The 144,179-nt window shown below is 35.0% G+C and overlaps 7 protein-coding genes and 2 pseudogenes across 13 annotated transcripts; 4 read left to right on the top strand and 5 right to left on the bottom strand.

The window, feature by feature from the left end:
* The first annotated feature begins 25,771 nt into the window (after positions 1-25,771).
* On the top strand, positions 25,772-37,451 carry LOC110646595 (lysine-specific demethylase ELF6). Its single transcript, XM_058133415.1, has 7 exons — positions 25,772-27,292; positions 27,973-28,051; positions 28,921-28,988; positions 30,698-30,848; positions 31,756-32,330; positions 32,494-32,673; positions 33,254-37,451. Exons 1-7 carry the CDS (start codon positions 26,125-26,127, stop codon positions 35,968-35,970), a joined length of 4,938 nt encoding a protein of 1,645 aa, XP_057989398.1. The 5' UTR covers positions 25,772-26,124; the 3' UTR covers positions 35,971-37,451.
* LOC110646594 (GCN5-related N-acetyltransferase 8) lies at positions 36,642-37,579 on the top strand. Its single transcript, XM_021800083.2, has one exon. The coding sequence runs from the start codon at positions 36,642-36,644 to the stop codon at positions 37,338-37,340; it is 699 nt and encodes a 232-aa protein (XP_021655775.2). The 3' UTR covers positions 37,341-37,579.
* A 1,512-nt stretch (positions 37,580-39,091) lies between these two features.
* LOC131172510 (hevamine-A-like) lies at positions 39,092-40,201 on the bottom strand (annotated as a pseudogene).
* A 25,105-nt stretch (positions 40,202-65,306) lies between these two features.
* On the bottom strand, positions 65,307-67,138 carry LOC131173225 (hevamine-A-like; annotated as a pseudogene).
* Positions 67,139-81,739: 14,601 nt separating this feature from the next.
* On the bottom strand, positions 81,740-86,205 carry LOC110646602 (hevamine-A-like). Of its 7 annotated transcripts, none has more exons than XM_058133411.1 (3): positions 85,743-86,205; positions 82,941-83,036; positions 81,740-82,695 (listed from the first exon to the last, which is right to left on the bottom strand). In XM_058133411.1, exons 2-3 carry the CDS (start codon positions 82,996-82,998, stop codon positions 81,887-81,889), a joined length of 867 nt encoding a protein of 288 aa, XP_057989394.1. In that variant the 5' UTR covers positions 82,999-83,036; positions 85,743-86,205; the 3' UTR covers positions 81,740-81,886. The 7 variants fall into 7 exon arrangements, with proteins under 7 accessions (XP_057989394.1, XP_057989395.1, XP_057989392.1 ...); XM_058133412.1 differs by having other exon boundaries at positions 85,808-86,205; XM_058133409.1 differs by having other exon boundaries at positions 81,740-83,036; positions 85,743-86,204.
* Positions 86,206-88,021: 1,816 nt separating this feature from the next.
* Positions 88,022-89,707, bottom strand: LOC110646593 (acidic endochitinase). Its single transcript, XM_021800080.2, has one exon. The coding sequence runs from the start codon at positions 89,154-89,156 to the stop codon at positions 88,194-88,196; it is 963 nt and encodes a 320-aa protein (XP_021655772.2). The 5' UTR covers positions 89,157-89,707; the 3' UTR covers positions 88,022-88,193.
* An 8,257-nt stretch (positions 89,708-97,964) lies between these two features.
* Positions 97,965-99,668, top strand: LOC110646592 (lysM domain receptor-like kinase 3). Its single transcript, XM_021800079.2, has one exon. It carries the CDS (start codon positions 98,244-98,246, stop codon positions 99,501-99,503), a length of 1,260 nt encoding a protein of 419 aa, XP_021655771.2. The 5' UTR covers positions 97,965-98,243; the 3' UTR covers positions 99,504-99,668.
* A 9,717-nt stretch (positions 99,669-109,385) lies between these two features.
* LOC110646599 (ATPase GET3B) lies at positions 109,386-114,399 on the top strand. The gene is made up of 11 exons (XM_021800088.2): positions 109,386-109,644; positions 110,729-110,940; positions 111,030-111,092; positions 111,251-111,361; positions 111,714-111,788; positions 111,887-111,955; positions 112,032-112,097; positions 113,116-113,190; positions 113,289-113,387; positions 113,657-113,791; positions 113,939-114,399. The coding sequence occupies exons 1-11, from the start codon at positions 109,446-109,448 to the stop codon at positions 114,074-114,076; spliced, it is 1,242 nt and encodes a 413-aa protein (XP_021655780.1). The 5' UTR covers positions 109,386-109,445; the 3' UTR covers positions 114,077-114,399.
* Positions 114,400-114,688: 289 nt separating this feature from the next.
* LOC110646598 (ABC transporter G family member 28) lies at positions 114,689-133,435 on the bottom strand. The gene is made up of 14 exons (XM_058133405.1): positions 132,737-133,435; positions 132,317-132,393; positions 131,331-131,603; positions 130,874-130,937; positions 130,643-130,789; positions 130,414-130,448; positions 130,124-130,197; positions 128,921-129,855; positions 127,680-127,976; positions 126,577-127,068; positions 122,596-122,744; positions 122,024-122,313; positions 121,791-121,924; positions 114,689-115,121 (listed from the first exon to the last, which is right to left on the bottom strand). Exons 1-14 carry the CDS (start codon positions 132,976-132,978, stop codon positions 114,965-114,967), a joined length of 3,366 nt encoding a protein of 1,121 aa, XP_057989388.1. The 5' UTR covers positions 132,979-133,435; the 3' UTR covers positions 114,689-114,964.
* Between the last annotated feature and the right edge of the window lie 10,744 nt (positions 133,436-144,179).

Genomic DNA, 144,179 nt, shown 5'->3' with positions numbered 1-144,179 from the left:
ATTGACTTTAAATTTACTTATTTAGTGTCTGAAGTGTGCAACTCAAAATGATTCTATCCATATCTTAAAAAAGAAACAAAAAGAAACCATGAGATTAGCAAAAACTAAAATAACCTAAAACTAAAATATTCTTTTTATTTTAAATAATTAAAATTTTTTTTAATATATATATATGAATAAATTATAAAAAACCATTACCCTGTAATTTCATTTATTTCTCAAACAAGATTTTGAGGTTAATTTTTCGACAAAAAATATTCTAGAGCTCACATGTCGTTAAACAAATTACCTAAACACTGTAAAAAAAAAGTTATAATAAATTATAATTGAATTCTTAAAATTTAATAAAACTTACATATTATTTTTTGTATTTTTAAAATTTACCTATTTAGTACCTAGCATTTTAATAAACCTACATATTAGTCTTATCTAATTTATTATTAATTATAAAAAAAAATGACTAAGATGTCATTAAGTCTATTTTTATTATGAAACAATTTAGTCATTGCAATTTTGTTTCATTAACAAAATAGTCCCTTAGATTTAATTTATTATTATTTTATTATAAAATAATATTATAAATTTATAATATAAATTTTATTATAAAAGTCCCTTATTTTATAATATTTATTATTTTAATTATAATATTATCATTTTATTTTATCAATATTCTAAGTATATTTTATATTTGACCTAAAAGAATTTAATTGAGAATTTTATTATTATATTATATTATTTTATAATTAACAAATAAATATGAAAAATAATTTGGATACTTTCAAATTTATATACATTCAGTAGAGGCTATCCTATATATTTATTCAAATGTTAACAACAAAAAAAGGTGGGTTTTAAAAATACAGCGACTAATATATATATTTTATTAAATCTCAAAAACTATATTATAATTTACCCTCAAAAACTATATTATAATTTACCCTAATAACATTTAGACAATTTTTCATGTTTGCTAATGGCACATAAATTTGAGATTTTTTTTTTGAAAAAGCTAACATCAGGAATAATGCATGAAACCACATAGTAGTATTTTTTTATAATTTCTCATATATATATATATATATATATATATATATATATATATATATATATATATAAAGTAATTTTATTGTTGTATTTGATGTAGAATGTATGATAAAACAGTTCAAATCTTATTAAGAAAATATTGTTAACTTGTCTTTGGGTTCTTGTTCAATTATAAATAATCAATAATAGAAATTGATATTTTGGGTTAATTTCCACAAGTTGGCTTTTGTTTACAAAATTGGGAAATCTTCAACCATCATTCATTTAACTTGTTTTGTTCTAAACCAGTCATATAGGATAAGTGGTTTTCCTTCATAATTTAAACATTTGTCCCTTTATATAAATATGCATGTAAACTTCACTCGTTTTTACCTTAAAATAAAAATAAAATGGGCATGAAGATGAAAGCCATAGGAATATTAATGTTGATAATGGCATGCACCAGCAGAAGTCAAGAACTCACAGGATGTGCAAAGCAATGCATGCCTTCATATCTACAACAAACGCATGCATTTCTTGATACTTGTGCCAAAGCTTGCTCAGATTATTGCAATGCAATTGAAGGTAGCAGTAAGGCTAGTGGTTTAGCTAATCATCCAAATGCTACTGGGAAATTGAAAGTTCCAACTGATACAGCTGAGAAGTTGAAAGGCTCCAACCCAGTAAAATCCGTAAAGCAATAGACTGATTCAAATTAATATAATCATTACCATTGAAATTTATTATTATTGTTGTTATTGTAATTATCATTATTGTCGTCTTTGTTAGTTAGAATTATTTTTTTTTTTTTCTATAATATTTGTGAGATTAGATTCAATATAAATATTATTTTTGTTTCCATTTTTACAAATTATATTATAACTAGTCATTTATTATTTTAATAATATAATTCAATATTTTCTTTTTAAAAATCATACTATTTTGTTAATTTAGTAAATGTAATTTAAATTTTATTAAAATTTTAAGTAGTTATATATTTATCTAAATCAAATTAAATCTCAATTCTTAAATGATTATTAATTTTTCTCTAATTAGAATTTAACAATTTATTATATTTACAGTATAAAGGCTAAAAGAATATATAAATTAAATCTCTAATTTTATATATATTCTTCCAATAACAAAATATAAAAACTTCATCGTCTAAAGACACGAAGAAGTGAACAACGAAACCAATGACCTTTTAATATGAATAGCAAAGATTAGCATGTGTTGGTGTTGCCACTTTATCTACAAAATTAAATTATCAATGATCCCTCCTTTTAAATATTTTTGTCATCTATGACCTTTTGTTAATGGTTTCACTACTTTATCATGTAAAAGGGCTTTTTTTTTTTTTAAGAGATAAGCTAAATAGGGAAGAAATAAAAGAAAATAGTGAAAAATGAAAAAAGATATATAGCTATCATAAGCAATTGGATCTTGAATTTGGTGCACATAAACAGTGATGGAGGTATTTTCATGTAAAGATACAGTGTAAAAGTCATTTTTCCACCGTTAAATTATTTAGTAGATCCAATAGTGCAGACCATTTTAGTTAAGATTGTTCATGGAGATTTATGGGAGTTTAAGCATAATTGTAGAGGGACACTAAGGAAGCATCAACTATAGGATGGTACATACTTGTGAATCATAAAAAGCTGGTTACAGGGAATTTGTATGAGTAGTTCATCGATTGTATTTCTCTATTATATAATAGATACAAATAAAAATGACAAGATAAGATTTTTTTTAGCTTATCTAAAGTTATTTAATTTATAAATGACAAAATCTTATGGTTATAGATAGTCATGTTTAGATTAACTATATATATATATATATAAACTATGAATTTAACTTTTTTTTTTTTATGATTTTGACAAGTGATTATTTATATATTTATATAACAAAGGAATAAAGGTTACATTTTTGTTAGTCTAATTGGTTTCGAATTTGAAATCTTTTGATTTTAACGATAATTTGTAATATTATTAAGTTAAAACTCATCAAGTATTATATTTTTTATAATATTTATTATTTTATATATATATAGTTATATTTACATTATCCTATTATTTAGATTAACTGATTTTTAAATAAAATTATTATTTTTCAATTATGCCAAGTGTCTGATGAATACAAATTGTCAATTTTTAGTTAATATTTTTTAGTCTTAAGTGTGTGTATATATATATATAATGTTATTAATTATTAATTATACATTTATATTTTTTTACATTAAAATCAATTATAAATTTACAGTTCTTTTTCTTAAAAAAAATAAAATTTAGAAGCCCACATTTATTATGTGTATATTTAAGTGTTAAGAATTATAAAGCATTCATATTTTATTTTCGGTGAAGTGTTTGTATCATATTTTTTTATATAATATTTATTTAATATTATATTAACACATGTTTTATATGTATTCAAATATATTAAAAAAATCACAATTTGAAAACTTTTGAAATATCTTATGTGTAATATTTATAAAATAAATTACTAATATATATATATGAAGTGAAATTATATTTATATTAGATATGTTCTTATTTTATCTTATACTTTACATTCAAATTTAAATAATTATATATTTTAAGATAAAATTATTAAGTTAAGAATTATCTAATATTAATAATTTTATTTATAATTAAAAAAAAAGGATAAATTGAAATGAAATTTTAGATAAAATTATTGTTTTTAAAAAATATTAAGTATCAATCAATTATGAAGACAAATGTCATATTTTTATTAACTATTTTATAGTCCTTAGCTATATATATTAGATATCACAACTCATTAATATATAATCCATATATTTACATAATTCTATGTAATTGATGAATTTTATAATTTGTCCTTTAAATAATTCATCCTCAAAATACAATATTCACTAGATAACTCCTAGACATAATTTGGTTAAGAATTGTAATGCCTAACACATATATATTTTCATATTCCTATTTTCGTTTATTTTTATTTGTCGAATTTAAATTTTATATGATAATTAAAAAAATATATTAGATAATCTCATTTTTATAAAAGTATTTTAGTAATCGATTAAGTTGTCTTTTATTTCACTTAAAAAATTATATAAATATTTATTAAAAAAATAATTAATACTCATTAATTTTTTAAATATGATAGATAATTTTAAACAAGAAAAATCCAAATGTAACATATAAAAATGCATGGAAATAGTACTTTCTTTTTCATCATCATTTAGTGACCATTAGTCATTATTTGTGAATCCTTAACTCTTAATTATTCATGTTTCTTGGGATGGGAAACATTTCAATTAATAAAACATTATTTACCATTCTAAAGTGTATGTCTCATTTAATGACACAACTGTTTATAGATAAATACTAGTGAATTGTTGTGCAAATATATGAATATTTTTAGTTTATATATTTTAATTTTAATGCATGAAAATAAAATAATATTTTAAATTTATTATTAATTATTCTATATTTTTTTTATTATTTCATATCGATTAAATATTTTATCTCAAATTTTTTAATGTAGATTTCTTTATAAAAAATATAGCAATATAGTAGAAATATTGATTAAATAAATGAAATAATATAAGGTTAATTAAATCATACAATTATATTCATCATTTTAAATTTTCAAAATATTTTTATATCCTGTTAATATATTAAAGAAATATAATATATTCAAATATTATATTTATTTAATATTATTAGTATTATTCTAAAAAATAATATAATAATATAAAATGCATCGAGGCAGTGCAAAAAGAAAAAAAAATGAAATTATACGCATGTATAATACATTGTAACTTACCTAATAATAATAATTATTGATTATAACATTAAAAACATAATCATTAAATAGTTCGTAATTTACATACACATAATTAAGAATTAATAACTTAATTATAGTTTAAATCAATTAAATAACTAATTAATAAAATAGAGAAAATTTAATGATGTAGATACAAATTTCTGGTTTATCTCACACCCACACCCATATATATATAAAGTAAATTTAAATTTATTTGCAACACCCCAAATTTTAAATGTATTATTTTGTGAGTAATATTAATATTTTTATTTTATTTAAATTTTAGGAAATTATTTAAAATTTTTTCGGATTTTCGAAATCGGGTTTGATTTTCTGAAAATATAAAACTTTGATGATTTTTAAAAATTAATTTAAAGACCAAGTGGCAAAATTAAAAATATATTTGAAATCTACGAATTTTTCTGAGTTTTCTAGAAATTTTTCGAAATTTTTGGGCCTCGTTTTCGATTCCAAGGTAGAGTAAAAATTTAAAATTTTGTATCCTGAATCGAACCGGATCGGATCGGACCGATCGAATCGGACCGGCCCTTTTCTTTTTCTTCTTTCTTCTCCCTCGCGCGCTCGACCTTTCCTCCTTTCCTTCCTGTTTTCTCTCTCCTCTCTCGGCCCCAGGCCGCGCCGCCGCTGCCACCCAGCCTTCCCCACCTCGCCGGCGCACAGCCCCACCACCTCTCCACGGCCGGCAGACGCTCCAGGCGGCCGGAAAATGCGCGCGAAGACCATTAGACGCGCGCACGCCGTTTCGACTTCTTGGCCGAAATCCGGCTGATCCGACCACCGATTGGGCCAGGTCTTATGTCAAACATCATCTACACTTCGAGAGCTTTCTATAGACACCAAGAACACCAAAATCCATCGAGCGGTTTGTTCAATTTTTGTTCTGGAAGTTTTAGTCTATTTTGACTTTTGGGCTAGATTTCTCGCAAACCGTAAACCCTATGAGAAAACCGAGAGTACCAGAGCGCTCCACTCGTCGAAAGCTTCGCAGCAATATAAATTCAAAATTTTTCGATACCGTTTTTCGATGGGTCCCATGAAACTTCGTAGTGTTTTTTCGAGCATTAAATGAGCTTAGAAAATTCCGTAAAATTATATACTAACCCCCGTATTGTGGGCTTCATGTAGGTACCTTTAATTCGCGAAAATTCGACAGTTGTCCAGATCTGTGAATTTTGGACCAGACAGACCGGCTATCGAAAAAGTCTCCGAATTGGATCGAGATTTTGGCTACCCCACCATTGTCAAATGTCCCAAGCGCATCCCCGGAGTCAAAATCGGCATAGGTAAACCCGAACCTTGCTTTTTTCATAATTTTCTAGTGCTTGAATTGGATTCAAATTTCATAAAATATTCGTGGTAGCTCAGAAAATTATGATTATTTTGGCAATAGCTTAGTAATATTGCTAAGGACCGCGGGGCAAAGTTTTAGAATTTTTAGAGCTTATTTGGGTAATTTTTGCAAAAATGGTCAATTATAAGGATAAAACTGTAATTTTACATATTGTGATTGATGACTGTTTGGATGGGCCCAGGAGGGGCTGTGTGATGTGATTGATATGTGGATATATGATTTGTGGATATAGAAGTGTATTTTAAGCCTTTTTGCAGGTTGGGTAGGTCCTAGGTATAGGGGAGACTCTGCCGGATTTTCGGCACGACTTAAGATATTTTTGGTCTTTTTCTTAGTTTGTATTGAGTCAAATTGATTAAATGATTGTAATAAAAATTGTCAGATGAGCCGGAACAGCCTTCTTCCTCTGCCCAACCGCCACAGTGACTGTTGTTAAGTCTGTGAGTAAAATATTAATTTTAATTGTAATTTCGATATTATTATATGTTCAAGCATGCCCATGCATCACTTATATGTAAATATCTATATAGTTAAACTCTAGGCATATTTTATGTTGCATTCATAACTGTTAAGTGCCATGGATATTGTTGTGGTAATTTGAAGCAGTGTGCGTGAGTTAGCTAGCGTGTGTGTGGTGTGGTGTTGGCTATGGACAGGACCGGTAGACACAGCTTGAGATCTTCGCTGGGACCCGGTCCTTCGGGCTAAACATGGCTTGAGTTCTTTGCTGGGACCCCGATTTGGTTTATTAAGTGGAAGTCTGAGCTTGAGTTCTTCGCTGGCACAGTTTGGATTAAGAGAGCTGTATAGGGGGTCAGCTCCCATATATGTATTGTTTGACATTATCGGGTGTGTGAGTGCTCCAAATTACCTTTTTGCTGTTATGATGTGAAAATATTACCAATATTGCATTTCACTCTACAGGGTGCATTAGCTTTAGATAGTTATAGAGATTATGGTTAAAGTTGATATTTTACTCTCTGAGTCGAATGTTCACTCCTGTTCATTATTTTTCAGGCTACAGGAGGATTATTGTTGTGGTTAACCTGCTTTTCTCAATCACAGGTTGTTTATTAATATTTGTGTAATTCTGTTAACTTCTAGAATTCCGCATGTGATGGAAATATTCATTTGATTTGGGTCTGTAATATAATTACCATGTTGAACCTGTAAACTTATTATTATATGCGTGTATGTTGGACTGGATGAGGGAGCTGAGCTCCCATTTATTTTTATGACATTTGAGTATGTGCAGGGTGAGCTGAGCTCCCCAATTGATTATATATTGTATTTACAGGTCGGGTGAGTCAAAAACTCCCCGTTAAAAGGTCCATTTTATGGCCGGACTCTATCCTGTTGAATTCTTGAAATTAAGCCCAAATGGGCCTTAGAGTTGGGTCAAGGAATAGTTAGGCTTACTACGGGCCTCGGGGGCTTTAGGCTGGCCCAGGTCCTAGTGCCGGTTCAACCCATAGGTTGGGTCATAACAATTGTGGTATCAGAGCTTAGGCTCCAGATTCATAGGGAAAAATTGTCTAAAATGTTGTGAAGAGTCTAATAGGAGTCACATGCGGAAAATAGGGTCCACATTCGTCTTGCATTATCATCTTTGCTTCTAGTTTCTGCTTCATATAATTATGTATAAATATGAGTCTATAGAGTTGTATAACATGCTGTTTTGAATTTTGTGGGCTAATGCAGCTGAATTTCAGGAAAATGCGTAGAAACAGGAGAGCTGCCACTGCACCAGAACCAGATGTGCCTGACGAGGTGTCGGAACAGGATGAGGCGCCTGCCCCGAGGAGGCGGGGTAGGAGGCCTAGAGATGCTCAAGTAGAAGAGCAGCTGCCACCAGTTCAGAATCAGTCTTTTATGGCACAGGGTCCCATGGACCCAATGGCAGCTACTCTAGCTGGGTTGCAAAGAACCATCGATATGATGGCACAGTATATGGTCCACCCTCCATAGTAGCAGCAGTCCACCGCACCAAGAGGGGAACCTTACAAACAGATAATGAATTTTAAGAAGTTGGTGCCTGGTACTTATGATGTGTCAGACGATGCATATCGGTTTTGGATTCTATGACAGGCGAGAACAAAGTTGCTGATTGGTGATAGAAGACTTATAGAGTGTATACAGCATGTCATGGGGCCTATGCCTAGATAATGGATGAATGATTACATATTACCTCGGATGGAAGGTTTGTCATGGATCCAGTTTGTGGAACTATTTATCAACCGATTTGTACCATAGAGTTTCAGAGATCAAAAGTAGTGGGCCTTTGAGGCCTTAAGGCAGAATGGCAGGTCTGTAGATGAGTTTGCTACATAATTTCTGGAATTGAGCAGATATGCCCCTACAGCAGTAGCTACAGAAACTATGAAAGTAAAGAGGTTCCTAAAGGGGCTTGACAGGAGGTATGCAAACCTAGCCATAATGTTTGATCAGTCTTTTGATGTGGTAGTTGATCTAGCCAGACAGATTGGGATTAGCTATGCTGTGGATGACAGCGGAAGGGCAAAGAAAAATAGAGCAGAGGGTTCTTCAGGTGTTCCCCACATGGGTACTACGGATAGTGGTGGCCAAACTAATTACAGAGGAAGAAGCAGGAATAAGAGGAGTGGTTTTAGACACAAATCTTGAAGATTCAGACCAGGGTACGAATCCAGCAGTGGTCATAGTTTGGGATACAGCAGTTCTGGGTCTGGTTCAGGATCCTCCTTGGCACCTTGTGCACAGTGTGGAAGAGAACATTCAGGACCTTGAATGATGGGGTCACAGGGTTCTGTTGCAAATATTCCTCTTCAGTTGTATCCTGGTGCTTCCAGCATGGCAGGCAGTTAGTTCAGTAGCCAACAGGGCCGAGGACAAGGGGGAAGTGGATTTGGAGGCAGATCAGGAGGTAGAAGTCAGTATCAGGGTTCTGCCACCCAGGGTAGGGGTCAAGCTCGGGTTTTCACCCTGACCCACCAGGATGCTCAGGCTTCCAATGCAGTTGTGGCAGGTATTCTTCTAATCTGTTCTTATGAGGCTCGTGTTTTGATAGATCCGAGTGCTACGCACTCATTTATCTCCCTAGTGTTTGCTATGAGATTGGGTAGGAACCCTACAACTTTAGAATGCCCTTTGTCTGTAGCTACCCCACTTAGTGACAACATAGATATAGATATGGTTTTTCCGGGTAGCCTAGTAGTAGTGGATGGAAAGATTCTCCCAGCAGACTTGGTTCCTCTACCAGTAATGGATTTCTATGTAATCTTGAGAATGGATTGGTTGGTAACTCATTATGCCACTTTAGACTGCATGAACAAAAAGGTGTATTTTCACATACCTGGTGTGGAAGAGTTTAACTTTGATGGTGATAGGAGCATGGCTCCATATAATTTGCTATTAGCAATTAGTGCTAGAAAATTGTTGAGGCGTGGATGCCAAGGGTATTTGGCATTGGTGAGAGATATATATATAGAAGGTGTCAACCTGGAAAATATTCCTGTTGTTAGAGAATTCATGGATGTCTTCCCTGAGGAGCCTCCAGGGTTGTCACCAAGAAGGGAAATAGAGTTCTGCATTGATGTTATGCCGGGTACAAACCCCATATCAATGTCGCCTTACAGGATGGCACCAGCAGAGTTGAAAGAGTTAAAGGAGCAACTACAGGAGCTTTTGGACAAGGGTTTTATAAGTCCGAGAACTTCACCCTGGGGCGCTCCTGTTCTATTTGTGAGAAAGAAATATGGGTCCTTGAGGTTGTGTATTAACTATAGACAGCTGAACAAGGTGACTATAAAGAACAAGTATCTACTTTCTTGGATCGATGATCTGTTTAATCAGCTCTAAGGGGCTAGATTCTTTTCCAAGATAAACCTGCGATCAGGCTACCATCAGTTGAGAATCAGGAATGAGGATGTGTCCAAAACAGCATTCAGGACAAGATATGGTCATTATGAGTTCTTGGTGATGTCTTTTGGACTCACTAATGCACCAGCAGCCTTCATGGACTTGATGAACAGGGTGTTCAGGCCATTCCTGGACCGTTTTGTCATCGTATTCATAGATGACATTTTGGTATACTCTCGGACCGAGGAAGAACACGTGTGGCACTTGAGGATGGTATTGCAGACTTTGAGGGAGCACCAGTTATATGCCAAATTTTCAAAATGTGAATTTTGGCTAGAAAGCATCTCATTCTTGGGACACGTGGTTTCTAGTGGAGGCATTCAAGTAGATCCAAAGAAAATTGAAGTTGTAACTGATTGGCTTAGGCCTACAACAGTCACTAAGGTGTGAAGTTTTCTGGGTCTAGCTGGCTACTATAGGCATTTTGTGCAGGATTTTTCCAGGATAGCAGCACCCCCAACTAAGTTGACTCGGAAGAATGTTCCATTCATTTGGACAGATAATTATGAGGAGAGTTTCCAGAAGCTTAAGGAGTGTCTAACCACTGACCCTGTGTTGACACTACCGATGAGTGGTGAAGGATATACCGTGTACTGTGATGCCTCCAGAGTTGGCTTAGGGTGTGTTCTGATGCAGAATGGAAAAGTAGTGGCTTATGCTTCAAGACAGCTAAAGAGGCATGAGCAGAACTACCCCACCCATGATTTGGAAATGGTGGCTATAGTCTTTACACTAAAGATTTGGAGACATTACCTGTATGGTGAAGTGTGTGAGATATACATCGACCACAAGAGTTTGAAGTACATCTTCCAACAGAGGGATTTAAATTTGAGACAAAGGAGATGGATGAAGCTTCTGAAAGACTATGACTGTACCATCCAGTACTACCCTGGGAAGGCCAATGTAGTAGCAGATGCTTTGAGCAAAAAATCTTCTGGTAGCTTGGCGCATATATCAGTGGAGAAGAGACCGTTGATATAGGAAGTACATGAGTTGATGGATCAAGGTCTAATCCTAGATCTTTCAGATGAGGGGGTATTATTGGCTCATTTTTCAGTGAGACCAGACCTACAAGACAGAGTTAGAGTTTCTCAGCACAGAGACCAACAATTGATGAAGATCATAGAAAGGGTACAATAGGGTGAAGGTGGTGAGTTTGGATTTGCCAGTTATGGCACCCTTATGCAAGGTTCCAGGATATGTGTGCCCGACGTGGACAATCTGTAACACCCTCCCAGTAGCAACTCCGTACATTCTATTGTTCCGATGACCAGTGTCGGTCCGAACAACTAGAACATCCGAAAAAATATTTAAACTAAAGTGAGGAACCATAATTAACTCAAATATTAATAAGAAAAATTTAGAAAAAATTTTAGAAATAAAATACAACCAAGTTAAATGAGCCGATGCCCAAGCGATGGGTAACCCAGTGGGAAGTTGCCGTTCTTGCAACTAGGAGCCCTAGACCCGAGAGAAAATTCATAAAATAATTTTTGGGACTCCGGAGAAGGGTTATTGAGGTTCCTATGGCATTAGAATGCCAAGAAATATTTAGAAAAATTTTTCAATCGGTACAGACAATTTTGACCCGTTAAGCCAAACGGAGGGTATTTTGGTCATTTCGCCTTCAGAGGCGATTTTTGGCCGACTTATCCAGTTAAGTAAATAATTATTATAAAATAAAATATGAATAAATATTATTAAAAATTGAATTGAAAATGAGTTGAGAAAAGAAGAAAAGAAAATGAAAGAAAATACTTAATTATGACATCATATGATGTCTTTAAAAAGAGCTCCACCAATCATCTTTTAACAAGAACTTTTAAATCAATTAAAAAGGACAAAATGGAGTTAAAAATTGAAAAAATTTTCTGCTCATCTTCTTCCATTTCCGGCAGCCCCTCTTTCCCTCACTATCCCCATTAAAACTTTCTCTTTTTCTTGCTAAAACCTCAACCTTTACACCATAAAACCTCATCCTCACTTCACTAAAATTTATCCTCACAACCTAAATCATATTTAGACAGCCATTAGAGGGAGAAATCTTAAAGATTGACAAGCTCAAGTGGGAGCTTTAATAAGGTTAGTGTCCAAACTCTTACTACTTTTACTTAATTCATGCTTAATGCCATGAGATAAGTAGAAAATGTGAGAAAAACAAAATAAAAATTATGTGTATTTATTTCCTAGAATTTTGGCAGCTTAGGGTTGATTAGGGTTGATGAGTTTGCTTGAAGTAAAGTGGTTCATAGGCTGCCCTTAGTATTAAATGATTAATTGAACCAAATTGTGTAAGTGAAATACAAAATTTAAGCATGTATGAACATGGAAAATGTGGACAATTAACAACAATAGGGTTTGCTCATGTAATGATGAAAGTGAGTTTTAATGGTCAATTAGTGACCATTTGGTTATTGGTAAACAAGAAATGAAGTGTGTTTAGTGATGGGATTTAGGTTTAGTGTGGCTGCCCTAGGTGACCTGCAGAATTGGACATGAGTCCAGCAGGTTTGGGCAGCCATAACTTAAATTGTAGAGGTTCAATTGGTGTTTGGCCAATTGTACATGAAACCAGACACATAATGGCACAACTTTGGTGAAGAAACCATGCCCATAAGACCAAACCAGGTGGACCAAAAGCTTGCCCCAATCCGGGTGACCTGCAATCTATTTCTGCAGAATGACCAAATGAATAGTGATTGTTCATTTGGCCATAACTCAGTGTAGAATGGTCCAATTGACCTGAAATTTTACCAGCAACAAGCTAAGATATAGACCAACAACTTTCATGAAGAAACCCACCCCAAATTATGAACAGAACCTATCCAACAAGGGAGTTTCAGTCACTGTTCACTGCACTGTAGATATGGTCAGTCCAGAAAAATCCCAATCCGGCCAGTTGTGGTTTTTGGACCATAACTTGAGCTAAAAAAACTCCAAATAGAGTGATTCAAAAAAATAAATTCAACTAGACAAAATAAAGAACAACTTTCATGTTTATCATTTTTCCAAATTCCCACTGTAACAGTAACTAATGGAACAGTAAAAATAGGATATAAAAACTGAAAATTCTGCTCCATTAATTTTAAGCTTAGAAATGGTATTGGTAACCAATACCAACAAATTTTGAATGCAAAATGTGGTATGTTGGGAGTGTTAAAACCAATGTACCTATTTTCTATGCAAAAGTCAACATTTTTGTTGACTAAGAAAGGGAATAGTAACACCAAAACTTGAAATTCAAAAATTGTAAAATTCAAAAGTGTCAAATGCCCTAGTATACCTAACAAGATTGGTTTGGATAGTTTGGCATGCCAATAGGGTTCAGTTAGCAGTACTGCACATGGCATTGTGCCATTCTATGATTTCATGGCTTTTAGCCATTCTGACATTGTGTTGAGATTTGGCCTTGTGCCTGATGTTATTACAGCTTATTAGCCGTTCTGTTACACACCGGGAGATACATATGTGACCGATGGTGTGACGGCCTGAGGTACTTGATACCCAGTGCCAGTTTACCCGTTTATCCAGTCCAGTCATCCAGTATAGGTTACTTGGGTAACCAAAAATGAAAGTGGATAAATTTAATGAAATAATGAACATAACCAGTACAAAATAAGTAAGACTACAAATACTCATCAAAAATTTATTTGCAATAAGACATCAATACATTCACTGCATATTTATTTTCTGTTATTTCTTTTTATTTTATTATTGGTACCACTAAGCATTATTGCTTAGCGTGTTGCTTTTGCCACGCGTAGGTTCTAGAGATACTGACCGAGAGCCCAGTAGACCACAGACTGGGTGAGACCTCCTGCAGCTCTGCATAGTGTCCGTGTCACCTCACCGTCATCAGTGTATTGGTAGAACACTAGGTTTTATTTTGATATTTTGTAATTAACTTTTATTTTCTCATATGTAATTGAAACTTATGTAATGTATTTTGGTATTAATGTAAATAGTAGAAATTGTGTTTATGAATGAAAAAGTGAACATTTATTTATGACTTTTACGTGATTATCATATGAGATGAATGATTGAGAAATAGAAATGTTGTTGAAAAACATATTAAGATTTTGTTGATGAAATGGAGTTTGGGATTGATTGAAAATATTGGAAGTGTTTTTCACAGGTTTCGAAGAACTGTTTTCTCCATTTTTAGCCGGTACTCTGCCGGATTTTCTATAAAATTTTCAGAACCTCAAATAAATTATAATTTCAATAAATGACTTAAATGAATTATATTTCATAAATTATATTCAAAACTATGATAAAAATTAATTAAGGAAGAATAAAAATGATTAAGATAAAATAGAGTGTTCCGGTACACCGTGTGACATATCTTACTCGGATATACTGTAGACGGGTAAGGGTTGTCACACAATCTTAGAAATGAAATCATGTGAGAGGCACACTATACACTGTACAATATCCACCCAGGCTCCACCAAGTTGTACCATGATGTGAAAGATAGCTATTGGTGGAATGGCATGAAGAGAGACATAGCAGACTTCGTGTCTAAGTGCTTGACTTGTCAGAAGGTGAAGTTTGAACACCAGAGGCCGTCAGGGAAGCTACAAGAGCTCCCTATCCTAGAATGGAAGTGGAAAACGATTACTATAGATTTTGTGACTGGGTTGCCTCGTACTATGCGGGGATATGATTCGATATGGGTGATTGTAGACCGTCTGACTAAATCAGCTCATTTCTTACCTGTGAAGACTACATATTCTGTTGCACAGTATGCTCGACTCTATATTCGAGAAATAGTCAGATTGCATAGAGTTTCAGCTTCCATAATATCTGACAGAGAGCCCCAGTTCACTTCTCGATTTTGGAGAAAGTTGTAGGAGGCACTTGGCACACAGTTGAACTTTAGTACCGCTTTCCACCCTCAGACAGACGGGCAGTCTGAAAGGACAATCCAAACACTAGAAGACATGCTTCGCATGAGTGTTTTGGATTTTGGAGGTCAATGGGATGATCAGCTACCTTTGGTGGAATTTGCCTACAACAATAGTTATCATTCCAGCATAGGGATGGCACCCTATGAGGCACTATATGGAAGAAAGTGTAGGTCTCCTCTGTGTTGGATGGAAATGGGAGAAGCGAAGGTGCATGATGTAGACCTAGTGCAGTACACTTCAGAGATAGTTCCTTTAATAAGGGAATGATTGAAAACAGCTTTCAGTCGGTAGAAAAGTTATGCAGATCCCAGACGGAGGGATGTGGAGTTTGCAGTAGGCGACTATGTATTCCTGAAGGTTTCTCCGATGAGGGGAGTCATGAGATTTGGAAAGAAGGGCAAGTTGGCACCTCAGTATATTGGACCTTTTGAAGTTATTGATAGAGTTGGAGCAGTTGCCTACCGATTGGAGCTACACCCAACCTTTCTCATGTTCATCCTGTATTCCACATCTCCATGCTCAGGAAATACATTCCTGATCCTTCTTATGTGCTACAACCGGGTATAATAGAGCTGAAAGAAAACCTGATGTTTGAGGAGTAACCTGTAGCCTTAGTGGACTACCAAGTGAGGCAGCTAAGATCAAAACAGATCCCTATGGTTAAGGTTTTGTGGATGAGCCATTCAGTAAAAGAGTGCACTTGGGAGTCAGAGTGGGACATGCGTAGCAAGTACCCTTATCTATTCAATGTGTAATTCTGTACTTTATTCTGTCTTGTGTAAAAAATTTGAGGATGAATTTTCTGTAAAGGGAGAAGAATGTAACACCCCAAATTTTAAATGTATTATTTTGTGAGTAATATTAATATTTTTATTTTATTTTAATTTTAGGAAATTATTTGTAATTTTTTCAGATTTTCGAAATCGGGTTTGATTTCCCGAAAATATAAAACTTTGATAATTTTTAAAAATTAATTTAAAGACCACGTGACAAAATTAAAAATATATTTGAAGTCTACGAATTTTTCTGAGTTTTCTAAAATTTTTTCGAAATTTTTGGGTCTCGTTTTTTATCCTAAGACAGAGTAAAAATTCAAAATTTTATATTTTGAATCGAACCGGCCGAATCGAACTGAACCGGATCGGACCGATCGAATTGGACCGGCCCTTTTCTTTTTTTTCTTTCTTCTCCCTCGTGCGCTTGACCTCTCCTCCTTCCCTTCCTGTTTTCTCTCTCCTCCCTCACCCCCAAGCCGCGCCGCCGTCGCCACCATCCAGCCTTTCCCACCTCGCCGGCGCACCGCCCCACCACCTCCCCACTGCCGGCCGACGCTCCAGGCGGCCAAAAAATGCGCGCGAAGACCACCAGACATGCGCGCGCCGTTTTAGCTTTCCGGTTAAAATCCGGCCGATCCGAACACCGATTGGGTCAGGTCTTGTGTCAAACACCATCTACACTTCGAGAGCTTTCCATAGACACCAAGAACACCAAAATTCATCTAGCGGTTTGTCCAATTTTCATCCGGAAAGTTTTAGCCTATTTTGATTTTTGGGCTAGATTTCTCGCAAACCGTGAACCCCACGAGAAAACCGAGAGTACTAGAGCGCTCCACTCGTCGAGAGCTTCATGGCAATATAAATTTCAAAATTTTTCGACACAGTTTTTTGGTGGGTCTCATGAAACTTCGTAGTGTTTTTCCGAGCATTAAATGAGCTTAGAAAATTTCGTAAAATTATATACTAACCCCCGTGTTGTGGGCTTCGTGTAGGTACCTTCAATTCGCGGAAATTCGACAGTTATCCGGATTTGTGAATTTCTTACCAGACAGACCGGCTATCGAAAAAGTCTTCGAATTGGATCGAGATTTTAGCTACCCCACCATTGTCAAACTTCCCAAGCGCGTCCCCGGAGTTGGAATCGGCATAGGTAAACCTGAACCTTACTTTTTTCGTAATTTTCAAGTGCTTGAATTGGATTCAAATTTCATAAAATATTCGTGGTAGCTCAGAAAATTATGATTCTTTTGGCAATAGCTTAGTAATATTGCTAAGGACTGCGGGGCAAAGTTTTAGAATTTTTAGAGCTTATTTGGATAATTTTTGCAAAAAGGGTCAAGGACTAAACTATAATTTTACATATTGTGATTGATGACTGTTTGGATGGGCCCAGGAGGGTCTATGTGATGTGATTGAGATGTGGATATATGGTTTGTGGATATAGAAGTGTGTTTTAAGCCTTTTTGCAGGTTGGGTAGGTCTTAGGTATAGGGGATACTCTGCCGGATTTTCGGCACGACTTAGAATATTTTTGGCCTTTTTCTTAGTTTATATTGAGTCAAATTTATTAAATGATTATAATAAAAATTATTAGGTGAGCCGGGACAGCCTTCTTCCTCCGCCCAGTAGCTATAGTGACTGTTGTTAAGTCTGTGAGTAAAATATTAATTTTAATTGTAATTTCAATATTATTATATGTTCAAGCATGCCTATGCATCATTTATATGTAAATATTTATGTAGTTAAACTCTAGGCACGTTTTATGTTGCATTCATAACTGTTAAGTGCCATGGATGTTGTTGTGGTAATTTGGAGTAGTGTGCGTGAGTTGGCGTGTGTGTGGTGTGGTGTTGGCTATGGACAGGACGGGTAGACACGGCTTGAGATCTTCGCTGGGACCTGGTCCTTCGGGATAGACATGGCTTGAGTTCTTCGTTGGGACCCCGATTTGGTTTATTAAGTGAAAGTCCGAGTTTGAGTTTTTCGCTGGCACAGTTTGGATTAAGAGAGTTGTATAGGGGGTCAGCTCCCATATATGTATTGTTTGACATTATCGGGTGTGTGAGTGCTCCAAATTACCTTTTTGTTGTTATGATGTGAAAATATTGCCGATGTTACATTTCACTCTACAGGGTGCATTAGCTTTAGATAGTTATAGAGATTATGGTTAAAGTTGATATTTTACTCTCTAAGTCGAACGCTCACTCATGTTCATTATTTTTCAGGCTACAGGAGGATTATTGTTGTGGTTAACCTGCTTTTCTCCTTCGCAGGTTGTTTATTAATGTTTGTGTAATTCTGTTAACTTCTAGAATTCCGCATGTGATAGAAATATTCATTTGATTTGGGTCTGTAATATAATTATCATGTTGGACCTGTAAACTTATTATTATATGCGTGTATGTTAGACTTGATGAGGAAGCTGAGCTCCCATTTATTTTTGTGACATGTGAGTATGTGCAGGGTGAGTTGAGCTCCCCAATTGATTATATATTGTGTTTACAGGTCGGGTGAGTCAAAAACTCCCCGTTAAAAGGTCCATTTTATGGCCGGACTCTGTCCGGTTGAATTTTTGAAATTAGGCCTAAATGGGCCTTAGAGTTGGGTCGAGGAATACTTAGGCATACTATGGGCCTCGGGGGCTTTAGGCTGGCCCAGGTACTAGTGTCGGTCCGGCCCATTGGTTGGGTCGTGACATTATTAATATATAAAAACGAGAGAGCAAACCTTTTAATTTTTTTTAATGTAATTTTAAATTATTTTTATTATTTTAAGATATACAATTCATAAATTTTTAAAATAAAATGAACTATTAAAAGATTAAATAAGAAATTTATAAAACTTAATAATAAATAAACTTTTCAATCATTTAGTCATGAAAATTAAGATAACAATAGTAATAATAAAGATAGTTAAAAGAAAAAAAAATAAATAAAAAGAAAGAATTAAATACTTAGCATAATAAATGATAATTAATATAATTATAAATGTAAATTTTATATGTTAAGTATCACATGGCAAAATTAGGAGTAAATCAATCTACATGGTAATACTAGAAAAAAATTATACCTACTTTATATGTTTATTCTTTACAGAATGTAACATTTGATAAACATTTTAAGAAAAGTGTCATGTGGTAGCACCGCAAAAATACCGATCCACTTGGTGTGTGTGTGTGTGTATATATATATATATATATACACACACAACTATCTCTATGCATGCAGAGGATAGACCTAAAAGAAGGGTCTATGTGAATAGGTTTTGGATCATAATTAATGGTTCAGGTTCAAGGTTTAAAAATCAAAACTAAATAATAAAATTATTTTGATATCGATTTGATTTTGATTAAATTAAATGGTTAAAATTTTGTTTATAAAAGAAAAATCTAGTTTTAACCCAAAACCAAATCGATGGTTTCAATTAGTATAATGCCGATTCAATAAATTCTTTTTTGGTCCAATTCTAAATTAGCCCTTGGCAGAGTATAACGATGACCCTCACACTATTTATATCAAACCTTACTGAGAAAATACGTTGGAGTTCAGAATATAGCTTTTATGTTTTGTGCAAAAAAAAAAAAAAAAAAAATCATATGAGATGTTGATCTGAATGAATCCTTCTTTTTATGGAAGTAAATCTTTATTTGATAAGCAATTATGACAGTAATTTGCAGATTCTGTCTCGATAGGATATGCATGGATTTTATTTTTATTATTGTCAAATTTATAAATTAAATAATTAATAAATAAAATAATTAATGTTGGATTTATTAAAAATTACATAAAAAAAAAAGAAAAATTATTGAGAGTAATAAAAAAGTCCAAACTTAATATAGTATCTTTTAATATCTTGAATATGATGCTATGGAAATGGACGAATATTCAATTTTGAACTAAATTATCAAAATTGAATAATTGAAATTATAAGAAATACAAATAAAATCAAATTAGAGAGAAAAACTAAATTAAATAAATCCAATTCGATTTGATTTATTGATTTTATGGAGAAAAAAAAATCAAATGCAGTCTTTCAAATCCCAGCTAGGAATCATCAATGATTCAATATCAAGATCAAAAATAAATCAATGATTTATTGGGATCCTATTTCTCCTTATCAGTGAGATTTTGTCTTAATCCCTTAGCGAGATTTTATTTATTTTTTTCAATATTTAAATGGGCTATTTGACAATTCTAAATATAACGTGAATCAATTTTAGTTGGAAACTCAGGTATGGGTAATGCTTTTCTATCAATGGAGCCTGGTAGAACCATCTGTTCTTCCACCGAAGGTGAAAGATAAACACTAAAGGGTGTAAAATTAGCAGTTAAAAATTTTTCAATCTTAGGGTTTCTCTAGGTTTTAGCTTTATGTAAGTGTATAAAAATAATTTATATACCTTTAATTCAAGAGTTACGACTTTCAATTTCTCTTGAATTAAGATCACAAGGAAGATAATGGAGAAATTTTCTTGAGAGATAGAGAAAGAGAGTTTTGGCCAAAAGAATAAGAAGGAAAAATCTACATTTTTTTCTTTTTTAATTCTTAAATATTTTAATTTTTCTAATTATAATTAATTTAACAAGTGTCCGCATCTAATTCTAATGTGTTTTCTAATTCTCATTAGGTCATTTGTCAAGTTAAGATAATTAGGAAATTAAAATTTTAATTAATTAGTATTATAAAAATATTAATTAACTAACACTTTCTCTCTCCTTTGACTCAAAGTCAATTTGACCAAATTAATCTGTTACCTTATGAATAACTAATCAAGTTTATATTTAAACAATTTAAATATTAACTTGAATACTTCCATTGATGAATTTAGTTTCAAGTCATGATAGGGACTTTGCAATCTAATTGTAAATTAAAATTATTAATTTGATTAATTAACTAAACTATTTAATCAATTAATCAAATCAATTATGCGTTGATTATATTGTTCATTATGTGTGTGACATTCTTTGGTTTATTACTAATTGGCAATAAGAATAATATTAACTCTTTAATGTCATTAGAACCATTGTATACTTAAAGTGGAATTTCCTTTTCACTTTTAATTCTCATAAATCATGGTTGACACCTAGCATAGTATATCAAATTACTCAATTAGTTATGAATTAATCCTTAATTCATAAACCTTGATCATACATACCATATACTAAAATCTCTCAATTACAAAATTTCGATTTTACCTAGAGTCATGATTTATGTCAAACTTTTATTGCTTAGAATCATATATTCTCATTTTAATTCTAATTATTGATTAATTTGACTTTCCAGTCAGAAACTCCTTTCTGACTAAGCCTATCTATCCTGATCAGGAGCTTAACTTACCAAAAACAATTTAAATGGACATAGGATTTTATTCCTATTTACTTAGGGTAACGGATTCCATTTTGACTAAACACCTATCTCTATATATAACTAGTCGGAGCTAACACATGCCCTATACTCATACTTAGTACAAGCATGAAAGTAATATCAAACTCAAACTACCTATATAAAAGATAACCATGTTATCTTAGGTCAATGGATTATATGCACTTATTATGATCTAGATGATTATGTATTAACAATAGGTAAACTCCATGTACATATCATCTTACGTTACTGGTTTAGCCTACTTATTTTATAAGTGCCTATTTTGTTTGTTATATGGTATGGGACTCACCATTCCATATCATTAGTATCTCATACTAATTGATAGGAACAAACAAACATGACAGTTTTTATAGATAAATTCTATCCTCTAAAGTATTCAAAACTGTAAACCATAATTTAGAGCACTTGTAGTAGGATATTCTGTAACACCCCAAAAATTTTAAATTTATGAGCATTTTTGGTATTTTAATTTTATTTAAATTTTAGGAATTTTTTTGAGATTTTTCAGATTTTAAAAATCGAGTTCGATTTTCCGAAAATATAAACTTTGATGAATTTTAAAAATTAATTTAAAGACCACGTGGCAAAACTAAAAATATATTTGGAGTCTACGTATTTTTCTGAGTTTTCTGAAATTTTTTTCGGAATTTTTGGACCTCGTTTTGGTCCCGAGGCAGAGTAAAAATTCAAAATTTTGTATTTCAAATCGAACCGGCCGAATCGAACCAGACCGGATCAGACCGATCGAATCGGACCGGCTCCCTTCCCTTTTTCTTCCTCCCGCGCGCGTCCCTTCCCCCTTCTCTCTTCCTCCCATTTTCTCTCTCCTCCTGCCCTTGTCGCCGACCACCTCCCGCCACCCACCTCCCAATTCCCTCCCTCGCGCGTGCGGTGTTTCGACTTCTTCATCGGCCGATCAGCCACCAATTGGACCGGTCTTGTGTCTAAAATCATCTACTCGTGAGCTTTCCTTAGACACCAAGAACGCCAAAATCCATCGAGCGGTTTGTCCAATTTTTGCTCGGGAATTTTTTAGCCCATTTCGACTTTTGGGCTATATTTCTCGAAAACCTTGAATCCCACGAGAAAACCGAGGGTACCAAAGACGCTCCACTCGTCGAGAGCTTCGGCGACATAAATTTCAAATTTTTCCGACACCGTTTTTGGTGGGTCTGAACCGCAGTGTTTTTCCGAGCATTTAATGAGCTTAGAAAATTCTGAAAAATTTATGTACTAACCCCCGTGTTATGGGCTTCGTGTAGGTATCCTCGATTCGCGGAAATTCGACAGTTGACTGGGTCTGCGAAATTCCGGAAAAGTCTCCGAATTGGACCGAGGTTTTGGCTAGCCCCCATTGTCAGACGTCCCGAGCGCGTTCCCGCAGTCGGACTTGGCAAAGGTAAACCCGAACCGTGCTTTTTCGTAATTTTCTAGTGCTTAAATAGGATTAAAAATCCATAAAATATTCGTGGTAGCTTAGAAAATTATGATTCTTTTTGCAATAGCTTAGTAATATTGCTAAGGACCGCGGGGCAAAGTTTTAGAATTTTTAGAGCTTATTTGGGTAGTTTTTGCAAAAATGGTCAATTATAAGGATTAAATTGAAATATTACATACTGTGATGGATGATTGATTTGATGGGCCCAGGAGGGGCTGTGTGATATGATTGAGCTGTGGATATATGGATTGTAAATATAGAAGTGTATTTTTAGCCATTTTGCAGGTTGGGTAGGTCCTAGGTATAGGGGAGACTGGATTTACGACTTAGACGCAATTGGTCTTTTCTTGAATTGTATTGAGTCAATTGTATTAAATAATTGTAATATAATTGTCGTGAGCCGACCTTCTTCCTCCGCTACCCCACAGTGATTGTCGTCAAGTCTGTGAGTAAAATATTAATTTTAATTGTAATTTCGATATTATTATATGTTCAGCATGCCCATGCATCACTTATATGCATATATTATATAGTTAAACTCTAGGCACGACTTATGTTGCATTCATAACTGTTAACGTGCCATGGATGTTGTTGTGGTAATTTGGAGGCAGCGTGCGTTGGTGTGCGTTTGATGTGGTGTGGACTATGGGGGCGGGTAGTCACGGCTTGAGTTCTTTTGGGACCCTCGATTTGGTTTATTAAGCGAAAGTCCGCTTGAGTTCTTGGCACTGAGTTGAATTTAAGAGAGTGTATAGGGGATCGGCTCCCATATATTATGATTGATGCTACGAGTGCGTGAGTGCTCCAAATTACCTTTTGATGTTATGATGTGAAAATGTTGTTGATGTTGCATTTCACTCTCAGTGCATTAGTTTTAGATAGTTATAGAGATTATGGTTAAAATTGATATTTTACTCTCTGAGTCGAACGCTCACTCCTGTTCAAAAATTTTTCCAGGCCACAGGAGGATATTTTTGAGGTTAACCTGCTTTCTCCCTCGCAAGTCGATTACTAATGTTTGTATAAACTTGTTAAATCTTAGAATTTCCGCATGTGTTAGAAATGTTTATTTGATTTGGGTCTGTAAACTAAATTATTATTTTGGACCTGTAAACTTAATATTCTATGCATGTTTGATGGATTGGATGAGGGAGCTGAGCTCCCATTTATTTTTATGCTGATGAGTATGTGGAGGGTGAGCTGAGCTCCCCAATTGAGTATTTATTGTGTTTACAGGTCGGGTGAGTCGAAAACTCCCCGTTGGAAAGTCCATTTTATGGCCGGACTCTGTCCGTTTGGTTTCTTGAAATTGGGCCCAAATGGGCCTTAGAATTGGGTAAATGAACAGTTAGGCTTACTACGGGCCTCGGGGGCTTTAGGCTGGCCCAGGTCCTAGTGCCGGTCCGGCCCATAGGTTGGGTCGTGACATATTCCATTACTCATATTCTTAACGCTTTAAGAATGAAACATTTAACAAGTTGCTAAAGGACATTTTCAATTAAATTTAAACAATTTAAAGTTAAAAGAAAAAGATATATGCCATAGGAAATAAAATTTTACAAGATATAAATTTCATGATATGCTTTAGGGCACACTACTGACAGACGGTTAGTGATTTCATATTTTTTGTGGGTCATAGAGATAACAAATTCTCAAAAAGGTAATATTGTAGAAGTTTTAGGTAGTATTGTAGAAGTTTTATTTAATCGTCCAAAATTAATGAAAAACTATTTTACTTTATCCAGATCATGTCTAAATAGAATATTTTATTTATCTTTGTTCATTTCTTTTTCCTCTTATGAGAACATTATGCTGTACTTTTTTTATTATTTTTATTAATGAGATTTCAAATTTTCTTTAAAAAGAATCAAAAGTAAATCAACCTAAAAAATCATTCAAGAAACAACAACTAACAATAGTGAACTAAAACTCCTTATGTATTGATTGTAATAGTTTGACAGTTGTAAAAATCGTGAACGAAAGGCTTGTTTGACATTACTGTTGGAACTACTGTTGAGAAAATCACTTTTTTAAATATACTAGTTAGAAAGTATTAAAAAATAATTTAAAATTAAATTTGATAAGTTTTAGTCATAAGAATACTAAAATAACAAAACAGTTTTTTTCAAACAATTTTTTTCAACAACATATAAAATAGTGCTTTTATTAAGAAAAGCAGTTTTGAACCTTTAAATTCAATGCCAAACAGGGCAGAAGACTCCTTGCCTCAAGCACCCTAAGATCGCTGGTTTTGTCTATCAAACATCTTCTTCATTTGGACAGAGATAGCAAAATTAACCATGTTTATCATGTTTATCGGGAGGCAAACCATTGTGCTGACAGACTTGCAGACCCAGCTCAATCTTTTTCTTTGGGGATTCATATTTTTATGCAATCATGCGAAAGCTTGAGGCAATGACTTTTCCATGATACTTACGGTGTTTCATATCTTAGAAATGTTCTGTAATTTTCTTTGAGCTCTACTCCCCTTTATATCTAATTAACAATAAATAACAGGAATTAGTGGCATTTTTTAAGTTCAAATCTCACAATTCATCTAATAATAGCAATTAAAAATCCCAACCCAAATTTATAATTTTCAACCCAAACAAATTGAGTCTCTATTTGATGCATGCATATGAATTATAATATTTCATAACCCAACCAAATAGATGAATTAAAAATGAAGAATCAATGAGGAAAGGAGAGACGTTATATAAGAATAAAATAAAATGAGAGTAAGTTAGACTATTTTTAAATTAAGGCTAAACAATAATAAATTAAGGAAAGAAAAATATCAGCCAATTTGATGAGCCTTATTTTTTTTTATTAAACAAATTAAATTTTTCATAAATGACGTGGGACGTCGAAATGTTAGCTCATTAGGCCAGTCAGACACCATATCACATTAGCTCGATCAACATGAAATCCTTATTAAAATCTCCATAATTTTAATAATGATCGATTTTCGTCACTCAAACTGGCGTGCGTGTGTTCTTTAACTTCTTCATAGGAAAAACAAATTAAATTCGAAATTTTTCAAAAAATAATGGCAGAAAATAAATAAAAAAATGGAATTAAAAAAGGCTCCTGATACGTGCGCCACGTCCAGGTGGTACATGTTAACAGGACACAGTGTAAATTGCTATAATGCGCCAGATGGGGAATGTCACAGAAAACCTAGACAAGCCCATAATTCTCTACCTCTGTCTAATTTGGTTGTTTTGAAGAAGGAAATTCAAAACAGTCTCTGGGAGTTTCAACAGGTTCAAATTTTTTCTTTGGTTAATAAAATTTACTCTTTACATTCTATCTATTTAGTCAATTTCTTCAAGTTAGGGCATTTTCAGTCACTATAGGAGCAAAAACCCATTTAGAAAATCTTGAATCTAGGGGTTTAGCATGCTCTGCTCTGCAACTTAAATGATAGGGGAATGCTGTATAATTGAGCTTCATGTTTTGTTGTATATATACTCTGTTAAGTGGATATTGTTGATTTGAAACTTTGTTGAAATGGGTAATGTGGAAATACCCAAATGGCTTAAAGACTTGCCCTTGGCACCTGAATTCCGGCCTACTGATACTGAATTTGCAGACCCAATTGCTTATATATCGAAAATTGAGAAGGAAGCTAGTTTCTTTGGTATATGTAAGATTGTACCACCCGTGCCCAAACCTTCCAGAAGGTATGTTTTTTGTAATTTGAATAAGTCCCTCTCCAAATGTCCGGAATTGGGTGATGGTGTAGATTTGTCAAATGTTTCTTCATCATTGAAAACGGGTTTTGCTGATTGTGGTAATGAAGAGGAAGCTAGAGCTGTATTTACGACCAGGCATCAGGAGTTGGGACAGGGTACGAAGAGAACAAAAGGGATGGTTAAGGAGAGCCCCCAATTGGGTGTTCATAAGCAAGTATGGCAAAGCGGGGAGATTTACTCGTTGGAACAGTTTGAGTCCAAGTCCAAGGCTTTTGCAAGGAGTTTGTTGGGTATGATTAAGGAGGTTAATCCGTTGGTTATAGAAGCATTGTTCTGGAAGGCAGCTTCAGAAAAGCCTATCTATGTGGAATATGCAAATGACGTGCCTGGGTCAGGTTTTGGAGAGCCAGAGGGTCAGTTTCGGTATTTTCATCGACAAAGAAGGAAGAGGGCATCATATAAGTCCTATCGAAGGAGTGCAGCAAGTTCTGATTGCAAGAAAAATGAAACGGATAATGTAAATAGTTCATGTAACGATGAAGTCAAGGGCGATGCATTTAAGAATGACCCAAGTACATCTTCAGGACCAACACCCAGATCATCTATTACTTTTTCAACTTCAATTTTGGAGGAAAATTTGGGATCTTCTAAGCAAAAAATTCTAAATGCTGGCAGTGACATGGAAGGTACTGCAGGTTGGAAGCTTTCCAACAGCCCTTGGAATCTGCAAGTAATCGCACGCTCACCTGGATCAATCACACGTTTCATGCCTGATGATATCCCAGGTGTTACTTCCCCTATGATTTATATTGGTATGCTGTTCAGTTGGTTTGCTTGGCATGTTGAAGATCATGAGCTTCACAGCATGAATTTTCTTCATACTGGTTCTCCAAAGACTTGGTATGCTGTCCCTGGAGATTATGCATTTGCATTCGAGGAAATTATAGGTACTGAGGCTTATGGTGGCAGTATTGATCGCTTAGGTATGTCACTTTCTTTAGCTGGCATGTTTAAATGTCAAATTGCTTGCTTATTGCAAAAAAATTCTCCTTGAAATTCCTCTTTGATGAAGGGTCTTAACCTTATTATAACTGAAACCATGGTCAAGAATTGTTTCTTTTGTTTTAAACTGCCATAATAAAAGTAGCTTTTCAGATCTTTTTGTTCAACAATTCCTTCTTTTTATTGATGCCCTTTTATTTATTTATTTGAACTAGTGGTTTTTCCGTCTTAGAAGCTGCCTAATCTGTCTGTTAAATTTCTGCCTTAATTACCTTGTTATAAAGTAGGTGGCTGCTGAGTGACTTTTGTACCTTCTAATGATTACCCATATTGTGATACTCAACTCCATTTTGTCAAGTAACAGTTACTAAGTTTTGGTCTGCAAAGAAGTATTTAGCTGAATCTGAAATTGATTATGTCATGAGACTGAAATCTTGTTGATGAATACATTTTCCTTGCACTGGCATAGTGTTTGAAGAGTTGAATGAGTTGTTTTGTATCTACTGCACAAAGTTTTCCAAGTTGTAGGTTTGTGAATTATGATAGTTTGGATATACTTTATCAGCTCCCATTTAATGAAATAGCTTGTTAGAATCTGGAATTTGTTAAACATTTTTATTTCCAGAAAATTTTCATCGCTACAGTTTGTTTTTGTTTCTAGGTGTCCTGACATTGTTGGGTGAGAAGACAACCCTTTTGTCACCTGAGGTGGTAGTTTCATCCAACATTCCTTGTTGTAGGTAGGTTGTGGTCCTTTTACTTTTTCTCTAATTAGAAATCCAAAACAAACTTAAACTAGGAAAATAAAAATAAACCTAATAATAATAGAAGTCCTAAATAATAAAACTCTAAACTTCCTAAGTCTACAATAACTATAATTCCTAAATATCTTAAGTTGTTTCTTCTTCCAATACTGCATCAGCTTTGATCTTCTTTATTTTCTCCTACACCTTTGATCCCTTCTGTTCTACTAAAAGTTTTAGTTTTTAAAAAAATAAAAATAAAAACTACCATGTGCTTTAACGCTTTCACATATAAGAAATAGATTTTTTTTTATATCATTTTAGTGCCATGAGGTTTGATTCATTGTCACTTTAGCACTATTTTTCTTTTTTGCTGGTGTTAAATTCAATACCTATGCCCTGCATGGATGGCCACGTCATTTATTGAGTGTTAACAATTATTTTGCTTTTTAAGATAAAATTTATTGGGAAAATAAAAATGCGGAAAATTGTATTTTTTTATGGGTATCCAAATACCAATAATATGGCATTTATTTTCATATAATGAGTTGTTTTATGCCTCAGGGATACCATTGAAACATAATTTTAATAATGTTAGTTAAAATGGTTCTAAAGTGACAACTGATAATAGATGAAACCTTTTAGCACTAAAATGATGCAAAAAAATTCTTCTGCCCCTTAAATTTCAAAATAAAACACAAATAATTTTTTGAACTTTCATTTTATCTTTTTAAAAAAAATGATCAATTTAAGGTTCTTAATTCATACTTGAAAATCTAGATTTTGTGTGGTGCTGAGCATTGAACTCGGTGTTTTCAGCTATTTATGTTGAAATTATGTTCATGTTTTTCCTGGTTTTCCTTCAGGTTAATACAGAATCCAGGTGAATTTGTTGTGACTTTTCCAAGGGCTTACCATGTAGGATTCAGCCACGGTAATTATTCACTGTTGCTCAAACATTTACAAATTCTTTGAATCATGTTATTACTATGACGCATAGGCATGTGAGCTCAGCACATTGCTTTAACTGTGTCAAACACTTATCATCTAGCATTTGATTTGAGGAGAAAATGCATGTCCATTAAGGCCTGTTGGGAATCCTACATCGAAAAGATATGAAGTAAAATGATAATATATGAGAGGTTGGGTTGCAACATTAAATTGGCTAGTCATTTTGATGTGTATAGTAACCGGTCACTTATATAAGTCCGAATTAAATAAATTAAAATGTAATTTGACTAGCACTCTCTCCGAATTTAATATGGTATCAAAGTCCGGACTAAATTGTGAGTTTTAGCCACTTATAAAGCTGTATAATTGGGCCCATATTGGGTTAAAATACTAATTAATTGGGCCCATATTGGGTCAAGTGACAAGCATATGGTTGCACTTGGGGCACATCAAAAGAATATGAAGTAAAATGAAAATATATAAGTGATTGGGTTGCAACATTAAATTGCTAGTTATTTTAATGTGTAAAATAACCTTTCGCTCTTATAAGCCCAAATTAAAATAAATTAAAATGTGATTTGACTAGCATTCTCTCCGGATATAACAAGACCTGAACATATGATATGCAGGGTTTTAAATAACAGATTCAGAATCAGTTTTGGAATTGTAAACATTGTAGCAGAATTGGACAGAATAGGCTGCTGATTCTGTGATTTTTTTTTTTTAATTTATAGCAGACATGATTTTAAATTATGGAATTGGAAACAGTATAACAGAATCGGCTGAATCAGTCAGAAAAAGCAGATATTTAAAACCATGATGATATGGAAATGTAACAAAGTTTAGATAAATTGTGTTTCCTGGAAGTGATTGATCCATTTATGTAAGCAGCAATAGATTCCATTTGTTCTTGACTGGGCAACCTTCTTCTCTGCTTGTAGTCTACAAGTCAATTTTAAAATTTTGTATTGGAGAACACATTGTTCCAGATTCTCTATTCTTCTTAGAAGACATACATTGGTGAGTTGCAGTCTCTGGAAATTTACTTAGATTAGATAGAATAAAAGGTGATCTAGTTGCTATAAGCACCCACAAAGAATGCTGGTGACTCCTTTCACTTATATGTTATTCAAAAGTGTGATAGAAATTGATCTGAGAAGTTTTACCTGATCTTAAATCTATGAACATAAAAAATGGCCACTATCTTTCAAAGGAATAAGTTTCAAAGTTTTAGCATTCGGGATATACGAAGTTAAAACATTTTGAAGTTATATCATATAATCAGGAAGAGTGGGTGACTTCACCTAAGAACTTTGGTGACATTTTTTTATATGTTGGGATGATGCTAGAAGCATCATGTTATTGCAAAAGGAATTGCAATAAATGTTATAAGAATGATTCACTGCCTCACTTATCAACAAAATAAATGGACAAATACAAGGTTCTTCCATTATAGTCATGTATATGTATGCTTTCATCATAGCTTGAGTATATGTATACTCTTACTGTGACATTCCTTTGTAAAATTTATTGTCTCCTGCAGATGATTACTGTGATTAATTGTTATTGGTATGATATTTATTGTGCTTCTGGAATTCCTTTTTTTTTTTTTTTTTTTAGTGTGTGTGTGTGTGTGTGTCTTCCTCCTTTCTACATCATTTTCTTTTGCTTTTCCCTTCATATTTATTATAGGTTTTAACTGTGGGGAAGCTGCTAATTTTGGAACTCCACAATGGCTGAAAGTAGCTAAGGAGGCTGCGGTACGCAGAGCTGCCATGAATTATCTTCCCATGCTTTCCCATCAGCAGCTGCTGTACCTGTTGACTATGTCTTTTGTTTCAAGGTACGCAGAGTATTTACTGCAGTCAACCTGTATGCTTAGCTTATGAAAAAGTTGGGCCATGAAAATTCTGATGATTCTCATCAAATGTTTCCTTATAAATGAAATGGAAGCTTTTTGCCTGTGGAATTTATATGAGATGCTTATTTATGTGGAAATTGAGCAGGATTGTTGACTTTTCTGCTTGTCTAATAGAGTATAAGAGAGATGCTTATCAGGATTACAAAAGATTATAAGCATCTTGCAAGCCTGTTATGTATCAGTTGTGTAAAAATAAAGCATGATTGTCATAGTTTTTCTATAATACTTTGTTGGTAAGGTCACTAGAGAAGCAAGATCTATGATTGATCATTTAATTCATCTCATAATTGATCATTTATTTGATTTATGGTAATTTGGATTGGGTGCTTCAATAGTTGTTAAGTTTGATGCTTTCACAGGATTATCTTGTTCATGAAATCATCAATGCATCACATAATACTTGATGTCGGAGATTGATATTTTGGTCGAAGCAGGTGGAATTATATGTTGAACCTCTGTGCTTCTGTGCTTATAGCTGTCTTTTGAAATTAAATCTGTTTTCTATCTGTTTCTTATTTCCATTTGAAATCAGTTCATTCCAGAGACATTTGGGATTAATCTGTACTAAGTATTAACATAATCAATTTGACTGGTTGTGAAGTGCATTAATCATTGTAAAGTTGAGATATGTCTGGCTAAATTGTTGTTATGTTTATGGCCTATTAGATAAAATAACTTTTGTTGCATTGTGCTGGAAGTTGCCATAAAATAACTTTTATGGCAAGCTAATAATTTACTGGATCATGTTTGCTTGCTAATTGCTTACGCAAAATTATCAAGTGTTGTAAGCCATTCAGTATTTTTCACACTTGATTTGTTTTAATGCCAGAGTACCCAGATCACTGCTACCTGGCGCTCGGAGTTCTCGTCTTAGAGACCGTCTGAAAGAAGAAAGAGAGTTGTCAGTGAAGAAGGCTTTTATAGAAGATATGTTGAAAGAAAACAGCATTTTATCTGCTCTTATTGGGAAAGATTCCACTTACAATGTGGTAATATGGAACCCTGATTTATTGCCATGTGCAAGTAAAGAGTCTCAATTGCCTAGTACTATTTCTATCACATCAGAAGAGAATGTTTCCCATGCTTATTCTGAAGATAAAAGTAGCCCTACTGGGAATGATCTGTTTAAGGAGATGACTTTGTACATGGAAACTCTCAATGATTTATATATGGACGATGATGATTTATCATGTGATTTTCAAGTTGATTCAGGAACATTGGCATGCGTGGCTTGTGGGATCCTTGGTTTTCCATTTATGTGTGTGGTGCAACCATCTGAGAGAGCATCAATAGAACTTCTTCCGGTGGATCATCCTTTGGTTCAAGAAGGATCAAATGCTGAAAAATATAAAAATTACCATTCCTTTGCAGCCTGTGATGGCTCTATCAGGGGCTCTGTTCCAGGTATTAGGTTAACATTACCTGTCTGTTGTTTTTATGCTATCTTCAGTTGGTCCCTGTCCTTTTCTTTTTCTCAGTCACTCTTTGTCATGAATTAATGCTTTTTTTTCCTCATCCTTTTCCCCCCTAAAGTGAGTCAGTGTGTGCTTTATACATGCTTCTGCAGATGATCTCCATCCTGTGCCTGATCTTTCTCTGCCTCTGAAGGATCTGCAAATGCCTGGAGGGTGGAATAATTCTAGTAAATTTCTGAGACCTCGGATTTTCTGCCTGGAGCATGGTGTCCAAATTGAGGAGCTGTTGCAGTCTAAAGGTGGAGCAAACATGCTTATAATTTGCCATTCAGGTGAGGCAGGCTTTGAATTTGTCTCTACTATTATTCATTAAATTGAGCTTTTAACTTTCTGCACATGCATTGTGATGCAGTCAAGGAAGACTGGATTTTGAAATGATTTTGATTTAATTTTTCATTGTCAAATTAAGAAGTTTAGTCTTTATTATTTAGGAAATTTAATTAGAAAGTAGTATTTCTATTCTTTAGAAATCTATTATTTAGGAATATTTAAAGAGTTCTATTACGTTTAGTATTTTCCTAGTTAGTGTTGGTTTTAAATTCTTGGTTAGTATTAGTTTAATATTTTCTTATTTTGGGATTCCTAATCCTTGTACTGGTAGGACTAGTTATTACACTACAAATACCTATGTCATCTAGGTATTTTAGTGGAGAGCTTATATTATAGATAATGACAATTGATTTTGAAAATTAATAGAAATTTGGGAATTGTTTCTCATCCCCTTTGAGTGTTCTTCTTGTTTCTACATTTTACACAGTTTATATTGGACAGCTTGTTCTTTTCTTCATTGTGAATGCATTTTGCAAATTTTTATGCAATTTATTCTCACAATTTCTTTTTAAATTCCTGTAGACTATCAGAAAATAAAGACACATGCTGCTGCCATTTCAGAGGATATTAGTATTTGTTTCAATTACAATGAGGTTCCACTGGAAAGTGCATCTCAGGAAGATCTGAACTTGATATATCTGGCAATTGATGATGAAGACCACGATGAATGTGGAGAAGACTGGACCTCAAAAATGGGGATCAACTTACGTTACTGTGTAAAGGTTAGAAAGAACGCTCCATCTAGAAAAGTTCAGCATGCTTTAGCATTGGGGGGACTTTTTTCTGATGTAAGTTCCAGTTCAGATTTCTTAAACATAAAATGGCAATCCAGAAGATCAAGGTCAAGAACTAAGTTAACTCGGCCAGCTTACTGTAAGCCACATGACAATGTTGAAAGAAAGAAAGATGATGCATTGGGGAAAATATCAGGTGGAGTGAATATTGAGAAGGGAGAAAAACTCATTCAATATACGAGAAGGAAGTACAAGGTGAAAATAGATTGCTCCACAAGTTGGGGTCAAGGCTGCCCCAGGAATCACATGGAAGAAGAAGCTTCAGTTGTTAATTGTGAAGATCTCATGAAGCATACTGGAAAAACATCTAAGATTAGTCCTTGTAATGTTGAGACCAGTGGAAGTGATTCTGCAGGATTTGATTTCTCTCCCATTGGAATGTCTGGAGTACTGCATGAAGTCCAGGTGCTTGAAGCAACTGACAATATGAGCTTGAATTCTGCACCTTTACATGTTGCTGGTTCACTTCTAACTGCTAGTGTAGCTGTTGAACAAGTTGTAAGAGATGTTGAGTGTCAAATTTTGGAAGAATCAAAAGGCTATGAGATTGGCTGCAACGTAGCAGCCTGTGGTAGTTCGGAGATGCAGCATGAAGAAAAGGTCACTGGAGGAACTAGTGAGGTTGAGGATTCTAATGCGATAGAATGCTCTATTCCATTTGTAATTGCAGCTGATGAAAGATTTGGAATACAAGGAGAGTATCAAATAATGGAAAAGATCATCAACCTCAGGCATGAGACTTGTAGCATGGTTTCTAAAGGACAGCACAAAGACCTGACTGGTAAAGATGTTTTGACAAATGAGGTTTCCGATCTTTCCATCTCAGTAAGTTTGCATGCCTCTTGTCTGCCTGCAGGGCAAATGGAGAGCATAGTTGCTAAGAAATCTTGCATGAATAATGAGGTTACTGGTCGTATGACTTTGGGCGATGAATTGCAGCTAAAACTCCCAACTACAGGCAAAAGTGACTGTAGCCAAAGCATTTCATATGATGACAAACTAAAAAATCAGCATTCTACCTTAGTGGAAGAAAGGGCTGGATTTCCACAAGAAAACTGTTTTGCGGAAGATAAACTGCAAAATGAAGTTGCAATTACTGGTGGAAGTAAGGGGGAGGAACTCATTTCAGGCAATATTCGATTGGTAAATTGTGTCTCTGTGGGTGGAAGTTCTGAAATTTTGAGGGAGCCCTGTGCTGCAGTCGACTTGTGCAATGGTGTGACTTCAGAGAACAGGGGGCAGCAAGCAATTCAGACCACAAATGAAAGAAAAGTAGAGCACATCTCGTGTCCTTTGACACAAATGGATATAGATCAACCTACTACCTCTTCACTGGAAGGATATCATGAAGTTATTGGAGGGATCTCAGCTAAAGGGGACTTGTTCACTGGCTCAGTTTCTGATTCTGAAATACTGTTAGAAATTTCAACTGCTAACAGAAGCAATGTGGAGGAAGTAATCCCTAATTCCCCTGCTCAAATGCAAGATCCAATTGTTCCTTGTTCAGTTGGGGAATATTCTGAAGCTCCAAGAGAGAAATGTATTGCTGAAGACTTGTCTATTGGTGTCAATTTATACACTGACTTGCAGCAGCAAATTCACTCAGATGATTGGGTGACTAGGGATGATGAAGGGCACAAAATATGTCAGACTACGAGTGCAACTAATGAGGAACCTCTCTCTAGCCAAGTTACGCAGATAAATCAGCCTAATCCAGACCCATTTAAAAAATGTTCTGGAACTGATGAAGAATCTTGCACAATAGAAAATATTATGCTCAAGGGCCAAGAAGTTTGTTCATCATGTGAATTGGAAAGTACCAAATCCACGGTGGTAGGTCCTAGATCAACTGCTGGGAAGGGCAGAAAAAGGAAAAATGAAGTTGAGCAGCTAACAGACAAGACATTAAATTGCAGTGGCTTTATTAAAAGCCCATGTGAGGGATTGAGGCCGAGGGCTGGGAAAGATGCAACGTGTAGAAATGGGATTGATAATAGAAAATCAACTCAAGAGAATCCACTGAGAAAGAAGGCCAGAAAACCTTCTGATGTTTCAGTTCCTTGCACAAAAAAGAAAGAAACTGCAAAGAGATCATACAAGTGTGACCTAGAAGGTTGCACCATGAGTTTTGAGACAAAGGCAGAGCTACAGTTGCACAAGCGCAACCGGTGCCCATACGAAGGCTGTAGGAAGAGATTTAGCTCCCACAAATATGCAATAATTCATCAGCGTGTTCACGAAGATGATAGACCTCTCAAATGCCCATGGAAGGGTTGCTCCATGTCATTCAAGTGGGCATGGGCTAGAACTGAGCATACACGGGTGCATACCGGAGAGAAGCCATACAAGTGCAAGGTGGAGGGTTGTGGCCTTTCTTTCAGGTTTGTATCAGACTTTAGCCGGCATAGAAGAAAAACGGGACACTATGTGAATACGCCTGGCTGAAGATTTGTTGTATTGATGTGAATTGGATTTTGGGGGGCCAAAGAGGCCTACAAAATCATGTATAAACTCGAGCATTCCACATAGGTATAGACTAGAGTTAAGCTGATCCTTTTGTAGGATGGGGGCATTCTCCAATTATTTGAATGCAATGAATGATGGTTGAAAACCCTTTTTGTGTTTTGGCTTGTCTATATCATTCCATACTGTTTTCTTTTGAGTAGAACTCTACTGCAATTCTGATAAACTATTTTCATATATAGAACTATCATTCAAGGATTCATGTTGTTCAAGATAAATATAAACAAGAAATGTTCATCTTTCTGTTCAAGGTGTTGGAGCACGATAACTTGATTTTCATATATTCTTAGGCTTCATGACATGTATTGCAGCCCATGACTTCTATTTCCTTTGTCAAAGTTCTTGGTAGAGGTTTTCCTTAAGTAATAACATCCGAACAGGGGCAAGCAGAGTGTCCTTGTGAAAATGGGTAAGCGTAAGAGGCGTTGGAAGCTGAGATTTTTATTAAATTAATAATATTTATTCATGTGGACAAATTTACCCTTATCTTGTAATCTTTCGCAGCCCACTCCTCCAACTATAAAAGCCCACCCATTATCCAAAGCCCCTCTGCTAATTTTAGAAACTCACCATTCTACGCATTCCGCATAAAAATGGCAGCCGCTGCTCCACCGCCTCCCCCAACCCCTGCACCGGAGGCTCCCACCGGCCTCCCTGACTCCGAATCCACCCCCGTCGGCTACCCTCTCTTCTCCAGGATCCGCCTCGCTACCCCCAATGATGTCCCCCACATCCACAAAATGATCCACCAAATGGCCGTCTTCGAGCGCCTCGCTCATCACTGTGTTGCCACCGAATCCTCCCTCTCCGCCACCCTCTTCAACCATCTACCTTTCCAATCCTTCAGCGTCTTCCTCCTGGAGGTTTCCCCCAACCCTCTTCCCAATATCGCTTCCCCAAACTTCATACCCATTGAGCGTATCATGCAGTTAGACCTTCCTGTCATCGACCCAGAAGCCGAAATCTTCAAAAGTGGTAGTAATGATGTTGTGGTAGCTGGGTTCGTTCTCTTCTTCCCTAACTACTCAACGTTTCTAGCGAAGCCGGGGTTGTACGTGGAGGATCTGTTCGTGAGGGAGTGTTACAGGAGGAAAGGAATGGGGAAGATACTGCTGTCGGCAGTGGCTGCTCAGGCGGTGAAAATGGGGTATGGGAGAGTGGAGTGGGTGGTACTTGATTGGAATGTGAATGCTATTAAGTTTTATGAGGAAATGGGTGCTAAGATTTTGACAGAGTGGAGGATTTGCAGGCTGACTGGTGAAGCTCTTGAGGCTTATCGTGATGCCATTTGAGGGTTTCAGGCTAAAAATATTTGAATAAAAATGTTGTTTAATTTCTGCAAGTAATTTCATCCGTTATTGAAATTTTTGATTTCAATGATATTAGAATTAGATTCCTTTAGATTTTTCTTTTTTCTCTCTGCTTTGGCTAATGCCATTGTAATTTTAAAACTCTTAATTAAGAAATTTATTTATAAAACATTGTAATTTTATTTATCTAAAATGTAATATTATAATGCTTTATTTTCCCACTCATGATATGTTAATAATAAATAACAAAAAAAGTAAGAAATTATTTTTTAAATTTTTTATTATTAAATTAAGTTATATAATTTTATGAAGAATAATTTATATATAAAAATATATTTTATAAAAATATTTTTTATTATTTAATTATAAAATAAAATTAATGATATCTGTTGATGAATTTTTAAAAATAAGTTAATTTATTTATTTATAATAATTTTTAAATTTATATATTAAAAAATTTATTTTTATTTTAATACTTAAAAATTTTATACTTATAAATTAATTTATCAAATATTTTATTATATTATTTTTATTTAATTATTAAAATTTTATTATAAATTTTATTTAATATTTTTTTATTATTTTAATAAAAAAAATATATTTATAAGTTATTTTTTAGTTAGCAAATTAACTATTTATTAGTACTTAATTTTCATTTTAATTTCATTGATAATTTTCTTAAGTATTCTTATTGTTAAAAATATAAGAAAAAAAAATACTTTTTTAAAAAAATTTCAGTAAAATAAAAATTTAAAAATGTTTTTAATTTATAATGAAAAAGTAATTTATTAGTAGCCATACAAAAAGGCAATTTCTACTGCTTTAATTCATTCTCTCATCACTTTTTTCATATTGGTATGCAAAGAAAAAAGTTTTAATAAAAATAATAATTATAACTAAAAAAAATTCATTTGTCAATATACAATATAAATAAAGGTTAATTTTAATTTAGAATATAAATCAATATTAATAAAAATTAAATATTTACATTTATTAACCTCTCTATAACTTTCAATAACTTTAGAAAGTGAGAAGAAACTTCCCTTCTCACCGCCTGACACCAAAATCATCCAAGAGATAACGATTAAAGGCCAAATCTTTGGCAAGAAAATTCAATCTTTTCACTTTGAAAAATCACAATCCAAACCATTATCAAACCCATCTATAAATTGATTGATTCAGCGAGTTGAATCCATAAAAGTTGGAATTCTTTTTTTTTTTTTAAATACCTGCAAGAGTTTGCTTTGGCTTTGTCTTTCTTTAGATGACTAAAGCAAAAGAATAATGAATTTAAGATAATTGGAGATTTAGAGCAAGTGGTCTTTGTATTTCTTTAGATGACTAAACCAAAAGAACAATGAATTTGGCAAAATTAGAATTTAGGGAAGGAGTCAATTTCTTCAAGCAGTTTCTCTGCTATTTCTTTGCAACAAGTTATTATCTTATGTGAGATGAAGCAAATAGCAGAAGCCCGAAAGTGGAGTGCATATCATTCCTTTAGCTTTGCTTGCACGTAAGATAAAGAATGTCCTCAATCCTCATTGTTTTAGATCAGAACAACATGTGGATGATAGTTTTTTCACGGAAAAGCAAATTTTCTTGTATTTCTTGGGCTTGATGCAAAAAAATTTAGGTCTCAGTTTCCTCTAGTCCACGTCCTAATGGTACTGTAACCCAATGAAATTTATCTGCGTAAAGTTTAATTTACTTTGCCCTTCTATTGAAGCAAGCGATTGCTCAAGCTGAACTGTGCATCAGTTTCCATAATATGCATGGGAGCCATGAGAGTTGCAGTACATAGTAGATGTTAGATGTGTTCATGCAGAGAAGAGAGATAGGGATCAAAAATCAAGAATGCAGAAACACAATTATGAGTTTGTTTATTTATTTTAGATATTATACATACATATATTTAAGGAATTTTAGACAGAGCTCTTGGTGTCCTTGCTATGGCCAGTTTGATCATCGTAATATTTGGACCACAGCATAACACCTCTATACTTAGCAGAACCCTTGATTGCAGGAAGCACTTGGGAAATGAGATCAATTACAGGTATGAACCCACTTCCAGCTGCAGCAGAAGCAGCAGGTAATCCCAAGAAAATCTTGTTAGCAGGAATACTCGTAGTCCATTGCTTCCATGAGTCTTCAAGATTGGTAATACTTCCAGAGGAGTATTGGCAGGGAGGGTTGTAGAATTGAACCCAAACATAATAAAAAAGGCCTGTCTTAAGGGCATTTCCTACCCAAGCATCAGGAAATGGTCACTGGGGAGCTGCAGTTAGGTATACTTTTTTTTTACCTTTCTTGCTATATGATGAGAGGAATCTTGCCAGATCGTCCCAGTGTTGGTTTGTTCCTCCTTCAATGTCGAAATCAATCCCATCTAGAACAGCTGGTCCAAGGGGGCGAGAAGAAGATTGACCACCTAAAAAGTTATTCCAAAGGTAAATGGCAACCTGCCTGGCATCCTCAGTAGATGCAAGATAGTAACTCCCAGACTCCACCAATAGAAAGCATCACCTTGATGCTTTTGGCTTGACATGACTTAATGTCGGAGCTTAAGCCTGTGCAGCCATTGCTGTATGAATCACAATGACCAGCAAGGTTGATCATAGGAATCTGACCGTTGCCAAAAGTGGGCACGAAAGCTAATTTACAAAGTCATAGTTTCCCGTGGCACAAGTCTCGGCAAAGGTCCCCTCGTTTCCATTCTGACCCCAATCTATTGCTATTCCCCCTGTTAGTATTGAAAGACAAAATACAGAGGAAAGGAATTGATAGACAAGAAAAAAAAACTAAGAGAAAGAAGTACGAAATTGTAAAGACTCATACTTTATTCCATATCAACTTTTGATTTAAATAGCTGAGCTACAAACAGAAAACTAACAGAAGTTCAGAAAAATCAGCAAGCCTAATCGTGATTCCTAAAAATCACATAACAAATAACAATCCTCTTTAGAATAGGATTACATATTGACTAGGATTTTATTATTATTATTATTATTTAAAAAAACAATAAAAATAAACATAGAAGTCACGTGCAAAACTTAAAGCAAACATTTAACACTCCTCCTTGCTTTAAGAATTGCAGACCCCAATTCTTTATCGTAGAATCACAAACTTGCTAACTGGAAGTAGCTTCGTGAACAGGTCTACTAGCTGGTCTTCAAAAATGCAATAAACCAAGGTGAGTTCTCCATCTTGCTGGACTTCCCTCAAGAAATAGAGCTTAATATTGAAATGCTTGGTCTTCCCGTGAAACACTGAATTGTTTGAAATTGCAATAGCGGCTTGATTGTCAACAAAAATTTTAGTGCTTTCTTTCTGCTCCATGTGTAAATCACACAAGATCTTCTTCAGCCATAAAACTTGATTTGCAGCTGCTGTTGCTGCTATAAATTATGTTTCTGCAGTAGATTGTGTTACAATTTCCTGTTTCTTGGAACACCATGAGAAAACTCATGAGCCTAGATTGAAACAATATCCTGAGGTGCTTTTCATATTATCAACTGATCCAGCCCAGTCACTATCCGAAAAATCACATAGCTTGAAATTTTCACACATTTTAAACTTAACTCCATAATCAACAGTACCTTTGACATACCTTAATATTCTTTTTGCTGCAGTTAAATGCATTTCACTAGGACAATGCATGAATCGAAATAAGAGACTTACAACAAATAGAATGTCAGGGCTTGTTGCTGTGAGATACATCAGGCATCCAATCAAGCTCTTGTAATAACCTTCATCAACTTTATCAGCTCCATCTTCCTTACTTAGCTTCTCGTTTTGATTCATTGGTGTGCTTGCCGCCTTACATTCTTCCATCTGAAATTTTTTTAGGATTTCCTTCGCATATTTTTTCTGATAGATGAACACTTCATTTTCTCCTTGCCTGATCTCCATTCCAAGAAAATAGGTCATGAGACCGAGATCTATCATTTCAAAAACCTGCATCATTTCCTTTTTAAACTCTTCAACCAAATTTGCATCATTTTCTGTCACCAAAAGATCATCAACATAAAGAGACACGATGAGAGTGTCATTATCTTTATGTTTCACATAAAGAGTGGCTTCAGACAAGCTTTTAACAAAACCAAGGTCTAACAAGTGTGCATCTATCCTACTATACCAAGCTCTTGGTGTTTGCTTCAAGCCATATAGAGCCTTTTTTAGCAGGTAGACCTTATCTTCTTCACCTTGCTTCACAAATCCTTCGGGCTGCTCTACATATATTTCCTCTTGTAAGATGTCATTTAAAAGAGCTGATTTGACATCCAGCTGAAACACTTTCCATCCCATATGTGCTGATAATACAAGCAATAACCTGATTGTATCTAGACTTGCAACAAGGGCAAAAGTGTCAGAATAATCAACGCCGTATATTTGAGCATACCCTTTAACGACGAGTCTGGCCTTATGTTTGTTGATGGAGCTATCTGCATTCAACTTTGTTCTGAACACCCATTTGACACCAATGACTTTTCTTCCTTCAAGTCTCTTAACCAACTCCCAAGTTTTATTTTTTTTCAATCATAAATAGCTCTTCCTCCATTGCTTTCTTCCATTTTGAATCCTGTAATGCTTCTTCAGGACCACCAGGTTCACAGACTGCCACATTACATTCTGCATAGATGTCTGAAAGTGACCTTGCACCTCTAATTGGAGGATAATCTTCCAATTCGTCTTGCCATGGATCTGTTAGTTTCTCTTCAGTAACACCTTTTGGTTCCTTTGAAGTAGTATCCTTCTTCTGCAAATTATTCCAGTTCCATTGTTCGTCCTCATTAAAGTGTACATCCCTGCTGATTGTCATTTTTTTTCTATTTGAGGATGATACACTCTGTAGGCTTTAGAGACTGAATTATATCCTACAAAGATACCTGAAATTGCTTTCTTGTCAAGCTTGTCACGTTTAGCCTGTGGCACATGAACAAAACATGCACAGCCAAATATTTTAAGGAAACTTAGTGAAGGTTTATACCCACACCAAGCTTCAAACGGAGTTTTATCTTCCAAAGCCTTGGTTGGAAGTCGATTCTGCAAAAATATTGCTGTGTTGGTTGCCTCTGCCCAAAACTTTTTGGGTAAATCTTTCTCATGCAACATGCATCAAGCCATCTCCATTACTGATCTATTCCTTCATTCACTAACTCCATTCTATTCTGGAGTGTATGGGGCAGTAAGCTGATGTTCAATGCTAGCTTCTTCACAAAACAAATTAAACTCTGCTGAAGCATATTCTTTTCCGTTATCAGACCGCAACACTTGAATCTTACAACCACTTTGATTTTCTACCATTTTCTTGAATTTCGAAAATACTCTAGCAACTTTTGATTTGAATTTCAAGAAAAAAATCCAGCACATTCTTGTGAAATCATCAATAAAAAGAATGTAGTAAAGACTACCTTGTAATGATGGCGTTCTTTAAGGTCCAGCAACATCTGTATGAATAAGTTGCAATTTTTTGGAAGCTCTCCAGGTTGATTTTGCAAATGGCAACCTGTTTTGCTTACCAAATTGACAAGAAATACAATCTGGCAAATAGTCGTCAAGCTTCGATAGTCCCCTTGCAATGTCACTTTTCTGTAATTTTAACGTCCTTTGAAGATGACAATGCCCAAGCCTCTTATGCCAAATTTCCGTGTTGCTGGATTTGGTAAAATAAGCTATCTGCACCTCTGTAGGATCACATGCAAAGCTTTTCCCCTCATTTTAACCTTTAAAATTTCTTTTCCAGATGTGTAAAAAATGAGACAATGGAAATTTTGAAAGGATACTTTAAATCTTTTTTCTAATAGATGGCCAACACTCAAAAGATTTTGATCAATTTCAGGGACATAAAGAACATCAGAATTTGTTTTTGTACCTGAGCTGATTGTAATTGCAACAGTTCCAATTCCTTTTGCAAGTAGATAGCCTCCATTGCCAATTCTGATCTTCTTGACTTTGGACAGCCTCAAATCTTTAAAGAGAGTGTTATCGAAAGTCATGTGGTTTGTACAACCACTATCAATCAACCAACTTTCTGAAGAACTTCTAGTTGAAAAAAACGTTGCTACAAACATCCGATCTTCTTCTTCTTCATCAGCAACTTGAGCAGCTTCATCTTGGCTTTAGACCTCATTATTGCAAATCACAGCTTCATGTCCAAGCTGATTACATTTGCTACACTTTGCATTTGGCCTTCTCCAACATTTGGAAGGTGGATGACCGATTTTGCCACAATGCTGACAAGGTGGATAGTTCTTTTTTGAATTTCTACCATAGTTGCGATTTTGATTATTTTTCTTGATTTTTCCAGCTACCTGGTGTTTGGTTGGCAGAGTGTAACACCCCAAAAATTTTAAATTTATTATTTTATGAGTAATATTGATATTTTAATTTTATTTAAATTTTAAGAAATTATTTGAGATTTTTTGGATTTTAAAAATCGGGTTCGATTTTCCGAAAATATAAACTTTGATAATTTTTAAAAATTAATTTAAAGACCACGTGGCAAAACTAAAAATATATTTGGAGTCTACGAATTTTTCTGAGTTTTCTAAAATTTTTTTGAAATTTTTGGACCTCGTTTTTGGTCCCAAGGCAGAGTAAAAATTCAAAATTTTGTATTCTGAATCGAACCGGTGGAATCGAACCGGACAGGATTGGACCGGTCGAATCGGACCGGCCTTCTTCTTCCTTTTTCTTCCTCTCCGCGCGCGTTTCTCCTCCTCCCTTTCTCTCTCTTTTTCTCTCTCCTCCCTCCTCCCCTTGCCGCGCCGCCACCTCCCCTGCCACCCCAGCTCGCCGGCGCGCCGCCTCACCCCTCCCCCATGGCCGACTGCTGCCTGGAACGCCGGAAAACAGCTCTTGAAGCGACGCGCACGCGCGCGCGACCGCTCGTCTTCCCGACCAAAATCCAGCCGATCCGGCCACCAATCGGACCGGGTCTTGTGTCTAAACTCATCTACTCGTCGATAGCTTTCCATAGACACCAAGAACACCGAAATCCATCGAGCGATTTGTCCAATTTTTACTTGGGAAGTTTTAGCCCATTTTGACTTTTGGGCTAGATTTCTCACAAACCGTAAACCCCACGAGAAAACCGAGAGTACCAGAGCGCTCCACTTGTCGAGAGCATCGCGGCGACATAAATTTCGAATTTTTCCGACACCGTTTTTCGGTGGGTCCCACGAAACTTCGCAGTGTTTTTCCGAGCATTAAATGAGTTTAGAAAATTCTAAAAAATTTATGTACTAACCCCCGTGTTGTGGGCTTCGTGTAGGTATCCTCAATTTGCGGAAATTGACAGCTTGTCCGCCTGCATGCACTGCACGGAAAAGTCTCTGAATTGGATCGAGGTTTTGGCTACCCCACCATTGTCAGACATCCCGAGCGCGTCCCCTAAGTCAGAATTGGCAAAGGTAAACCCGAACCTTGCTTTGTCATAATTTTCTAGTGCTTAAATAGGATTAAAAATCCATAAAATATTCGTGGTAGCTTAGAAAATTATGATTCTTTTTGCAATAGCCTAGTAATATTGCTAAGGACCGCGGGGCAAAGTTTTAGAATTTTTAGAGCTTATTTGGGTAGTTTTTGTAAAAATGATCAATTATAAAGACTAAATTGAAATTTTACATATTGTGATGGATGATTGATTTGATGGGCCCAGGAGGGGCTGTGTGATGTGATTGAGTTGTGGATATATGGATTATGAATATAGAAGTGTGTTTTGAGCCCTTTTGCAGGTTGGGTAGGTCCTAGGTATAGGGGAGATTCTGCTGGATTTTCGGCACGACTTAGGACGTATTTGGTCTTTTCTTGATTTGTATTGAGTCATTTGTATTAAATAATTGTAATGTAATTGTCAGGTGAGCCGGGACTGCCTTCTTCCTCCGCCCAGCCGCCACAGTGACCGTTGTCAAGTCTGTGAGTAAAATATTAATTTTAATTATAATTTCGATATTATTATATGTTCAAGCATGCCCATGCATCACTTATATGCATATATTTATGTAGTTAAACTCTAGGCACGATTTATGTTGCATTCATAACTGTTAAAGTGCCATGGATGTTGTTGTGGTAATTTGGAGCAGTGTGCGTGCATTGGCGTGCGTGTGATGTGGTGTGAACTATGGATAGGACGGGTAGTCACGGCTTGAGATCTTCGCTGGGACCCGATCCTTCGGGGGTAGTCACGGCTTGAGTTCTTCGCTGGGACCCCGATTTGGTTTATTAAGCGAAAGTCCGGCTTGAGTTCTTCGCTGGCACCAGGTTGGATTTAAGAGAGCTGTATAGGGGATCAGCTCCCATATATTATGATTGATATTACTGGGTGTGTGAGTGCTCCAAATTACCTTTTTGATGTTATGATGTGAAAATGTTGTTGATGTTGCATTTCACTCTACAGGGTGCATTAGTTTTAGATAGTTATAGAGATTATGGTTAAAATTGATATTTTACTCTCTGAGTCGAATGCTCACTCCTGTTCAATATTTTTCCAGGCCACAGGAGGATATTTTTGAGGTTAACCTGCTTTTCTCCCTCGCAGGTCATCTATTTATGTTTGTGTAATTCTATAAACTTCTAGAATTTTCGCATGTGTTAGAAATATTCATTTGAATTGAGTCTGTAATATAAATTGTTATTTTGGACCTGTAAACTTATTATTCTATGCATGTTGATGGACTGGATGAGGGAGTAGAGCTCCCATTTATTTTATGTTGTTATGAGTATGTGGAGGGTGAGCTGAGCTCCCCAATTGATATATATTGTGTTTACAGGTCGGGTGAGTCAAAAACTCCCCGTTGAAAGGTCCATTTTATGGCCGGACTCTGTCCGGTTGAATTCTTGAAATTGGGCCCAAATGGGCCTTTGAGTTGGGTTAAGGAATAGTTAGGCTTACTAGGTGCCTCGGGGGCTTTAGGCTGGCCCAGGTCCTAGTGCCGGTCCGGCCCATAGGTTGGGTCGTGACACAGAGCTCCTTCGACAACACATTCTTGCCTTATTAGCCTCCTCTAATCTTAAGCCTGTAAGGCGTTTAACAGCTCTGCCAAAGTGATATTAGACAGTTATTTTGAATTTTCCAAAGGTGGTAATGGCAGCTTCGTATCTCTCTGGCACAGTTACAAGAATTTTTTGAACAATTCTTGAATCTAAAAATTGAGAGCCAAGCAATCGTACCTTGTTTGCAATCCCTAATAATTTGTCTGAGTATTCTTTGATTGACTCAGAATCTTTCATCCTCTGCAATTCAAACTCCGTTAATAAATTTAGCACCTGCATGCCTCGAATCCTTTCATCTCCTCATATTCTTCTTTGAGATAATCCCAAATCTCTTTTGCAGATTTAAGAGACATGATCCTTGTGAAGATCGTTTCTGAAATAGCAGCAAAAAGTGTTGCTTTTGCCTTGGACTTCCTGGTCTTCTTTTCCTTGTGATTTTTCATTTGGGCCACAGTAGGATTATTTGTTAAAGGATCAACTTCATAATCTTCTTCCACAGCCTCCCAAAGATCCATAGCCTCAAGGTAAGCCATCATTCTCACAGACCATAGTTGATAATTCTCTCCATCAAAAGTTGGAGGAGAAAGGTTGGAATGGCTGGTTTGACTCTCCATCATACACACAGGTCCTTTAAGAAATAAGCTCTGATACCAGATGTTAGTATTGAAAGATAAAATACAGAGGAAAGGAATTGATTGGCAAGAAAGAAAAACTAAGAGAAAGAAGTACGAAACTGTAAAGACTCACACTTTATTCCATATCAGCTTTTGGTTTAAATAGCTGAGTTACAAACAGAAAGCTAATAGAAGTTCAGAAAAATCAGCAAGCCTAATCATAATTCCTAAAAATCACATAACAAATAACAATCCCCTTCAGAATAGAATTACATATTGACTAGGATTTTATTATTATTATTATTATTTGAAAAAATAAGAAAAATAAACATAGAAGTCACGTGCAAAACTTAAAGCAAATATTTAAGACCCCCAGCCTCAGAACCCACAAGTAGTGATAGAATCACGGAAAAGAGAAATGATACGGAGATTGCTGAACTTGATGTCATTCTGAAGCACATATTTGGAAACGTATTCAGTCACTAGCTTGTACACTTCTCAGGATTTGCTGCTTTGGCGCTTTACACATTCTGAAAAGATTTTCTTTTATAAGTGAAAATGAGCACATTCTGACAGTCACATTTTGGTCTTTGTTTGAAGACTGCGTGGATTAGCAGTTGCTTCATTGCGCTTGATGTGTATGAAGGGATAGATGCAACTCATTTGTAGAAGAAGATCTCACCTTCAAATATCAGTTCCTGATGACCACTTTCTCCATCTTGAGTTGTTGTCTGCTCTCTGCTACTTTTGCATCTTTCGTTTGTCTACATTTCTTGAATTGCTTGTGGTTTTTTACCATTACTAGAAAACAAACACTACATGCATGATTGTGCAGAATAGCTGAATCATATTTTAAGAATTTCCATGGCAGAAGTAGAATAGCTGAATCATATTTTAAGAATTTCCATGGCAGAATATTTACACCTTATATTGACTGTAAATTCCATTTTTGGGGGGTGTTGTACACTTCTTTATTATCATATATTTGTCTGCTTTTACGTGATCTGTCTGTGCATGTGGAATATCAGTAGAAAATGACAAACAAATGCATGTTAATGCATCCAATAGATGAATCATATTATAAAATTTCTATAAGCTGACAATATTATAGTCTCTTGATATTTTAATGGATCTATATTTATTAACTCAAAAGAAAGTTGCCAACTTCATTCTCTCACCAACTGACAAGTAGAAAGTTGCCAGGCTCAGGTCTCTAGTTGAAAATTGTGACTGCACCTCGTAATCTGCAATAGAAATTGAAGTTTGTCTCCTTTCACGCAACAGGGTCTCCCAAACCATGCCGTGATTAGATGTTGACTGAACTAGAGTGGGAACTACACCATTTCTATGCACAGTTTCATGCACTAAAATTGCTCCCACAAAATTTATCCCCCTCAAAATGATCCATTGGATTTTTTGGATTTCAATGAACCTGAAATTTGCTTATTCACTCATGAATATGAAGAGTTATGGTACATGTTAGGCATATGCATAAGGAAACAATGTAATTATGAGAACTAGGGAAATTCTGTAAGGAGATTCTAATGTGGGATTCATATCAATTACAAGTTAGCCAGAACAACAACTATCCTCTTTAATTGTGAGTTTGCAAAGCATTATTAAAACAGGACTTTCTGTCATTATGTTCAGATTAGGGTGGCCACGATTCATAATTGAAACTGAATCAAACCGGACTGATCAAACTCAAATGAAAACCGATCAAAATGAGAACCATTATCAAATCGAATCTAAATCATCCCCCATGATCTGATTCAGATTCAAAATATTATGAAATCGTGAACTGCCAGTTTTGAATCAAATCAAATCAACGGTTCAATTTGAAAAAAACTAGACCTGCAACAGCCAGGCCCAGCAAGCCTGACTCATTCTCGCACAGCAAATGACCGTTGGTCATTTAAAAAAAAAAAATCTTTCAAACATTAATTTATCTCTTGGGGGAAAATTCTAAACATTATATTTTTTTTTATTTGAAAGATTAATTCTTTCAAACATTAATTTTATCTCTTGGGGGGAAAATTCTTCAAATTTAAAATTAAAAAATATCTTTCAAATAAATTAAATAGAATAAGGAAGAATTTTCCCCAACCTTTTTTTAATTAAAATTAATTTTATCTCTTTTTTTTGTCTATAATTTTTTTTTTAATTAAGTCCTATACATTTCTAATTAATTTTTATTAAAACACAAATAATTTTACTTTTTTCTTTTCTTATTTTATTTTATTTGAAAGATTTCTTACATTAATTTTTCCTCCCATCTTTTTTCATCAAACCACTCCAATCCATACTCTGAACTATTTCAAACCGTCCATCTCTAAACCCCCATCAAAATATTTCAAATTGGAGCTTGAATCCAAACTGGCTGTTTCAAGAATCATCTCCCAAATTGTCCCTTAATGGTTCAGTTCATCCTGATTTCCTTAAATTTGAATTGGCCGGTTGAGCAACCATAACCGACGGTTCTTGAACTACAATCACTTTTACCCCAACAAAGCTAAATTCCCATGAAAATTACTTCTAATATCTAAATAGCATCTAATGACTCGTTTGGCACTGCGATCTAAGAGCCAAAAAGCTGGTTTCATCCAAAATGCAGGTTAAGAATTTGTTTGGATAATTTTGGAATCCGAGTTTTAGGAGTACAAAACCCCAATCTTAAAAATGCAACAATAACCCTCCTTTCCAAGAAATCAGAGTTTCAGCTACTTTCACAAACGCCGAGATGATGAAACTTTTTGCAAATTTTGTTCTGTTTTCAGTCTTTGTGCAAGGATTTCTCTAACTTACTGAATTATTTTTTAAAAAATATTTTTTTTTATTATAATTTCTTGTGTAGAGACTATCTTTCATAATTTTTTATAATCCTATTTAAATCAATATATAAATTTTTTATCAATAATTAAAAATAAAAAATAAAAATAAATATTTATACGTTTTAATTAAATAAACGAAGTATTAGTTTGACAATTATTTTGTAAATATAAGTGAAAAATTTTATTGGGTCCATAGACAGGACTAAAGAGGTATTTGGTGCGCTGACTGGACAGGATATCCTTTTCAGTTCAAGTGGTATCAGAGCCTCGTAACGGTCTGTGCGGTCCCGGGTTCGAGTCTCACCCCTGCGTAAAAAACAGCTCTGCGCTAAGAGTGGGCCTGGCGAACCCAGAGTCTGCGCAAGTGGAGTCGTGGTGGGTTTGGGCCCATGAACGGGACTAAAGAGGTATTTGGTGCACTGACTGAACAGGATATCCTTTTCAGTTCAAGTGGTATCAGAGCCTGGTTATACTTGTATTATGCATACTTCATTGGTTAGTAGGGGGGAAAAACTTTCAACCTCTGATACTTCTCTTAATCTCTGTATTTTTCTGCCATCTTCCCTTATCTTGGTATATCGGCTGGAAACTAATAACTGCTTGATTCTTTCCTAGAAGGTAGAGCGATCTCTAGCCACGTACCAAAAACATGGCTTGTCAAACACCTAACCTTGTTGCTAAAACTCATCTCCAGACCCCTTCTCCCTCTGAAATTGTTAATCTCACCTCTTCTCTTTCTTTCTCTTCACCACTTCGAAGAACACTATCTTCCAGAATTGATAATCTCGTGGAAATATCTACTCTACCTGAGGATGCTCAGGTTGGAGAATCTCTCTTACCTCTTCTCAGTCCTTATAACATCTACAGATGATCTGGATCTATAACCAGATCTATCAGATCTCTCATTTCTTCCAGAAGGTCTTTATCAAAAGAATACGTTCAGGCCTCCAGAATGGATCAATGCTCTCTTCAAAGTTCATCTGTTGAACAGTATGTGACCTTAGAAATCCCTTCTCAGCTCATTCCCAGATGGAGACAAGAAGGATTTTCTCACCTTTACTTTGGAGTTGTTAGACTTATCCTCAGTCTACATGGAAGACGAGGGCTTCCAGTGACAGCAAGAGTATCACTCCTGGATACCAGATTCTTAAAATATGAACATGCAGTGATAGGAACATGCCTTACCACTTTGCATGCTAGAAGTGTGGTACTGACGTTCTTTCAGAACTACAATCTTTCACTCAGAGATCCACATCTTAGCACCGCTTTAAAAGTCCAAATCCAACTCACTGGTGCAGTACAAGTCACATCCTCCATGATGGCTACGTTACACCATCAGATTATCTATAGGCTGCAAGATCATGCAGTAGATCTATCATAGCCATCCGTATCAAATGACGCTCTGCTTGTGTTAGCAGACACTGAGACCACCCCAACAATTGTTCAGATACGTAGGCAACTGCCTAGAAATGAGCTTGAGCAGCTCATCCCGAAAGATTGGTTAACCAACTATGAAAGGCTCCATTCAACCTCTCAACTAATCCAGATTACGGAATCCTCTTTCAGGAGAAATCCAGATGGAATAGTACAGACTTCCTTTCAGCCACCGCTGCATTCCACAGGATCCTTGCCTGTATTCCAGACCATGATGGTCCAGCCATTAGAAAAGGAACAAGAAGACTTTCCCATTGGAGCAGTAACATCTGACAACTATTATATCTATCCTCAGAAGATAGATGGGCACTGTCCCTGGGATCTCCCAGGATCTGGAATGTGTGATGAAGACTATGACTGTTGTGATAACTACTGGAAAAATGAATATGATCATTCTTTGTCTGATAAAAACTGGAGGAAGCTTACCAAACAGACAAGGAGAGCCTCTTGCAAGCCTTAACAAGTTCTTAGAAGAGACTATCCAGATAATAGCCCATGGATTGGTATCCATGAGGAAACCAAGCAGAAGAAGCCTCTTCCCATTTATGAGCTTGCCCTTGAGATCATCAGAAAAGAAGGAAAGAAACTGCCCCCTCTTAAACTAGTTTCTTCCCCTCCTCCTGCACTTCCTTTGGTGCAACCTTATATGATGTTCTCACCCACTTCTTATGAAGCAGATTTTCCCCCATTAGTACAACAGACAGACCAACAGACCAAAATCTCCACCAGACCTTTCATTCACTCAACTAAGGTTGCTAATGAATGTCAGATAACCCCGATCACTCAAGCTGAAGAAGTTCTGAATTGGCAGACAAAGAATGCAGCTGTCCAAAACAAAACATTACAACGAATTGACTCCAAGATTGATCAAGTCCTCACCAGAACTCAGCATATCGATCAGAAGGTCGATTCTTTCACTGCATTTACCCAGAATATGTACAAAGATTTACAAGGCAGAATTGCCCAGCTTGACAGGGACTTACGATCCTCAATCCAACAAAGGAGGTTTGGCGCAGAATTTAACCAGAAGGAATAGGAAATCAGATGGTTAAGAAAACAGTTAGCCTAAGTTGAAGCAGACCTGCGTAAGCCAATAGAGGCTCCTGTTTCTTATAGCCCATTTTCCACTCCAATGGCCCATAACCCTTTCCTTCCTACTCCTGAACCTGCATATTCCCCTTTTGGCCCTTTTAACTACTCATATGAACCACCTCCAACCACATATCACCCATCCCCTTTGTTCAGACCTAATCCTACACCTACCAGAAATGAGCCAAAGAGTTCATCTTCTTTGGAAGAATCCCATCCTCCAAAAAGGAAGATTGATAAGGGAAAGGACAAAATGTACCCTGATCCTCCCCCTCAGCATATGGTATCTATACCCTTTGAACCAGAAGATGACTCTTCTGATAACTCGTCTGATGACAGTGAGGATGGATGAATGGATATCACGACATTGCTCATGGCTGATCCTCAACCAACTGTATCTCACACAGGCCCTTCACCAACTACAGATCCCACCAGTGGCACTATAGGCCCTCCCACTGGGCCTCCTCAAGCCCAAGATCCATATGTGGAAATACCAGAAGATGATCCAATCCTAGATTTTGATCTCCCAGGTGCCCCACATCAATCCAGGCCCAGCTCAGGCCCATGGTTTACATTGGAAGACATTCCCCCCTCAAAATGGAGGGATCGTCTTGCAGAATTTAAAGCCTGGCTCGATGTTCAGATGCTTCGAGAAAGTGCTGATTCTCATACTGTTCTCAGAGAATTTATCTCTCTAACTACTGGCACATTAAAAGACTGGTTTGCCTCTATTGGAGAATATAATAAAGCCCAGTTTTGTCACCTGAATGTTATACAGACTGTCAATGCTATTTTTACTGAGTTCCTTGGCGATGCATCTTTATATTGCAAACAGCTACAACAGGAGTTTTTTGACATGCGTTGTTGCTCTTTAAAGAGAACAGATATTGAAAAGCATTACCAGCGCATGGTCAGCGCTACTATTTACTAAATGGGTATAATGATGTCAACCTCAGGCATACATACATTGCTTCTCTCCCAGAAGTATTACAATCTGAACTCCACAGGAGCATCACTGCTACCAGAAGAGCAATGAATGCCATCACCATTGGAGAAATCCATCAGATGACTTTAGCCTGTTTAGATAAGATGTGCGAGCAACAGAAATTATTCAAGGACATCATTGACAATAGCAAAGCCTTGAAGAATATCTGTCAGAAGTCTCACTTTGCTATCAAATGCAAGGAAAAGAATTGTGAATGCAAGCCAAAGAAGAAAGGGCATTACAAGAAGTATTCCTCTGGGTTCAAACCCCCTTTCAAACAGAAAAAAGGAAGAAGACCAATCTGATACTTTCGAAAGAAAAGAACGGGTACAAAGAAGTCTGATAGGTGTTACATCTGTGGCAATCGATGTCATTATGCCAAGAACTGCCCTAAGAACCCCAATAAGGCAGTCAAGCTTTTACAACACATACAGCAGGCTTCTCACATCTCTCTGGAGCATGATGATGTTGAATCCCTATTTTCTGAACAAGATGAACCAGATGAAGATACAGTCTTTGCCCTTGGAGCAGATACTGGCTCAGAGCAAGACCACTCTTTCTCTTCAGAAGAATCCAGTTCAGATACTGAAGCCCATTAGCCGTCTTACCTGGCCCAACATATCCAATCCTCCCAATCAACTTATGGCCCAGACACTATTCCAATACCTTTAGTTCCGCTTCATATTCTTCCCAGCAAATATGAACGGCCCATTAGTGTCATTGGTTTCCTAGATACCGGGGCTCACAAAAGCATGATGAACCCAGCCATCTTACCTTTAGAATACTGGGTCCCCCATGAAGAATACTTCAAGGCAGCAGATGGGAATGTTTTCAAGACTAGCCTCATCACCAAACATCCCATTGGGATTCAGTTCTTCCCTACCTGTATCCTCTGGACTAGGGTCATCGGGTCAGATCTTCCTGACAAGGATCTGCTAATAGGCTTTGACTTGTATCAATAGGCGAAGCATTTGAAGATCCTCCCTACAGGATTAAAATATAAGAGGAATTTTCAGCCATTTACCTCTGTCCCAAGGTTATATTCTTTGGCTGTTGTTTCAGCTGAATTTCAAGAACACAAGGAGCTCTTCTTAAGATCCTGTGCTGATTCCCATGCACATTTTCGCCATCATCACCCCCTGTGGAAGAACCCAGATTTCTTTGTCAATCTCCCATTCAAACTCAATGAAGATATTAACCCGACAAAGGTATCATACTCGGGGATGAACCCTACAGACTTGGCTCTAGCCCAAGAAGAGTGCAAACAGCTTCTCCAACAAAGACTCATAGAACCCACTTCCTCTCAATGGGCCTGCCAGGCCTTTTATGTTGAAAAAAGATCTGAGCGATTAAGAGGAAAGAAAAGACTTGTCATTGATTACAAGCCCCTCAATCATTTCCTTCAAGATGATAAGTTCCCACTACCAAAACCTGAAGCCTTGTTCACTCAACTCCATGAAGCCCATGTCTTCTCCAAGTTTGACCTTAAAGCTGGATTTTGGCAATTGGGTTTTAACCCCTCTGATAGGCCCAAAACCGCTTTTTGCATTCCCACGGCCCAACACCAATGGACAGTCCTTCCATTCGGCCTCAAGACGGCTCCATCAGTTTTTCAAAAAGCCATGACAAGGATATTCGAGCCCATACTTCACAGTGCTCTTATTTACATAGACGATATCCTTCTCTTTTCCAAAGATGTTACGGCCCATAGAATACTTCTCTCTACATTTCAACAATTGGTGGATTCCTATGGAATTATGCTATCAGAAAAGAAGAGCTCATTAGCCCAAACTGATATCGACTTCCTTGGAATGAAGTTCAAAGATGGCAAATACCAACCGGGACCTCACCTTGCAGAAGAATTACTGAAGTTCCCTGATAAGGACTTGACAGTAAAACAAATACAGCAGTTCCTTGGTATTATCAATTATATCAGGAAGTTTATTCCCCAAGTGGCCACCCACACCTGCCAACTGTCAAAGATGCTTAAAAAGAATGCTCCACCTTGGAAAGAAGAACAGACACGTGCAGTCAAGGCACTAAAAGAAGTGGCTCTGAATCCACCACCCCTGAAGATCCCCAGCATTGGACATCGGATCCTTCAGACTGATGCTAGTGACAACCACTGGGGTGCAGTCCTCCTTGAAGAAATACAAGGAGAAAAGCATATCTGTAGACATGCTAGTGGAGAATTCCCAGAGCCTCAGAAACATTATCATTCGGTCTACAGAGAAATATTAGCTGTCAAAAATGGGATAAAGAGATTCGAATTCCATCTCATTAGCCACCATTTCACTGTGGTCATGGACAGCTCATCCTTCCCAAAGGTTCTAGACTTCAAGAACAAGTCTCTCCCTGAACCACAATTACTAAGGCTAAAGGACTGGTTCGCCAAGTATAAATTCACAGTCCAGCACATCAAAGGGAAACACAATTTGGTCCCTGATCTTCTATCCAGGCCCAAAAACCTCCATTTGATTCAATCTTTCTCTACTCTCCCTTTGATCCTTATGGCATCATCATCATCCTCTCCACATACTCCTTCTCCACACAATTTCCTAGTTCCCACTCCAGACAGTTTTCCTCCTGGATGCTCACCAAACCAGCCTATCACAAAAATGGCTCAGTTTGCAAGAGATCATCTGTTCCACTATCTAAGTGCCAGAAACACTCTGAGAGGGTTACTCCCATCCTCGTCTATCTTTATCCCTGACAACCCTTTCCTCACCTGTTTCAGTATTCACCCTGACAGAGAACTCATCCTGGAAGAACTATGGCTCCTCTGGTCCATGGTTACTCTCTATTCCACAGGGATAGAGTTCCCACTCATGGCCCTGTACCAGTATGTTATGTGCAACACTAACAGGACTCTCCTGTCCAGATTTCTGGAATGGTTCAAGCCCATTTCAGCATGGCGCTACAGTCTGAAGCGCATCATAGACACACATGGAATTGAGGACAGGCCCATCAGCACTCAGCCCAATATCAGGACCATGTTTATAATGCATAGTCCTTTCTCTAGAAGGCCCGATGGACTCCTCTGGACCCAAAATACTGAGTATGAATGGAGAACTTATGAGGGATCAATCACTCAAAAGGATGCCATGGGACCCCTAAGAAAACAATTAGCTGAATATCTCTGTGAAATTAACAGCTATTATTGTCTGGTGCCTCCCCATGTGAATTGTACATCACTTGATCCCATCCGGTCTCTCACTGACAAGCCCATTGACTGGACCCATCCCATGTGGCAAGATTCCCAGGATCCAATGGACACAGAGTCACGGGATGCCATTCAAAGCACTGACCCACCATCTCCTGTACACCGACAGTGGCCAAAGGACTTTTTTGGAATCGACTCTGATGACTCCGACTTTGACACCCTCAACCTGTCCACCACTCCATGAGAAAAGTTAAAGTTTGTCAGTCAATAATGTAATAATGTGTCCTTTTTTATTTTGCTTTTACTTTATCTACTTTAAGAGTGTCGGTAGCCAGTTTCTAGCCGGTTGCCTGTATTGTTAAGAGCCTCCAAGTCTATATAAGGAGTTGCTCTCTTCAGTTGTAATCAGACTCAGTTTTCCTTTCAATAATATTCTCTGAAGTTCTCTTCTATGGCTTTCTAAACCTTTCTCTTTCTCTCCGAAAACCTTTGAACTTGTATCATACTCTTATAATCAGAGATACGTATGCTCTACACTTGCCTCTCTAAGACGATCCTGTGTATTAGAAATATCTTTGTTATGGTATTAGGTGCGATGGTCCCGTTATCATATGTATAATGTATAAAAGGGCACAGCCAGTGAGTACCTATGGAGAGGGAATAGGCATAGCATGAGTACATTATATGTATGGTAAGGGCTCTCGGCTCATCTTGGTATCAGAGCCTCGTAACGGTCCGTGCAGTCCCGGGTTCGAGTCTCGCCCCTGCGTAAAAAACAGCTCTGCGCTAAGAGTGGGCCTGGCGAACCCAGAGTCTATGCAAGTGGAGTCGTGGTGGGCTTGGGCCCTGTGGACGGGATTAAAGAGGTATTTGGTGAGCTTACCGGGCAGGATATCCTTTTCGGCTAAGTGGTATCAGATCAAGTCCTCACCAGGACTTAACATATCGATCAGAAGGTCGATTCTTTCACTGCATTTGCCCAGAATATGTACAAAGATTTACAAGGCAGAATTGCCCAGCTTGACAGGGACTTACGATCCTCAATCCAACAAAGGAGGTTTGGCGCAAAATTTAACCAGAAGGAACAGGAAATCAGACGATTAAGAAAACAGTTAGCCCAAGTTGAAGTAGACCTGCGTAAGCCAACAGAGGCTCCTGTTTCTTACAGCCCATTTTCCACTCCAATGGCCCATAATCCTTTCCTTCCTACTCCTGAACCTGCATATTCCCTTTTTGGCCCTTTTAATAATTATAAAAAATTAATAGGAATAAAATTAATTGTTAATTATTAATAAAATTAAAATAATATATTTATAGTTTAGTCCTTTTTCTATCATTTTGCCTTTAACAGTAATTTTAACTAAACATATAATAAATATTTTTTTTAATTAATATCAGTTTTCTATTTTATTAACAAACATGTAAACTGCTTTTTCAGAATAACAGTTTTATAATAGCAGTTTTAAAACAGTAACAACAGTAAAATTCGATAGCAATATAATACAAACAGACCCTGAACTACATGACATTTTCAGAATTGACAAGTGCATATAGTTCCACATTGTATTGGGCTGTAAAACTGAATGAATGGATTTCAATTTCAGCATTTAAGAGAAATAAAACTAAAAACCAGGGTAAACTGTGAAAAATATATCTCAAATTGCATCACAATGTCATCTCCCCAACAAATTCTGTTGCTGAAATAGTGACAGCAGCAGCTGAGTTTATATACTTAAAGGTGAATCCAACCCAACAGCATGCAAGTCCTATTAACATGATGTTATTTTTGTGGTTTTGAATTTTCGGATATGTTTTTTCATGGACTTGAATTATGACCCGACCCAAAAGTTTCGCGCTGTGATCCGATTGGGATAAAAAATGAGATCTGTGGTGGTAGCGGAGGGCACGGGCCGATAGGGCATGGACCAGTATAAATATTATAATATTCTACCCTTTGCTACAGAGTTGTGAGATACTCGAGAAACACACTGGGGTTAGGGTTTGAGAGTTTTGATTGATTGTATCTTGCTCTTTTCATCATAGTGGAACTTTTTTCTTTTGTCTTGCCCGTGGACGTAAACCTTACGGTTGAACCACGTTAAATCCTGTATTATTCTTCTTTTCTTTTCAATATTGTGTGATTGTGAGATTTGTGTGTGTACCTTAGATATGCGTGCTTGTTATAACAAACTGGTATCAGAGCTTTGTGCGCAAAACCTAGGGTTTATAGATGGCGTCGTCTTCAATGAAATATGAGATAGAGAAGTTTGAGGGTGGATCAAGTTTTAATCTATGGAAGATTAAAATTAAATCTTCCTTGATCCTACAAGGTCTATGGAAGGCAATCGAGGATAACTTTCCAGAAGGTATTAAAAAGGCAAAGAAGGCTGATTTAAAGAAGAGAGCCTTGAGTGCGATTTTCATGAGCGTAACTGATAATATCCTACGCAAGATTGCTGGTGAAAGCTCAGCATCTGCTGCATGAAAGAAATTAGAGGAGTTGTACTTTTCCAAATCACTGACCAACCACCTGTATCTAAAGAAAAAGCTTTACAATATGAGAATGAACGAAGGTATGCCCATTAAAGAACATCTTGATGAATTCAATTCAATCATTGTGGACCTGAAGAATATTGATATTGAGATTGATAGTGAGGATCAGGCCCTTATTATGTTATGTTCTTTACCACCCTCCTATGAAACTTTTGTTGATACTCTGTTGTATGGGAAAGACAGTATTTCACTAGACGATGTTAGTAATTCTCTAAACTCAAAAGAGTTGAAAAAGAAATTTCCAGATAATAAAGAAAGATTTGAGGGGGAAGGTTTGGTGAGCAGTGGAAGAACACATTCAAGGGAGGGTTCTTCCAGTAGGAAGAAATCTAAGGCTAGATCTAAGTTAAGAATGAAAAAGGCTAACTGTTTTGAGTGCAGGGAGCAAGGTCACTACAAGAAAGACTGTTCCAAGTTGAAAAATAAAAAAGAAAAGCAATTAAAAAGTTCTGCGAATGTGGTTGATAGTTTTATTGATTCTGATGGTGATGACAGTGCTGGAAAAATTTTATCCATAAGTTCAGATCATGGACAAAATTCTTGGATTCTTGATACTGGTGCTCTTGTAACATGTATCCACACAGAAACTGGTTTGTCACTTACAAACAGATGAGTGACAAGGTGTTTTTGGGCAATGATCGTGCATTATCTGTTGAAGGAATTGGTAACATCAAATTGAGGACATTTGATGGCATTGTCAGAACTATAGAGTGTTGACATGTTTCAGGACTAAAGAGGAACCTGATTTCTCTTAGGACACTTAACTCTTATAGATTCAGATACCATGCAGAGAATGGAGTTCTCAAAGTGTACAAGGGCTCTATGATACTCATGAAGAGCAGTTGGTTTCAAGATTGTATTTTCTTTAGGGCAGTACAGTTTCAGGGGAAGCTGCAGTAGCATCCGAAAGTAATAATCAGAATAAGAGTCAATTGTGGCATATGGGTCTTGGTCATATGAGTTAAAGAGGATTATCTATGTTAAGTAAGCGGGATTTGTTGGATGGGCAGAAAACAGAATCTATGGACTTTTGTGAACACTGTTTGTTTGGCAAACAGACTAGGGTGAAGTTCGATAAAAAGGTAATGCGCAAGACTAAAGGAACGGTGGATTATATCCACTCAGATCTATGGGGTCCTAACAGGATCCCTTCCAAGAGTGGTGCCAGGTAGGGGTGGCCACGGTTCGGTTTCGAATTTGAATCGAACCAGAACCAAAACTGGTTCGGTCAAAAAAGGATCGAAACCGGTCAAAACCGGAATCGGCTTCGAACATGACCGAAACCGTCCTTCTACGGTTTGGTTCAGGTTCATATTTTTTAAAAACCGTGAACCAGAGGTTCTGAATCGGATTGAACAGACAGTTCTGAACCGGACCAAACTGGCGATTTAAATACAAAAAAATTTAATAAATACCTCACTCCACTCCTAATTCATTTATATATATATATATATATATATATATATATATATAATTAATTCTCTACACAGTTATTCTCTACACTCTCTTTAATTCTTAATACTCTTTCAATTTCTCTCAAATTTTCTAAATAATTATCTTCTACACTCTTTTTAATTCTTAGTACTTTCACAATTCCCTACTTTATTATTTTATATGCTCACTGAAATTTTTAATACTAGCTCAATTACTCTGTTATTATTTTATATCTTCAATAAAATTTTCAATACCCTCTATTTTGATTTTTTTTTTCTTTTATATTTTTTAATTATCAATTATCATATAATTTTTTAAAAAAGGGCAAGTAATACTCAACTCAACTCAACTCAACTAAACTAAGCTTTTATCCCAAAAATTTATTGGAATTGGCTATATGGATTCTCTTTCTCCACTCTAAATGATTTTGGGTTAAATCCTCGGAAATGTGTAATGCTTCTAGGTCATGTTGTACTATTCTCCTCCAAGTCAGTTAGGTCTACCTATTCTTTTCTTTCTATCCTCTAACCCAATGTGCTTTACTTGTCTAACTGGAGCTTTCTTATGTCTACGCTTCACATAACCAAACTACCTCAATCTCTCTTCTCTCAACTTATAACTGAAAATTTTGATTCCTCTAAATCCTAAAGGGATATCTAGGCAAAATTAAGTTCATGCACCTTTTTCTAATTTTTTTTTAAATTAATTTCATCTCTAGTTTTTTGATAAGTTCAAGTCTTTGCTTATTAAATTTTTCTTAAAATAAGTTATTTTTATTATTTTTTTTCTTATTTTATTTTGATTGAAAGATTTCTAAGAAAAATTAAAATATTTTTATAAATATAACTTAAATTCTAAATCAATAAAATTTTTCTCTAATTTTTTCCTTTGAGTCGCTCTTAAACTGCCCTTAAATCGCTTCCAAACTGTCCTCCAAACTGTCTTGAACTATCATTTTTCGAACCATCATTTAAACCGTTTTAAACCGGGGCTCGAACCAAAACCGGCGGTTCAGGAACCGTTTTTCAAACCGTCCCATGACGGTTTGGTTCAGGTTCATGATTTCATTGAACCTGAACCAGCGATTCAGGAACCGTAACTGGCGGTTCCTAAACTGTGGCCACCCCTAGTGCCAGGTACTTCATGACTTTGATTGATGATTACTCTCGGATGGTGTGGTTGTATTTTCTGAAAATAAAAGATGAGGCATTTTTAACGTTTGTAAAGTGGAAGACGATGATTGAGAAGCAGACAAAAAAGAAGATCAAGCATCTTAGATTTGATAAGGGGTTAGAATTTTGTAATCGTGAGTTTGATGCATTCTGCAGCAATAAAGGTATAGTGAGACATCGCACTTGTACAAGGACACCACAATAGAATGGTATTGCAGAACGTATGAACAGAACACTTTGTGACAAAGCACGAAGCATGCTCTCATATTCAGGATTGGGAAAGAATTTCTGAGCTGAAGCAATTAATACAGCCTGTTTCTTGGTTAATAGATCTCTATCTACAGCTATTGAGTGCAAAACTCCTTTTGAAATCTGGTCTGGTTCACCTACTGATTACTCTCAACTGAGAGTATTTGGTTGCCCTGCTTATGCTCATGTGAGAGATGGTAAGCTTGAGCCAAGGGCAAGAAAATGCATATTTCTAAGGTATGCATCTGGAGTGAAAGGCTACAGGTTGTGGTGTAATGATCTAAAGTCTCCAGGATTAATTATCAGCAGGGATGTGACATTTAATGAGTCTGCTTCATTGGATAGTCTGAGGGAGAAGTCAATAGTAGAATCAAATCACGGTGTTAGAGAACAGGTGGAGCTTGATATTGATACTTCAGCAGTTCAGTCCAGTGATTTAGAGGATGAGGTGCAAGATCTTGATCAATAAGAGGATGTACCTGAGCAACAGCAATAGGAACCATATAGCATTGCAATTGGTAAAGAGAGAAGACAGATTAGACCACCACAGAGATATGCATATGTAGATCTAGTTGCGTTTGCCTTGTCAGTTGCTAAAATAGTTGATGTGCATGAACCTAGCAATTATAGAGAAGTTATTTCTTGTTCAGATGCAGATCAGTGGGTTGGTGCTATGAGTGAAGAAATTGAATCTCTTCACAAGAATCAGACTTGGGAGCTTGTAACATTGCATAAGGGACAAAAAGTGGTAGGTTGCAAATGGGTGTTGAAGAAAAAGGAAGGCACTCTAGGGGTTGAAGCACCTCGATATAAGGCACAGTTGGTAGCAAAAGGCTTTACTCAGAGGGAGGGGATTGACTTTAATGAAATGGTTTCTCTAGTTGTGAAGCACAGTTCTATCAGAATCTTACTTGCTATGGTTGCTCTTCATGATCTAGAGTTTGAGCAACTAGATGTGAAGACAACATTTTTGCATGGTGAGTTGGAGGAGCAAATTTATATGAGTTAGCCTGAGGGATTTGTCATTCCAGGTATGGAAAATCGTGTTTGCTTCTGAAACAGTCTCCTAGGCAGTGGTACAAAAGATTTGATACATTTATGGTTTGTAATGGCTTTAATCATAGTTCATATAACAGTTGTGTGTATCATAAGAAGTTTTCAAATGATTCCTTTGTTTATTTGCTATTGTATGTGGATGACATGCTTATTGCTGCTAAAAGCATGTCACAAATTAACATTCTGAAAAAGCAGTTGAGTGATGAGTTTGAGATGAAGGATTTGGGTGCTGCAAAGAAGATATTGGGAATGGAAATTACCAGGGATAGAAGTGTTGGGAAGCTTTTCTTGTCTCAACAGGCCTATGTTGAGAAAGTGCTTAAGCGTTTCAACATGAATAATGCTAAGCCTGTGACTGTTCCGTTTGCTGCCCATTTCAAGTTATCTGCAGATATGTCACCACAAACAGATAAGGAGATGGAGCACATGTCCAGTGTTCCCTATTTGAGTACTATTGGTAGCATCATGTATGTTATGGTATGCACCTGACCTGACATTTTACATGCAGTTAGTATTGTGAGTAGATACATGGCATGTCCTGAGAAAGAGCATTGGCAGGCAGTGAAATGGATTTTGAGGTATTTGAAGGGTACTACAGATGTTGGTCTGACATTTGACAGGGCCAAGATGAGTGATTCAGTTGTTGGCTATGTGGATTCAGATTTTGCAGGGGACTTAGACAAGAGGAGATCTTTGACAGGTTATTTGTTTACTCTTTCTGGAAGTGCTATCAGTTGGAAGGCAATATTGCAAGCTATAGTTGCTTTGTCTACCACAGAGTCTGAATATATGGCCTTAGCAGAGGCAGTAAATGAAGTTTTATAGTTAGAAGGTTTGGTGGTTGATCTTGGGTTGATACAGAACAAGGCAACAGTGTTTTGTGACAGCCAGAGTACAATACATCTCATAAAGAATCAGATATAATATGAGCAAACTAAGCACATTGATGTCAGATATCACTTCATTCAGGACATTATATCTCAGGGGATTGTAGTTGTGTAAAAAGTCTCTACATATGATAATTCAGCAGATATGATGATTAAGGGAGTCCCAGTCAGCAAGTTTAGGGATTGCCTAGACTTGGTTGGTGTTTATAGTGCTCAGTAATGCCCTTGCAAGGGCATATGGCAAAACAGAGTATTTTGTAATTATTTTGTTAATGATAGAGGAAATTCAAGCTAAGGGGAAGAATTATTATTTTTGTGGCTTTGAATTTTGGGATATATTTTTTCATGGACCCAAATTGTTACCCGACCTAAAAGTTTCTCACTGCAACCTAATTAGGATAAAAAGTGAGATTTGTGGTGATAGCGGATGGTACGGGCCGATAGGCCGGTATGGACCTGTATAAATATTATAATATTCTACCATTTGCGGCAGAGTTGTGAGATATTCGAGAAATACACTGGTGTTAAGATTTGAGATTTCTGATTGATTGTATCTTGCTCTTTTCATCATAGTGGAACTTTTTTCTCGTCTGGACGTAGACCTTACGGTTGAACCATGTTAGATCCCGTGTTATTTTTCTTCTTTTTTAAATTCTGTGTGATTACGAGATTTGTGTGTGTGCCTTAGATTTGTGTGCTGTTATAACACATGAATTATGACAAAGCACTCATTTAAACATCCAAACACACTCACACAAATATTTAACCCAAAAACTGATCTATGAAAATAGAATTTGAAGTCTGAAAAAAGAAATCACAAACTCATGAACTGATCTATGCAAACAGTACCTCTACCAAAGGAAGAGCAAGAAGAACAACCCACGAGCATGCAAGAGAGAATCCTCAAGAAGCCTAGAAGAAGAAGATCAGAGTGTGCTAAGCTTTAAACATGGGTTAGGTCGCAAATCAGTTTTTTCAATTTGGACTTCTGGGTTTGATCAGTTTTTCAATTAAAACTGATTTATGCTTGCTCGCCCCTAAATATTAGCAGGAAATTGGCATTTCAAGCAGGATGAATGCCAAGACTTGCAATGAAGCCATCTGCTTTTCACTAACTTGATGAACTTGCAGTAGTGGTAATTGAAGTCATTGTGAAAATGCATTTTATAAATTCCTATCAGCAGTCTTCTGAGCAAAATAAGTTTTGCATATAAGAAAATGGTAACCATTATTAAGAAAGGTTTAGTTTTCATTATTTATTACCCTAATGGAATTGGAGATCAGATATTGCATGACATCTAACATGCTAATAAGTCCAAATTAAACTTCATCTTTCATTCTCTATTTTTGGTTCCCATGACCAATTGTGTTTGGGAATTGCAGCTGTTGTCTGCACAAAATAGATCCATAAAAGTTATAGTTAATAAGAGCTGCTAATGCTTTTGTCTTGTTGTATTGAGATGACACAGAAAATGAAGAAGAGATCATAAATTAAGAACACACAATTCTGCATTTATTTTACATCTTTACATATATAGTTCAGGTAAAGATTTATATTATATATATGAACTCCCGTGACAAGGATTTATTCACACAAAGCTGTGATAAAGGTATTTAGACAGAGCCCTTGATGGCCTTGCTATAACCAGTTTGATCATCATAATACTTGGACCATAGCATAACTCCTCCATACTTAGCAGAACCCTTGATTGCAGGAAGAACTTTTGAAGTGAGATCAGTTGCAGGGATGAACCCACTTCCAGCTATAGCAGGAGTAACAGGTAATCCCAAGAAAATCTTATTAGCGCGAATATTTGAAGTCCATTGCTTCCATGCGTTTTCAAGATTGGTAATACTTCCAGAGGAGTATTGGTAGGGAGGGTTATTGTAGAATTGAACCCAAACATAATAAAAAAAGGCCTGTCTTAAGGGCATTTCCTACCCAAGCATCAGGAAATGGGCACTGCGGAGCTGCAGTTAAGTATACTTTTATACTTTTCTTGATATATGCTGAAAGGAACCTTGCAAGATCGTCCCAGTATTGGTTTGTTCCTCCTTCAATGTCAAAATCAATCCCATCTAGAATAGCTGGTCCAAGGGGGCGAGACGATGAATGACCACCCAAGAAATTATTCCAAAGGTAAGTGGCAACCTGCCTGGCATCCTCAGTAGTGCAAGTTAGTAACTTCCATCTCCTCCACCAATAGAAAGCATCACCTTGATGCCTTTGGCTTGACATGATTTAATGTCAGAGCTTAAGCCTGTGCAGCCATTGCTGTATGGATCACAATGACCAGCAAGGTTGATCATAGGAGTCTGACCATTGCCAAAAGTGGGCAGGAAAGCTATATTTACAAAGTCAGAGTTTCCTGTGGCACAAGTTTCGGCTAAGGTCCCCTCATTTCCATTCTGGCCCCAATAGATTGCTATTCCACCAGCATTAGAACACAAAAGAAACGTTAGAATTACCGATAAGAGGAATAATACTGAGATTGATGAACTTGAAGCCATTCTAAAACAGATTTGTAAGTGTTTTTAGTCACTAGCTACCATATACTTCCCAGGATTTGCTTGTTTGGTAATACAATGCTCAAATGAATTTCCTTTTATAGGCCAAAATGATCACATTCTGATGGATACATTTTGTCTTTATTGAAGGGCGAGTGACTTAGCATTTGCTTCGTTGCGCCTGACATGGACGAATGGATGACAACTAAATTACTGATACAAGAAGTTTTCATATCTTCAAATATCAATTCCTGATGACCACTTTCCCCACCTTGAATAGCTGTCGGCGCTCTACTGTTATTGTATCTTTTATTTGCCTACTTTTCTAGAATTGTCTGTACTTATTTACCGCTAGTAGGAAATGACAAACACTACATGTGTGATAGCTTAATGACTGAACAATTACATTTTTATAATGAATGCATACCCCATTTTGGGTGTTTGTATACTTCTCTTTTGTCATGTATTTGTCCACTTTTATTACTCTTATCTGTCTGTGCATGTTCACTATCAGTTGAAAATAACAAACAATAAAATGCATTAGTGGATTCAGTAGCTGAATCATATTACAAGAGTTCTATTAGTTGCCAATACTATGATCTCTTGACATGTTAATGAATCTGTATTTAATAGATAAACAAAATAAAACTTACTAACTTCATTTTCACAGCAGCTGACAAGGAAAATTGAAATTTATCAGGACGCTTGTCTCCTTCCACAAGTATTTGTGGACAATAAGTCTGCCATTTCAATGATTGAGAATCCAGTTCAACATGGCAGAACCAAGCGCATTAATGTGAAGTTCCATGCGTTGAGAGAAGCTGAGAAAAATGATGAAATAAAGCTGGTTCATTATTCTTCTGATAAGCAGCAAGCAAATATCTTTACCAAAACTTTGCCTAAAGCTAAGTTTGAAATTCTGAGATCAATATTAGCTGTAACAAGCTTTTGTTAATCTCAGCCATGTATTGAAGCATATAGAGGGAAGCTTAGAGAATTTCCCTTTCGTTTTTATGCTTTTTTTCTGCTCTACCATTGCTGCAACTTGATGCTGCCCGAGTAAAATGAGGTCAAAAGGTCAAACAAAAATTCAACCTAACAGTCAAAATGTCCGCACTCTCCCAAAGAGTATAAACTAAGCGAAAGGCTACTAAAAGCCTAGCTGTCCCGGTTCGAACAAGATGAAAGTCGATCTAGGCCTAGACCAAACGATAATATTTTTGCTCGCCTAGATGAATGAGCAGAACCTATATCAACCAAAAACAATACCAAGGAAAGATGAATATAAAGGAGGAAATATTGGAGTAAACATCCAATATTACCTTCGCAATTAAAGCAACGGCTATTTTCTTAGATGACTATAAATAGTCAAAAGTAAGGTACGCATATTTACCATCTCAAATTAATAATAATTCTTTTTTATTCTCTCATATCCAATTCACTGATTTGAGCATCAGAGTAGTTGGCCATAAGGCCACTCACCTCATCTTTTATTTGCTTGCAGATCAACATGGCGTTGGGACTGGACCCCTGAAGCTCACGATAGCATCAGTGTCGCCATCTGTGGAAAATTCATATCACCGAATGATAACCCACATCTGAAATCATTTGTTCTTTATTTTTCATTTTTTGTGCTACCAGTGCATTTTGATCTCCAGTCCTAATCAATTTTCTATTTTTTGTGGTTTTGCTGTTTCAATGGCTACAGATCTGATGACTCCAAGCAAAAACATCATCTCCATCACCCCTACACTAGGAAGGGAACCATCGGTGATGGCAATGACCCAGAGTTTAACCACACCCACCATCCCTTCTTGCGGTCAGATTTCATCAGACAACATTATTATGATAGATCAACAGAGCCCATTTCAAGGCATGGCATTGGAGCAGGCTTACCAATGCATATAGAAAATAGAAACACAAATTACCTTCCTCAAAGGACTAATTTTGGGAACCAGCGCCCTACCAGGGACACCTGCCCTAGAAGTAGGACTGGTCCTAAGGGTACTTTTTGAAGAGGCAGATCCAGCTCAATCCAAACAAACCAAGCAAGAGATTATTTGGTCGATAAACAACTCAGGGAAAAAGAACGAACAAATCACAGCAAGTGAATGAGCAAGAGGAGTAGTCTGATGACTTGCCTCGGCCAAATTAAAGGTAAATTGGAGACTGATGAAAGTAGTACAAAGGTATCAGAAACAGGTAAAAGAAGAAAATTTTGGGATTGGAGATGAGTCTCCACTGTCTGAGCCGATCATGGCTGAACAATTCCTGTTAAAATTCAAATTACCTACACTGGACAAATACGCTTGAATAATAGACCTAAGAAGCCACGTGGCAAACTTCCAAACAATAATGATGCTACATAATGTTAACAATTATCACCTATGCTGGGTATTTCCAACAATACTAACAGGGCTAGTTCAGAAATGGTATTAGCGCCTCAAACCTAGATTGATTCAAAATTTTCATTAGCTCGCCACTGAGTTCAAAAACAAATTTATTTCTTGCATCCCTCCGAAAAACTTATCTTCAAACCTTTAAAAAATAAAATAGTAGGAAGGAGAGTCCCTTAGGGAGTATATTACTCGATTCAATGATGAGGCAATATAAGTTGAAAATTTAAGCTGCGAGACTGTATGTGAGGCTTTGAAAAAGGGAATGAGGAACATTAAGTTCTCTGACTCTTTAATAAAAAAAAAAGCAGACAGTGGACTACTACCAGCTAATAGAGGGGGCTTAGAAGTACATCAGGCTGGATGACGAGCGACAGGCTATAAGAGAAGAAAGGAAATCCAAACAAAATAATGACAGAGGACAAAACAAGAAAAATTATAGCTTGGATTGAAGGGTGTATAGCTTGGATCGAAATCCCAAATGAAGCAGAGAGAGGTTCCACACTATACACCATTGAATGAAGCGAGATCAAAAGTTCTGATGTGGATACAGAAGAATGGCAAGCAGGTCAAATGGCCAAAGAAGCTTAACTCTAATACTTCAGGAAAGAGGGACAAGAGTAAGTTTTACAAGTTTCATGAAGATCATAGCCACACCACTGATAAATTCAGACAACTTAAAAAATGAGATAGAACTATTAATTAGAGACAATCGGCTCAGGAGATTTACAAGGAAAAGTCAGGATGAAAGAAAAATGTCTGCCTCCAAAAGCAAGAATATCATCGCACAAAAAGATAAGAGCCTGATCGGGTTAATCAATGTAATTGTAGGGGACCAACACATAGGGAAGGCAGGCAATAAGAGGCCAACTGAGCCGAGCAATATAGGAGGCCGAACAATCTTCTCAATCGACAAAAATGAATTGAGCAAGTAGATAATCACCATTGGTCCTAATGACCATGAGGTAAAACAACCACACTTTAACCCTTTGATTGTGTCTGTGCAGATGAATAGGTATACAATACAATGTTTGCTAATCAACACGGGTAGCTTGGTGAACCTCCTGACAAAAGAAGTCTTGAAGAAACTTGAGCATAAGTCAGAAAACGTAGTAAAAGTCATGTACCCTTGGGTTGACCTCGATGACAAGACGATTCCCATTTTTGAAACCATTAATTTGGCAGTAGCCCTAGGCAATGAATGATATAAGCGAAAAATTTACATAGAGTTTGTTGTGGTCAATATTCCCCTATCATACAATATTATCCTTGGCCAACCCATCTTAAATGACAGTGGCATAGTAATCAGCATGCGATGGTTGTGTATGAAGTTGCTTGCTTCTGAAGGAATAGCAATAGTACAAAGAAGCCAAAAGTTGGCACATGAGTGCTATAAGAAATCAACAAAGGTGATCACAGAAGTAACCCTACCAATTGATCTACTAGAAAAACCAAGGAGTCAAATCTTACCCGAAACAGTCGACTTGATGATAGGAAATGAATTAGAAGAAGGGAAGAGAGTTTATCTCGGTACTGCATTCAACGGGCCGAGTGGGGAGTCAATGATCCAAATATTAAAAGACAGAATTACAACATTTGCATGGAAAGTAGAGGACATACAGGGAATAGACCCATCGATAATTATCCACAAGCGGTTCAATAAAAGAAAAGGCGATTCGCACCAAAGCGTCAATAAGTAATTAAAAGTGAAGTTAAGAAACTATTTGATGTAGGTTTGATCTATAAAGTTAAATACCCTAGCTGGGTAGCCAATGTTATCTTCGTCAAAAAGGCAAACGAAAAATGGTGGCATTGATTACACAGACCTTAATAAAGCATGTCCGAAGGATCACCACCCATTACTGAACATCGAAAAACTAGTGGATGCGACAGCTAGGCATGCATTAGTGTCACTAATCGACGTTGTATTAGGATACCATCAAATAAGGATGGATCCCAAAGACAAAGAAAAGACTGCCTTTATGACAGATTCTAGAGTGTTTTGTTATAGAGCCATGCCGTTCGTTCTTAAAAATGCTTGGGCCACTTATCAAAGGCTGGTAGATCAAATGTTTAAAGAATAGAAAGGCCAAATAGTCAAATATGTTGACAACATGATCATCAAATCAAGACCATTAGAAGACCATGCTAAAGATATAGTTGAAGCATTTAACGTATTAGACAGAACAGGGATGAAGTTGAACTCAAACAAATGTACCTTTGAAAGCAACAAATTTCTCGACTTCATGATATCCGAATGAGGGATAGAAGCAAATCCTGAGAAAATCTTAGCAATCCTTGATATGCAGCCTCTGAGCAACATAAAGGAAGTATAGTAGCTTAACAGTAAGATCACTGGCCTTGGAAGATTCATGAGTTGTTCTACCAAAAAATGCCCGCCCTTCTTCTGAGCTTTAAGAGCAAGAAATAATTTCAAATGAGTAGAATGCCAGGTAGCTTTCGATCATTAAAAACAATTTTTATTATCACCATCGTTATTTGATTCGCCAAAATTGGGCGAGATATTATTCCTTTATCTTGTAGTAACAAAGGAAACCATCAGCTCGGTCCTCGTTAAGGAGGAAGAAGGTGAATAAAGGCTAGTATATTACACTAGCCAAGTGCTAAAAGGGTTTGAACTGAACTATCCTACCCTAGAAAAACTCGCTTACACAGCCTTATCAGCAGTAACTAAACTAAAGCCTTACTTCGAAGCCCACACTATTGAAGTCTGAACAAATTACCCTTTATGGAAAATCTTACACAAACTAGAAGTGTTCAAACAATTAGCAACATGCTCTGTCATCCTCAGAGCATATGACATCAGACATGTGAACTGATGCCAGTACCCTAGATCGAAGAAAAATTAGAAGAGCAATGAAAAGTATGGGCAAATGGAATATCAAGTTTGTTTGGCACAAGAATAGGTGTGGTCCTAAAGAGACCACATAAAGCAAAGTTAAAATACGTAGAAAAACTTACATTCTGAGCGACAAATAATGTAGTCGAATACAAAGCCATCATCATGGCATTGTGAATTACCAAAGAGGTAAGGGCCCAAAAGGTCAACATTTACTGTGACTCATAACTATTCATTAATTAATTGAAGGGAAATTACCAAGTAAAAGGCCAGAACTTGGGCAGATATTAGCTACGGATCCAAAACATTTTAGCACAAATTTGAGCAAATAGTGGAGATGTGAACATTCTCTAAATACCAAGGGAGGAAAATTAAGAAGCATATATTTTGGCAAAAATAGTAGCAACGTCTAGCATGATAATTAAAACATCAAGCCATGGTAAACTGCCAAAGCTTCTACTGTAGTGTAGTACCTGGGTTCAGCCTTCTCCTTTTGGGGCTACCAGTGAGGAGGCAGGATTTATCCTGGAGAGGCAATCCTCAAATACTTACTTTAACCTGACGACTTACCATTCATAGCTGAAGAGTCATGTGCCACTTCAACTTCAGACTCTGATTAGGGTTCTGCTGTCACTAATAGAATTGGAAGGGCAACAATTTCATATAATAGTAATAGAGACCACCATTCACTTTGAGCATAAAGGTGACAAAGAAGCTGCACAAATTAGAGAATGCACTTCTGTATATTAAGTTAAGGAATAAACAGTTCTTGCTCACAACTGGAAATGAGGTAGATGCTCCTGAACCAGAATCCGACTCGCCTATATCCATATAATGAATAAAACTTGGGATTGTGGCAGTCAGGAAAGCCAAAGCAATGGCTAAGGGCAGCCCCTTGGAATAGCCCACTTTTATCAAAAGAAGGAGAGGGCACGACCCTCTTCCTCAGTAGCTATGGATTCCTCGAGCTACCATACTTGCGTGGTGATGAACACTTCTTCCAACCATCCCTCTAGAAGAAATAACAACACCAACTATGGACAAAGAGGAAGCACTACCAATTGATATTAGAGAAACATGGATGACACCCATTTTCTACTACCTAAATCAAGACACATCTCCTGAAAATCAATTTAAAGCTAAAAAGATAATAAAGAGTTCAGCAAGGTATAATATACTTGATGGCTGGTTGTACAGGAGATCTTACCTCTAACCATGGCTTAAATGTATCAGTAAAGAAATTGGTTTGTTTGTTTTGCTTAAGATCCATGAAGGACTATGTGGAAGCCATGAAGGGGTGAGAATGATCAACAAGAAAGCATTTAGACAAGGATTTTTTCTAGCCTATTACAGTACAGGATGCTAAAGATTTGGTATAGAAATGCCAAAAATGCCAGGAACATAGTAACATTTCCCAGTAGAAAAACTTTCAACAATCGACAGTCTATGGCCCTTCTACCAATGGGGCATTGACGTCCTCAGACCTTTTCCAATAGCATCAGGGTCTCACAAATATGCCATAGTTGCATTGACCACTTCACCAAATAACCAAAAGCTAAAGCATCACAATATGTAATAGTCAACCGAGCAATCATCTTTGTCAGAGAAAATATTTTCTACAGATTCAGAGTCCCTAAAGTCATCACAATAGACCACGGTACTCAGTTCACCAACAATAAATTCAGAGAGTTATGTACCGAATTGGGGATCGATCTCCACTTCGCTTCAACATATCACCCACAGACAAATGGAATGACCAAAGTCACAAACCAAACAATTCTTCATGGATTGAAGAGATGGCTAGGCAAAGCAAAAGGATCATGGCCTGATTATTTGTCGAACATCCTATGGGCTTAATGAACTACACCAAGATCAACAATAGGGGAAACTCCATTTTCACTTGCATATGGGTCAGAAGTAGTAATCCTAATAGAAGTCAATATTCCATTAACCCATATAGAACACCCCAAGGAAGCTTCACGAGAAGAAGATCTACGATTTAATCTCGGCATGATAAAAGAGTTGAGCGAGATAGCCTTTGTCCGAATGCATAATACAGGCAAAAGATGATTAACATGTACAACAGGAAAGTCAAAAGTCGAGCATTCATGGTCAGAGAATTAGTTCTTAAAAGGGATGATGTTACAGGCGACGTGCCCGAAGTAGGGAAGCTAGGATCTAACTGGGTTAGACCTTTTGTCATTTCCAAAGTTATCTGCCAGGGTTCTTATAAACTAGCCGAGACAAATGGAAGAGTATGGCCCCGAGCATGCAATATCCGTAATCTTTGCAAATATTATCAATAAAGATGGATTTTCAGTAAATGGTAATCTAAGGGTGCTTAGCCCATTTACAATGATAGTCTGCCAGGCTAAATAAACTAAAAATATTTAGCCCATCTATAGTGATAGTCTGCCAGGTTAAATAAACTAAGGGTGTTTAGTCTATCCATAGCTATAGTTCACCAAGCTAAATAAACAAAAAGGCACTTAGCTCATTCACGGTGATAGTCTGTCAGACTAAATAAACTAAGGGTACTTAGTCCACGGCGAAAGTTTGCCATATTATTATCTGATGATTTGAACGAGTAAAAAGGCATGGAAAACAATGAAAACAGATTATCGTGCTTCCGAGCAAAATTCTCTGTATTAGTTATAAGTGAAGTAAAGTCGACTATCTAAATTTACCTTAATCTATCACGCAAGATCAATTACAGATTATGTTTCGAGTAAAATTTACTTGAACACTTGCATATAATTACTTAATGACATGAAAAAGCCGAACAAATCACTAAAATTTTTCTTCTTAAGGTTCCAAATATTTATCACTTATAAAGATTAATTAAAAAATTCTTCGATCAAAATTACTAGGTTTTTCACCCAGGTTGTGAGTTTGACTCTTGACCTTTACTTCTTTTACTCGGCTTGCGGGTCCGAGCATCTATATTATATTCTTAGTTGCTCATGTTAATATATTATGCTAAGCTACAATGCCTTACAAATTTCAAAAAGCAAAGAGAAAAGCAAGAAAAGCAATATTCATTCATTCAAAAAGATAGATTGTTTACAAAAATTACTAGGCAGAGGGGCCTACATCTTCATTTTTACCCCCCTGCCTAACCAACTAGACCTTAGCATTCACATCCTCACCACCACTGAGATTATCTACCTAGGAGAAATTATCTCTCGGATAGCGCCTTTGGAGTTCAATGATAATGTCATTATGGGCTTTGACATAAACGTTAGCCAAACGTTCATCGGTGGTGGAAAGCTCAACATCTTGGTCTTCAATCTTTTTCTTCAAATTAGCCTGCTCTGCCCGGGCAGCTTCCAGTTCAGCCTCAAGACCCTGTGCCTTTTCTTTTAACTTTTGAAGCTCACCCTCCTACTCTTGGATCTTCTTCTCAGAGGCAAAGAGTTGACTTAGTCAACTCTCCTATGTATTGGCTTATGCCCTCTTAAAGCTCTGTTATGCTTACGAAGCAGTTGAGTATAAGCTATCTGCTCCATCTACAATGTCACAATTTGAAGGGAGAGCTCATTATCATCATCCAGGTCGAGGCGAGCTCGGTTGATCGGATGGGTGTACCGCTTGGCAAGCCAAGCAGCAAGCTTGAAGTTCTCAACTATCAACTACTCGGATAGAAGTTGCTCAATAGTCTATTAAGCAATATGCTGAGAAGTCGTAGCCAGCACATCTTCGGCTCTCGTTTCAGTGACTAGAGGAACTATTTGGTTCTCACCACCAGTAAGAGAAACCAAAGGCATTGTAGCCTTGGCCCTCTTTGTAGCAGGAAGAGTGGTGGAGTCCACAACAGGTCGAGCCCTAGCTCTCTTTTTCTTTCAAATAAGCTCTTCCACATTCTTAGCTCGGCTTGCCATTTCTGTACAAAGAAAAAAATATAAAAAAGTATCAAAAATTTAAAGTAAAAGTTAAAGTCTTTACCCTTCATCGGAATATTGTTATAATGTTTAGTAAACATTGGATCCCCAGTTACGTAAATAGAGGCCCACCATTGGGATTCGATATCAATCAAAGTCTTAATCGATATCTTATCTATCCAAACAATAGACTTAATCTCACGGATGATAACTTTTTCCTCATTGTTCAGCCACACCTTCCTCGCCTTCTTATTAGCTAAGTAATTCCAACTCGTTTAAATACTGCCCTATTGTTCATCCACTGTGTCTTTCTTGAAAAAGAATCTATCTTTCCACTTTTTTAAGGAAGATGGAAGACTAGCAAATAGACCCATCCCCTTTCGAGCATGAAAATGCCAATATTCTTCGTTATCTCTGGTATTGAGTTGAAAGAATGTTGAGAAGATGAGAGTAGAGGAGTGAAGCCTTTTTCTTTGGCATAAAGCCTGAAACAAGGACATAAGCCTCCATGAGTTGGGATGCATCTAAGGAATAGATAATCGATAATACTTGAGAACTTCAACATCTAATGGATTGAGCGGCAGTCTCAGGCCTGACTCCAAAAATAGTTCACGGGTACTACTACCTTGATTATACATAACCACCAGGGATCGGGACATAGCATTTGAATCACGATCCTCACTCAAGTTGCTTATTCTCACAAAAGGGATAAAAAAGAGGAAAAAGAAGATGAAAGAAGAAAAAGACAATCGATTACCTTCAAAACGGAGAAAATCAGAGCTAAAAAATTCATTGAAGAGATGGAGAAGACAACCAAAGAATCGAGAATAAAAAATAGTAAACGAAAATGGGAAGAAAGAGAAAAAGACATGTTTTAGAGGAGATGAGAAGCCATAATGTTTTCAAAAATCAAACGCCATTATTATGCAGCCAAAAAATAGTTTGTTTCTTCAAGATCAAATTTAATGATAGCTGTCAATATAAATACAGCACAATAAACTATGACAACTATCCACAGGATAATACGTGATAGCCAAAAGGACAACCACGTGCAACAAAGGTGTTACATCCAAACTAGACAAACACAACACCCAAACCTAAAGTTTCGTTAGGTCCAGGAGGGGGGGGGGATTAATGATGCTACCCGAATAAAATAAGGTTAAAAAGTCAAACAAAAATCTAACGTGATAGTCAAAATGTCAACACTCTCCCAAGGAGTATAAACTGAGCAAAAGGCTAATAAAAGCCAAGTTTCCCAGTTTGAACAAGATGAAAGCCGATCTAGGCCTAGACCAAACGATAATATTTTTGCTCACTTGAATGACCGAGCAAAACCTATACTAAATAGAAACAATATCAAGGAAAGGAAAGATGAATATTAAGGAGGAAATCTTGAAATAACCATCCAAGATTACCTCTGCAATTAAAGCAATGGCCATTTTCTTGGATGACTATAAATATCAGATGAGTCAGAAGTAAGGTATGCATATTTACCATCTTAAATCAATAATAGTTCTTTTATGTTCTTTCATATCCAACCAATTGACTTGAGCATTAGAGTGATTGGCTATAAGGCTACCCACCTCACGTTTTCTTTGTTTGCAGGTCTACGTGGCATTGGGACTGGACTTCTGAAACTCACGGCAGCATCACAACTGTTCACAGACTAAAGGGCATATACTTGCACATTGTGTTGGGCTGTAAAACTGAATCAATAGATTTCATTTTCAATTTCAGCATTTATGAGAAATAAAACTAAAAAACAAAGTAAACTATGAAGAACATATCTCAATTGCATCACATTGTCATCTCTCTCTAACAAATTCTGTACTTGAATTAGTGATTGCAGTAGCTAAGTTTAGATACTTAAAGGTGAACCCAACAACATGAATTATAACAACAAAACACTCATTTAAACATCCAAACACACTCACACAGACATTTAAAACAAAAATTGATCCATGCAAATAGAATATAAAGTTTGAAAAAAAATATCAAACACTCATAAACCAATCTATGCAAATAGTGCCACTACCAAAGGAAGAACACAAATTACAACCCACAAGCGTGTAAGAGAGAATCCTCAAAAAGCCTAGAAGAAAAAGAAGATCATAGTAGGCTGGCCTTTAAACATGGGTTAGGTCATTGATGAATTTATTCAATTTGGACTTTTGGGTTGGGCTAAAGAAAAGACCACTAATTCTTTAAATTAAGTATTTTTATAGCTAAATAAATAAACTGAATAAAAAATTGACGTTTCCACATATAATAATAAAATCTAATCGAATTAACCAAAACTTGCAATTGTAAATGTTTGATTTAGTTTTTATAATTAAAACTGATTTATGCTTGCTAACCCTTAAATATTAGTAGGAAATTGGCATTTCAAACAGGGTGAATGTCAAAACTTGCAATGCAGAATTTGCAGTAGTGGTGATTAAAGTCATTGTCAAAAGTCTTCTGAGCAAAATAAATGAGTTTTTTTTGCCAAAAATGTATGAAAAAAAAAATAATTACCATTTCTGTGTGGTTTAGGAAATATTTCTCAAATCATGGTGATTTTGCCTAAATTAGCCAAAAAAAAAGAGTAACATTTCCTCTAGTATGACTAGAGGCATCTCTTGCTTTTAGTACAAGTAATTTTTTTTTTTGTCAGAAAGATAAATGTTCATTGATTTAATGTAGTAAAACAAGGTCTAAAGGCCTAATTATAAGGGCTAAGCGAATAAAACTCAGCTACCAAAACAAAATAACCCAGCCCAAGATTCACAAATAAACATTCAACCATAACCTTAGGTTAGGATCATCTCCAACCTAAACCTAGGGAAGCTGGGTGTTTGACTTGGTACGGTAAGCCACAAATTACGACAGACAAAGCACAGTGCTACTATACACTAGAGTCACCATTGTCAGGGAAGCTATTTTTGCAACATGAAACACCAAAGAGGAAAGTCCGGACGAATGAGAATAACTAACAATTCAAGTCCCAGTGAACTTCTTGAGACCATAACAGCCATACCAACTGAAGCCAAGCATAAACACCAGTTTGACTCCAAGTAAATAGCTAGAGAAGATTGCCAAAAGAAGATATGATGGCTGGGTTCATATATAGCATTTCGGTAGCTTTAAAGGGTCAGTGTTAGAGAACAAGCTGACTTACAGACCCATGAGGCACCATCATCACAAACAGAAAGCACATCACCCCTCCCTTAAAGCATCATGCAACCATTCAAACAACCACTTTATACAACTATTAGCAGAAGCAACCACACCAGCCAAAGCTTCTGCGAATCTAGCACTCTAACAATCTTGACAATCAAAGAGACCCTCTCCCTAAACACAGATCCGTCACAAAAATACTAAAGCAAAAAGCTATTTACAATCACTCAGAGGTGGAGAGGGTGAACCCATTCTCTGGGTAGTAGAGAAGCCTCTCTCCTGCTCACATGGGACAGAGGAGAGCCACAAATTTAGCAGGAAAAAAAGCTTGGTGCCTTAAAAAAACCAAAGAGAAGAGATAAAAGTCTCTCAATAGAATTCTAGAGAGCAACTCTTAGTTGTTTGGTAAGAAGAGATACATTTCTATGTGCAAATGAGATACTTGCTTTTACTATAAGAAGAGGCATTTTTAACTATTTTACATCTTAATTATTCATTTTAGAAATTCAAATAGAAAATATTTAAAATATGTAGTTACATAATATTTAAGACAAAAATAAAAAATTATTTTATATTTTAGTTTATAATTAATATAAAATTACAATACAACAAAATTTACTTTTTTGTCCCTACTTTTTTTCATATATAATAATTGTGATGTAAAAATATATTCCTAATTTTTTTTCCTAATTACAAACTCGTAATGTGCAACAAATATTTAAAAAAATAATATAACATTTTTCCATTTTAATAAAATATATCTACTCTAAGTATATAATAATACAAAAAAAAAACTTCAACTTAGATTTAGGCACCACATACGTTAAGCCCATTACACTACAACCACACACTTAGTCACCTGCTAATCATTTTTTCTTCTGAAAGTGTGCGTTTTCATCATTTGAATTTTACGGACACGGCCCCAAAATGTGCTGTTGGCGTGTCTTGCCATTTCTGTCCCGCTTCCGAGACAAGAAAACGCCAATGATTGGCAATTCCATGCTTCGCTGATTTTCTTGTCTTTTAATTAAATTGTTTTTTCACCCACACTTAGCAATACCTATAAAAATTTAAATTTGATATGATTATATGAATTTTAAAAAAATAAATTAAAAAAAAAATTATCTACCTACCTCACTTTTGCAAAGCTTCAAAGAACTTTGACACAAAGATGTAACGGTTTAACAGATATGGAAAAAGAGTGGGTGGTTTTCCACGAGGCTGGGGTTTAACCAATGGTTACACTAAACTTCTCTAGGTGAAAGACAACTCCTTTTCTGCTAGTAACGGTATGTTTGTGGGATTCTCTGCCAAAACAGTCACGCCGCAACTTACAGTGTATGCTTCTTCCTTTTTTATTTGTAAAACCAAGTTACCGCTACTCAAGCAATGCTGCTGCCGTAAGCATCAATATTTTTAGGAATGGCAACGGAATGATTGGGGACGATTTATATCATTTTTGTTCCTGTCTTTATTAATAAAAGTGTCGTCGACTTTGCTTCATACCCTGTCAGAGTAATAAAATCGTTATTTATCCTCGTCCCGTTAAAAAATTAAAATCCCTATTCCGTCTCACTCTGTCCTGCTAAGCTTTTTTATTTAATTTATTTTAAGTAATTATAATTTATAAATTAATCATTTTTATTTTTTTATATCTTTATTATTATTTTATTTAACATATATATATATATATATATTTTTTTTTTTTTTTTTTTTTCGAGACGGGTTTAAAGCGAGTTTTTGAGTGAAGTACTTAAACACTGATCTCACACCATCTCTATTAATATACCTTTTACACTTTGTTTGGACAAGTGAAAAGGGGAGAGGAAGAAAAATAACAAGAGGAAAATAAAGTTGATAAGATATTTTCCTTGTTTGGAAAGAAGAAGAAAAATAAGAAAAGAGAGGAAAATTTATCCTATTTTTTTCTGATTATTTTCTCTTTAATTTGAAGAGAAAATAAGAAATTAAAGAGTTAAAGTAGCTTATTTTGTCATTTTTTATTTTTCATCTTCTAATTTTTTTTACTTATCTAAACATAAGAACAAAAAATAAGAGATGAAAAATAAAAAAAAAATTTCCTTCTTTTATTTTCCTTTCTCACTGATTATTTATCCAAACAGAGGTTTAGGCTACTCTAAAATCCGATCCAAAATCGGTCAAACATTAAAAAGCCCAATCGAACGGGACGGGGCGAATCCCCACGGGAGATCTCTAAACATTTTGATAACGAAACAGAGATTCCCCGCCAACTTTTAGCGTGCCTCAACTCATGCTAGAGGCAAGAGATGCCTACCAGAGGCAATGTCTAGACAAAATCACCGTGGGTTGTAAAATGTTTCCCAAACCGCACAAAAACAGTAATTATTATTATTTTTTTCACACATATTTGTCCAAAAAAAATACCAGAAAGTGGAAGAACTTTAAGTAACTTCTTTCTCATTTTTCACTGTATTAATAAAGGTTTCTATTGTTTTGGTCAAAAGATCAGTGAATGTTTTCGCTCACCTGTTGGCAACAACCATGAATTCGATGTCTGGTCTAAAAGGAGGGAGTTCCTATCCCTCCTTTCTTGTCTGATGTTTTGCTCCATGATCTTCTGGTTTAATCATTGATATTTTGCCTCCAAAAACTTCATCTTTCGTTCTCTATTTTGGGTTTCCATGGCATGCAATGTTACTTCTTCTGTTCATATATCTTAAACTTGCATCCTGTATCTCACCACAAGACTCAACCCAACGACATTACGCATTTTCCAAGGAACGTGGTGTTTCTTCCTAGAGTTAAGATGGTTTCTGGAGTCGAATTTACCGTGAATTTGAATTGTCCTAAAAACCAATGAAATAAACAGTTGAACACATTTTCTCTTCTAGATAGAAATGACCTGAAAAAAGTTCCACTATTCAGAGGATTTTTCTTTGCATTTTCTAGATCATCACTAACCCTGAAATTATTTACTTTCAGTTTAATTCATTTCTTCCTGTAGGGAAAGGATGAATCAAGTTAACCAACTTTGTTTTGGAATTGCAGTTTATTAGCTGCACAAAATAGAACCCTAAAAGTTATAGTTGATACGAGCTGCTATATGACTTTGTCTTCTTGTGTTGAGAAGAAGAGACAGAAAATGAAGAGATCATAAATCAAGAACAAACAAATCTGCATATATTTACATCTTTACATACATATTACAGGTAAAGATGTATACTTATGTATGTCAATTCCCATGACAGGGATTTATTCACGCAAAGCTGTGAAGAAGGCATTTAGACAGAGCCCTTGATGGCCTTGCTATAACCAACTTGATCATAAAACCTCGACCACAGCATAACTCCTCCATACTTAGCAGAACCCTTGATAGCAACAAGAACTTTTGAAGTGAGATCAGTTGCAGGGATGAACCCACCTATAGCTGCCTCAGGAGCAGCGGGTAATCCCAAGAAAATCTTGTTAGCAGGAATACTTGAAGTCCATTGCTTCCATGCCTCTTCAAGATTGGTAATGCTTTCAGAGGAGCATTGGCAGGGAGGATTGTTATAGAATTGAACCCAAACATAGTCAAAAAGACCTGTCCTAAGGGCATTTCCTACCCAAACATCAGGAAATGGGCACTGGGGAGCTGCAGTTAAGCATACTTTTTTACCTTTCCTGCTATATGCTGAAAGGAACCTTGCCAGATCATCCCAGTGTTGGTTTGTTCCTCCTGCAATGACGAAATCAATCCCATCTAGAACAGCTGGTCCAAGTGGGCGAGAAGAAGATTCACCACGTAAAAAGTTATTCCAAAGATAAGTAGCAACATGCCTGGCATCCTCCACAGATGTAAGATGGTAATTCACAAATCCTCCACCGATAGAAAGCATCACCTTGATGCCTTTGGCTTGACATGATTTAATGTCAGAGCTTAAGCCTGTGCAACCATTGCTGTATGGATCACAATGGCCAGCGAGGTTGATCATAGGAGTCGTACCATTGCCAAAAGTAGGCAGGAAAGCTATATTTACAAATTCATAATTTCCTGTGGCACAAGTCTCGGCTAAGGTCCCCTCATTTACATTCTGGCCCCAGTAGATTGCTATTCCACCAGCATCAGAACCCAAAATTAGTGTTAGAATTACTGATAAGAAGAATAACACTGAGATTGATGAACTTGATGCCATGCTAAAACAGATTTGGAAATGTTTTGAGTCACTAGCTAGTATATATGTAATGCCCTTCTCCCTACTAAAAACTCATCTCTTGCTTCCCAGGATCGTGGAGTCTAGCCAATTAGAGCATTTAAAATCAAAAAATTGATACTCAGCAATCACCTTATATTACCTGCAAAACTGGTGTGTTGGAGAAAGGATGAGTGAAACTTGGTGAGAGGATAGACCATCAACAAAGGGTAATAGCTCAGAATTAGGTACTAGCTATCTATTATAAAATATAAAAATAAAATTAATTGGCAGCTAGATAAATATCATCCTCTTAAAACACAATTCTCAAACCAAATCAATTGCTATAATTCATAGAAATAACAAAGGGGAATAGCTTATAATTAGGTACTAACTATATAGTACATAATAATAAAAATAAAATTAACTAGTCAGCTAAATAAATATCCTCCACTTAAAACACAATTCTCAATCCAAATCAATTGTTGTAATAGATAGAAATATCATTCAAATAATCCATTCTCATCCCTCATACACCTATACAAGTATCAAGCAGATCTCCTCACATTATGGGTGCTAATGATGCCTCGCAGCCCAAGAGAAGATATCCCTACATCCCATTCAATGGGAGCTATTGGGAACATTAAAAAAATATGAAGTAAAAAGGGCAATATATAAGTTGTTTGGTTGCAATGTTAAATCGGCTAGTCATTTTGATATGTAAAGTAACCTAATCACTTATATAAGTCCAAATTAAAATGACTAAATACGTAATTTGACCAATACTCTTTCCAAATTTAACAATGTAAAATAGATGGATCGGACTAACTCCACCCCAAAAGGTAGCTCAAGGGGAGAAGGTTCACCCAAATCTTATATATAGCATAAATACCTATCTCAAATCAATGTGTAACAACACATCCCCCTAACGCCCAGGCATGAACATATGGAGCGCTAAATTTGCAAATAAGCACATCTGCAGATATCCCAATATTGAAGCAGGGTACACTCTGATACTATGTAGAGAAAATGAACAAGGCCTAACTCCGCCCTAAAAGCTAGCTCAGGGGGAAGAGATTTATCCAAATCTTATATATAGCACAAACACCTTATCCCAAACTAATGTGGGACAACAGAAGCAATATCCTCGCATCCCATATAATGGGAGCAATATCCTCGCATCCCATTCCGTGGGAGCATTATGCTAAACATAATTCAAAATCTCCTAATAATACAAAGGCATTTCATGGTTGTTCCACAATCAAATGACACTTCTCTTAATTCTAAATATTAATTCATTATCTACTAAACTTTGCTTATATATCTCTGTAATGTGCTACTGATCTCATCACTCGTTTATTGTTTTCCTTTATTCATAACCTCTAACAGTCTATCCCTCTTTCTAAACTTGCTAGTAAGCATGAATTATATCAGAATAAGAATAAGTATTTATATAATAAAATCAAATTGAATCACAATGAGGAATCAAACTATCAGAATATAACAATGATATCAGAAGTAAATCACAGATTTCAAGGGATCAAAAATCAATTGAAAAGCAAATTCATGCTATACATTATAAATACCACTCACTTGATACAAAACACAAAACATGTTGGAAAAGAAGCACTAGTTAGCTAAGATACTCCTGGGACCTATAGACAATTATAATTGGAGATACAAGTTTATAAACAAAGCTAGAATACTAGAATGCCAGTAATATGCCCAAATATATAAATTAAATTTTCTAAAAAAAAATTCTAAAGAAAATTCGACAACAATCTGAATTAGACTGAACATCTCCCCAAATTTTACAATGCTCAAAAGAGCCTCAACAATAGCACCGCAACTCAATTTAGAATAATGCCCATCTGGAGCCTGCAACAATTATATATAAATAACTTACCTCTATCCTTTCTCTATTTCATACTTTTCCTTCCATATTTCCTTAAACAAAAGTTTTAGTTTATATCAAATCAACTCCTCCAAACTATAGCAGCAACATCTTGATTCTCAATTCCATATTCAACATCAAATTGGTATTCAACTTCTCCTCAAGTTGTTAATTCCTGTTTAAAATTTCCTTTTCTTAACAATTTATAGACATATAGCTTGATTTGACAATGGCAAGAATAACAATTTATCTCTTTAAATATCCTTCCATATAATTAAATTCTCACTCCATACAATAATGCCAACACAATAATACTTCATTTACTCACTAACAATTTAATATTTATAGCCAATTCATCCTTTACAATTAGAATTTTAAGAGCATAACTCAAATTCCTTATAATTTATTCACTTATAAAAAATAAAAATCTTAGCATCCATATATTTGAGCTCATTGCCTCAACCATTATCTCAACTAGGTATATATATCCCATAAATAAAATTATTGCAAAAACCATAACTTATTACTAAGATTTTATCATTTACTTCTCTTATTGGGCATCACCCCTAATTTATTCTTGTTTTATCCCACACTTTAGCTATTAATTTCTTTATAGGCAATGTTACATATTTTCTATGTCCATAATATCTTCCAGACATATAGAATTCATATTAATTAGAACTATAAATTAACAATCAATCAAATAAAACAATCCAAAGTTACTTGTATTGAACATGAAAAATACTTATCAATATACAAAAAGGATCTCTAGCAACTTTAAACATTGATAAGCATGATTTAGCCTAAATATTTGTAAAATATTAATCCAAAATTCATTTAAGGGATCCTAAACCATATATAAACATCATTTATAACCAATATAAATCACAACTACACAATTTAAAATCATAATTTACAAAGTTCCATATGAAAAGTAAGCAATTTTCATGAAAATAATTTATAAAGCCCAATTTACTTAAAATTTCACCACACTCCAAGAATTAAAGTTGCTAAGGATAATTTTTAGGAATTTTTAAAAAATATAAGAACCCATTTTTGAGTGGGTCTTACCGCCACCATTCAAGGTGGTGTGTGGGACCCACGCGTGGCTGCCGAAACCCTGACCGGCAACGCACCTCCACCACAGATGCGCCTGTATCCTGAGTCTGTTGGCACTCACCACGTGCACAAATGAGCACTAGTTTACCCAGATGGAAGCTTTTCCTTATTCATTTCTCTCCCCTCGGACTTGAAAACGGCCTAAGTTGGTATCTATTGAAAGCTTAGATAATGAGGATGAAGATGAAATCCTTCATTGTCACGCTCGTTCGTTTATTTCGACGGAAAAGGTGAATTTCTATTCGGTCTCATAGATTTCTCTCTAAAGGCTTAATTTCTCTCTAAACGACAAACCCAACAGTCAAGGCTCAAAGTAGGAGGAGTTGGTGACTGGAATTTCAAGTTATGGCTGCTAGAAATTTGAGGGAGAGGCAATGGGTAATATTCACTCTGCCCTCCTCTTCTTTCCCCTTTTCTTCTTCCCTTCTCTGTTGACTTTTGAAGAAAAATTCCATTTTGATTCTTTAATTTGTCTAGAATCTTATTTTCCACCCTAAAACTTCTACAAATTGTTTTTTTATTTCAAATACATTGGGGTGTTACAATATTCTTCCCAGGATTTGCAGCTTGGTACTACAATGCTCAAATGAATTTCCTTTTATAGGCAAAATGATCACTTTCTGATGGATACATTTTGGTCTTTACTTTGTTGAAGAGTGCGTGCCTTCACAGTTGCTTCGTTCTGCCTGATATGGTCGAATGGATGATAGCTAATTTACTTACACAAGAAATTTTCACATCTTCAAATATCAGTTCCTGATGACCAATTTCCCCACCTGGAATAGCTGTCTGTTCTCTACTGTTTTTGTATCTTCTATTTGCCTACTTTTCGACAATTGTCTGTACGTGTTTACCACTAGTAGCAAATGACAAACACTTTGTATAATAGGCTAAATACTTATATTTTTATAATGACTGCAAAACCCATTGTGGGTTGTTGTCTACTTCTCTATTGTGCATGTATTTGTCTACTTCATCTGTCTGTGCATGTTCACTATCAATTGAAAATGACAAACAGCATAATGCATTAATGGATTCAGTAGCTAAATCATATTACAGGAGTTCTATTGGTTGCCAATACTATGGACTCTTGACATGTTATTGAATCTGTATTTAATAAATAAAAAAACTTACCAACTTCATTTTCACACCAGGCTAACAAGGAAAGTTGAAATTTGTCAGGGTAAGGTTTATAGTTGAAGCTTGTCTCCTTCCACACAAGTATTGATCCTCCAAATCCTCCCATGATCAAACGTCAATTGAAAAAGAGTCGGAATTATACTAGTTCTGTGAATCATATCTCCTGAGTTTCCTGCACTATGAAGACAAAACTGCTACCATAGATAGTTTTCTTTATTATTTTTAAATGATCCTTTCAGCTAGTTTGGAGTTCAAGAAACATGAAATTTACTTAATCTGATGAATTGGGCAGTTTTGTACTTCTTCATACCTTAGGTATATCCACAAGGCCATTTGAAAGTAGGAGCTTGCTATTGTTTGAATCTGCTAATTCAAGGACTTTATATCTATCACCTAATTAAGATCCTAAAACAACAGTCTAACCTTCATCTGTGTGATTGTAAATCTAGATTCTAATCATGTTTAAATGGCACAAGAACTTTGTATGGATCACAATAATTAATTTGTTTAGGGCACTTCTTTTAACAAAGTCCAAACCTAGCAAGTGAGACAATACTATTTTTTGTTTAACAAATACAAGTGAGAAATTGGTGTTTAGAGCAGGATCAATAAAAAAAAATTTGCAGCCATCTAGTTTCTGTAAATGTAATGAACCTGTAGTGGATTTAGTAATTGAAATTATAATCATATTTAGATATAAAGAAGTTGTGAAAAAGCATTTTTATACATGCGTAGCAACAATCTTCCAAACAACACAAATTTTTCACATAAAAAATGGCATCAAATGGTGTCAAAGAATCAAATATATGGCAAAGATACAAATTTTGGAGGTCAGATATTGCATATCATCTCGTCAGCCATTGATTCAGCTTAAACATGATCTCTCTTGCTTTCCTTTCTGTGTTTTCATGGGATTCAATATTGCCATATATTTGATCCTTTGACCTCACCAGAAACATCAACACTAAGCATATCTTAAATTTTCTTGACCCTGTCATTTTTCTGTTCTTTCTTCCTCGACTGAGAAGTAAGATGGTTCCTAAGCCTGGCTTTACAATGAATTTGAATTCTGCTCAAGAACAACAATGAGATGAAGAAGAATGAAACAACGAACTGATCATAGAATAGTACCATTATATAGAGAGAAATAATAAAAAAGGGAAAGAAAGACCATAATTCAAGAACACACAGTACTACATTTATTTACATAGGACATAAGTATATGTAAAGATACATCTGCATACAACCAGTGAAGAAGTTGAGTTAGACAGAGCTTTTGATGGCTTTGCTGTAACCAGTTTGATCATCATAATATTTGGACCACAGCATAACCCCTCCATACTTATCAGAACCCTTGATTGCTGGAAGCACTCGGGAAGTGAGATCAGCTACAGGGATGAAACCACTACCAGCTGCCTCCGGAGCAGCGGGTAATCCCAAGAAAATCTTGTTAGCAGGGATATCTGAAGTCCATTGCTTCCATGCATTTTCAAGATTGGTAATACTTTCAGAGGAGTATTGGCAGGGAGGATTGTTATAGAATTGAACCCAAACATAGTCAAAAAGACCCGTCTTAAGGGCGTTTCCTACCCAAGCATCAGGAAATGGGCACTGGGGAGCTGCAGTTAAGTATACTTTTTTACCTTTCTTGCTATATGCTGAAAGGAACCTTGCAAGATCGTCCCAGTGTTGGTTTGTTCCTCCTTCAATGTCAAAATCAATCCCATCTAGAACAGCTGGTCCAAGTGGGCGAGAAGAAGATTGACCACCTAAGAAGTTGTTCCAAAGGTAAGTGGCAACCTGCCTGGCATCCTCAGTAGATGCAAGATAGTAACTACCAGCTCCTCCACCTATAGAAAGAATCACCTTAATTCCTTTGGCTTGACATGATTTAATATCAGAACTCAGTCCTGTGCAACCATTGCTGTATGGATCACAATGACCAGCGAGATTGATCATAGGAGTCTGACCATTGCCAAAACTGGCCAGGAAAGCTATATTCACAAAGTCATAGTTTCCTGTGGCACAAGTCTCCGCCAAGGTCCCCTCATTTCCATTCTGACCCCAGTAGATTGCTATTCCCCCAGCTTCAGAACCCACAAGTCGTACTAGAATCACTGATAAGAGGAATGCTAGTGAGATTACTGAACTCGATGCCATTCTGAATGCAATGTACTTCCCAGGATTTGCTGCTTGGTGCTTGAAACTGTTCTCAGGAGCATACATTTATAGGGGAATTAAATCGAACCAACTATGGGCTCATTTGTTTTGTTTCTTTTTTGGAAGACTGCGTGGATTATCAGTCACTTTGCTGCAGCTGATATGGATGAATGGTAGTGACTGGACGCAGACGGCTTATCTTGAACACATATTGAGCAAGTACTCACATCTTCAATGCCCAATTGTGAGTTGTTCTTGTTTATCATTATTAGAAAATGACAAACGCTACTAGTATAAAATCATATTTCCAGGATTTTTTATAGGTTCTAATTTATCACATCTTTTACTGAAAACTTTAACCCTTGGGTTGTTGTATACTGATTTGTTGTCTAATATTTTTTTTTTTCGTCCTTTTGCTTTACAAATAAGGGGGAAGAGACTCTGAATTTGAAACTTAGTGTGTATGTATATGTGTGTGTATAGAGGGTAGAGCAACAAAATAAACTATCAGAGACAAAATCTACTTATTTACCTTTATAATTTTCTCAATAAGATCACTATTGAAAATTCACAATTAGACTTATGTGTCTTTAATTGATTATAATAGTAATAAGTTGGAGGAGGTAAATCCTTTAAAATAAAATTTGAAATTTATCCATAAATACTTGATTTAAATAAAAATTTATTTAAAATCCTTAATAATCAATTCTATAAAATTTATTATAATTAAACTAAATTTCATAAAAAATGATAAAATTTGTAAATAAAATTCATGTTTCAAATGAAAAAGTCATCTTTTTATTATATATTATTTTATTTATTTTAAATATAAAAATAAATTTTATATTTAATATAAAATATATTAAATAAAAAAATTATTTTATTTACAAATAAAATAAATTTTAACATAAAATTAAATTAAACTGATATATTTTAGTTTCTAATTATTTAAAGCAGATTTTCATTTTCGATTGGTTTTTAACATGCAAAATAATGGAACAAAAATAACACACCTTTTGAAACCGAAGAAGAAATGCTTGAATGGTTAGTGGAGCCTTATTGTCTTCGCTGAAGGAGGTGGCGGGCTTCCTGGTGTCACAGGAGAAGGGATTCGTCAGCGTCACATGGGAGGGCCATTTGTCAATGCCGTAGGGGAGGGCCATTTGTTGATGTTGGGGACGGAGTTGGTGGTCTCTTGGGTTAGGGAAGGGGAGAGCACAAACCAGATATGGATAGCTCGCAAAAGAGAGAGGTGGCACAAGACTACAGGAGAAATTGTTAGGGTTTGCTAAATATAATTGAAGGAATTTGAAACTGGCTAGAATCTTTCTTTACAACTAACTTTAAAATTTAATACATAAAATAATTAATTAATTAATTAATTTTAAAATAAAAAATAATTAATTTCTAAATATAACTACAAGAATTAAAAACTGAATAAAATCAGTTTCTAATTTTAACTTTAAAATTAATAAATTAAATAGTTGACAGGTTAAATTTAAAATTGAAATTAATTGATTTCTAAATATAACTAAAATAATTAGAAATTGACTAAAATCAATTTTTAATTTGACCTTAAACATAATAAATAAAATAGATAATTGGTTAATTTAATAAATTAAATAGATAATTTGTTAAATTAAAAATTGACAAAAATTGATTTTTAAAGTGATCTTAAATTTTAATAAATAAAATAAATTATAGATTAATTTTGAAACCGACAATAATTGATTTCTACATATAACTTAAATAAATTAGAAACTGACAAAAATTATTTTCTAATTTCAGCTTTAAATTTAATAAATTAAATATATAATAGGTTAAATTAGAAATTGACTAAAATCGCTTTTTAATTTGATCTTAAAATTTTATAAATAAAATAGGTAATAGATTAATTTTGAAATAAAAAATAATTAATTTTTAATTTTGATTTGTAATCAATTTTTCAAACAGATGCTAAATTCACCGCCAAATTTTAATGCGTACTTTAAAAAAAGATTAGATTCCATTTTTTATTTTTTTTCAAAAATGTTACTAATCAATTTCTAAAATATTTGATCTATATTGCTTAATTTTTATTTAAAAAATTGTTTCAAATTACAAACCGATATGTATCCATTTCTAAAATAATCAAACCAAATATAAACTAAAAAAAACATATTTCAAATAGACAAATTTCAGTTTAGAATTATCAATTCAAGCTTTGATTCAGGTTCAAGGATCTAATTCTAAATTTGACCCGAGTTGATCTTAATACGATTCATAGGACAAATTGATCTGCAATCTGATCTAGTCTCAATCCAAGTCATTGGGGTTATGGCCCTTTTCTCTGGGATTTTATCCCTGGTTTAGCTTGAAATAAATCGCGACAAAAAACTGGTTTTTGCTTATTAATGAGTTTATTTCTTACCTATATCTAATCCTTCTTCTCCCTCTATTCTCATATTCTGTTCCACTCTCTCAGCTTTCATTATTACTTTAAATACAATCTTTATTATCCTGACTACCATGTCCAACATGGACAAAGGCGTTATTGAAATTATTACACTTGCCCAGAATCTCAAATGCCAAAACCACACTCTGCAACTTGAAACAGATAATGGCCAAGCTCAAAAATGCCATTAAAAAATATTGGTAGGAAAGTTATTCTCGAGAAAGAGACTTAGCATTGCAACAGTTAAGGAGGTTCCAAAGGAGGTTCTAACTTAATTTTGGAAGGTCAAAGAGGAATTCACCATTTCATCCAGGGGCAACAATTTGTACATTTTCTCTTTTAACAATGAAGTGGATGCAACTTTTGTCATACAGAACTGACCTTGGTCAATTCACAATAATTTACTTCTTGTTCGTGATTGGCCACTTAATTTGGCTTTTTAAGAACTGGAATTCATAGAGTCACCTTTCTGGGTGCAAATCTTTAGACTACCACCCAACAAACTATCAGAGCAAAATGCAAGAACGATAGGGAATTTCATTGGACAGTTCATGGAGGCAGACATGGCAAACGAAGGCTTACTAGGATTCCCCCATATTCTAAGAAATAGAACAATGATTCCTATCAACAGACCTTTTGTGATTGGTTTTCATCGAAAAAAGGAGGACGATATGATTCTGTAAATTAATTTCAAATATGAACGGCTCCCAGATATTTATTTTAATTACAGGGCCTTGGGACATTTTAGCAATGCTTGTAGAGTGGAAAGGCCACAAATGGATTCAGCTCAAAGCTCACGATGGGCGTTAAGTCCTTGGCTCAAAGCGTTTTCCCCTCGTTCGAAGCAAGTTGCAAACCAAAACACAACCTACTCATCATCTTCTTTTCAACCTTCAAATTCCCACTCATCTAACCTGCAAACTTCTGCAAATCAGTCAACCATAGCAACCAAACCATCTTTTCTCACACTTACCCATAAGAACAAAACCACCTTTAAACCCATAAAAATCACAAATGACCACTATAAAACCATCACAACAACCTGCAAAACCACCTCACCGCACCCAAACCATACTCCTTTAATGTTTCTAACCGAAAGAGGAAGAAAACACAGTGAAAGAAGAAGGCTTACCTGAAAAAATCCATTTCCATGACTCCTCTAGCCATGTGCTAATAAAAGAGCCTATGCAATTCTTTGCCCTAGGAGATATTCCAAAACTCTTTCATTGATACCTCTCCACTATTGGTAAGGATCATATTGCCATAGAAGATTTCTTTCAGTGCTTCCTCTACTTGATTGATCATCTTCAGACTGGAGCATTGAATGTTCTTGCCAATCCAACTATCCTCTCAAACCTAAAGGAAAAAGACAACACATCTATTGATACACTTAAATAAACACTCTATTCGCCTTCTTTTATAACAGGGCCAATAGTGGATAAGGCCCATCAAGGTGACATTTTGGGTGGAGTCCAACAAGTTAAATCGAGCACACTTCAATCAAAAGGCAATTTGGATTCAAGGCTTCACAACAAATACATAGACCTGACCTTTTAAGTTAGATTCTAAAATGGGCTAGCAACTGAAGAATTTTGAATCATTGTAGGCAAAAAACCCAAGTATGTTTGCTATAACACCAACTAGAAATTAGAAAAAGATGCAAGGCTTGTCTGGTAAATGGAATGCTCACAAGAAATAAGAAAAAGAAGCAGCTTATTTATTTTGCAACAGAGAAAAATAAGAAAACAAGGATGCTGGTAATGTGGAGGAGCAACAGGTTAAGGTGGAAAAGCAACAGAAAGAAAAATCGACTTCACTAAAACCACTCAAAACAATGAAAAAGATAGGCTCGAGCAAAAACTAAAGTTATGTAAAATGTGATTATTTAGGAATTTGCCTCATATACAGAGGAGGTTACAGAATCGAGAAGGGGAAAGGGGAAGAGGAATAAAGGAGAGGAACACTAAGAACATGGCTACAAAAACTTATATGTTAATGAACTTAACTTTGAGAAGGTAGGGGAGGCCAACTGAAAATGGCCCCAAAGCAACCAATGAAGCTACTCAGCTGGAATTGTCAAGGTGTGGAGAACCCCTTGACAATTCACAACCTTAAAGGGATATGTATATCTCATTCCCCAAATATTGTCTTGTCAATGGAGATAAAGAATAAAACTAGATTGCTGCAAAGGAAAATTCAAAAGTGTGGATTTTTGATATGTTCATAATAGACACAATGGGAATTGCAAGTGGACTGTGCTTAGTGTGGAAGTCAACTATGGACGTCACAGTGGTAAAATTTGCCTCTTTTTTCATTCATATTCTTATTTATGATCAATTTAAGAAGGAAAAATGGGATGCCCTTTTAATGTATGCTAGCAGCATAAAAAATGAAAAAAGTGAGCAATTTAATTTCCTTTTGAATTACTAGAGAAGTATTTAGGGTGCTTGCTTGGTGTTGGGAGATTTTAATTCTTTTTTGCATGCTTGAGAAAAACAAGGAGGAGATAGGCCGATGAATGCTCATATGGACTTATTTAGAAATTTCATCAATCTTTGTGGAGTCATTGATTTGGGGTTTAGAGTTCCGAAGTTAACTAGGAATAATCGTAGGAATGGAGATGATAACATTCAGGAATGACTAGATAGAATTCTTGCTTCTCACCAATGGTCGTTTTTATGTCCAAATGCAAGGGTGGATCATTTAGAGGATATAGGGTTTGATCATAGGTCATTATTGCTTACTATGGATCCTATCATGACTAAAGCTAAATGTGAATTCAGCTTCAATGCTTGTTGGGTGGAAAGACTGGATGTGGAGGCTATGATTCAAAGAACATGGGATCAGGGAGGTGACGGATCTAAACTTTACAATGTCTTCTCGAAGTTGAAGGCAAGTCTTCATGCATTGGTGGACTTGAGTAGACACAATTCAACTAATTCTAAAAGCCGAATTACTCAACTTCAAAATCTGCTTGATGATTCCAAGAGCAACTTGCAGCATTGGGATGCTGAGGCGGTGCATTGAATAGAGAAAGACTTAATTGTTGAAATTAGAAAGGAAGAACAATATTGGGAACAGAAGGCTAAGAGTAACTGGCTTCAATTTGGAGATAAAAACACAGCTTTTTTCCACGCAAAGGTTATGCAACGGAGGAAAAAGAACTTTATTTCAGGTCTTGTAGATAATTAAGGGATTTGGAAATAGGGCTTGGAAGAAATTCAGAACATTGCCCTAAATATTTTCAAGGCATATATCCCTCGCATTCTCCTTCCAACTTCCACAAGGTTTCAGAGGGTTTTACTCATAAAGTGTCAAAAGAGATGAATGACCATTTGATCAAACGCGTTTCTAGAGAGGATGGCTTAACAGCTCTTTTCTATCAGAGATATTGGCCTATCATTAGAGATGACATCACCAAAGAAGTTGAAAATTTTTTTAGGGAAGAATGCTTAGAAATGTAAATCACACTGTAATTTCCCTTATCCCCCAAAGTAAAACATATTCAATCTATGAAGGACCTCCATCTCATAGGGCTTTGCAATGTGTTGTGCAAAATCATTGCAAAAGTTCTAACTAATTCACTACAACCTTCCATGGATTTGATTATTGATAATGAGCAGAATGCTTTTTCTAAAGGTTGCCTTATTTCTGATAATGTTCTTATTAGCCATGAAGTGTTGCATAGCTTGAAGCTTTGAAAAAAAAGGAAAAATTGGCGGTCGGCTTTGAAATCAGACGTAAACAAAGCATATGAATGCATTTAATGGGGCTTTCTTCAGCATATGATGGATTGCTTTGGCTTTCATACTGAATGGATTTCTTGGATAATGCAGTGTGTCACGTCAGTTTCTTTTTCCTTGAAGATAAATGGCCATCGATACGGTTTTTTTCACTCCTTCAAGGGGTCCTCGACAAGGAGATCCACTCTCTCCATATCTGTTCCTCATCTGTGCAGAAAGTTTTTCTCATGTAATTAAGAAATCATCCTTACAAGGTATTCAAGTCTCCAAACATGCTCCAACTATGACACACCTTTTATTTGCGAATGATTCCGTTCTTTTTTCTAAAGCATCCATGGAAGAGGCAATAATTATTAAGAACACTCTCTACCACTACACACAAGCAAGTGGTTAATCTACCAATCTAAGAAAATCTATCATAGTGTTTAGCCCTAACACACCACAATAAGTCAAGCAACAAATAGCTTCTTTTTTGCAGATTGATAGCATTGATGTCCAGGATAGGTTTTTGGTCTTCCAGCAGATATTCGTCGATCCAAGCAACAAGTATTTGATTTCTTAGGGATAGGGTAGCACAGAGGATATCAGGTTGGAAAGAGAAACTTTTATCTAAAGGCGGGAAGGAAATTTTAGTTAAAGCGGCGACATCAGTTACACCTATGTATGCAATGTCGTGTTTTAAACTACCAGGTTCACTTTGTACAAAAATCAATAGTCTGTGTTAGCATAGATTTGTGTAGCATAATTACAGCAATTATGCTAACAGTCTGTTATTTAATTTTTGGTGGGGACAAACAAAGGGAGGAAAAGCAGATTCATTGGGTGGCTTGGAGAAAACTGTGTGAATCCAAGAGACATGGAGGATTGGGATTTAGAGATATGCAGTGTTTTAATAGAGCTCTCATTCCTAAATAGGTTGGCGTATTCTTTCCAGGCTGAATTCTCTCTTGGCCCATGTTATGAAAGGGAAATATTTTCCGCTTTCTTCTTTTTTGTGGGCTAAACGGGGTAGTAGAGCCTCATGGTGTTGGCAAATTATTATGTGGGGAAGGGTTATTTTAGAGCAAGGAGTCCGATGGCACGTAGGAAATGGGCAATCTGTTATGTGTAAAAGGGATAGATGGATTCCAACTCTTTTTCCCCAACATCCTCAACCCATTGCAAATCATCAAGAAAATATCGTATGGGTGTCCCAGCTGGTCCACCCTCATACCAGAACTTGGAATATCCAAATGTTGCAGGCAAATTTTGAAGAGGATGATATCAACCATATACTTGCTATTCCTGTCAGCTTGTTTCAAAGGAATGATCGACTGGTTTGGCACTATGATACTCAAGGGAGATATTCGGTAAAGTTGGGATATAAGATTGCGTGCCAACTTCAAAATGTTGCTCACAAATCAAACCTTGCAGGTCCCGGACCAAATTCAGTTAATAGGAATGCACAGTTATGGAATGGTTTTTGGAAATTAACCTTTCCATCGAAGCTAAAAATCTTCCTATGGAGCCTATTATCTAAAAAATTGCCTCGTAATGAGTTAATACATCACCGGATAAGATACTTCAGTCCGGATTGTAATTATTGTGGCACATCAGAATAGCTCCATCTGTTTTTCTCATGTCCCAGGGCAGTAGCATTATGGATAAATTCCCCATTACGTGTTCGCTCAGATATGCTTACAAGCTCGGGTGGAATTAAGTACAATGTTGATGCAGCAGGCTCAAGGGGAAGAATATGTTCAAATGATTGGTTTTATTCTTTGGCACTTCTGGAAATGCCGAAATGCTCTAATTTTTCATCAGCAAATTTTAATCCACAAGATGTTGCAGCAGCAGCTCTTAAGCATCAGGAAGACTTTCTTGTGGCTAACTCTTTAAATAATCAGGTTCCAAGACTTGACGACGTTCCCATTCAGAGCTGGTTACCACCTGTTGATCTGTTTGTTAAATTAAATTTTGACGCAGCAGTTGATCAAGGCCGGACCAGGGGAGCAACAGCTGTAGTGGTACTAGATAATTTTGGAAGAGTCATTGATTGGTGCTGCTGCTTATGGCTAGGAATCAAAGATCCACTCATATTGGAAAGTGTAGCATGTAGAGAAGCACTAACATTGGCAAGAAGCAGGGGATTGTCGAAGTGTATTATTGAAGGAGATTCTGCTTTGGTAATTAATGCTTACAGGGGTTTAGACTATTCCACTATCTATTCATGAAACTGTCCTTGATGGACTGGAAGTTTCGAAGCAGCTGGTGGGTGTTCTTTTTCTCGACAGTTGGAAGGATTTGCAACCAGACAAGCTACGCTTTAGCTAGAAAGTATATCCAAGATGCTTTTTCCGTCGTAGTCCAATGTATCAAATGAACTTTGTGACTTTCGAATTGCCACTTTCATGGCTTCTCTTTTAAATTGAAATCTTTGAGAAAAGAAAAAAAAAATCCAAGTCATTAAAAAAAAAAAGAAAAAAAAACTCTCAATTCTGTGGATTCGATCTGAGCAGTTCTATTTCAGGTTCAAGGAAGAAGGATACTGAACAACCCATATGTCTCAATTCTGGGCTCACTCGGGCTGATTCTAAATTTGACATGAGTTGATCTTGATCCGATTCATAGTACAAATTGACGAGACCAAACCCAGGCCAACAGGCGTACGTGCCACGTCTTGGCCTACAAGCTAAAAAGTCTTCCATTTCTTTAAAAAATAAGTAACCAATTAGCCATCGTCTTTGGTTACCGTCTTTGTCTTCTTTCTTATTATTATTATTCTTCATCTTCTTCCTTCGCTTCCTCATCTTTGATTTTGAATTGATATGTCACTGACAAGGACAACACTGCAAATCTCCAAAAACAATCCCCTGTTGAAAATGCCCACTTTTACACGTTAATTTGTTCTCTAGACGCTGTTGTTTCTATGCCAACCCACCACCACCAACCACCAATAAGAACCCAAGACTGTTTCCGTTTGTTCCAATTATCCTCATGTGCAAATCAAGAAAAGCCATAGACGTAACCCAATCTCTTACCCCAAAATCCCACCCTTCAAAATCTTCATCAAAGTCATTATCATCATCATCCGGCAATTACCCATTATCATCATCCATTAATTACTCTTCTTCAGGCTTCTTTAACCATAATAAGGACACTTCAAAATCATCTTCTTCTTCCATCTCAAGCAAACGCTTTCTCAAAATCCTTAAAGAAGCTTCTTTACCAGAGAATACAAAAATTTATGACTTTGTTGAAATATGCAGAGCCACCAACAACTTCCTATCAAAACCCTTCTCTTCGTCTTCCTCTTCCACCTCTTGGCGCTGCCAGATTCGCCGGAAAGAGGTTATTATTGTCCAGCGCAAGTTCCGCCACCGTGACCCCTTAAAATTACCGGAGCTCCAGCAACGGTTATCCACCATCTGCAGGAGTCATCATAGTAGCTTGATTAAGCTTCTGGGCGCGGCCACTTCAGGGAATTATATATATCTTGTGTACGAATACTTTCATGGAACCAGTTTAGCTACTTGTCTTAGAAACCCACAGAATCCCAATTACACGGTACTTTCAAATTGGCTCTCGCGGATGCATATTGCTACAGATATCGCTCATGGGATCGATTACATTCATCATTGTGCAGATTCAAATTCAGGCTTTGTGCATAACCATATAAAGAGTTCGAGCATTTTAGTAGCTGAAGATTTGTTGGATGCCAAGATTTGTCATTTCGGGGCAGCGGAGCTATGCGGGGAAATAGAGGGAAGTGAAAGATCTGAGGCGAGAAGTTTTGGCAGGAGTAATAGTAAAGGCAAGAAAATTGAAGGGACAAGAGGATACATGCCGCCGGAGTTTCAAGCAAGTGGGGTTGTGACGCAGAAATGCGATGTTTATGCTTTTGGGGTGGTGGTTTTGGAGCTGGTGTCAGGAGAGGAGGCGTTGAATTATGTGTTTGATGAAGGGAGAGGAGAGTTTAGCAGAGTTGGTGTGATAGAGAGGGCAAGAGAGGCAGTGGGTAGCGGTGGCGGTGGGGTGAGGAGCTGGGTTGATAGGAGGTTGAAGGATTCGTATCCAGTGGATGTGGCAGAGAAGATGGTGGTGGTGGGGTTGGATTGTGTGGAGGATGATCCAGAGAAGCGGCCAGATATGGAGCAGGTGGCTGTTAGAGTGTCAAAATTGTATTTGGAATCCAAGAACTGGGCTGAGAAGATTGGTATGCCAATTGATTTCTCTGTTTCTTTGGCGCCTCGATGAAGAAATATAGTTAAGCAGAAAAATGGCAGATCTACAGGTGTCTCTGGTTTTGTTTATTATTTCTTGTGAAGTTTTGAGTTTCCCTTGGATATTTTTCCCCTATATTGTATAAAATTTTTCACAGATCCATTCTTTTAAACAAATAGATGAAATCTTGATAGCTTCTATTATTATCTGCAATTTTTAGTTGTTAGTTGCTTGATTTGTAAAAGGCATCTTCAGTGGAATATATCAGACATGTTACTAGAAAATCAAATGTTTGCATACCAAATGTTCACAATCTCACAAATTTGTTGTGTCATTGGATTTTGATAAACAAAGGATTGAAAGATGTGATAATGTAGCTAAAAGTCTGCATCTTTTGATGAATCATGCAAGTTATTTTATTCAAGTTTAGGTGCCTTGGCCAAGAAAATAGAGTTTTGTTTCAGTGATTTGTTACGTGGATGCACCACCTCCTTCTAAGATTGTGCTAAATATAAGATTTGGATAAATCTCCTTCGTTGAGTAAAATTCCATTTATTTTCTACACAGTCGCATCACCAATATGTAAGAGAATTGATGTCCTTCACAGTGAGATATGAAGTAGTCTCATGATATTATAAGATGAGACCCCATTGAGATCCTAGAACACCTGATCCAACGAAAAGGCTAAAACAAGAAGAATATTTCTTTTTAGAAAGTGATGTTATGTGTTAATTAAAAAAAAATAAAGTTTATTATATGCTTTTGCCTGGTTCTACATTATATTTGTACTCAAGTATATTTTTATTGATAAATCTTGAGTTTTATTTCCTTATTTATAAGAATTTGTTATCTCCTCTCATATATTATTTTTCCATATATCATGAAGTTGTTGGATATGGTGTTCAATGATACGATGTTCAATAATATGAGGTATAAATTTTTTCTTTGGAAGAAGATCAAAAATTTTATAGTTGCCAATCTGCTCATAAAAAAATTATAGAGTTGAATAATGATAGATCACCACTGAGTGGAGCATACCTCTTATTGAATGACAAAGTCAAATGTTTTGTCAATATAATCGGATCTTTCAAATCAAAATAATTACTATTTTTTTATATAAATAATTTATTTTAAAATTTTTATATAAAATTATAATAGAATAAAATTTATACTTTAAATTTATATTTTATCTCTATTTAACGAAGACTGTTTTTTTTTAAACAAAAAATTAGTTAACCTATGAAATGGTTGTAAACATTAACTGTTTCTTTAATATTATTATTGAAATTATTATTAAAAAAATATTATTTTAAATATTTTAATTAGAGAATAATAAAAAATAATTTAAAAATAAATTTAATAAATTTTAATCATAAAAATAATAAAATAATAAAATCATTTTTTCCAATAATATCTAAAATAATATTTTTAAAAAAATTAACTTTCCAGCCTCAATGCCAAATAGCACTAAATTTACACTTTCAATTCAAATAATTCAATTGGTATTTGAAAACATAATGAATGAAAAATATTGGATTCGATTATCTCGATTTACATTATTATCCAACAAGTGAGTTGACACATGATTAGGCACTATTGGGTCCTCCTAAGTTGAGTGATTTTTGGATCTGGTATTGATGATTGAAGCTTTTATGCATTGGCTGGAGTGGGTTAAAAAAGATAGCTCATAATTCATCATGCATAGAGATGGCGATGGTTTAAGATTCTCATTGGAATTATCGTTAGAGAGTAAAAAAAACATTTAAAAAAAAATTTTTTTACAATAAAAATTATATTTTTTTAAAAAATTTATAATTAAAATATATTAAATTTAAGTTTCTTTTTTTTATAAAACACGCAAAAAAAAGAGAAGCGATACACTAGGATAATTTTGTGATGTTAGGGATGATAATGAGTCGGGTATTTTTAGATACCTAACTCAACTAAACTCTTTTGGAATGAGTTTGAATAGTACATAATTAATTTTGAGATATATTTAAATTTTAAAAGTTAAATTTTGATTGGATTCAAATTTTATATTTTGAGAATCAATTAACTGAATCTGTTTATATAAATAATTGATTAAATATAAAATATAAGTTTTTATAATGACGTTTATAATATATTATATTTTAAATAAATAAAATTTAAATTTTTTTATTGGTTTATTAAATTTTTAAAAATATAAATTATTAATAGAAATATATTTCTTGTAATTATTAATTAAAATATATTAAATTAAATAAGTTCTAATATTATTTAGGTAATAATAATTTTATATAAGACGGATTGATAAATTTTAATTAACTTTAGAATAAATCTTAATATTTGAAATAATAATAGAGTTAAAATTTTGAGAGAGTGATATTCACAGTAATGTAATCCATCATAACTAAAGAGTCTTTGAGCCTTGACCACTTTTGATGTTGGAAGTTGGAAGTCAATTGGAATGTTTTATAAAAGGCGCTTGCATGGTTCATCTCATCAAGCATGGTATGAGAGAATGGCAATTCCTTTCATTTCAGGTAGTCATGGTCATGATATAACTTTAAAATTTTCCTATTTCAGGCACCTGTAAGGCTTTTTGGCAGGAGAATCTGAGGCAAAAGATTTGCTATTTCTATTGCAAAGGAAATGATATGACATTTTTTTTTTCTAAGGATTATAACATGACAATTTTTGTAAGGTAAATTTCATTCCATCTCCCCATTTAAGGGTAAATTTCATTTTTCATACATAATTTATAAGATTGTTAAGGTAAAATATCCAAATTTTTTATATATAATAGTAAAATATTTTAATTTTAATTGAAATAACATGAAAGTATCTATAATAATCAATTCCCACTTTAGATATTTATATATCTAATTATAAATTCAAAATTCAAAACATGTGATATAATGAGTCTTATCATATATCTTATTTCTTAAATTTGTAATGAATTAAGTCAAGACAAGAGAAAAATTTAAATATATTCATCTCCCTTCGGCGTCTTTTAAGTTTTCTCTCTCCTTCATGCCAATGACTCGTCTTTATTGTGATTTTTTTTTTCTTTCAATTGCTCCCTTTTCATCTTAGAAATCTGTTTCCTCTTTTACCCTTTGTCGTTGTTATTTCCTACCCTCACCATTGCAACGACTAAAAAACCTCAGGCTTTATCCCTATTGAAGAAATGCTCATAAACCAACAAAGGTACATTGGCTTGCCAATTCATCGCAATAACATAAAGGAATGCCATTTGGCATGTCCATCGCCCATTTACCTCAAACATCTTCAACTCTTTCAGGTGTTGGACATGGCTTATTTAATTGAAGTTGTTAAGGAAAAATGAAGTTCGGGAGAAAGACGGCAAAAACTGTACAGAGAGAGAGCAGAACACGAGACAAAATAAAGAAGGAAGAGAACTTGTACAAGGGAGAGCAAACAAGACCCAAATATGTATGGATAAGAGAGAGCTTGTTTTTGCAAATGGAGAGTGCTGATTTTCGCAAAGAAGAGAAAAAAATGAAGATGGAGGATGTATGGAGAGGTGACAATATGTGGAGAGAGAACTTACTAACATGGAGGAGAGAGAAAATATAGAAGAGGGGAAAAGTTTGTCATGCTAGACAAGCAAAGTAATCATTTAACTTAGAAATCGACTATTAGAGGTCATATGTACTTTTATGTAAATCAATTGATATTAAGTAATTTTTCTGTTACAAATTAAAATTGAGATATTTTTATGTTATACGTCTTAAGTTTAGATATCATAGGCGTAATTTATTATTATTTTTTTTAATTAATATAGGTCAGTGATTTTATGTTTGTGTTTTAAGTAAATTACTTTTTTGTCCTTGTGTAATTGTGTTTCATCATAATTGACACTTCATTCTACATATTTTTGGAAATAAATTTTGATTCCATTATAAACTTTTGTTTATTAGTCTATTTTTCTGAATTTTTCTGTTTAATAAATAGTGGAAATACCTTAATATCATTCAAGATAAATAATTAGTCCCTAAGTTTTATTGTTATTAACACTTTAACTACTGAATTTTTATCATTATTAACGCTTTAGTCTCTCGTTAATCACCTTTTAATCGCTTGTTTGATAGCTATATTGACAAAATGAATATAAAAATAAAAAAATATAAAATAAAATCAAAATTTATATATTTTCATTTATTTTTCAAAAACTAAAAATTCAAGCGTTTATCATGACATAACATATATTTTTACTTTTGTGTTTGTGTTTGATAAACTTGGAGTTTAGTTAAAAATTTGTGGATTCATCATCTCTTCACATCAATTTGTAAGTCCACAATCAAGATGGATGGATTATACATTATCAAGCAATCAAGATGGATTAACTCCGCCTAAGTAGTTTGCGCTTAGCCGGTCCCAAGCTCGGATAAAGGAGGAGGGTTGTGGTAGGTGACAACCAGCGTAAAAATTTCGTCACACCTTATGATATGGATTCAAATGATATAAATGTTGGGGCGTCCTCTACTAACGACGCACTACATCGGAGCCCGGGTGTAGTGAGAAATATGCAAGGGTGTAGGGCATTCACCGAAAGCGACGCGCCATGCCAACACCCGGGTGTAGTGTTAAGTGAGCAAGGGTTCCCACATCATAGACGGGTGTGGGTAAAGAAGTTAATCCATAGAACAGATAGTAGAACAGATAGTGGAACAGAACACAAGATAGACATAGAAAATAATAGAAGATATCATAGAAAGAGACAAATTAGGAAGGAGCAGGTTAGGAGGAGGATCAGGGTTGGTACTTGGAATGTTGGATCACTTATAGGAAAATTAATGGAGCTTGTGGATACCTTGGAAAGGAGAAGGGTGAATATTGCTTGCATTCAGGAGACTAAATGGGTAGGAGAGAAAAGTAAGGAAGTGGGTAATTCAGGGTACAAACTGTGGTTTACCGGAAAGGAGAGAAATAAGAACGGAGTGGGCATAATCATAGATAAGACATTGAAAGACGCAGTAATAGCTGTGAAAAGAGTAGGAGATAGAATTATACTAGTAAAGCTAGTACTAGAAGGAGAAACAATAAATATAGTTAGTGCTTATGCCCCACAAATAGGACTAGACAGTGAGAGTGAATAAAAGTTTTGGGAAGACATGGATGATTTAATGCAAAGCATACCGAATGAAGAGCATGTTTTCATTGGTGGAGATTTGAATGGACATGTAGGAAGTGATAGACAAGGTTATGAGAATGTTCATGGAGGTTTTGGTTTTGGAAATCGAAATGAGGAGGGAAAAAGTATCATGGATTTTGCTATGGCATACGACCCAATACTAGCAAATACCTACTTTATAAAAAGAGAGTCACATTTAGTGACTTTCAAAAGTGGGCAACATAGAAGTCAAATCGACTTCCTCTTAACCAGGAAGACAAATAGAGCTCTATGCAAGGATTGCAAGGTCATTCCAGGAGAGGCTTAACAAATCAACATCGGTTGGTGGTCTTGGATGTCAAGTTTAGGAACAATTCAAATAAGGTCAGAAGAAATAGTGTAGCTCGAACAAAGTGGTGGGAGTTCAAAGGAGTAAAGCAGATGAAGTTCAAAAATGAGCTTCTCGAATCCGAAGTATGGAAGCCGGATATGGAGGCCAATGATATGTGGATACAGATGGCATCAAATATTAGAGAAGTAGCTACAAAAGTACTTGGAGAGTCTAAAGGACATGGACCACCCTCAAAAGAGAGATGGTGGTCGAATGAGGAAGTACAAAAGGCAGTGAAGAGAAAAAGGGAATGGTATAAGAAATTACCTAAATGTGATAATAATGAGGCATATGAACAGTACAAGATAGCAAAGAAAGAGGCAAAAAAGGCAGTTAGTCAAGCAAGAGCACAGGCCTTTGAAAAGTTATATGAGAAACTTGGAACTAAAGAAGGGGAGAAAGATATTTATAGATTAGCAAGCAAGAGAGAAATGAAATGTCAAGATCTCAATCAAGTTAGGTGCATTAAGGATAAAGAAGGAAAAGTGTTGGTGAAAGATAAGGACATTAAAGAAAGATGGAGAAATTATTTTAATGATCTCTTTAATAATAGTCAAAATGGTAATAGCGTGAATATAGATTATAGAACAATAGAAAAGAATGTGAATTATACTAGAAAGATTAGATCTTTAGAAGTAAAGGAAGCACTTAAGAGAATGAAAGTGGGTAAAGCCTGTGGACCCGATAAAATACCAATTGAAGTGTGGAAGTATTTGAGAGATATGGGAGTGGCATGGTTAACTAAATTATTTAATAAGATTCTAAACTCAAAGAAAATGCCTGATGAATGGAGGAGTAGTATCTTAGTACCTATTTTTAAAAATAAGGGAGACATACAGAGTTGCACAAACTATAGGGGAATTAAAACTCATAAACCATACTATGAAGTTGTGGGAGAGAGTTGTGGAGCATCGACTACGTCATGATACTTTTATCTCTCTCAATTAATTTGATTTCATGCCCGGTCGTTCAACTATGGAAGCGATTTTTCTCATTAGAAGCTTGATGGAGAAATATAGAGATGTGAAGAAAGATCTATACATGGTTTTTATTGATTTGGAGAAGGCTTATGATAGTGTTCCAAGAGATGTCTTATGAAATGTGTTAGAACAAAAGAGGGTATCTATTAGGTACATACAAGTATTGAAAGATATGTATGAAGGAGCAACTACTATTGTGCGCACGGTGGGAGGAGACACAAGAGATTTTCCGATCCCAATTGGATTACACCAAGGATCAGCCATAAGCCCTTACCTTTTTACATTAGTTTTAGATGAATTGATGAAACATATACTAGAGAGTATTCCTTGGTGCATGATGTTTGCGGATGATATTATTCTGATAGATGAGACACGAGAAGGAGCCAATAAAAAACTAGAGCTTTGGAGAAATGCTCTAGAGTCAAAGGGTTTTAAGTTAAGTAAAATGAAGACAGAATACATGCATTGCAAGTTCAGTGAAGGCCAAACTGGTGATAGGGAAGGAGTTAGTTTGAATAGAGTGGTATTGTCCCAAAGTAATTACTTTAAATATCTAGGCTCAATCCTTTAAATAGATAGGAGATATGAGGAGGATGTTAGTCATAGGATTAAAGCCGGATGGTTGAAGTGGAGACATGCCACGGGAGTTTTATATGATCGTAAGATTCCCAATAAGTTGAAAGGAAAATTTTACCGTACAGCCATACGATCGGCTATGTTATATGGTAGTGAGTGTTGGGCACTGAAAGAGTCGTATGCGTCTAAGATAAGAGTTGCAGAGATGAGAATGTTAAGGTGAATGAGTGGCCATATTAGACTAGATAAAGTCCGTAATGAGAGTATTAGAGAAAAGGTAGGAGTGGTGCCAATTGAAGATAAGTTGAGAGAAGGAAGATTGAGGTGGTTTGGTCATGTGAAGCGTAGACATACGGAGGCTCCAGTTAGACAAGTAGAGCACATTAGGTTAGAGGATAGAAAGAAAAAAAAAAGGGGTAGACCTAAATTGACTTAGAGGAGAGTAGTACAACATGACCTAGAAGCATTACACATTTCTGAGGATTTTGCCCAAAATCGTTTAGAGTGAAGAAAGCGAATCCATATAGCCGACCTCAAATTTTTTGGATAAAAGCTTAGTTGAGTTGAGTTAAGCAATCAAGATGGATTATATTATTCTATCTAGCTAATTCATTTATAAGTTCCCTAGAGTATTTTACCAGTTTAGACTATCCATCCGCTTGGGAAAATGGCTAAATTTAATTAGAAAGGAATTATTCAATTATCTGAAGCTCTTAGTGTGGTGTGTGCTCCTCTAAAGTCCATTCATCCTAGGCAAAGTTTGAGCTTTATAGTTAACCTAAGCTTAACTTAGAAATACATTAAGTATCTATTTGATATTATTATTAAAACATTTATTAAGAAAAATATTTTTCAAAATATATTAATTAAAATATTAAAATTTAATTAAAAATTTTTTTTGATATATTTTAATAATAAGAACACAAAAATAATAAATAATATTTTTTAAATTTTTTATTAGTATTTAAAATGATGTTTTTTTACTCATTTTCTTTTTTTTAAAAAAATAAAAAATAAATTTGACATAAAGGTACTCTAGTTAATAAAAAAAAATTCAAAATATCTAATCATTTATCATAATAGAATTCATGTAGAATCCATCATAATCAATATTCATAATACAAATGTCATACGTTGTCACTCAATTTAGTATTTTTATAAAAATTATTGAACTTTAATTTATTTTATAAAACTCACTGAAATTTAATTTGATTTCATAAAAGTTATTTTCATAAAAATATTACCTATAAACTATTTTATAAATAAAATTATTTTATTTTGTTACTTTCTTAAAATAAAAAAAAAAAAAGAAAATATGATGCATAAAATACATCATGCTACTCTCTTGCTATCAAACCTTCTCTTTTCTCTATTTTTTTCTCCGCCAACAACTATTAGTTAGATAATTTTATTTGTAAAATAGTTGATAAATTAGTAAGTTAATTAAAAATTTTTAATTTTTAATGACAGTGACTTTTATGAAATCAAATTGAAGTTTAATGAATTTTATAAAAAAAAAATAATATTTAATAATTGTTATAACTGAACGTAATAATTTCCTTTACAAATATAATGGTTGTATTTAAAAATTTCCATAGGCACTGATATTTGGCTTCTTCAATTGAATTTGTTGAGGGAAAATGGAGTTAGGGAGAAAACCAAGAAAGCTTGTATGGAGGGAGAGCAAAACAAAAGACGGAAAAAAACTAAGTGTCAATTTGGTATTGAGTGTGAGAAGTTAAAAATGTTTTCCCCAATAAAAGTACTATTTAAAATGTTATTAAAAAATAATTAAAAAAATTTATTTTAATATTTTTATAATTAAAATTTATAAATTTAATTTTAAATTATTTTTTTAATATTTTTTAATTAATATATTTTAAAAAATAATTTTTTCAATAATAATAATATTAAACAGATACTAAATTTTTTGTTATACACTTTAATTCTAGGATTTTTTTTTTACAATAGAAAAATAATGAATTATACGATAGAAGATAATATCTCTTTATCTTATTGTAAAAATAAATAATTTAAAAATAAATAAATAAATTCCAGGTCAAAACTTATTTACTTTTTACATTTAAAATAAAAGAAAATTTAATTAAATTATCTCCCATTAGACTTATTTAAATATTTATATTTTAAATTTATATTAAATCATATTTACACAAAATTTTGCCTTAGAATAAAGTCACAAGAAAGATATTTTCATTGTGAATTTAATAGTTGCAATCATTTGACTAAGGGTTAATTTATTATGTAATTTATGTTTGTTTATTTATGTAAAAGTCCTTTAAGCTTTAGCCACCAAGGCACTACCTACCAAAATGTTAGACTAGTTAAATATGCTTTTTTTTTTTTTAAGTTAATGATATTTGAGTTAATTTAAATGTATAAAATTTAAAATTTTCTTTAAAGAGATTTTCAATTTTTTTTTATTAATTTAATTGATATATTTTATAGTTATCTTATTTTTATTATAAAGTAACTTATTCTGTTTTAAAAAAAATGATTTAATAAAATTTAGTAATTCATCTTATGTAATTTTTTTAAAATAATTAATTATAAAAATTTATTAATTTAATAAAAAAATAATTATTATGAAAATTATATTTAGTATAATTAATTATTTTAATTTAATGTAATTTGTTATAATAAATGGATAATCTGTTTTTATAATTTTTTTATGTGCGTATTTAAAAAATAATAAATTATAAATTTTATTAAATTATTTTATTTTTTATAATAAAGTAATTTATTTAAAATTATTATTTTTAAAATACTAATATATATATATATATATATATATATATATATATATATATATATATATGAAAGGTTGTAAGTAATAAAAAAAAAACTGGCTTCTGTTCATTACCAGAAGAAGGGAGCGAAGAAGGATCAAAATGGCAACAGCTACCGCTTCCTTCTGTGTAGTTCCTTCCTCTTCTTCACTTTCTTTTCATAAGTCATTCACTTCAAGAAACGCCATGGCAGCAGTGGGATTGCTTTCTTTTGCACCCAAACCTCACACTCCTTCCTCTCTCACTGCAAGTTTTATCTCTCTCTCCGTCGAGCAAAAGCTTCCCAGGAGTTCACTTCGAGGTGATTTCTTCAATGCCCAATTGTTGTCAATTGCTATTCTTTATTGGGTCTATCTTTTTATTTCTTTCACATAATTTCCATTTTATCAATTTCATTGAGTGTAATTTTTTTGGACTGGAACTTTTGGCCCAATTTATGGAGTTTGATGGCTTGATTTCGAAATTCTTTCATTGAGATATGAATTGCCTGTATGACTGTGCCTCTGCTTGACTCGTTGTTCTACTTAATTCGTTGGTTTGGAATTAGAAATTTATGTGGTTCTGATTGGTGAATTGTTTAGTTTGAGTGATTAAGGTTGGAGAAGAAGGATGGAATTTGGAGAACACTAGGAGAGTAAAGAGAGATATAGTATCTAACAGTTCTTATTCATCAATAATTATGAGGAGAAAAGAAGAGTGGCCACTGGAATACATGATTTCCAGTTTACTTATTTTGATTTTATCAAGGAATGGCAAAAAGGGAAACTCACGCTTCTTTGGCTTCAAATGTGAGGTAAACATTTTTTAAATTAAAAGTAAATCAGGAGGCCTAAATGGGTTTTCATACACTTTCAGTTTTTTTTTTTTTTCCTCTTTTTCAATCCATACGTCAAAAGCAAGGATAGAAACAATATTAAAATTATAAATGTACAAAACTAATAATTTGATTGTTCTGGGGAAGAAGATGAAACCTTTTGTTTTTCGGTTTTAATTTTTCCTTTTTCCATTCTTATTTAACTGTGTAAACCAATGCAGTCCCTATTATGCCAAAATAATTGTGTAATTATTTAAACACATGACACAACTGTTACTGTAGAGAAATAATAACTTTTTTGGTATCCTGATCGGCCTCACCTTTTATGAGTAACTAACTTTTTTCTGATGATGAATGATTGACTGCATAAACAGCCTAGACTTTGCTAGTTAAACATGGGATGTGAGTTAAAGTGTTTTTGTGTGTGTGTGTGTGTGTGTGTGTGTGTGTGTGGCATGGTGCTTGGTGGTTTGGAAACGTATTTTAGACAACCATCTGTTCCTGTCTTTGTAACTTATTAGGACAACTTGCATGTGATGAATATTGATATCTTGTACACTGTTTTTGTCAGTGAGATCAGTGGCTGCTCCAGCAGAAGATGTCGCTGGATTTGATGATATGGTTTCCGGGACGCAACGGAAGTATTACATGCTTGGCGGAAAAGGAGGAGTAGGAAAGACCAGTTGTGCTGCTTCACTTGCAGTAAAATTTGCAAACAATGGGCATCCCACTTTAGTGGTTTCAACTGACCCAGCACATTCTTTGAGTGATTCTTTTGCTCAGGTTTAATTAAACAATGGATTATTTTACAGTTAAAAACTGCAGCTTGTCATATAGCAATGACTATGCTTATCTGTATGTTTCTCCTTTAGAATTTAACTGGAGGGACGTTAGTACCTGTTGAAGGACCTGATTACCCACTGTATGCACTTGAGGTATGTGGGACAAACCCTCCTGTAAACTTCGTATAACAGTAATTCCATTCTTTTTACTCCATTGTAGTTGGTCATGTAATAAAAAAGAGCTATTTGTTAATGAGTTTATGGTGGCTTTTTTGTTTATATTCTGAGTAAGGTTTTTAGTTTTACAACAGATAAACCCTGAAAAGGCTAGGGAAGAATTTCGTACAGCAACTCGGAAAGATGGAGGAACTGGGGTCAAAGATTTTATGGAAGGCATGGGCCTTGGAATGCTTGTTGAACAGGTAATATTCTATCTAAAGTTGTCAGCAATGCAAATTTAGGTAGTGTTTCATTTGTTGTTGACTTGTTTATTCCAGATGACTTCAAAGCTTTATTAAGAATTCAGTTCTATACTTGTTTTATGGTTTTATCAATATCCCCTGCGTCAATGATAGGAAACTTGTTCACCATTACGTAAAGCCATAAATTGTTAGAAAAACTGCAGTTATACCATTATGAACCTCCACCTTGCACTCTGAATCTGAAGTGCTCTCTTATATAAATAAAAGTGGATAGGATATTTATATAATTGAAGACTGCTTTATTGTGTTTCTTGATGCTGTTGGCATGTCTTGCATCCGTTCATTGACAAAGCTGGGAGAGTTGAAATTGGGAGAGCTACTGGACACACCTCCTCCTGGTTTGGATGAAGCTATAGCAATTTCAAAAGTATGTTTTTTCTGCTTTGCTCATTTTTCTCATTATACTGAATATGGCCTGTCCTTTTCTTTTCTTGCTTCCTTGCTGATTATAGGGCCTTTTGGCAGGTGATGCAATTCCTAGAATCTCAAGAATATAGCATGTTTACTCGAATAGTTTTTGATACTGCACCCACGGTGAGCAAAAGTTCCACATTTCAATCTAAAAATTTGTCAAATGAATCAGTTGAGGTTTCACAATTGTTCCTTTCAGGGACATACATTACGACTTTTGTCCTTGCCAGACTTCCTGGATGCATCCATAGGCAAGATATTGAAGGTAGAAATAACAAAAACCTATTTATGTCATTTTTGTTAAATCAATTCATAACAAGTCTGTAAAATTATTGGGAAATTTCATTTCTTGTCTAGTAATATGTTATTGAGGGGTACAGTTTATTGGCAGTTCGTTCTATATTTCATGTTATATGAAGCACTAATGCTCACAACTTCTTGCTGAAGGTGCCATTGATTCTGTGTTTCTAATGCAAATGTTCTATATTCAAATCTTTACCATTTGATCTAGGATTGCATAAATGAAGCTAATAATGAAGGGATTATTTCTCTAGGGGCTTAAAATCATTATCATGGGTAAAAGGGTTTGGGTTAATACAGTTGAGTACACAAGTTTGATATTTATAGTTCTGGGGGAACTGTGAAGTTTAAAAAGTTGAATCAAACAACTTAAGATTGGAAGCTGATTTCTAATGTTGGATCTCCCATTTAATGTAGATTTGGTGTATGCTTGAGTGGATATGGAGAGAGAGAGGAGGGGGGGGGGGGGGGGGGTGTGGCTAAGCCCTTTTATTTGTTTTGTGAATAATTACCTTTTCTGTTGCTAATTAATACCCTTTTTTGTGACTTCACTTTTATCGAGTTGATAATGTTGGTAATCTTTTCTAATTGAGGTGCTCGCTAGTCACCAACACTATGTTCTTGTACTGTGTTTATTAAGATCAGTTAAGGATAAACCAAATTCCTTTATTCTTTGACTGATCTTTTATAGACTTCCCTAAACTCTGTTCATGTGGCTATCAATATTGCTATGTTGGTTGATTATCCTATAGCTTTTGCAAATGCTGTATGATCATTTCTTAGCCTTTTTTTTTTCTCCAGCATCACTTTATCTAGAATGTGGTTGAGCCAGTACAGGAAACCAAATTATGTCTACAATTACTGTGGTTAATTTTCATTCTTTCCCAGTATTGTCTAGCAGGCTTTTACAATGAGTTATATTTGAAACAATTGCTTATTTTGTTACCATGAAATGATACTAATTGTTTTGCATTTAATTGCAGCTTAAACAAAAAATAGCTTCTGCCACATCTGCCATCAAATCTGTTTTTGGACAGGAAGAAAACCGACAGGATGCTGTAAGGCTGAATTCACTAGAAGCACATCTTGTGCTCTTAATTCATCTAGTTTTATTTTTATTTTATTTTTTATTTATATAAGATTTTTTGTTTTGCAGGCTGACAAATTGGAACGATTGAGGGAGAGGATGATAAAAGTGCGTGAGCTTTTTCGTGATACTGACTCCACAGAGTTTGTCATAGTTACAATTCCCACGGTAATAAAATTTTAAGAACATTAATTAAACATTCTCTATATGCATTGTTGAGTAAAGGTTGAGTTTTCTTGCTGTTGTAACCACTTCTCTTTTGTTCATTAATGGAACAATGCTTATTTGTTCTTTTATAGGCCTGTACTCATGAAAACTGCTTTGCTTATGAATTGGGGAAAGATAATTCAGTTTGAATCTATTTGCAGCTGTAATACACCCTTGAATGTCAAAATATTAGGTAGCTAATTCACCTACTACATGTTCTATTTTTCTAGGTAATGGCAGTCAGTGAGTCGTCTAGGTTGCGTGCCTCCTTGCAAAAGGAGAATGTTCCTGTTAAGAGACTTATAGTTAATCAAATTCTTCCTCCATCTGCCTCTGACTGCAAGTTTTGTGCAATGAAAAGAAAGGTATTAATATATTATTTCATATGCAGCTTTTAAGCTTTCAATAGCAGTATGAGCCAAATTGTGATATTTTAAATTGTGAACACATCATGCAATTCATGTCAAGAAGACAAGTTTTAATGTCATCAATTTCTGCTAAAAACATTTCAGGATCAGATGCGTGCTCTTGATATGATACAAAGTGATCCAGAACTCTCCAGTTTGACATTGATAAAAGCACCGCTGGTTGATGTAGAGATCAGAGGTGTTCCAGCTCTTAGATTTTTGGGGGACATTATATGGAAATGAGCATCGGAAGAATGATGTGAGAAATGCACGAGGGATTTCCATCTTTTTGGTAGCCTTGTATAGAGCAGCCAAGATACAATACAAAATCAGAACAATTATGTTTTATAGAACCTCAAGTTCCATTACACTTTTTAGCAAAATTTACATTAAGAAACCATTTTGGCCATTGGCAATTACAAGATACAGAAGGTGAAGCCCCCCATTACTGTTAATATCAAGCAAGAAGCTACATAAGCATGTAACACTTGACCCAGTGAGCAAATTTGGATGGCAAAACCTGTGTCATGGATATTGAATGAAAATTCATTGTCTTGGTTTTTGCCTGTTCTTTTTTCCATATTAACATGGTTATTGTAGCAGATACAACTCAGCTGTTTCCAGTCACCGAAGTTTTCATCCGTGCTTGTTAGATGTCTCATGTAGTTCCATTCTATTAAGTTTGTACTACTACAATATGGAGATAAATATTTGAGATTAAATATAAGTTTGCCATCTCACTCTCCATAGGAAAGAAGCCTTTAGGTACTAATGGGCTGCATGATATTGAAATTAAAGCCATCTAACATTTGTAAATTTGTAATAACAATGAACAGTAGATTTATAGCCATGCAATTCTGTGACTTAATCACACCAAAGATAAGGAGAATCATTATATCAACTATTTTTACAAGAATGGATGACCTAAAATGGTATAAATGAGAAAACCTAAGAAAACAAACTATTATTATAATGCTGCACTAGTTATGCATCATTAACTACCCTTAATTTTTGTATCATTGTACTGAATTTTTAAGGTGGCACTGCCTCCTGATGTTGCAGAATTCCACATTTGTAAGTAGATACCAGGAGTTTACAATGCCAAAAGAATGGAGTTGAAAGTGTGAAACTCTACTTCTTTTTGAATGTTACCATACCAAAGAATGCCACAAAACGAGTAACCATGCCGATGAGGATGAGAATGAATATACAAAGACCCCAGTGATGGAGATTATACCCAGTTTTCAGAAGTGAACCACAGCGAGTAATTAACCACACTCCATAATACCTGAATGGAAATGAAAACAAAAATAATCATTCTATGCATCATCAACAACATGAAACGTTTTTAAGATTAATCTCCTAGTTGTGTTCTAGGACTTGTGTATCATTATAAATTTATAAGAACACAACTTTTTAGCAGTTTCTGAAAATAGTGGATTCCATTCCCTCATTCAAGGAACTGTGGTTATGCAGATTCTTTTCAAATGTGAACTTTAATGTAATTCAATTTTGTTAGTCAATACAATCCATTTTAGTCACGTGTAGTGTGCTAATTAATATGTACATCATAGCTGTATGGTATACTAAGGACTTGGGGGTGAACACAAGTAGCATTTTCCTTGGTTCTTGAACATGCATGATTCTCCAAAAATTTACAAGACAACATGAGTGGACAGACTGACACACCTCAAATTCGACATTTCTTTGAAGAATACAGTACTTTAGGCTTTGCTTGGAATAAATTCTTTGCAAAAAAAGAATTCAATTGAATTCTCACACAATCATACTTGATTTCTATTTCTTTGAAAATGACTTTTGAATTCTTTCATTTTAAACATAAGAATTGACAAAAAAAAAATTAATTGAATTGAATTCTTGTAAAATTGTAGATTTTAAACAACAGGTTACTCTCAGGTTATGAAATGAGACAAAGAAGGCCACAGTGGTCTTTGGTTTGGTGGCATACAGCCATACATAGGATAGGATTTTCAGAATACAAAAATTTTCCTTTCTTTAAATTACTAGGTTAAACAATTCTTGTCATGAGTTAAATCCAGTGCTAAATCATTTTTGAAGTAACTTGTCGACTTCTAAACCCATCTGATCCATGGAAAATTCTTGCATGGATTATGGTCCAGGCAAGAAAAACTCTTGATCTATACCCAACCCATGCCAATTGTGTATTTTGTTGTTTATTCATTTATAAAAATAATTTTTTTAATACTTTGGAACATCCATATCATCAACATGTAATTAAGGGCCAACTTAATAAGGTGCCTAAATGACGGCTTAGGGATAAGAGGTTTGCCTAGAAGCAACCACCCTAAAATAAGTGTGTACTAGCCTACCAAGCATGGTACAATAAAGAATTACATGCCGTTACCACTATTAAATACTCAAATAATTTGTGCATAATTGAGACCATGCAACTTCCATCTGTGATCAACACTATCAAAAGTAATTTGTTTGCATCTGTTATGGAAAGTCAATCACTATGTTATGGAAAGTCAATCACTATATTATTTCTCTGTATATTTTGTATTCTGTATTCCTATTTAGGATTTCTTATTTAGGATTTCTTCCTAATTAGTAGAACACAATTATAGGAATCAATTGTATATATATACCCATGTACAGATTAATTGAAATCAATGAGAATCATCTCTTTCTACATGGTATCAGAGTAGGTCATCAATCTAGGGTGACTATTTGTTCTCACTATCCAGCTCAGGAGAGACCTTGGCCGCCGACCGGCCGTTTCAACCCCGATCAACATCGCCGGCGTCGCCTCAACCCCCTCATTCCACCACTGTGTGCTGTTGCCTGATCCAGTATACCATTAAAGGACTTCTGAGGTTTGGCTCTCAGATCCTATTTCGGTATTTGCTTAATTTGTGATTTTGGGTTTGGGTTATTTTGCTGCTATAAGCACTTTGGATTAGCGTTTCGGTTAGTTTTCTTTGTCTCAACAAATGGCAGACAATAAGAATGTTATTTCTGATGTGATTCCGGTGATGACTAAGATCACGGAACACAAACTTAATGGTTCGAATTACCTAGAGTGGAGTAAGACTGTTAGGGTCTATTTGCGTAGCATTGATAAGGATGATCACCTTACTAAAGATCCACCCACTGATGATACACGACAAACTTGGCTAAGGGAGGATGCTCGGTTGTTTTTGCAGCTTCGGAACTCGATTCATAGTGAGGTAATTAGTTTAATTAATCACTGTAAATTTGTTAAGGAATTGATGGATTACTTAGATTTTCTGTATTCTGGTAAAGGGAATATCTCCCGTATTTATGATGTTTGTAAGGCATTCTACCGTGCTGAGAAAGAGGATAAGTCTCTCACGGCTTATTTTATGGATTTTAAACGGGTATATGAGGAACTTAATGTATTGTTGCCTTTTAGTCCTGATGTGAAAGTTCAGCAGGCTCAACGGGAGCAACTGGCTGTTATGAGTTTTCTTGCAGGCCTTCCTTCAGAGTATGAGACTGCTAAATCTCAGATTCTCTCCAGTTCTGAGATTTCCTCTTTGCATGAAACGTTCACACGGGTCCTTCGTACAGAGAGTACTCAATCTTCACAGCCTGCCAGTAGTGCTCTTATTAGCCGTAATCCAAATGGACAACAGGGTAATAGAAGAGGAAGTAGAGGAGGAATTACAGGCAACAGAAGTAATCAGCGTAATGGAGAGGCTAGTTCTAATCATGACTCAAGAGGAGTCATTTGTTATTATTGCCATGAGCCTGGCCATACAAAATATAATTGTCCGCAACTTCAGAGGAAAAATCAGCGATCACAGATGGCAAATATGGCGTGAGAGAATTCTCTGATATCTTCCTCCGAGAAAACTATTTTGGTATCTGCAGAGGATTTTGCACAATTTTCCCGATGTCGTGCATCTCTAAAGCCTACGGTTCCTCACATCGCGATCATTGAGTCGAGTAAATCCACTACATGCCTTGTGTCTTCTTCATCCAAATGGGTTATTGATTGCAGTGCGATGGATCACATGACAGTAATTCTAGTCTTCTATCCGCTTACCTAATCTCACTTCCTCTCATTACTTTAGCCGATGGTTCTACTTCTTGTGTCATGGGTTCAAAGCTGAACCCGACTTAGTCAATTTCTTTGTCTTCTGTTTTGTGTCTACCAAAATTCTCTTTTAATCTAGTTTCTGTTAGTAAACTTACTCGTACCTTAAATTGTTCTGTTTCCTTTTTTCCTGACCAGTGTTTGTTTCAGGATCTTACGACGAAGCAGATTATTGGTAGAGGACGCGAGTCAGGTGGTCTCTACATTCTGGAAAATCATGTACCGCGGTCGCTTGTTTGCTCCAGTACCTTAACACCTCTTGAAGCTCATTGTAGATTGGGTCATCCTTCTTTGTCTACCATGAAGAAGCTGTGTCCTCAATTTCAGTCTTTATCAGTACTAGAATGTGAGTCGTGTCAGTTTGCAAAACATCATCGTTTGCTTTCTGTGTCTAGAGTCAATAAACGGGCTTCATCCCCTTTTGAGTTAATTCATTCTGATGTTTGGGGTCCTTGTTCTGTTACATCTAAAACTGGATTTCGTTATTTTGTTACTTTTGTTGATGATTACTCTTGTGTTACCTGGTTATATTTAATGAAGAATCGTTCTGAGTTGTTTTCTATCTTTTGTGCCTTTTGTAATGAAATCAAAACTCAATTTAATATTTCTGTGCGCATATTAAGAAGTGACAATGCCAAAGAATACTTTTCAGCACAATTTCAGCCTTATATGACACAAAATGGCATTATTCATCAGTCTTCTTGTGTGGATACCCCATCCCAAAATGGCGTGGCCGAAAGAAAAAATCGTCATCTTCTTGAGGTAACTCGTGCTCTTCTTTTTCAGATGAAAGTACCTAAACACTTTTGGGCGGATGCAGTTTCTACGGCATGTTTTTTGATCAATCGTATGCCGTCTTCTGTTCTTAATGGGGATATTCCTTATACTACTTTGTTTCCTACAAAATCTTTGTTCCCTATTGAACCCCGTATTTTTTGTTGTACCTGTTTTGTGCGTGATGTTCATCCACAGGTTACTAAATTGGATCCAAAATCTCTCAAATGTGTCTTCCTTGGATACTCCCGGCTCCAAAAAGGGTACCGTTGTTTCTCTCCTACTCTTAATCGTTATCTTGTTTCTGCAGATGTCACATTTTTTGAGTCCACTCCATTTTTTCCTCCATCATCTTTGTATGAGAGTTAGGGGGAGGAGGATGATCTCTTAATATATACTATCCAACCAATGTCTAGTCCTCTCCCACAGCCTGTTCCTTCTGTCTCTAGACCTACTCGACCTCCCGTTGTTCATGTTTATTCCAGGAGATTGGAGATTCCTGACTCAGATCCTCCACCAGCTACTTCGTTGGGAGATCCTGTACCTCATACTGACCATGATTCTGATCTAGACTTACCCATTGCTCTTCGTAAAGGTAAACGTACATGTACTTACCCTATCTCTTCTTTTGTTTCTTATAATCAATTGTCTTCTTGTTCTCGGTGTTTTGTTACTTCTTTAGACTCTTTTCCTATCCCTAACACTGTTGATGAGGCACTGTCTCATCCTGGCTGGTGTGATGCTATGAAAGAGGAAATGGAGGCTTTAGATGCTAATGGTACATGGGAACTATTGCCTTTGCACACTGGTAAGAAAGCTATTGGTTGCAAATGGGTATTCTGATGAGTAAATCTGATGGTTCTGTGGCTAGGTTAAAAGCACGCCTTGTAGCAAAAGGATATGCTCAGACATATGGGGTTGATTACTCTGATACTTTTTCTCCTGTAGCTAAACTTACTTCTATTCGCTTGTTTATCTCTTTAGCAGCTACATATGATTGGCCCCTGCATCAATTGGATATCAAGAATGCTTTCCTTCATGGTGATCTTCAGGATGAGGTGTATATGGAGCAACCACCTGGGTTTGTTGCTCAGGGGGAGTTGGGTAAAGTTTGTGGGCTTCGGAAGTCTCTTTATGGCTTGAAACAAAGTCCTAGGGCATGGTTTGGGAGATTCAGTGAAGCAGTACAGGAATTTGGTATGCAAAAGAGTAAGTGTGATCACTCAGCATTTTATAGGCAATCTGAGGCTGGTCTAATTCTCTTGGTAGTCTATGTGGATGACATTGTCATCACTGGGAGTAACTCTGCAGGTATTTCATCTCTTAAAACCTTCCTCCAAACTCAGTTTCAGACCAAAGACTTGGGATTGTTAAAGTATTTCTTGGGTATCGAAGTTATGAGAAGTAAGAAGGATATTTTCTTGTCTCAAAGAAAATATGTCCTCGATCTATTGACAGAGATAAGAAAATTAGGTGCTAAGCCTTGTAGCGCACCAATGACTCCAACTTTACAACTATTAGCAGGGGATAGTGAGTTGTTTGAAGATCCAGAGAGATACAGGAGATTGGTAGGAAAATTGAACTACCTTACAGTCACTCGTCCTGACATTGCTTATGCCGTTAGTGTGGTAAGTCAGTTTATGTCTTCCCCAACTGTTGCTCATTGGGAAGCCTTGGAACAAATCTTGTGTTATCTGAAGGGCGCTCCAGGAAGAGGTTTGTTATATGGTAATCATGGGCATTTGAATGTTGAATGTTTTTAGATGCTGACTGGGCTGGATCTAAAGTTGACAGGAGGAAATTTGGTGTCTTGGAGAAGCAAGAAGCAGAGTGTAGTTTCTCGATCTAGTGCTGAATCCGAATACAGAGCCATGGCACAATCAGTATATGAGGTAATGTGGATACTTCAATTACTAGATGAGACAGGTTTTAAGACCTCCCTGCCTGCGAAATTGTGGTGTGATAATCAAACTGCTCTTCATATTGCTTCTAATCCGGTGTTTCATGAGCGGACCAAACATATTGAGATTGATCGTCACTTTATTCGTGAAAAGATTCAACAACAGATCATCACAATATGACACATCAAAACTGGAGAGCAGTTAGGAGATATTTTCACAAAAGCTCTGAATGGAGCTAGGATTGACTACATTTGTAACAAGTTGGGCATGATTAACATCTATGCTCCAACTTGAGGGGGAGTGTTATGGAAAGTCAATCACTATGTTATGGAAAGTCAATCACTATATTATTTCTCTGTATATTTTGTATTCTGTATTCCTATTTAGGATTTCTTATTTAGGATTTCTTCCTAATTAGTAGAACACAATTATAGGAATCAATTGTATATATATACCCATGTACAGATTAATTGAAATCAATGAGAATCATCTCTTCCTACAGCATCTTTAGTAAAATCTTGTGATTCAGGTTTTTCAAATTTATCAGGTCTACACCCTCTTGTAAGTACTAGTTGATGGGTAGCATGTGCCAATAAATTTTTTATAGAAAAACTAACTATGACTTGGAAGTATTTATAACATAAACATTTAAGCACCAAACTTTCAAACATAAAGCTTCTTTTATATTATGATTATAAATTTGAGAGATTGAGGTGGTTTGGTCATGTCAAGCGTAGACATACGGAGGCTCCAGTTAGACAAGTAGAGCACATTAGGTTAGAGGATAGAAAGAAAAAAAGGGGTAGACCTAAATTGACTTGAAGGAGAGTAGTACAACATGACCTAGAAGCATTACACATTTTTGAGGATTTAACCCAAAATCGTTCAGAGTGGAGAAAGCGAATCCATATAGCCGACCCCAAATTTTTGGAATAAAGGCTTAGTTGAGTTGAGTATATTATGATTATAAATTTCTAGAAATAACAAAATTTGCTTTAATTTTTTTTTTAATTTTAAAAATTAAGCCCGTAGGCATGGAATTAAGTATAACATTGAGATTATTTTTGTTAACACAACCATCAAACGTGAAACATCTTTTTATATGTTTTTATGATACATATGTAGACCAATGAATATAACATACATTTGAAATGCACAAAGAAGATGATTGCCATACCTCTCAGCATTTGCAATCACAAATGCTTCCAAAGCCCATTTTGGGTAGCATAAATTAGCTATGTTCTTCAAGGTATTACTCTGGTTTGCTTGTGTTGCAATGAGAGTCAAAACAACTGGAAGAATAACTGACCACTGCAAGAAACAAAGCTCGTCAATATGAGCATAGTGGCCTATCTGAAAATCTATATTCAAAAGCAGATGATCGTTTCACTGTGAACCATCATCACTCACCAGTTGGGCTGGACCTGGTTCAAAAAAGATAGCCAATGCATAGGCTATACCAGTTACACAGTAAATAAGGCACAGCAGGACAACATAATTATCGATGAAGGAAGACCTTGGGTTTGTGAAAGAATAGAACATAGAGAGATACAGTACAGGCTTAATCACTGTATTAAAATGATCAATTGTATCCTTGGCAAGAAAGTAAGCCAAGCTGCTGATGCCAGATGCACTCTCTCTCCAGTATTGTAACTTGTCAAGAGAAAACGATCTCAAAGCCGCAATTTTGCAAAGGAGAGCTGGTATCAGAAATAAAAGTAGTGGTAAGAAAACAATTTTGTGCATAAAAGAATGCTAAACTGAATGATCTAAACATCACTATCCATTGTTTTTGTGTTTTATGCCTTCCATGCAACTTTACCGTCCAATGTCAAATGATAAACAATAATCTGAGTTAGCAAGAATAATCAAGTCAAATTTCTTTAAATAATTTCTGATTTTCTGCAATTGCAAATCAAGACAGCAAATTGAATTCAAAGAAAACCTTACAGCTTGAGCAACTGAGAGTTTTTCAAACTTACAAACTGCAATAATGGTATATGTGTAACCAGCAGCCCCAAAAGTTTGATCGTTTACTTTTGCCAAGGATCCCAGGCAGACTCCAGCAAGCAATAAGATCAAATAATCTATTGCCTGTATTTTAGCTTCCCTTAGTCGCTGTTTACCTACTCTGCAAGATTGTGAAGATCATAAGTTAGGATAACAGAATGGAAAGCAGAAACAGGTAGCACTCTATATTATATGGATAACTCAATATGATAAAACGCACTTCCCTTTCCCTGGAGGCAAAACTACGGCTACTTGTTATTTAGCGCGCAAATGCTGATTAAATGTAACTAGCATTATGACATATAAGTACTCAACTCAACTCAACTCAACTCAACTAAGCCTTTATCCCAAAAATTTGGGGTCGGCTATATGGATTCGCTTTTTCCACTCTGAACGATTTTGGGTTAAATCCTCAGAAATGTGTAATGCTTCTAAGTCATGTTGTACTACTCTCCTCCAAGTTAATTTAGGTCTACCCCTTTTTTTCTTTCTATCCTCTAACCTAATGTGCTCTACTTGTCTAACTGGAGCCTCCGTATGTCTACGCTTCACATGACCAAACCACCTCAATCTCCCTTCTCTCAACTTATCTTCAATTGGCACCACTCCTACCTTTTCTCTAATACTCTCATTACGGACTTTATCTAGTCTAGTATGGCCACTCATCCACCTTAACATTCTCATCTCTGCAACTCTTATCTTAGATGCATACGACTCTTTCAGTGCCCAACACTCACTACCATATAACATAGCCGGTCGTATGGCTGTACGGTAAAATTTTCCTTTTAATTTATTGGGAATCTTACGATCACATAAAACTCCCGTGGCACGTCTCCACTTCAACCATCCGGCTTTAATCCTATGACTAACATCCTCCTCACATCCCCCATCTACTTGAAGGACTGAGCCTAGATATTTAAAGTGATTACTTTGGGACAGTACCACTCCATTCAAACTAACTCCTTCCCTATCACCAGTTTGGCCTTCACTGAACTTGCAATGCATGTATTCTGTCTTCGTTCTACTTAACTTAAAACCCTTTGACTCTAGAGTACTTCTCCAAAGTTCTAGCTTCCTATTGACTCCTTCTTGTGTCTCATCTATCAGAACAATATCATCCGCAAACATCATGCACCAAGGAATACTCTCTTGTATATGTTTCGTCAGTTCATCTAAAACTAATGTAAAAAGGTAAGGGCTTATGGCTGATCCTTGGTGTAATCCAATTGAGATCGGAAAATCACTTGTGTCCCCTCCCACTGTGCGCACAATAGTAGTTGCTCCTTCATACATATCTTTCAATACTTGTATGTACCTAATAGATACCCTCTTTTGTTCTAACACATTCCATAAGACCTCTCTTGGAACACTATCATAAGCCTTCTCCAAATCAATAAAAACCATGTGTAGATCTTTCTTCACATCTCTATATTTCTCTATCAAGCTTCTAATGAGAAAGATCGCTTCCATTGTTGAACGACCGGGCATGAAACCAAATTGATTGAGAGAGATAGAAGTATCATGACGTAGTCGATGCTCCACAACTCTCTCCCACAACTTCATAGTATGGCTCATGAGTTTAATTCCCTATAGTTTGAGCAACTCTGTATGTCTCCCTTATTTTTAAAAATAGGTACTAAAATACTCTTCCTCCATTCATCAGGCATTTTCTTTGAGTTTAGAATCTTATTAAATAATTTAGTTAACCATGCCACTCCCATATCTCCCAAATACTTCCACACTTCAATTGGTATTTCATCTTGTCCACATGCTTTACCTACTTACATTCCATTAAGTTCTTCCTTTACTTCTAAAGATCGAATCCTTCTAGTATAATTTACATTCTTTTCTATTGTTCTATAATCTATATTCACGCTATTACCATTTTGACTATTATTAAAGAGATCATTAAAATACTTTCTCCATCTTTCTTTAATGTCCTCATCTTTTACCAACACTTTTCCTTCTTTATCCTTAATGCACCTAACTTGATTGAGATCTTGACATTTCCTTTCTCTACTCCTTGCTAATCTATAAATATCTTTCTCCCCTTCTTTAGTTTCAAGTTTCTCATATAACTTTTCAAAGGCCTGTGCTCTTGCTTGGCTAACTGCCTTTTTTGCCTCTTTCTTTGCTATCTTGTACTGTTCATATGCCTCATTATTATCACATTTAGGTAATTTCTTATACCATTCCCTTTTTCTCTTCAACGCTTTTGTACTTCCTCATTCCACCACCATCTCTCTTTTGAGGGTGGTCCATGTCCTTTAGACTCTCCAAGTACTTTTCTAGCTACTTCTCTGATCTTTGATGCCATCTGTATCCACATATCATTGGCCTCCATATCTAGCTTCCATACTTCGGACTCGAGAAGCTCATTTTTGAACTTCACTTGCTTTACTCCTTTGAACTCCCACCACTTTGTTCGAGCTATACTATTTCTTCTGACCTTACTTGAATTGTTCCTAAACTTGACATCCAAGACCACCAACCTATGTTGACTTGTTAAAGCCTCTCCTGGAATGACCTTGCAATCCTTGCATAGAGCTCTATTTGTCTTCCTGGTTAAGAGGAAGTCGATTTGGCTTCTATGTTGCCCACTTTTGAAAGTCACTAAATGTGACTCTCTTTTTATAAAGTAGGTATTTGCTAGTATTAGGTCGTATGCCATAGCAAAATCCAGGATGCTTTTTCCCTCCTCATTTCGACTGCCAAAACCAAAACCTCCATGAACATTCTCATAACCTTGCCTATCACTTCCTACATGTCCATTCAAATCTCCACCAATGAAAACATTCTCTTCATTCAATATGCTTTGCATTAAATCATCCATATCTTCCCAAAACCTTTGTTTACTCTCACTGTCTAGTCCTATTTGTGGGGCATAAGCACTAACTATATTTATTGTTTCTCCTTCTAGTACTAGCTTTACTAGTATAATTCTATCTCCTACTCTTTTCACAGCTACTACTGCGTCTTTCAATGTTCTGTTTATGATTATACCCACTCCGTTCTTATTTCTCTCATTTCCGGTAAACCACGCTTGTACCTGAATTACCCACTTCCTTACTTTTCTCTCCTACCCATTTAGTCTCCCGAATGCAAGCAATATTCACCCTTCTCCTTTCCAAGGTATCCACAAGCTCCATCAATTTTCCGTAAGTTATCCAACATTCCAAGTACCAACCCCGATCCTCCTCCTATCCTCCTTCCTAATTGGTCTCCTTCTATGATATCTTCTATTGTTTTCTATATCTATCTTGTGTTCTGCTCCACTATTTGTTCTACTATCATCCTATGGACTAACTTCTTTACCCACACCCGTCCCATGATGTGGGAACCCTTGCTCACTTAACACCACACCTGTGCGCGCAAGATGGCGCTGCCGCTGGTGAACGCCCTACACCCTTGCATATTTATCACTACACCCGGCCCGATGTAGCGTCGTTAGTAGAGGACGCCCCAACGTTTATATCATTTGAATCCATATCATAGGGTGTGACGAAATTTTTACGCTGGTTGTCACCTACCGCAACCCTCCTCCTTTATCCGGGCTTGGGACCGGCTAAGCGCAAACTACTTAGGCGGAGTTCATTATGACATATAAGTAAATCTACATATTATTATGTTTTCGAAAGATAATCTATAATAATATTCTTTAACGAAGTTCCCAACTAAAAGGCAAAAGCAACATCTTATCTAGTGATAGGAGTTTAAGATATAGGGTAGGGATGAGCAATAATGTTTGGCTAAACCTTTTAGAGGCAACCATTCCAGAAGTCTCATTATTGGGTAGTACATTACAAGGTACCTCTTCAGTTTAACAATTTTACAATCATAAAGACACTTCTTGACAAAATATAAACAATAGAAAAATACATGGATACATGTTTAACTTGTATTACACTGAGACGCATCTTAATGTCATAAATCATAATTTAATAAGAACTTACCTGCCAAGGAAGTATCTGTATTGCCAGAAAACACCTGGAGTTCTCCGATTTGACAAGTCCCTGGACTTTAAAAAATTATGTCGTATCTTATCCCTGTGCAACTCCACATGACTTTTCATATCTTGCCACAATTCCCCTGCAAAAGATTGTTCCTCCATTCCAAAACCACCAAGGTTTGATTCATGCGCTGGATTTATGTCCACTGGGGATGCAAGTCCAGCAGCATACCGCTGCATATCTGGGGGTATGGGGTACCCATTATGAAGCATCCATCTGATAGGAAGTTCCTTATAATTCACACCTGAGCTTGGACTCGGCGTCACTATACCCTCCAAAATGTCAATATAGTGGTCAGGGGGATTAACACGCTCTGGCACATTAATCCCAAGGCCAGCAAAGTATTCTTCAACTTTCTTCGCTGGACCATGATAGACAATAAGGCCACCTTTTGCCAGCAGTACTAAGTCATCGAACATTTTGAACAAGGTGTAGCTGAAAAAGTTCTAGCTGTTAAAAACAAAGTTACTGTAGAAGTAACCACACTCAAATAGACCAAGAATGCAAAATGAATTGAAAGGTCATTATAAACCAATTATACCACTTGAAAGTTGATTTAAGTTGTTTGGACAAGACTGCAGCAGTAACAACATGCAGTACTTTTACCAAGACTACAATCTGACAGCATATACATTCATGACACAACTAAGTTTAGTCAACTTAAAAGTTCTAAACCAGCTTTCAATTTTACTTTCTAACACTTACATTTTCATGAAGTATAGGTCAATCTCAGAAAACCATCACAATGACGCACAAGAGGAAATAAATAGTAATTGGTAATACTGTCCAATGGCAAAAATAAAATTTTAACATCTATCCTATGCCATGCTCTTCTTTAAATATGCATAATTATTCTGCTATATTTGGTGTTTAACCCTATCCCATCCACATGATTTTCCACTAATCTTTGTTAATATAAGCTTATTTTCCTCATTCATATGGTATGCAGTGTTTGTGTAACCAGAGGAATGTAATGTGACTATGTGAGTTCAAATTATGAAAAAACAAAAGATCAAAAGGTGAGGATTACTTATTATGGAAATTACCTTGGTTGGTGAACAACCATGCAGATGTTGACCCCTTCAAGAGCTTCACGCCGAAGTGCTTTAAGAAGAAGCTGAGATGATGCACTGTCTAGACCAGATGTGGGTTCATCTAAGATCAAAAGTGAAGGTTCCATTACCATTTCCAGTCCAACATTTACTCGCTTCTTCTGGCCTCCTGAAATTCCTCGCTTCTCTACCGTTCCAACCAAGGAATCTCGCACTGTCTGTAGCCCCAAAGACTCAATGACTCTTTCAACAATCAGAACCTTATCCGGCTTTGGCAAGTCGGCAGATAGTCTTCATTTCAATAAGCAGAGTGACAGAGTCCATTATAGAAAAAAGAAGCACCAACAAGTGCAGAGGGATTAGTTGAAGGCCATCATGCAAATTGCAGAAAGAAATAGATGAACCAAGAAAAAGGCAAAAATAACAATAGAAGCAAGAACATTAATTTAATAATTTCTTAGAACAACTAATCATATATCTCATCAGAAGGATGACCATAACTGACATGGAGAAAGTTGATAAGATCATTCTATCAAAGGGGATGGACACAGGAATAGTAATTTGAGAGGGTGGGCTGGTGTCTTATGCTTGATTGTTATTCAACAAATTCAGGGAGGGGGATGGGACTCTTTCTTTTCTCTGTTTTTGTTCTTATGGTCCTGTAATGTTGAGATTGAAAAAGAACTCCAACACAATTCTAGTTATACTTGTTAATCTGGTTGAGTCTTAAAACTAAATAATTCAAAACTAAGTACATGATGCTTAATTTCATGAAGGAAACAATGCAAGGAGAAAAGAGTTTAAGCACCTTACGTTTAGCATACATTTAATGATTGTAGCTTCACTTAGATTAGATGTGAAGCTATTGAAACTAAAGATAGTAGGACAACAGACTGAGCCAATAAGTTGGGATATGATATTATAGCAAACAAAGTTATTGGGCACTTGATTTTTTTTTTTTTTAACTTTTCTGAATTAATTAAAGATGTCTTCACTCTAATTATTTAATCTCCTCAAGCTAGATATATTAATTTCAACATTCAAAAGTAGCAATCTTATATAATAAGTCCTGAACAACTGCATAGCTGCATCCCTCCTACATATAATTCAAGCTATTGTTTATTCATCATGAACTCATAGTTACTGCCTGACAATAATATGATTTATTCTGTATGCGGAATTGAGAAATAGTACATGAAATTACTGTTGAAATGTTAAAGAAGTTTGAGATATACCTGCAATGAGCACTGAACCAGAGATTCTCTTCCACAGTTAAGTTTCCATGTACAATATCATCTTGTGGAACAAAACCAATGATTTTCTTATATGAGTGGATGGATTGATTTTTTCCATTTATAAGAATCAAACCAGTCATCCTGCATCCAATTGGTTTTCCTGCAAGAGCAGAAAGAAAGGTTGTCTTTCCAGCTCCTGATGGACCCATGACGGCTGTAATACAGCCAGGCTTTATTTTTCCAGTTACACCCCTTAAAAGATGCTTGTTCTTGGCTTTCAAAGTAAGGGTTAGTTCTTTGAATGAAATCTCAATTAAAGGCCTTCTCTTGATTTCAGTATTAATAGCCATATTAACTACTCCTGAGAAGGTAAGATTCTTGTTCTCTAGCTCCATAGCTTTCTCTTTCTCAAGTTGAGCATAAGCATACTTAAAAATCTGGGTATGAGTAGTCATTTGTTCTCCCTCTGGCATATGTCCTGTAGTATTTGGATCAGCAACTTCAAGATTGATACCCTCATAACCATCAGGGTCAACCTCAATTTCATGCATCATTTGCATGAGGTCAATAGGTTCCTTTTTTTTTCCTTTTGATGGTGCAGATGATGGCAGAGATGTAGAAATAGAAAAATTACTCGAGTGTGAAGGTGGATATAAATCAACTTCCATCTCAGATTTATCTTGATTCAAAATCTTAAACTGTTCAGGATATTTTCCATATTTTTTACGAGAAAAAGTCCGTGAGAGATGAGCTTGCAATCCACTTGCATGTTTCTTAGCAGCATCTTTTGCAACTTTCCACCTTTGACGTGCTCTTGCTGTTTCCCTTGCACTTCTTGCCCCTGCTTCCCTAGATTTGGCCAGTCTCCTCTCTCGAGTGGTGATAACTTGATCAGAGCAGTTGTAAATAATGAGTAACACTGTAGTCAAAGCGGCCTGCATAAGCAAACAAATGGCATGTACTTCCATTAGCAGCTACAATTTATAGAGCATTAAAGAAGAATGTAATGCATATTTCATAAAAAGGTCATTACTATGTAAAAACTGAATTAAAAACTAAGAGTTTTCTAGGAAGCATAGATAAGTTGTACAAGCATTAAGATTAAAATCGTTTGTCTCACTTGAAAAGCTTAACAATGTTGACATGAAGGGAGCTAAGATTAGTTATAATACAACTGCATCCGATGTAAATTGACCAACTTACCATGAGCATTATTCCATATGCATGAATATTTTGACTTGTAGAGTTTGCTTTGCATGAGGTCAATTTGAAACAACCTACAAGTTAATAGGCAAGGTTCAAATCCAGCGATACAGCAGAGAAGAAATGCAAAACTCCAGACACAAAAACAAGATATATAATAATGGCATGTATATGAATCCTGAACCTTCAATGAATCTGAAACACAGCACAGGCATGTGCACATGCATAACAGCCAGAAAATTTAATAATAACAATGTTGATGAAAATAAAAAGAATAATAAAATCCTTACGTTTCTCAGATGTGGAACCCATCCTGCAATAATGTCTGAAATTGCATAAAGACATGAGATAGCATCAGTAAACAAACATGAAAGACAGCCAGAAATGTTTAATTGTCATCAAAACCACACATCAATGTCGTAACTACAATGTTAAAATATTACGGCCTGATTGTCAACACATCACACTGAATAGTCATAGCCAGCAAAAGGATAAGAGAGGTTGGGGAAAAACTAATACCCACTACTGCAAGAATTTTTCTGGACGGTTGTCGGACAGTATGATCCTGCTGAACAGAATATCTCACTACTACTACCAACATCAGCCCATATGTTTGCTCCTCCACAAGTATGGTTTGGCTGTCCTGGAGGTAGTTGATAATGATATCTGCCAGGTCATATACATATTTTGCACATTATAGGCCACTCAGATGCATAGAATGGTAATTAGAGAATTAGAATTTGAACTTACGGTTCACATACACCAGTTGTGTTATTGAGTTTTGCAAGTGGGCAATAGGAACCTAGTGGGCAAGCTTCAGAAAATAATAACAATGGCACAAGAAGAAAAATATCAGAGATCGACCAGAAAATACACATACATACACATCAATCAAGCAACATTCCAACTTGATTCTTGGGATATACAAAGCGATAAAGTAGTAAACTAAATCGTAGACTGGAGAAACTACATAAAGTAACATTTCTTCTTCTGCTTTGTATAAATGATGACCTAGTAATATATAATTATAAAGCACAAATCATAATTCAAGTTTCTGGTTTCAGGTGACAAAAAGATATATAACACCTAGAACTTAGTACCGCCAAATACTCACAGCAATTCCAAATAAGTTAAATTAGCATTTGAAGGATTCTCAATTCCCATATGAACTAGCAAGAAAGAATTTGTAGCATTCTCGAATACTTACGTATCATGCATGTAATACCATGAGGACAGAAAAAACCCTCACAACAAGTCTGACAGTTGCGAGTTCTTGCAGGAATGTTATGTGAATTTTCAAGGTCAACTGGCTGGTCCTGACCAACGCTGCAAGCCCATCCTGGCTCACAACCAGAAACCCATGAGGTTAAATTGCAGTTCTTGTTAGGTTTCAAATAATTGTCATGTGTTGATGGCTCAAAGAAACTATTGAAGTAAAATTTCATTTCTGCTGCTGTACATATCCTTCGTGTGATATCTCCTGTTCAACACAACAAATCAACCAGAACATATGAGAAAACCAAACAATATGTCAGTATTATAAAATCATATCAGAGAAGAATTTTTCCATTCACATAAAAGGGAAAAAAATATCAACAAATAACATAGTCACAGTTCTGCCCATGATCTCTTAGCTTCCTTAAAACACAAATCCTTTTGGCCTAATTATATACTTCTAGCAACTTGCAGAAGGCAGTGGAAAATATAGAACACAGTAGTGGTGGTGCCAACAACAAATTACCATCACTTAATTGATGAACTAAATAGCCCACATAATTACGTAGATTTCATCAAAAAAGAAAGCAACATGCAACATCTAGCAAAATCAACTTGAACAAAACCTCTTATAAGATCCTAGAAATTTATCTTTTGTTCCTAAGTAATCTCATCTGCAAATTTTTGTAACATCAAACCAATATTCATTCATGTCATCAGAGCACAATAAGCATAGCCCAGCCTTCCACACCTAGGAAGCTAAACCAAACAGAAATAACGTAATTCAAACTCTATTTTCCTTTGATTTGTAACCCGGACGTGAAAACCACAGCTAAATTAGTTATCAGTCTGGTTGTACTACTATCAGCCGAATGAGAGCTAGAAGAGAATAAAGTTTTAAAGTATTTTGCAAATTCTTCCTTTCTGTTCCACTTTTCTCAGCACCAAACAGGAAGCAATATGTTTTGTCTGTAGTACCTTTAGTTTTTTGAATGCAAGTAGCCAAGAAATCCAAATTGGAAGAAAAATTGAATGCTTGATTCCAATCAGCTTCCCTGAAACAAAATAAACATTTAAGCTAACCCCATTGTGCATTCCGCAGACATGGCAAATCTTAAAACAAAAGGAATGGTACAAACAATAAAACAAACCTATAGACTAAAAAGCAAAAAACCTAAATATGTGCTTCTGAAACAAATCTAGAACAAGAAATCAAGGACGGCACACACAGTCAATGCTCAAGATTTCAATTATTAGTAACCAAACAAAACAAAAAGCACCACTACACGAAGCATACTTCCAAACGTTGACATAGTTAATCATTAACAAGCCAGATTCCAGAACAACATATTTTCACACAAACCAAACGGAAACAGAAGTTAGAAAAAGAAAACTCACGGATCCTTCACGCAGAAATTGGACCGGTTATTGATCTCTCTACTGAGAACAGCAGTCAAATTTGATAGCCTGCTATAGACAAGCTGGGTGAGGAGAGGAAGAACAGCAGGATTGTCGACTTCATTATAGTCACCCACATCCTGACACTGGACGAAACGTAACAAACTAAAAGCAAAAATGACCCATAACACCAATGACCAAGAACTGCTAAATTTGATCTTCTTTTTGCTCATGTCCGGCATTGATGACAAGTTAAATGAACTGAAAAGGCTGGATTTGTGCTCAACTAGTCAATGAAAACTCAAAAGTTGTCAAGATAACAGAAAAAGCTCATTTTGGGCAATAATGAGAAATGGGAAGCTAGAAAAGAATGAATCAAATATTGAACTATAATGTAATCCAAAGCTTATGGGAAAAGGGTTGGGCAGAAAAATTGAAACTTGAAGTGGGTTTTTGTTGGGGTCATGAGAGGAGTTGAAGCAAGCATGTGGGTAGCTTCAAGTCAACGGTGTTTGGAGGAAGGAGAGAAAGTATGTCTTAACGACTTGGCAATCATGGCCGGCTCTTAAACATGTTGTTGTGCGGGGTTTAGTTTTTGTTGTTTAATTAATTGAAGAAAGGATTAGGCAGGAGACGAGAAGGAAAGTTTTTTCTCATGTTTCATGTTTCTTTCAAATTTTCCATTGGAAAGGCATTTGGCAAGAGGCCATTAAGCTCTTGGCAATCTTTTTCTTATGTTTGGACAACAAATTCCTCTCTTTTTTAATAAATAAATTATTTTTTTCCTTAGAAAAACAAATCAAACCTTTCAAAAAATTATCAAATTTAAAATTTTACAATCAAACGTAATTAATGTAATAGTTTTAAAAATTTAAGTGGTAGCAAAAGAAAATTTTGGAAGAGTCTTAATTTAGTTAATAGAATTCATTATTTAAAATCTAAGTTATTATTTATATAGATAAAAAAAAGCATTTGATTTGAATAATAAATATACTTGTACATGTATCATAAAATTTTAAATGTAAAAATCTAAACTCTAAATGATACAAAATTAAATTTTAAACTCTAGTGTTTAAACTCCTAAACTTTAAATTCTTAACCCTAAAAATTTAAATGCTAAACCCTAAAATTTAGGTTTAGATTTTTAGAGTTTAGGTAATTAGCTTTAGATTTTTAGAATTTAAGTTTTTAGCGTATAAAGTTTAGGTTTTTAAAATTTAGGATTTAGATTTTATAATCTTAGGGTTTTAGAGTTTAGAATTATAGAGTTTAGGGTTTACATTTTTAAAATTTAGATTTTTAAGGTTTAGAATTTAGATTTGTAATGTGTATTGGTAGAATGTTAAAAAAATAAAAATAAAATGTTACCCTTATAAATTTTTAACCTTTTTATTATTAACTTAAACCCTCCTAATGTTAACATTTAACCCCCTAAGAAAATATAAATATTAATAAAGTAAAAAGTTAATCTAATCTCTTTAAGTATCCAAATATTATTATTAAGGGATTAAAAGTTATAAAAGTAATAATTACCTCTTATTAATCTTATATCAAATATCCCCTTGGAGTTTTAGGTTTATAATTTTAGAATTTAAATTTTAAGGTTAAATGGGATAGTTGAAACATATTATTGTGGACAAAGTAACACTACTCTACATAGAAAATCATGACTAAAATAGTATTTAATTTGTCTTGTAAGTGAAAAGGATAACTTAAAATATAATATGAAGCTCATCCTAAGACTTTTTTCAACTTGCAAAACTGTTTAAAGTGGGCAGATTATTCAAGCAGAGAACAAAGAAAAATATGTTGATTTCTGAGCAAATCAACTTGTTCCCAAAATTCTCGAGTTGACAAAGAAGAAAAAAGCTCTCAAAAGGGAAACGATTAAAACCTTCAGTTGCACCTGGAAGTCTAATCGAAGAGCCTGCAGATAGTGACATCTTTTGCATGAACTCACACCATCAGGGCTTAATTTATGACATCTCGATATCTCCTTACATCGTGGCTTCTTCTGATGATTTGCCTCTCCTTAACGCTAAGGTTAAAGTCCGTAAGACATTGGCAATTTATAAGGAGTTGGGACTATCTTTCTTTATCATGAATGAAGAAATAGTTCAAATCTTTCTGAAACAAATCCTTAAAGATCAGGAGGCATTTAAGGGCCTTAACTTTCTTTGGTTATCTTTTCACCTTAGTATTTTCCCCTTCCAAACTTTGGCAGTGGTCCATTACCGTCACTAAACTGTGTATGATTAAAAAAAATTCTTTGTGAATGCGGTGTGTGTGTTGACATTCCACATCATCTGTATAGAGTGTGCATTTATAAGGTTTATATATAAAAATAAAAATTCTAACAAAATTATTATTCCTATTATTGAATCTTATTTAAATTTAATTATTATTGATATTTTACAAAAAAATTAATTTAAATAAGTTATTCTTAAAACTACTTTTTTAACGAAGTAAAAGATATATTGTTCCAATAATTTCTAAAAATACCAAAACTACCATCATTTTAACAAACTTTAAATTATTTAAAATTTAGTTATTTTGACATATAAATTGACTTTTAAGTACTTATTAACCACACACTTAAAAGAAAATTACAACTAAGTCCCTAAAGGTTTGCATAACTCACAAGTTTGCTCCTTATTTATATTTAGTGATGATTTAATTGTCAAATTTAAATTCTATTGATAAATTGATTTTTTTTAAAATTAAACTAAATTATTCATTAATTAACCTTAAATTTCACTATTTAATATTCCTGTCACTAATTTATATTTGCGTATATTCTATTTTTTTTAAACTCATATAATTTTATTTAATGACAAAATTGCCCTAGATAAATTAATTTTTTTAAAATCAAACTCAATTTTTTATTAATTAACCTTAAATTTCACTATTTAATATTTCTGTCACTAGCTTTTGTGTGCGTATATTTTATTTAAAAAAAAAACTCATATAATTTTATTTAATGACGAAATTGCCCTTAATATAGGCAAGATGGGTGTCTCTATTTTCCCTCCACATACAAAATTGCAGTAGCTCCTCAGTCTTCTCCTCGACGCCCTCTTTTATGTGAGGTCCTTCTCATTTTTGGCAGGGTAGCAAGCTTCTTCTGCTCCATGCAATCCATTCCACAGTCACGACTAGGGACTTAGGGGAAAAATTCATAGTCCATCACGTAGATACTGAGAAATTAAAATATTAAATATTTTAAATATTAAAATAATAATGATGTGATAATATTTAAAAATAAATTGCAATATTTTTCTCAATATAAATTTATTATGCAAATAAATTCATAAGCTTCTTCTACTCCATGCAATCCATTCCACAGGCAATAATTAATAAATAACAGTCGGTAATTAATTACTAATAATTAGTGATTAGCTATTTACTATCAAAAATTACAAGTAATTGTATTGTGTTTGATAATTTAAGGACTAAAATTATAATTATATTATAAAACAATTAAAATGGACATTAATTTTCTTATATATAATGTAAGATATAAATTGATAAAATAATAATTTTACATTTTAATTTGAATAAAATATAATCATAAATGTATATATATATAAAAAAAAAATGCCAATGATACAACATTAAAAGGTTTAGTATGTAAATCTACATAAAGAAGGTATGTTTTCCGTAGGATGCCACATGACACTTTCTACAAAGAGATTGTCACATAAGATTATGAATATATGCAAAGTGTGTATTAAAATTATTTTCTCTTTCTTTTTTTATTTTAAATAGATTGCAATATATATCGGAGTATTGAATAATAATTCTCTTGATTTGGTTTGTTTCGTAGAAAATATTTTCTTAAAAAATATTTTTTTGTATTTTTTGGTGTTTGAGTATTCAGGAAAATTGATAAATGAAAAATATTTTCCTAATCAAAGGAAAAATTAAATCATTTTTGAAAAAAATGAATTTCATTTTTTAAAAGATGAAATTATTTTTTATTTTCCAAACTTTGATGATCTTATTAAAATATGAACACATTTATACATACATGAAATAAATATATGATATTAATTTAATATTACAAACAAATAAAGAAAAATATTTTTATGAAAAATATTTAAATATTTTCCATAAAAAATATTTTCCATATGCAAGTTATTTTCCATGAAATAAATGTAGTCTTAATATTGTAATAAGTAATCATTATTATTTAGTAAGTTATAATATATTAACATATATTTATTTTATTTATCTATAATTTTATATATATTGCATATATATAATTTTTTTTCCTTTTGCACTATTTTTATACTTTTCAGATTATTAATATTATTTTTATCATATTATTAAAATTATTAAATGGAGATAATATTTAAATATATTATATTTCTTTAACACATTTGGATAATTTTATATTTTTAATAAATATTTCTATTACAGTACTATATTTTTATTATCAACTCTTTTATAAAAAAAATTGAGAGATAAAAAGTTTAATTTACATAAAAAGTAATAAAAATAAATATGAAGTAATTAACAATAAATTTAAAACATTAATTTCTTTATATTTATTAAATGTAAAAATATATAGATAAAATTATTTTTAAGCACGTTTAAATGCACAAGCAATTAAGATGTATTATTTAGTGAATAAAATTATAATTTTTTTGTCAATTAAAACAATTAAATAAAATTAATAAACTTAAACGTGCATTGAAACTAACTTGTACCTCTACTAAAAAAATTAAATCAAATCAATCAACTTAAACATATAACTGTAGTAAATATGATAGAAAAATATCAAATTTAATTTGATTTAATAATTAAAAATATATCACTTATTTGATAAATATCAGGTTTAATTCTTAATTCTCATAATATTTAATATTTGAAAAAGTGAATTTGCAATGAAGATGAGAATCTCATTTGTCTCCATTTATAAGCATAACCATTCTCTTGCCATGTTTATATATAAAATTTAAAGCAAGGGATTTAGATTTGATTTTAATATAAATTAGTAATAAGTTATGAATTTTAAATAATAATATTTTATTTTTAAGTGAATTTTAAATAACACTATTTCGGAACAAGAAGAAGCATTGTTCTTGCCATAGAAGAAATCTTTTCAGACGAAGAAAAATCTTCGTTAGAAGATGATTTCGAATATTTCAGTATCAATACTTTTCAATCATGTCATCTAGTACGGCTCTGATCTCAATTTCATTGGTACATATTCATGTACTACCTTTCAAATATGAGAGATCAATTTCTATCATTGATTTGCTTGATAAAACAAGAGATACTTATAATCTCTAAGACTCTATAACTATTTTCTTAATAATCCAATAAATTTATAGGAGAATTCTTTTAAGACACTCAAAAATTCTACCTCCGATTTAGACATTTAGAGATTAAGCTAAATATGAAATTTCATCATTATTTGAGAAGATATATTTTTATAAGTTAGTGAATAGAAAATTGATATGAAAAATAAAAATTTACTTTAATAATTAAAAAAAATTATAATTTGTATTAAATTCATATTTTAAAATTTAAATTATCCATTCAAGTAAAACCAATCCAAATCGCGAAGAATTTATCCAACAATTCGAACCAAGGCGTTAAACGTCATGTCATGGGGCTCATGCTGCGTCTTAAAGCACCGTCCAAAATCTAGCTGGAAAGAAACCATTGACGAAGCGACAGACCGTTGGGCAAAAACGACATGCCAAGTAGCATCCTGATGAGGGCAAAATTTTTTTAAATAAATAAAAAAAATAAAATTTAATATTCATATATATTCATTTTTCAGATTAAGAATTAGAAAATTAATTTTATAATTTTTTTAAATTTAATTATAATTTGAAAAAATCTTTAAGTTGCAATGTCATTCTACTCAAAATAAAAATTTATAAAGAAATTTATTATTTAATTCATTTATTTTAATAAAATTAATTATTTAATATTTTATTTTAAAAAGTATATCAATTAATTTTTATATTTTTATTTTATTTACTCTTAATTTTTTATTCAGTTCAACAAGTTAAAGAGATCAGCCTTAATTTTTTTTTTATTAATATTTATCTAAATTTATTCCTTTTAATTGATTTTATTCTTTCGATAAATGTCCACAAAAATAAGATATTCTTGTCCCCAATTTCATTTTTTTTCCTTTATACTCAATTAAAGTCTAAATCACTTTATTTAGTGTTTATTTAGAATTACGTTTGAAGGATTAAAATTACTTTTTTGATTAAAAGTATTATTTTAAATATTATTAAAAAAAACAGTTTAAAAAAAATTACATATTTTATTTTCATATTGATTGACAAGTTAATATAGTAAAAAGAAAGAAATTATAAAATTAAAAAAAATGAAACCTATGAAAAATAAATAATAATAAATTTAAAAAATAAAAAAAGATTGTAATATATATTAAAATTTTAAATATTAATTAATTTAATATTAATAAACTAATAGAAAAGGTATAACCAATATAATGAATTATTATATAAGATGGTAATGTACGCAATAAATCTTCAAAAAAAATACACATAATAGATTATATTTAGTTTTTTTTTTTTTTCAATTTAAAGGATGTTTGACTTAACATGTAAAAGTCAACTTAGGACTTATAAGTTAATTTAAATTTAAAAGTATTTAAAATTTTAAAGAGTTACACATTTGATTAAAGTATTTATAAGTGTAACTGATAAGCAATTAATTTTATCACGAACCAACCTATGGGCCGGACCAGCACTAGGATCTGGACCGGCATAAAGCCTCCGAGGCCCGTAGCAAGTCTTACTGTTCTTAAATCCATAACCAATGCCCAAAAACTTAGGCCCAACATGTAAATAAAATTAAATAAAATAAAATATTTTTATTCGGGTCAACCCAACCCGATAACCATAAAAAATTGAAGTCAGAGGAGCCCCGCTCAACCATGTTACCATCACTTACAAATTGTTTAAATACCATACAAATCTTCATTTATTAATCTCAAAAATTTAAATTAACACAATTTCTAACAAGGTCCACACTATTACTAACACATGCGGAGTTCTAGATTTAAAATTTAGAAAAATAATAAAACAATTAAATAACCGACGTTAAATCTGCAAGTAAGAAAGCAGGTTGCTCTATAAAAGAACTTCTCCTGTAGCCTGGAAAAATAGGTGAACAGGAATGAGCGTTCGACTCAGAAAGTAAAATACCAATTCTAACCGTAATCTCTATAGCTATCTAAAGCTAATGCACCCTGTGGAGTGAAATGCAACATCGTCAATATTTTCACATCATAACAGCAAAAAGGCAATTTGGAGCACTCACACGCCCAACACTGTCAAACAATACATATATGGGAGCTGATCCCCTACACAGCCTCTTAATCCAACCTCTGCCAGCGAAGATCTCAAGTCGGACTTTCGCTTAATAAACCAAATACGGGGTCCCAGTGAAGATCTCAAGCCGTGTCTCCCCGAAGGACTGGGTCTCAGCGAAGATCTCAAGCCGTGTATACCTTTTCTGTCCATATCCAACACCATACCATACGCACCCCAACGCACGCATACTGCTCCAAATTACCACAAACAACACCCATGACAATCTATCAATTAAGAATGCATTATAAAATGTGTCTAGTGTTTAACTACATAGATATATACATATAAGTGATGCATGGGCATACTTGAACATATAACAATATCGAAATTACAATTAAAATTAATATTTTACTCACGGTACACTATGGACTATTGTGGCTGCTGGGTGGAGGAAAATAGCTGACATCGATCACCTAATAATTAAATTATAAATTTATTAGTACTAAGTCAAAATAAAACTCTAAAGAGACAACAGACAACATAATTAATGCCGAAAATCCGACAGAGTTTTCCCTATACCTGGGACTTACTCAACCTGCAAAAGGCTTCAAAATACACTTCTATATCTGCCAATCACACTATCACAACTCATTCACATCACAAGGCCCCTTCTGGGCCCACCCAAATAGTCAACAACCACAATTCAAAAAATTACAATTTAGCTCCTATAACTAGCCGTTTTGCAAAAACTACCCAAACGAGCTCTAAAAATTATAAAATTTTGTCCCGTGGTTCTTAATAATATTATAAGGCTATTGCAAAAGGAATTATAACTTTCTGATCATCCACGAATATTTTATGAATTTTATTCTAAATCGATATTAGCCGAAAATGAGCAACTTGGAGTTTGGGTTTACTTCTGCTAATTCTGACAATTGAAACGCATCCAAAACGTTTGAAAATGTTAGGATTGACTATAATTTTGATCACATTCTGAGAAGAGCCGCCAGGCAGTCGGATCTGGATGAAAATGCGGTTCAGGCACCGGTGAGCTATCCTCGATCCGATTGCACCTAAATTAAGTCTAAATTGTGTTAATAATTATTATAAAATTATTTTTAAATTTTGGGAATCAAAAAAGTTTGAAAATCTCACCAAGCGATATGGATCGTCCGATTATCGCCTTTTTCAAATGGTGTCCGATCGGAGCGAGATCGGTCCTATCTCGAAGATCTCGTCGTCCTGAGTCTATCGGTGGCCTCGTATTTCCGATCCGACTATCGGATCGCCGGAAAAGTGGCCAGAAAGCCACTGTCATCACTTTCTCTCTCCTCTTTCTCTCTTCAATTCTCGTCACCGTCGCCGTCTTCCGTAGCCGTTTCTTGTCCCTAGTGGTCGCCCGATCACGCTGAAGCCTCTAGGGTGGTCACCGGCAGCGAGTCCCTTACCGGCAAGAAGAAAAACGGGAGGGAGGAGGAGAGGGAATCGGGGAGAAAGGAGAGTGAGGGGGGGGAGGGGGGGGGTGTCCTGCGCGCTGCGTTTTGATTTTTTTTTTTTAACTTCTAATTACACTATTAGTCCCTCAACTTTTTAGGGGTTTACAATTTAGTCCAAAATTATTTTTTTTGGGTTGTTACATTCTTCCCCCCTTTCGAAAATTCGTCCTCGAATTTTCGAATAAACAAGGGATAAGGAAAAGAAGATTATTAGAACAAGTGCAATCATTACTCCTCCAGCTACGCAGAGATTGGTAAAACATTTATTCTTCAAACTCTTCGTATATTATATATGACATTCTACTGCTCTCTGATTCTACTATAGTGTCCTATTTGTCATCATCTCTTTCTAAAGATGCTCTTATCTCTTGGTTATTCATTGACCATTCTTCTAACATCTCAGGTATTCATTATAACTCCACTACTCTCGACTTGATATCTGATAACTTTAATAAACTTTGGTGCTTACCTCACTTTTATTACGCCCTAACATGTCTCTTGGTGACTTCAGTCCTCATTCCTTTATTTCAATAATATCTGTTTCCCCAAAACATGGCTTATGTTCCTTATCCAAAGGCATCCTATGAGTAGCTTTCCTGTAGCACCTAATCTAGGTATCTTGTTCGAGATCTTCACTCTTCTTATGACCTCAGTGGTCAATACCTATAAATCTTCTCACTCCCATGATACTTCAAATTTTTAATATCTTTTGTGTCATTACTTAGACCAACCTCTGTCCATTTTATGTAACTAGTTAGGTAGAGTTCCCTCCAAGGGCTAAGTGTATCATTTATCAACATTAGAAAGCAAACTAGGTCTCTTCTCTTATAAGACAAATGTATTTGTATTCCTTGACAACCCAGTTAATGCAACTTTATCGTTTCCCACTCCTTCTCTGGAATGAAAATATCTAGACTTCTTCCTAAAGTTTCTTAGTATGTGGCATACTTCTGACACATTAGCACTTAGATTGAGGCTCTACTACTCCTTTAATCTATCATCTCATAATAACTTGTTTTAAACACTTCTTAGTGTGTTCATAGGATACCTATTCCTTCTTATCCTCATCATTATAACTACCTCTACCGAGCTTTCTTCCTGTTCTTTGGATCTTATCCACTTTCTTTTCCTATTTCTGCTATCGTTGATATCTTTTCAACATGCTGTACTTATTACTTAATCTTAGTCCTATCTCACCCTTACACCTTTTCCTTCAAGGTTGTTCATCCCATCATCAACTTTAACCTTTTTTTTTTTTTTAATCTTATCTTGATTACTAGTCCCATTACTTCGTGAATTCTAACCTTATGATTTACTCCTACCAGCACATTCTTCACCTTATGTAACACTTGTAATTAATGTCGCAAGGGATTTTGCGGTCGCCTGGACGATCACTCACCGAAGTGAGAAAGAGTGAGGAGTCGCCACCTTAGTTTTGAGGGTAACTAAAGAAAACCATTTGTGAAAATAAATTGAAATGAAACCACTTCAAGGCAGAGATTCTAGGTTCGGGATCCGTAAATGGGTGGGGAAGGTGTTAGGCACCCCACCTCGTCCCTTAATAAGGGTAAGTAGATTTAATTTTGCATTAGTTAGGAGGGCTTGAATGGATATGTTGATCCTTTTGACTAAAGGAGCATTTGATTTTTCACTAAATTTGGATCACCCAGATACATAAGTAAATGAGACAACCTTAGTGAGTTACTGTTGCATGTTAATCTTATCTAAAAGAACTATTTTATTAAAATTTAATTTAAGAATTGTATAAGAACTCTTCTCCGAACTCTTTAATATTTATTAAAATTTTGAGTTGAGATCGGATAAGAACTCTCCTCCGATTTCTATTTAATACTTATTAAAATTTTGAGTTGAGACCGGATAAGAACCCTCTTCCGATCTCTATTTAATACTTATTAAAATTTTGAGTTGAGACCGGATAAGAACCCTCTTCCGATCTCTATTAAATATTTATTAAAATTTTGATTTGAGACCGGATAAGAACTCTCCTCCGATCTCTATTAAGTATTTATTTAAAATTTTAATTTGAGACCGGATAAGAACCCTCCTCCAATCTCTATTAAGTATTTATTTAAATTTTGATTTGAGACCGGATAAGAACTCTCCTCCGATCCCTATTTAATTAAAGTTTTGAGTTGAGAATTGGATAAGAACCCTCTTCCGATCTCTTTTTAAATTAACAGGAACCTTAATGGGATCTTTCCGATCTCCCAAATTTTAATTTCAGCTACATGTCATAAGGTCCTAAAGCTAAAGATTCTGGCGTTCTAAGGTGCTGGGGATAAGGCTTCTTTTAACTAATTGATATTTTGTGACTAAATAAGAAAAGCTGGAATAAATTTTGCTGACCTCCCCTAAGGTCACTTTACTAGTACCTATTAATGTCCGATCTATTCTGTTTCGTTTACTTTGGTTTTATCCCACTTTATGGCATCTTGCCGAATTGTCGTTTACGTCAGCCTAATATTGTGGCTATTTTCCTGACGTATTATTCAGGCTCTCTCTCTTAAAAGAGACCCGTAAGTTGCAGTTATCTATATTTTACCCAACCACTTACACGCTACTAGAAACTAGAAAATTTGCATTCAGAAACGACGAAGGTTAATAAAACGATAGACTGAT

Source organism: Hevea brasiliensis, chromosome 14, assembly GCF_030052815.1.
Source record: "Hevea brasiliensis isolate MT/VB/25A 57/8 chromosome 14, ASM3005281v1, whole genome shotgun sequence".
NCBI classification, from domain to species: Eukaryota; Viridiplantae; Streptophyta; class Magnoliopsida; order Malpighiales; family Euphorbiaceae; genus Hevea; species Hevea brasiliensis.
The sequence above is the reverse complement of the archived record's forward strand: the minus strand, read 5'-3'. Positions and strand labels throughout refer to the sequence as shown.

Excerpts from the sequence above, each read along its gene's own strand:
- LOC110646602 (XM_058133409.1), bottom strand. The coding sequence starts at position 82,780 with ATGGCATCAAGTTCATCAATCTCAGTGTTATTCTTCTTATCAGTAATT.
- LOC110646595 (XM_058133415.1), top strand. The coding sequence starts at position 26,125 with ATGGGTAATGTGGAAATACCCAAATGGCTTAAAGACTTGCCCTTGGCA. Across the intron at positions 27,293-27,972 it reads TGGCAGTATTGATCGCTTAG|GTGTCCTGACATTGTTGGGT; the intron begins GTATGTCACTTT and ends TTTTGTTTCTAG. Across the intron at positions 28,052-28,920 it reads TCCAACATTCCTTGTTGTAG|GTTAATACAGAATCCAGGTG; the intron begins GTAGGTTGTGGT and ends GTTTTCCTTCAG.
- LOC110646592 (XM_021800079.2), top strand. The coding sequence starts at position 98,244 with ATGTGCAAATCAAGAAAAGCCATAGACGTAACCCAATCTCTTACCCCA.
- LOC110646594 (XM_021800083.2), top strand. The coding sequence starts at position 36,642 with ATGGCAGCCGCTGCTCCACCGCCTCCCCCAACCCCTGCACCGGAGGCT.
- LOC110646593 (XM_021800080.2), bottom strand. The coding sequence starts at position 89,156 with ATGTATGCTCCTGAGAACAGTTTCAAGCACCAAGCAGCAAATCCTGGG.
- LOC110646599 (XM_021800088.2), top strand. The coding sequence starts at position 109,446 with ATGGCAACAGCTACCGCTTCCTTCTGTGTAGTTCCTTCCTCTTCTTCA. Across the intron at positions 111,362-111,713 it reads TTGGAATGCTTGTTGAACAG|CTGGGAGAGTTGAAATTGGG; the intron begins GTAATATTCTAT and ends TCATTGACAAAG. Across the intron at positions 113,191-113,288 it reads AAGAAAACCGACAGGATGCT|GCTGACAAATTGGAACGATT; the intron begins GTAAGGCTGAAT and ends TTTGTTTTGCAG.
- LOC110646598 (XM_058133405.1), bottom strand. The coding sequence starts at position 132,978 with ATGCCGGACATGAGCAAAAAGAAGATCAAATTTAGCAGTTCTTGGTCA. Across the intron at positions 127,977-128,920 it reads TGGTTCAGTGCTCATTGCAG|ACTATCTGCCGACTTGCCAA; the intron begins GTATATCTCAAA and ends ATTGAAATGAAG. Across the intron at positions 122,745-126,576 it reads TACAGATACTTCCTTGGCAG|AGTAGGTAAACAGCGACTAA; the intron begins GTAAGTTCTTAT and ends ACAATCTTGCAG.